Source organism: Ipomoea nil, unplaced genomic scaffold (genome assembly GCF_001879475.1).
Source record: "Ipomoea nil cultivar Tokyo-kokei standard unplaced genomic scaffold, Asagao_1.1 scaffold0865, whole genome shotgun sequence".
In the NCBI taxonomy this organism is placed as follows: domain Eukaryota; kingdom Viridiplantae; phylum Streptophyta; class Magnoliopsida; order Solanales; family Convolvulaceae; genus Ipomoea; species Ipomoea nil.
In genome coordinates this window covers 1,455,149-1,563,145 of record NW_017617293.1, presented here as the reverse complement: position 1 = coordinate 1,563,145, position 107,997 = coordinate 1,455,149, and the positions used below count along the sequence as shown (strand labels likewise).

Sequence of the window (107,997 nt, the reverse complement as noted above, 5' to 3'; positions counted from 1 at the left end):
GCCCATAGGACTCGATCAAGCTCGTCCGCCCAGTGTCTCGGATGTCTTCGAGTTTCTTCCGGATCCATCGACAAAGTTCGGTTCACATTCTCAACCTGCCCATTTGCTTGGGGTAGGCCACCGACACCTTGGTATGCTTAATGCCGTGTCGGCGGCAGAATTCGGCGAATGCTGGCAATCAAACTGTCGCCATTATCGCTGACGATGTGCTCGGGCAAACCGAAGCGACAAATCACCTTTTTCCACAGAAAACGTCGACACTGGTACTCGGTGATGGTAGCAAGGGTTCCGCCTCGACCCACTTGGTGAAGTAATCGATGGCCACGACGCAAAACTTCAATCCTCCCGGGGCGAGGTAATGGTCCTAACAGGTCTATTCCCCATTTGGCGAAGGGAATGGCGGTGGTGACCGGTGTATAGATGTGGCTGGCCGAGTGTCTTTTCCTAGCGAATGCCTGGACAAACGCCACATTTGGACATCCGTTCAACACAATCTCGCATCATGGTCGGCCAGTAATACCCTTGAACGACCAATTTTCGGGCGAGCGTGTGAGCACCCTGGTGCGCAGCGCAAATGCCTCTGTGAGCTTCGTCCATTACCTTCTCGGCCTCAGGCTTAAGTAGGCATTTCAACAGGGGTCCTCCGAACGACTGTTTATACAGGTCTCCGCCAACGATCCGGAAGGAGGGGGCTTTCCGCCGAATCCTCGCTGCGACTGCCGGGTCAGTTGGCAACTCGCCCGTTTCCTTGAATCGCCGGATGTCATCTATCCAGAACATCTCTGGATTTTCCTCTCGATCCCATCCTTCGGTGTTTACTTGCTGGACACCTAGCGGCGGCCTCTTCAACACTCGGCCGACTTAGCTCCTCCTTCTGGCAAATCTTTATTAAGCGGTCAGGCACCCCTTCCAGGGCGATTTTAGACAAGATGTCGGCCTCTACATTGTCCGCCCGGGATATGTATTCTATTTCATAAGCTTCGAACCCCTTCAACATCTTAATGGCACATTCTTTGTACAATGCCATCCTCGCGTTCTTAGCTTCGCACGTGCCGAGATCTGCCCGACTACTAGCCGAGAGTCGGTTTTGACTCGTAGCCGTTCGACTCCTAGATCCTTGGCGAGTCGGAAGCCGTTCAACACTGCTTCGTACTCGGCCTCGTTATTCGATGCAGAGAACAGGTACTTTAAGGCGTAATACAGCCGAAACCCCTCCGGAGTGATGAGCACAACACCACCTCCGCAGTGCTGTCGACTTGATGCTCCATCCGCATACATCTCCCACCATTCGCCCGGATGGCTCTCCGAGGCGTGTTCCTTCTCCTCCTCACTTGCGGTACACTCGACCAGAAAGTCGGCCAAAGCTTGGCCTTTGATGGAGGGCCTGGGTTGGTACTCGATCCCGTATTGAGTCAACTCGACGGCCCACTTTACCAGCCGGCCGGAGGACAAGGGGTTCCGTAGCACGCTCCCGAGTGGCTGATCCGTCAAGACCCGGACGGTATGGGCTTGGAAGTAAGGCGCCAGCTTGCGCACGGTGACCACCAAGGCATACACGATCTTTTCCAGGGCGGTGTACCGTGTCTCGGCAGCTTTCAGTGAGCGGCTTACATAGTAAACCGGGTGCTGGACTCGGTCCTCCTCTCGAACCAACACCGAACTTACCGCTTTGGCCGAGGCGGCGAGGTACAACAGTAAGGGCTCGCCCTCCTGGGGGGTAGACAGTACTGGGGGAGTCGACAGATATCGTTTTAATTCCTCGAACGACTGTTGGCATTCGACAGTCCAAGCGAATCCCTCTTTCTTCTTCATGGCTTCGAAGAAAGGCACAGTCTTATCCGCCGATTTGCTCAGAAAACGGCTGAGAGCAGCCAGTCGTCCGGTCAGGCGTTGTAGGTCCTTGATAGTAGTAGGAGGCTGCATGTCGAGGATGGCTTGTACTTTCTCTGGGTTAGGCTCAATGCCTCGCTTGGTGACCATGTAGCCCAAAGACTTACCGCCCTGGACGGCGAACGCACACTTTTTGGGGTTCAATCGGAGGTTGTGCTTTATCATTACGTTAAAGCAGTCGGCTAAATCTTCCGCGTGCTTGTCCTCTTCTCGACTCTTGACGAGCATGTCGTCGACGTATGCGGCCATCGATTTTCCTAGCAGGTGGTGGAACAACCGGGCGACCATTCGGGTGTATGTAGCCCCGGCATTTTTGAGTCCGAATGGCATGACTCGATAGCAATAAACTCCGTCCGGAGTTAGGAAGGCGGTCTTCTCCTCGTCCGCCGGGTGCATGAATATTTGATGGTACCCCCTGAAGGCGTCCATAAAACGGAGCAGCGCCGACCCGGCCGTCTCGTCGACTAACTGGTCGATTCGGGGTAGAGGAAACGGATCTTTTGGGCATGCTTTGTTGAGATCCGTGTAGTCTACACACATTCGCCACGTCGGGGGCTTGGGCACAAGGACCACGTTAGCCAACCATTCCGGGTACTTGACCTCACGGACGTGCCCGGCTGTTAACAGCGTGCTGACTTCTTTCTTCACAAACTCCCTCCGGTCGTTGGCCAAGTATCGTTTCTTTTGCACGACCGGCCGGTGCTCCGGGTCTACGGCGAGTCGATGCGATATGATCGATCGATCTACGCCGGGCATATCTTCTGGGCCCCAGGCGAAAACCAGCCGGTGCTCCTGGAGTACTCTCGTGATTTCCCCCTTTAACTTCTTCGAAAGGCCGACTCCGATTCTCACTCGCCTGCTCGGCTGTGTTGGGTCGATCTCAATTTCCTCTAGCTCGACGGCCGGCTCTGGGCGAGGTATCACTGTTTTCTTAGGGGGCCTCTCGGTGATCTCGTGGACCTGCATCCCACGCTTGCCCATTCCTCTACATGCTTGCAGATAGCAGTCGCGGGCGACCTTGCGGTCACAACGCACCGTTCCTATTCCGTTTGGCGTGCGAAACTTCAAGCATAAATGTTCAATTGAGATCAGGGCCCCGAGGTCTTCCAAACCCGGGCGGCCGAGTATGGCGTTGTGTGAGCAGGCTAGATCGACCACGATAAACTTCATGCTCAACCGTTGTACGTCCGGATAGCTGCCGATTTCCACAGGAAGAGTGATGGACCCTTCCGCCTCCACCGAGTCCCCGGTGAAACCGGCGAGAGGGGTGTTCACAGGCCTGAGCTGTTCTCGGGTCAGCCCCATCTTGGTAAAGGTCTCCAGGTACAGTACGTTGACGCTGCTCCCGGTGTCGACCAGGATTCGGCGAACAACCACACCGTTGATGTCCATGGCGATGACCAACGCGTCTCGATGCGGGGTTTCCCCGGCTGGCAGGTCCTTATCGGTGAACACGATGGGCTCCCGGCATATCTTTTTGGAGCTCTCTTCTCGACCATAGACTGTTCCGACATATAGCTGCCGAGCCCAGGCTTTTCGGGTGTTCGCGGAATCGCCGCCTTCTGGCCTGCCGACTATCATGTTAATGACCGGCTTCTGGCGCCATTGGGCTTCGTCCTCTTCGGAAGCCGGCTGCTTGCCTCGGCTGTTTTCTGAGTCGGCTGAGTCGGCGACGGGTCCCTCACCTCCTCGACTGGTCGACCTCCGCTTCCATTGGTTAGAGGGCGGTGTCCCTTGCTGGATGATCCCCTCCATAATCTTCTTTAGATAGTAGCATTCTTCCATGCTGTGAGTATAAGACTTGTGATAGCGACAATATTTAGAAGTCTTACCCGTATCCTCGTCCGCTGCACGGTCGTCCATCGGCGGAGGCAGAGGCGGGGCGACCGCCTGTACTTCGTGGACTGGTCGCTCTGGAACCGGTCGATAGGTGTGAACGACGGGTCGGTCATACGGTCGCCTGACCTCGGGCCGCCGGGCGGCATCCGAACGCCTTTCTCTCGTTTCCACCCGCGTCCTTTTTCTGCTGGCGGACCCACCGACCTCGCGCTGCCGTTTATGCTTCATGGCCTGCTCTGTGTTGGCCCTCTTGTTGGCCATCTGGACAGCCTCCGCGTATGTCGCCGGGCGGTTGTCCCTTAGGTCTCGATACAGCTGTCCGGATCGCAAAGATTCAATGAAGAAGGTGAGCGCTGTTTGGTCCTCCACCTCTTCTATTGACTGGATCTCCTTTTGCCAGCGAGCAAGATAGGCTTTCAAGGACTCGCCTTCATCCTGATGGATGTCGCCTAAGTGCGTCAGATCTTTCTGTGGCTTGATGTTAGCGGCATAGTGGCTCATGAAGCGGTCTGCCAGTTCCTCAAAGCTGTGAATCGACCCTGGGGGCTGACCTACAAGCCATCTTTGGGCGGGCCCCTTCAGCGTAGGTAAGAAGGCACGGCACATGACCGGATCCCGCACTCCTAGGACTTGCATCTTAGCTTGGTAACTCAATAGATGTTCTCGCGGGTCGCCTGATCCGTCGAATGTGGCTTGCTCCGGGAACTTAAAGTCGCTCGGTATCTTAAAGGCCATAACCTCGTCTGAGAAGGGTAAGGTGGTCAGCAACGTACGTCCTGGGGATTTGGTTTTTCCCTCCATCCGCTCTTTCAGACTTCGTACCTCCTGTACTAGGTTGGCCACTTCGATCCTCTCCCGAGTGCGATTTCCCGTGGATTCCGTGCTTTCGCCGACTTCAGATTCAGCCGGTTGGACGGGGTTGCGAGGAGGTTGCTCCACACGACGAGTCTCGGTCCTGGCTCTTTTGGTTCGGCTCTTCTCTCGTGCAGCTTGTCGGTCGCGGGTGACTAACGGGGCACGACTGGGCTCCCTCCGGCCTAATCGCTCTCTTGTCGACCGACGTCCGACGCTGGGACCTAGCCGGGAATGAACGGATTGCACCGGTTGGCTTTCAGCCCGTCGGCTCAATTGCCGATTGTCTGGCCTCTGAGGCGGTTGCAACTCGCGTTGCAGTTGGCGAGTGATGGACTGTTCTCTCACTCCTTGGCTCGCTTCCGCGCAGGCGCGTCCGATTGCACGCAACTGCTCCGGGGTGAGCAGCACTTGAGGTAATTGCGGGTTTCTCAGCGGCGTCGGCGGCGGTGTCGTCTCGTTTTCATGGCTTCGGGCATTTCTTCTATTCAGCCGGTTTCTCAAGTCGGCCTCTCGTCCGTTGTCTTGACGGCTCGACTGTTCCTCGCTTCCAGCCATGTCTGGAGTTGGCCTGATTCAACTATTGTTCCTCGGACTCGCCTTACCCAAGAGGACACGCGACTCTTCGTTTCAATCCCCACGGACGGCGCCAGTGATGGTTTTTGGGTTTTCGGGCCCAAGGAGGTCCAACACAACCTTAAGCTGGAGGATACACCTTTCACAAAAAGTCTAGATTTTAGTGAAGTATGATGCTCAATAGTGCTCTCTATTCCCTCTTCGGGTTTTCTCAATCTGCCTCATACAAGGGTGGAGGAGCCCTTTTTATAGTGGCTCCTCCTCTACTGACTTAAAGGCTCATGATGGCCGACTTAAAGATTACATTCAATGTGCCGAGCCGTTGGGCGACGTTACGGACTCTGCCAACGGCTCTCTTTGGCTAGTAACTGGCGGACCGAGTCCGGCCTTTAATGCCTCAACGGCTCCTTGTCTTAACTGCTTTGAAGGCTCCCTCATCGGCTTTCCGGACCGAGTCTTCCCCTGGGCCGGGCCTGGACCGACTCCTCGTCTCTGTTTGGCATTGGGCCGTCCTTCCGGGCTCTGAACTGGGCCTCCCTCTTTAGACCTGGGCCGAGTCCTGGACTCGGCCCATGCATTCTTTCTGGGCCTCTTTTCTTGGGCCGGGGTTCTCACCCCATCAGAACACTACATGTTATAGTAAATGTGAGTTGCACTAGAAAAGCAGGCTCGTTCCAATAAAAATGGAGGTCCTGTATGACATCGTAATTTGGACTCCTTTTCAAGTATTTCATATATATAAATAATAGTTGTTCAATTGTATAAATACGTTGCACTACTCTAAAAGAATCCCTTGTTTTGCCACAACTATTTGTAATATCATGCACACAAAGTCAAGTTAAGACTGTGACTACCACTACGAGTATAAAATGCTCCACAATTTACATCCAAGAGTCTTTTTTTGTACACCTTGAACCACTCCTCCAGACCCTGATTAAACTACCTAATGAAGAACTTCAGTCTTCAAAATTCAGAACTTGTATACAGTATACTACCGGCCGACGACCTCCACTCAGACCACTTCTAAAAAATTAAAAAATCTAAGCCCCCAGTCCCCCACCACCGGGGTTCAAACCTATGAACATCCATTTGGAATGGTAACCGGGTTGACAATCCTCATATAAATATGTATATATATATAATTTTTTTTTTTTTACAATTATGCCCCCAAATTTGGGGCCCAATTGTAAAAAAAATTATGATCCTATTTGATAAATAGATGTTAGCTGATAGCTGATTGAGTTAGAAGGTATGACTAATTGATAACATTAGTTGATTGTAGAAAAATATTTGGTAATTTAACTGAGCTGATATATGTTTGGTATAATTTATTTTCTCAAAAGCTAATTGAAAAAGTTGCTTTGAGCATCTTTTTGAATTTTAGCTTTTTGGAGTTACAAAAAAACTAATTAACCAAATACTTATATTAATTTTTTAACCATGTCAAATAGTTAAAAATAATCAAAAAAGTCAAAATTAATAAATAAGTTAACTATTTTACTAAACATGACCAGTATATATAACTCATATAATATATTATATATGTATATACATTTTTTTTTTAACAATTGGCCCCTAAATTTGGGGGCCAATTGTTAAAAATAAAATAAAATTATATATATACACATACGCACTGCCTGCTGTATAGTATATGTATATATATATGTTCTCTAATTGGGGCCCCCAAATTTTGGGGGCCTGTGCAAGTGTCCTGGGCAATCATGCCCAGGGACGGAAGAAAAGATTTAATCACCTTGTTTGGTTTACGAAAAATTTATTCAAAAGGAATTCAAATTTGTAAAAATTTGAAAAAATTAATTTCTTTACTCTTCTTTATATCTTTTTTTTTTACAACCTATAAAAAATTATTCAACTTGATTAGACAAAATTACTCTTATACATCAATTGATTATGTTAACTGCAAGTACATAATACATTAATTAATTATAATAAATATGATGAGGCAATGGGTCTGATGGATATATTAGGAACGGGCTCGGGCCAAACTGACCCGAGAAGGCATGGTGCAAGGGGCCATGGGCGACCCCGGCACGGGCCGACTAAGGCCTCGACTAGGGGACTCCCGCGGCCCGGCCAAGGTCAACCCGGGAAGGTGTGGTGCAAGGGGCCAAGGGCGGCCCCGGCACGGGCCGACTAAGGCCTCGGCTAGGGGATTCCCGCTGCCCGGCCAAGGTCGACCTCGGCAGGGGTTTACTTTGACCCGTCGGCCACGACTGGGGCCTACCTCCACCCAGGGGCAGAAGGCTGCCCCAGGTCCTCGCGTGGACTCGGTCAAACCGCGATCCAACTGCCCCACGAGAATAGGGTGGGCGGTTTGGAAGTTAGCTAATATAAAAAGGGGGATCATTGTCTTGTTGAGGGCATCTAGGTCTGGGTCTTATTATTACATTCACCTTGTAATTCTCCTACAAATCTTATCAATACAAAAGTTGTCCCCGCGACACACATTTATCGCCTTTATTACCGCATTATCTTAGTCCTATTATTATCGGGTTTAGTAATTCGGGCTATCCCGGGTTAATTAAATCCATCATTGGTGCTCTTGTTGAGAGTTGACGTACAAGCTCGAGCGTGCTCCATATTTCACTAGTTATGGCAAGGTCGAGGTCCAACTCTCGCGAGTCCCGTAACACCCGTGCCTCCCCTACCGGGGGTGGCCTCAACGGGACCACCAGTCAGCAACGAACGCTTTCTTTGAGGTCGGCGGGTAACCTCAGAGATCACCCCACCAACCACCGCAATGGTGCGTTGCCCCCCCCCCCCCCCCCCTTGTCCTCCTCCAAATATCGCTCGTTTTCAAGAGGGGGCGACCGCCCTTCAGCAAGCCTCAGTGACATTGGCCCGCCTCGCGGAGGGACTCCAAGGAGGTACGCAGGTCGGCCCGGAGGCCAGCCGAAGGGTGCCGACCCCGCCTCCGCCTTCCTCGAGAGGGCACAGTGACCTAAGCACACGACCACCTCACGCGTCCGGCACCCAAGTCGAGGGGGAGGTCAACTCGCCCCGACCCTCAGACAGGCGGGGTCGAGGTGACACTCGTCAAGACCAGCATTGAGAGGGCGATAGAGGGAGGTCAACCCAGGCCAGGCCCGCCTGGAGAGGTTGGCCCGAGACAGGTGGGAACCAGGCCCACATCGTCGACGCTATCAAGGCTTACAAGGAGGTGTTTGCATGGGGACGCGAGGACATGCCGGGCCTCAACAGGGACGTCATCACTCACAAGCTCGCCGTCGACCCCATAATCAAGCCGGTACAACAGCGCAATAGGTACCTCTCCGCGGAGAGGAGGGAGTTCGTGAAGGCGTAGGTCAACACCATCCTCGAAATAGAGCACATTGAGGAGGTCATATACCTCGAGTGGCCCGCCAACGTGGTCCTCGACCGCAATATCATTGTTCCATAAAAGAGGGCACCTGGCGACCCCACCCCTGAAGCCCAAAACTATTTTATTTTTTTCAAAGGTAAAGGGGGTGGGGGGCTTGACCCCGAACAACGGCATATGTTTTACCTAGTAGAATCGGCGAAGTCCAACCTCGCATAGCAGGAAGAGGAGTTATCAACCCATGGTCGCGGCCGTGCGCGCCGGCCCCGACCTTGGCTTTCCCTAAAGATAGTATAGGGGGGACGCCCCCGCTCACTACTATCTAGCGAGAGATCCTATTATGGGCTGCTTGCTCCTTAACAGGCCGAGGCCAAGCAGGTAAAGAGAACATACCCGCTCCCCTGTGATGCACTCTATAAGAGGTCCTACAGCGGCACCCTGCTACGCTACTTATACCACGACGAGGCAAAATCAGACATTGAGGAGGTCGATGCAAGGGGACCTACTCAGTCCAACCCCTCGACCTCAGCCCCAAGCACATCTCCAAGATAGCCTGGGTGAAGAACCCCAGGAAATCCAGTTCGGAGGCCTACCCGGTCCTCCCCTTGTAGGCTCAAGCTCCCTACTGGCTCGACCACCTTAAGGAGTACAAGAAGACAGTTGTCCTCTCTCTAGGCTAGGGGGACGCCAAGCTCGTGAAAAGGAGGGCCCCAACCTGCCTACTCCTCGAGGACACACTCTGCTACGCGACCTATACCCCGAGGAAGGCCACCAGGGAGAACCAATTCTCCTCGTCCTACGGCTTTGAGCCCGAACCTCCTCCGAGGTAGCCATACTTTCCCATCGGGCAAAAGAATACGACCACTGCCTCAACGAGGACAACCACCGGACCTCCGAGCCGAGAATTACCAATGCCAAGCTAAGGCCTACCACGACAAGCGTGTCTGACCTCGTTACTCCTAGGTCGGCAACCACGTCAAGACGCTAAAAGGAGAGATGATAAATAGAGTATGGAACTCCGAGCACTTGCTTAAGTACTTCCAATATTTACATCTTGTAAGGTGGTCCGCCCCCCTCAACTTCAATAAATGCAATAAAACTTTGCCATGGACTCATTTTCACTATTCCGGGTGGGGTGGAGGTGCCGATCCAGCCTCTTCGGCTACCCTAAGGGGGTGCGAGGCCCGACCTCATTGACTACCCGACGGAAGAGCCTAGCGGCCCAAGTCTGGCGACTTGGGGCCGACAGGCTACCCTAAGGGGGCACGAAACCCGACCTCGCTTACCAACCCCGATGGAAGAGCTTAACGGCCCAAGTCCGGTGACTTGGGGCCAACGGGCTTGCCCTAATAGGGCACGAGGCCCGACCTCGCATACCAACCCCGACGGAAGAGCTTAATGGCCCAAGTCCGGTGACTTGGGGCCGACGGGCTTACCCTTAGGGGGCATGAGGCCCAACCTCGCGTACCAACCCCGACGGAAGATCTTAACGGCGCAAGTCCGGTGACTTAGGGCCGACGGACTTACCCTAAGGGGGCACGAGGCCCGACCTCGTTCGCCACCCGACGGAAGAGTTCTTGGACCAAGGGGTACCCTTAACCAAGCAACTACACCTACCAAAAAAAAACAAAATTACTAAAGCTACTCCATGGCAAGAGGTCTAACCTCTAAGTAGAGCCCAAACTCCGGGGTTGGGTCAAGACAATGAGGATATCCATCAACTGAAGTCAAACACAGCCAAGGAGGGCGCAGGGGGACTCGAGCTTAGCCCTCCCAAGGCGACCTTAGCTAGGGTGGTCCCGGCTAGAGGTGACCTCGGCTGGGGTAGCCTCGGTTAAGGGTGGCCCAGAGCCCAACTCTCTCTAACAAGGAGGCTACCTCATGAGCTCGCCCAAGAGGAGGACGCATCAAGGAGGCTACCTCATGAGCTCGCCCAAGAGGAGGACGCATCAAGGGGGCTACCTCATGAGCTCGCCCAAGAGGAGGACGCATCAAGGGGGCCACCTCGTGAGCTCGCCCAAGAAGAGGATGGTTACCTCATGAACTCGCCCAAGAAGATGACGTATCAAGGGGGCCACCTCATGCGCTCGCCCGAGAGGAGGACAGCTACCTCATGAGCTCGCCCGAGAGGAGGACAACTACCTCATGAGCTCGCCCAAGAGGAGGACAGCTACCTCATGAGCTCGCCCAAGAGGAGGACAGCTACCTCATGAGCTCGCCCAAGAGGAGGACGCATCAAGGGGGCCACCTCATGAGCTCGCCCAAGAAGAGGACGACTACCTCATGAGCTCGCCCAAGAGGAGGACGGCTACCTCATGAGCTTGCCCAAGAGGAGGACGCATCAAGGGGGCTACCACATGAGCTCGCCCAAAAGTGAACTCAGAAATCAGAGTCTCATACATGATGCCAAGGATTCCAAGACTTGTTAGTGTTCTTGTGGAAGAGAAGAAGTCCCGATTGCGATGGAATCACACCAAAGTCGGCCAAAGAGGAATGAGGAAGAGAAGAAGTTCCGATCGCGATGGAATCACACCAAAGTCGACGACGACTCGCAACTCGGAGAGTGGGGGACTGATGATGGATATATTAGGAACTGGCTCGGGACAAACCAACCCGAGAAGGCGTGATGCAAGGGGCCAAGGGCGACCCCGGCACGGGCCGACTAAGGCCTCGGCTAGGGGACTCCCGCAGCCCGGCCAAGGTCGACCCGGGAAGGCGTGGTGCAAGGGGCCAAGGGTGGCCCCGGCACGGGCCGACTAAGGCCTCGGCTAGGGGACTCCCGCGGCCCGGCCAAGGTTGACCTCGGCAGGGGTTTACTTCGACCCGTCGACCACGGCTGGGGCCTACCTCGACCCAGGGGCAGAAGGCTGCCCCTGGTCCTCGCATGGACTCGGTCAAACCGCGATCCAACCGCCCCACTAGAATAGGGTGGGCGGTTAGGAGGTTAGCTAATATAAAAAGGGGGGATCATTGTCTTGTTGAGGGCATCTACATATGGGTCTTATTATTACATTCACCTTGTAATTCTCCTACAAACCTTATCAATACAAAAGTTGTCCCCGCAACACACATTTATCGCTTTTATTACCGCATTATTCTAGTCCTATTATTATCGGGTTTAGTAATTCGGGCTACCCCGGGTTAATTAAATCCATCAGGGTCATTCCTCGTGCTGAGGGGTTTGAACATGCAATTTATGGAATGACAACACAAGCACCAACCAACCAAACCTCTTCTCAAATTGTTTACATTGGGCATGAATGCATGATTGAAAAAATCGCTAGACACTCCTCGGGTGCTCAGGGGACACCTAGCGCCTAGGCGTCCGTGTATTTTTTATTCTATTTTTTATTTTTTAAAATTTTTTTAATTTTTTAAGACTTGATAATTTTAAACTATTTAATACTTTAATAGTTAATACTAAAATATTAAATATTAACCTAAAAACATCTAGAGTTTAAACAATTTAGGATTATTTTGCTCAAAACGATGTCATTTTGAGTTAAATAACCTTTTTAAAAAAGAAGTGAACAATAGCTAATTGGCGCATAGTCGGTGACTAAGCGGCCTAGGAGACCTAGTCGGCCGCCTAGACCACCGATTATGGCGATATGCTAGGCAGCCGGGCAGTGCCTAGGCGCCGATTAATCGGTGCCTAGGCAAAATTTTTGCAACACTAACATTTGCACAACTGGTCATACATATACTGTTCAAGAGCGCTAACAGAAAAATAATGAAGTAAAGATGAGGCACATGTATGACTAAGGTGAAAGTCAAATAAAGACCACACACTTGTCAAACTACTTCTCAAATTGTTCACATTGGCACAACTAGATATACATATACAGTTGAAGGATGCTGACAACAAAATAATAAAGTAAAGATGATGAGTTAATACCTCCAATGGTCCTCCGAGTATTAGCCACATACCAGTTGTGGTCATCTGAATTTTAAACGACTACACGTCCTCCAAGTTTTTAAAAATAAACACCCATAGTCTTCCTGTTATGTTTGCTATCAAATGGTCGTTAACTGTGAGGGCAAACTTGTCATTTATCCTATATTAACTCAAAAACCAATCAAAATTAGACCTATTGCTGATTTGTTATACTCGTCTTCTTCCAAAAAGTTTCCTTCTTCTGCCAAGATAATGGACGACAATGTTGAGCAGGAGATGGAACCTGCGCGGGCGGCGAGAGGTGTGGGTGCAGGAGTAGAGGCCTCCCACAGAGTGAATTTCCAGAAAACGCCTCCGCCGGTATTGTTTCGAGGCTCTTCGGCACCGTCCTATTTAAGCTGTTGAAGGAGACGTTAAACTGGTCGAGGTTTGGGAGCTGTAGCTCCGGAATGGACACGGACAAGCGATTGTTTTCGAGATAGAGCGTGCGCAAACGGGTCAAGTTGTTGAACCCGGACGGGATTTCGCCGGAGAAGTTATTGCTAGCAAGATTCAGCCGGACGAGAGAGTGAAGCTTGGAGAGGAAAGAGGGCACGGGCCCAAAGAAATGGTTCCCCTAGAGGTACAGGTTCCGAAGCTCCGTACATTTAGAGAAGACGAAAGGGAGAGACCCAGAGAGGCTGTTGAGGTGAAGGCTGAGTGTACGAAGGCGCATTAAGTTGGCAAGAGTGTTCGTCGGAATTTCCCCAGAGAGAGAAGAGCCCGGGAGCCAGAGAACATCAACCCTTTGGTTCTCGCATTTCACACTGGCCCTGTTGCAGGGGGTGGAGTCGGTGGTGTTCCAGAGAAAAGCGCAGCCACCCACGGTGGAGCGGAAGGCCAACAGCGCAACAAGGTCAGTGCTTAGATCTGAAGAAGCAGCGAGAGAGACGAATGGGTGAAGCAGAAGTAACAGCAGCTTTGGCAACTTCAAGTGCAGAAGCAGCGAGAGAGACCGTGAAGCTCCCATCAAGAATCTCATATGGTTTCCACGGCACATTCACCGGCCCAATTTGCTACCAGAAGCTTGATCAGAAGGGTTAAGGAAGAAATATAGGTGAAATGACATGTTTACTCTCATATTTAACGTCCATTTGATACCAAACTTAACGGAGGACCACGGGTGGTTATTTTTAAAAACTTAAAGAACGTCTCTTGATCGTTTAAAAGTCGAATGATCACAACTGGTATATGACTAATACTCAGAAGACCATTGGAGGACTAATACTCAGAAGACCATTGGAGGTATTAGCTCTAAAGATGAGGCACATGTATAACTAAGGTGAAAGTCCAATAAAGACCACACACTAGTCAAGCCATGGTCTTCAATACTAAAATGACACCCTTGTTGTACCCAATGTGAGCCATCCACCTAGCTTGGAGGTGTCTTGCCTGCACAACCCATTTACCTAAGTTTGATTCCTATCCAATTCATTATTATTTATAGTCCATCACTTCTTTGAACCGTTATCTCGGACATCCCATAGCTGATTTATAGTGGATTCGATCCCATAAAACCTTCAGGTACATAAATCTGGCCTAGTCCACAATATAACAATGCTGAAAGATGTTCTGCAGAAATTTTTGCAATTACTGTCACCAACAATATGTCCGACTCTTGTAGCTGTAGAGTTTCTAGAGCAGTATGGGATCCATCATCCATGAAAATGATATAGGCTAGACAACACATTACAATGTTCAATCTAAACTGACAATGGATGCTATATCAAGAATATATCATGGAATAGAAGCTGCACAACATCCTTCCACCTAAACATACAGGGTGTTGTTCAGCAAAGGTGTTCGGCGTTCTTCGACTGACCTTTTAATCTTCCTTCATACTACGAAAGCTCTACCCTTCGATGTACCAGTAAACTATAAGCCGGGAGGTTTAAACAGCGGAACCAGGCCAAAGATCCCTTCGATGTCAACTGGAGCGTTAAGCGCTTGCTTGAGAATCTCTGGTGCATTTGTTGTTCCTTTCCATGTGTTGAACCATGGTCCTCCTCCAACTTCTACACCTGCCATGTTACTCGTAACATCCAAGATCGCCTACAAAGTAGATACAGCTCAAATTTTGGGAGGAACTAAATCATATTCAAGGCATAAAATCTGAATCCTAAATGGAAAGATAATAACCTTTCCTTTACTGCCATCATAGCGGCGTTCCCACAGTTGCAGTCTTAGGTCAGCATAACAAGTATCTCGACATACAGGAGCAAGACCCATCTCTTGAGTAGGGGCACGCAATGTTGTGCCCGGGTCACTCGTTCTTGCTTCAAGTTCCACCTGCTCACATATTATTATCTCCGTTATACTTCCACTTGTGACTGTTACATTCAGAATTTCAGATTAACAATTGTGATCCAAACCCCGACACGTTTGAATAGACTGACCCAATTGCAACCTTGGCATCAAAATTTACCTTGTGTGTCGCATTCTCTGCAGTTATGTACCAGTGGCCCCACGGAGAAATTTCCCAAGTTACAGAACCATTCCATGGCACAAATTCGTAAAAGACACCTCCATAGTGAACTGCTATCTGCAATGTTTGATGGAACAATTTATAAAATAAAAAATAAATATGCCCAAATATACTTGGCATGATCATAGAACAAGTAGGGCAAGAATAAGAATAAAATATCGGAAAAAAATACCTTTGTTTGATGCATAATACTTTGCTTACTAAAATTCAGAGGTAATGGCAGTACAAGAGTTAAAAGAAAAATGGAACTTCATATATATAAATTTTAAGCTAGAAAATACCAGTGCAGCATTTTCAAAGTTGTCGCTTGTTCCAGGTCCAGGAATTTGCCTTAATCCACCGCCAGAAGTTAAAGAAACTTCTCCATCAGCACCTTCAAAGACATTGCATTGGACCTGCAAATTCAATATACGATACGTCCACATTAAAAAGATCCTAAAACTTGAAATATCAAATCTTATTTTTCACCTTTAGGATTTAGCAGCTTCTTTTTTATCCTATTTCTTTTCCACTTTTATACTTTGGTTACTATAGAAACAGGGTTCAAAGAAGCAAATGATTCATTTTCAATCACAAAAAAATTCCTCTCCGGTGTATCAATTTGCAAGGTTTGACCTTTACTTAAAAATAAAATAAAAACTATTTCTTCCTGTCATAGATTCATAGATTTTTCGGATTGCATATTATTTTAAATTATCAGCCTCCTCATCATAGAATCAGATAAGCATAAGAGTAACTAAGTAACATATCACTCTATTAAAAGAAAAGGAATAGCTGTGGGTAAATAGATGTAAAGAAGAAGGTACCCAGAACCACTTTCTAGGGAAGCCATCACCCCAGTTCTTCTCAGAATATGATGGGGCATTTTCGAACTCATACCTCTCACCATCCCACTCTATCCAACCTGGAATAGTAAATTCATGATTTAGTATTGCCTTAAGATACCTTCAAATACAATACGTGACGGTGCATAATTTTCTATTTTTCTTTGCAATTCGAAATGTGGCATAAACCTCCCAAAAGCCCGGCAAACTTCCCCCCAAATGAAAAAAATAACAGGATAAGGGTCAAATGGGCCCTCAAACTTGTTAATTAGAGAGGGAACATGCTAATACCTGTTGAAAGTCCAGCTGCCATGCAAACTTGCCAATGAGGTTCAAATACTGGGAATGCAGCAAGCCAACCAGCCGTGGACTTTTGCTTTGAGCCCACATTGCCCCATCCATAAATGGGGCGAGTGCTATACTCCCAGCGAGCAGTTTTCACGGTTTTTGCATAATCCGTCCTGTCAAGCTAAGTCATGTCAAACAATCAGAATATCATTTATCAAACAATTTCAATGAAACCCCAAAATAACCATCTTCTCCACATGCACACGAAGAGCAGTTTACATAACAGTGTAACACTGTTTACTGAAACAACTGTGGGGTTAGAAAGCAACTCTTTTATGAAAGAAAGCACCCAAAAAAAAAAAAAAAAAAAAAAAAAAAAAACAGTCTTTGTCTCTTTGATACCCATTAAAAGATTCAAGTATACAATAACATGTTCTTCACAAAAAATGATACTAAGAATAATAGTTGTTATCATTATTTTAAATATAAATAAAAGGCCCAAAGTAATAAATACATGGATGCATAGAAATGAAGACCCAAGTAGGGAAAGAAGGAAATATGAAACAAGATTCTCAACATCACTGGGATAATATGCAGTAGAGATGGGCTAGAACTCATTGGCAGATATATGCTTCAGGGTGGGGCCATTTGCCCGCACTTTAAACAGTATTATTGTGCAGTATAAGAAAATATAATCCTGTTCATACTCAATAAATAAATGGACCCCACTCATAAGATAAAATTACCTCCAAAATTCTAAAATTATAGAGAATTTATGATAGCCTGGAAAAGTAACATTGCTAATCCCTACATCTGTCACAATTTATGAGGAGAAACTATAAACTGTAACTTTGTAAAGCAAAAGGGGAATACCTTCCATCATCACGAATAAATCCTTGATGCCAAAGTGGTGTCACTTGAAAACCCTCCAAAACACGGCTATTGAACTCCTGTAGAAGTCCCTTATTTAAGATACACTCAAGGTATATGTTTTATTGTAACAAAAATATAACCACATATTTGTTAAACAAAGAAAATATCATTACTGAAACAACCAGTAGCTTCCATGATATGAAGTATGTATTCCTCTAACTATATGGTAATGCATCTTCAAGCTGACTACTCATAATAACACTAATAATATTAATAATCAACCATGTGGTTTGGATAAAATATTATCTTTTGCTTCTATTCTGTTTCTTAGAAAGAGATAATATGTAATGGAGGGACCAACAGCTTATTAATCACTTTCATAGTTTCACCATTTACCAAGGAGAGGAATTTGATGCTGGGTCATAAAAGATAGGCATGACCGCGGTTGGAACCGTTGGTTCTAACCGGATTTATTTAAAAAAAAAAAAAAAAATAATAATAATAATAATAATAATAAACTGTAATTTTTAATTTTTTCCAGTTTGGAACCGGAACCGCCGTGATACAAGTGTTGCTACACTTGTATCCATTTAATAGGCCAGAAGAAGCACTGCATAAAAACGCTTCATTTGGGGAGAAGAAGCACTCCAGAAAAGCTTCGTTTTTATTCCTAAGTTTATAAGCCTGTGACGCGATCCTAGATATCCTGGCCTATAACACGCCGGTTCCAGTTCCGGTTCCTTTTCATCTCGAACATTAACCGGAACCAACATGTTGGTTCTGGTTAGGAACCGGAACTAGAACCGTACGGACGGTTCGGATCCAGTTCCGGTTCAACAGTGCACGGTTCGGTTCGAACCGAACCGTGGTCATGCCTAATAAAAGAGCCAAATGGAGATAACGTTCTCTCATAACAAGCTAGAGCATGTTGCTTTGTTCAAACTCAACCATTTCATGGATACTAACTAAGTAACTATCAACCCACTTAATGTAGACATATCTGGCATGAATGCATTGTCATGTCGGACACTGTTTACACAATTGCAAAACATCAGACAAATACAATAATCTTCTTTTAGCTTTTGGAACCAGAAAATGTGTTAGAAATTGATGTTTCATAACAAAGTTAAGACTTCAGAGTTGATTGTTCTTTACAAATCCACATCAGGCTGATAATGTATGAACCAAGTAAAATGCAATCACCTGAGGAGGAACTTCCTTATTTGGAGGCCTGGCAGCTGTTTGGGCAATAAAAGTATTTCCAAGTGACAGTTCATGCCTTTCTGTTCACAAAGAAATTCATTCTAATCATTCAGTGGACAACCTTTAGCTCCTTAAGAAATGATAAAGATCCTTAATGGTCAGCAATATAAAATACAACAAATAAAAGAAACGTTCCAATCTATACTGCATGAGAAAAACTCGATTCCTTTTTAGAATAAAAAATGCAAGAGTCTAGACAGATCAAAATTCCAAACTACATTGGATTACAGAAACAGCAATTCCTTTTAATAAGACAAATTTTAGTGGATCAAAAAGTAGGATGCAAAATCTGCAGAAGAAGAGTGTGGAAGAACAGGAATCAGAAATAAAGAGCATAGAAAGCCAGCACGGCCATGTTTTGACAAGAATTCAAGAGGAAACTATGACATAGTGACATACAACAAGAAAGTTACTGATAAGACTTTTTCTAAAAAATGGACAGAACATATAAGGAAAGATGCCAGAGAATCTTACAAAACCTAAGAGATGTAAGGGAATCACATTCCCTTCAAAATCCAATGTGGAGGGAATGTTATATTCCCTTGGATAAACAAGATAACTTGAACCAAACATGGGAATGTGACATTCCAAATGTCACATTCCCTTGGTTATGTTATATAACTTGAACCAAACAACCCCTAAAGGGATGAAGGATATCATCAAAATTTTCAAATGACTACTTGACCACTAGCAGCATCACAGAGAACTAGTCTGTTAAAAAGTAAAAGAAGAACATACCACCCCAAAAGTTCTTAGACTCTGGAGTATATTGGCAAATATACTTGTCATCCGCACCAAGAATTTGAGCTCCAACTCCTGTAAAACGACGCCCGTACTGCACCTCCTCTATTCCACTCAATGGCTTAGTGAATGCAGGATTCTCAACAGAATACATATAACAGAAACTCTGTCTACATTCTGGAATTGAAACCTTAAAGAACCATCCCTCGAAAAACTGTCTACGAGTCCCATCAAAATGGTATCTGAATGAACCGACAAATAGCAAACATGAGAAAAAAGAAAATCCCAAAGGGGAAAATTACCACTATTCAATCAATTACGAAGCTATTTTGCACTCTACACAAAAGAGCTAAACATTGACACTATAAACTTCCAGTATAGAAAACTGCTCCAATGTATGCAGCTTACTCCCAATATCTTCCAACATCTTATCATTTTATCTAGTTCCAAAGTAGGAATTCACATATTTTTCTTGCCAACCAACATGGATGAGAACCAAAGACTACATTTCAGTTTGTTGATACACTATTAGAATTACAAGATATACTTTTTTAAAAATTTATCCGACAAAATTCACACTAAAACAAGCTACTTCCAATCCCACTACGAAAGACCTCAGCTTGTCTACTACTAATACCTAACTAAGTAATTATGGAGTAGTATAATATGAAAAATATTGAGTAACATAACAGGAGAAATGAATCATTTTTCTATAAAGATATTAATACGTGTCTACTAAAATCATTTGTCCAAAGTGAAAAATGAAGAATTGTTCTCTATTTTATTTTTTTCTATAAAATATTAATACGTCTCGAGTTTATTTGTGGAAATGAGCATAGATTGTATATAAATTACCCGCTGTGAGGAGTTCGAAGAGGGCGATTGGAAGGGGTGGGGGTATAAACGGGTTTAATAGCCTCTTTAATCTCCGGCGCGGGGTTTTCGACGGCGGAATCGGGCGCCGATACTGCTTTCACTCTGAACGCCGGCGACTTCTTTCCGACGCGCAGGTGCTTCCGCGGAGAGAATCTCGCAGTGTAAGATTGGGTTGGTGGAGAAACGGCAGAAGAACATGCAAGGAGGGTTTCCATGGATTCGCAACAGCAGCGTCTTCTGACGTCAGCAGAAACAGGTGGCGGAGAGACAGAACGCAGAGGGCGCGGTGGCGCTTTGACAGTGTATTTGGGCGTCCAAGTTTATTATATTTGGTAAATATGTCAATGATATTTCAGAGAAAAATATATTTGATTTAATAATTAGGTCAATTATTTTGATAAAGAATGTATTCAAGGTAAATATAATTAAGTAATTAATATTCAAGGTAAATACTTATCAGTGTAAACAACAATTTTATCTCCTCTTATAAGTTAGGGTCTGTTTGTAAAGTAGAAAAATGACTTTTGGAAAATGAGTCATTTTCTAAAAATTAGTGTTTGGTTGTTGTATTTGAAAAACTATTTTGGTGTATTTAGTTTATTTTCTGGAAAATAAGTAGAATTGTATAATTAAATTTTTTAATTATTTTATTTAGAATATAAAAATGTTTTTTATATGTTTTAAACCCAAAAAAAAAAAAAAAAAAAAAAAAAAAAAAAAAAACAGGCTGAATGTGGCGGAAAATGACTTTCGCTAAATTTTGGCGGAAGTCATTTTTTGCCAAAATGAGCACATTTTCTCCCGTCAACGAAAAATATTTTCTATTGACTGAATTTTTCAAGTGTAGCCAAACACTAAAAACCCAAAAAATGATTTTCAGATTTTCTGGGTTTCCAAACACAACCTTAATTAGATTAGATAACTCACATTATGTTGGGTTATAACATATATTGTTAGTAAATATTGATTATACCCAATAATTAACCAATAGTTATCTAGTACAAATGTACAATAAGACATTGATGTTATTCAATACTTTAGAAGTTTTATTATCTTATTACATGTTTTTTCCTGGATTGTGGTTGAGTGAGATTGACTCATCCATCTTTAACCAAATGTCAATGATTCGACCATAGACTTTGGGTAGCGAACAACCTTAGGCGTTTCTTTGGAAGGAATGAATTATGGGAAAAATGAATTGTAATTAGTGGTAAAATAGTGTGGAATAAAGTAAGAATTCAAATTAAATTGTTTGGTATGGATGAATATAATTATTGGGAATGATAAAGGAAGAAGTGGTATAAAGACTAAAATATCTATGTGTAATAATAATCAATGGTAAGAAGTCATTTTCATCCCTTTTCCATTTCCTTTCCCCATTGAATTGCAATTCATATAGGGAGGGTATGAATTGCAATTCAACAAAATGAGGAATTACAATTCGGTGGAATTACAATTCCCTCCAACCAAACACTGTAATTCGGGTGGTCAACGAATTAAGTTGTAATTGAATTGCAACTACATCCAACCAAACAATCCATAAATCTCCATGCCAACTGTGCCTATAATTCAGCGAGGTTGGAAACTTTGGGCTACATCCAAAAAAATCTTATTACGTGTTTATTGGAGCAAAAAAATGACCTAATCAATACATGTAATGTTTTAAAAAATTATACATTCATAATTTCAAAACTATTATAAATATGCTATTGTCCAATGGGAATTTTACAATTAAAAAGATTTATTAATAGAATTAAAAAGAATTATTAATATTTATATATTTTTAACAAATTGTACAAATACACACATTTTTATATTTATTTTTATTTCGCATCATGTGTTTTTGTTTTCTTGTTTGCTACCCATTTGTAGAATGTGACACTTCATAAATGTAATTGTCGTGTGATACAAGTTTGTCTATATACAACAAATAATTGCACATTACTTGTAAGGCTTTGTGTATGAAACTTGCATGCTTTTAGCAATTAAGAATGGGGTATTGGATGGTTGGAACTTACTTAGAATGAGGACTTCTTCAAGAATTGGGATACATATGATGATGACAAGATATCATTAACCATACAGATTAAAAATAAATAAATAAATAAAATAACAAGACATCAATACATCACTAATCAAACCGATAAAAAGAAAAAATAACAAGAAATCATTCACACTATTAGGATAATAATAGAGGAAAAGCATAAGTGGATAAGATAAAGGACAATAATGAATTACCAACTATAAAGATTTTTTAGTTTTAGAGACAAGTTTTTTTGTATTTTCTTTGAAATTTCCTTTTTAATAATTTTAATATTTCATTCTCCATTATGTGTGTGTATAATTTGGTTCAAGTGGGAACATCATACTATAAAGTGAAAAGTGATTACAAATTATGACAATCAATTTAGAAGATTTAATGGTTGAAAATAAAGAGAAACACTTATAAAAAGCTTACGAGTGTATCTATTAAAATTTTACTTAATTTGAGTGTATTAGTTGATGACAAATAGTACTCTCAAGGGCTTTATTGCAAATATTCATTGCTACTTATTATGGGCCGCATAACTGGAAGAGAAATTGCATTATAAGTGAAAATCGTCGACAGCAGGATTCGAACCTGCGCAGGCAAAGCCCAACAGATTTCGAGTCTGTCTCCTTAACCACTCGGACATATCGACCTATTTGGTAATTTAGGGAATCTTTAATATTTAAAGACCAATAGTATTATTCTAATTCTAGTCTCCAAAAACATAACTAATTCCTATGTCCATAATGTTGACAAACAAAGTTCATCTCGTGTGCATGTGTAGTTCACCGACTATACACATTTGATATCTTATACATGTTCTGTTGATTTTGTGTCCAACCGCACGTTCATGTTGATGTAAATTACACCCCATGTGCATAAGTTGGCCGGGCATGTTACATGCACTACTTACTAAAATTAATAAATTGTTTTAATGAGAACATGCTCAGTGAAGATGATACACCTTGTTGCGGTTATTGTTATTATTATTATTATTGCTATTATTATTATTATTATTATTATTATTGTTATTGGTATTGTTATTGTTATTGTTTTTCTATATATATATATATATATATATATATATATATATATATATATATATATATATATATATATCTCGATGTATTTGAAGGATGGATTGAAGAGCATATTATTGAATTGTCCGATGACAATCTTTTCTTTATTTCCTTTTTTCTGGAGTTAGACTATCACTCGAAATATAGTCATTTGGAGTTGTGTTGCCACTCGAAGCACACCATGTCTCTTCTTTCCCATTTTTTGGAGTTTTTCTCTTGACTTGAAGAAGAGCATTTCCATACAACCTCAGAAGATTATTGTTGAAAAATAAAGAGAAAATGGTGGGTTAGTTTTTAAAATTTTACAAACTTAAAAGTTTATAGTAATTATAAAATTGACCTTATATTTTGTTTACTAAAACATTCAAGCATTGACGAACCATGATGGACGGCTGTAAATCCTGTAATTCATCCTTACTTTTTACAATGATGAGAACCATATTCTAATTTGAACTCTTCTCTATATATGGAGTGCACTTTGCAACACTATATTATACATTTGACCCGTTTGAAAGTGCAAAGTTTTAAATATATTTATAAAGAACCTTGTATGACTTCACTTTTTAGAGGAGGGGAATGAATGAGAGAAGTCTTAAATGGACATCCTATTCGACTTATAAATGCATTTAGAATGGAGTCCACTTTGTTTAAGCAATTATGTCAAGACTTATATTCAAAATATGGATTACAATGTACTAGGAATATGTCAGTTGTGGAGAAATAGAGATGTTTTTTGGGTGCTATACTGCTATCTACAGTCTGCTATGGGTGCTTCAAATAGAGATGTTGGAGAGCAATTTCAACATTCCGGTGAAACAATACGTAGAGCATTTCATGAAGTTTTGGAAGCAATTAAGTCAGACCTCTATTGAGATGAAAGAGATCTACAACAATATTGCTACTTCATTATGGGATGCTAGATTATTATTATGCTAATAGTTTTATTTCAAAATGTTAAATTTTAATATGTAAACAAATCTATTTAAATTTTATGAATATATTCTTTTTTAGTTTTTTTTTTTTTTTTTTACATTTATTAGCTTATCAAAAAACTAATTTTACCAAACACTTTTAAGCATAATCAGCTAGCTTAACCGCTCTTCAGTTTTTAGCTTCTAACTTATAACTTTTCAATTAGGTTTGTCAAACATAGCCTTAAAGTTTATTTTTAGAGTTTATGATTTAGTTTTTAATTTGGTTTAGTGCTTTGCTTTTTAGTTTAGTTTACGAGTTCACTTTTTATTGCTTAAGGTTTATGGGTTCATTAAATCATTTTCTCATTTGAACCCTTCTTCATATATAGAATGCCGTTTTGCAACACTATATTGTGCACTTTATCAACCTAAAAAGTGCACTACACTTAAAGTTTATCTTTTAGATTTTAGAGTTTATAGTTTAGTTTTTTAATTTAGTTTGGTGCTTTGCTTCACTTAAGGTTTAATATTTTATTGTTTAAGTTTAGGACTTAGGTTTTTTTTTTTTCCCAGATTTTAAGGAATTTATCTAGAAATGTACTTTATACTATTAAAAATTACACTATAGTTTTAAAAATTATACTTTTAAAATTAGAGAAAATCACTAAAATATCACCGCATTTGCTTAAACATTAAAATAAATAGAAAAGATGCAGTTTTCATCGTCATCCAAAAAACAATAATAAATAAATAGGAAATATATTTGTATTATGTTGCACGATTATCTTTTAATAGAGTTTTTTTTTTTTTTTTTTTGGCTTTTCTTGTCCCAACAGATTGAACCCCCAAGCCTAAGGGCCCCACACTCCGACCTGACAGAGCATGTGGGAGGAGTAAATCACGGTGACTCAATGGTTTAGTGGACAGGATCAAATGCTGGTGCGCACAAAGAATCTGCCCACCTTACTAGTTTTCTAGTTTTTGGACTTTAAGTGTTTTTTTTTTTTTTTTTTTTTTTTTTTTTTTTTTTGGCTTTTCTAGTTTTCTTTACTCACTATAATTGATTATAATTAAAGAGGACATTTGAAAAAATTTCCCATCTAGATAAATGGATGAAATCATAGTCCAAGGCTTCATTAATGGAAAAATGATTCATCATAGGAACAAAAGATATCTACCAAACAACTGTACTTATACCCTTTGATTTACGGGAAGTCTGCAATTGCTACCCAAAATGTGAACTTTGGGTGAAACCCGCTTTGTGACAATAGTAATACCTAAATAGCTCAATCCATAACCATCTAACAAAAAAAATTTACAGATAGTACCATACTACCAGCAAGAATGCAAATGTGTAACAAATTGCAGTCCAAGAAAGTAGAATATATAATTCTTCAGTTCACCAAAAAAAAAAAAAAAAAAAAAAGGGAAGACTCGCGATAAAAGTTCAGCCGAAAGAAATTACTTGGTTGAATATTCGCAATTGTGTCTTGGACTTGGAGTTGATGAACCTCATCAGCAATCTGTTCTACGCCTCTATACGCCGTGTGGATACACCTTTGCTTCTTTGCAAGTTAGTAGCCCGGCAAAGTAGAATGGACAAGTACTCATCAATGGCTGCCCCGATGAGAGGGGAAGATGGAGGAGAATCGTATTGTGAGAATCTCTATGGCACTATGATGGGAAGCTAGTACACTACGCAAGAAAAACCCGAATAGGATATGCTTTCACCAGTTTACTACGCATCCCTGCAACTAAAAACCGAGTAGTCACATAGTATTGTGTTATTTACTTTACGTGAGATATGGAATGAGTATCGGTGTAGTTCCCTCACCTTCGCACTTTTGATAGTAGCAGCGTACAACAGACCGTCATACGAAGAGGGAAGTTATAATGCTGGAATGGTTCTTTATGAAAGTGTAGGGTTGCAAAAATTCCGTGTCGAATTGCCAAACCATGATCCTCGAACAATTCTTTGGAATGCCCTCCATTTGGCTTTCGTCTTCCACTATTTGTTCAATAAATGCGGTTGCCTGAAACAAAAATCATTATCGTTTGTTAAATAGCAAATAGAAGTTAAGCACACGCAACGACAAGGGTAATTGCGTAATTGGGAGATGCAGAGCATCTCAACTGGGCATGCCATGAAATACCAACGATAAACTTGAATGTTGTAAATTGGGAGGAATAGAGGATATGTTGTAAATCGTTTTCCTAGCCCTCTCCTCACGCGTCGTCCATCAGCGAATATATGAAGCTCAGAAAAGAAGAGATCCCGAAATCCAGTGAAATGAAGACTTGGAACAAATCTCCGAGAAACAACGAGTTTTGGCTGGGGAGAATCTCTGAATCGTCGTCTTAGAAGCTCCAGGAGATACGCAGGAGCTGTGGAGTCGTGGTGGAGAGCTCGTTCTGCTTGGTCAGTGTTTGGAAAGCACAAGTCTCAAATCAAATTCTTGGTGCTCATAATCCATCCAGATTCTCTCTTGTGAGGCGGATCTAGGCGCAGCCTTCTGATGAATTTGTTTATCATTTTCATTCCTTCTTCATTCTCACTAGCGCCTGGAGCACTTGAGAGGGCAGTTCATTCTCCCCTCTTCTCATTTTCCAAGGATGAGTTTAAATTTTAATTAAATAAAATAGTTTGCAGTGAGTTTAAAATTTAATTAAACAAAATAATTAAAATGTTTAATTATACAATTCAAAGTCATTTTCTAGAAAATGAACCAAACACACAAAGACAATTTTCTGTTGGGCAGCCAAACACCGGAAAGGAAAATGTTTTCTGGAAAATGACTCATTTTCCTGCTTTCCAAACGGACCCTTAGTTGCATGTGTTACTTTTTTTTTTTTTTGGTCAGACCACGAGGTGTCCTGAGAAAGCCCTAACTGTAGGAGGCACCTTTAAGCCGCAAATTATGTCGTGCAACCGTGTGCACCATGCATGGTGCAACCAGTTGCAAAACAATGTCGTTTTGATAAAAATGAAGCTGTCCGACTTTAAAAAAAAAACCATTGTCGATTGCCATTAACTATGCATAATTTGAACTATATATCCAGAATTAATGAACTATATATACAAAATTAATGAACTATATATACAAATTAATGAACTATATATCCAGAATTAGTGAACTATATATACACACCGGTTACTAGTACTATGTGTTGGCTTATGGCAGTTCGCTGCGTCTGTGTATTCAGAATGAATAAACTATATATTCAGAATTAATGAACTATAAATTCAGAATTAGTGAACTATATATCCATACTTAATGAACTATATATCCCGAATTAGTGAACTATATATCCAGAATTAGTGAACTATATATCCACATCTAGAATTAATGAACTACATATCCATAATTAATGAACTATATATCCAAAATTAGTGAACTATATATCCACACCGGTTACTAGTAGTGTGTATTCAGAATGAATGAACTATATATTCATATTGGTGGAGTTTAAAAAAAAAAAAAAAAAAAAAAAAAAACATGATTGGTGGAGTTAAACGGTGCCACTAACGGCACCATTACTCCACCAAAGTGAAACGGCGTCGTTCGCAACCATGTGCACCATGCATGATGGTGCACGGTTGCACAGCATAACGATTGCCTTTAAGCCCTACCATACCCGTTCACACCGGGCCAGCCCAATTAAAGAACAAAATGCTGGTCAAATTGGTTTTTCCATACAAGAAGGGATTCGAACCCCGACCTCTCTTAAGGGACGAGAGTACACAGCCACTCACGTCAACCAAGCTGGTTACTTAGTTGCATGTGTTGCTTAGTTCTATATCTAAACCTAGGTATTTCCAAACCGAGCTTTCAGGGCTTCAACAAGGTCAATGTTGGTATTTCAAAAACAATATTCTATATGAAAAACACTGCAGAAAATATTAGCTAACACGGCTAAATGTCATTCTTAACACTCTAGACATAACCACCATGAGGAAGTACGAGATAAAAGGGGGGGGGAAGAGAACTTACTTGGAAACCGTCTTTCACAGTATCAATCTGTCTAATAGGTTCGAGTGTAGGTCTATGCCACCGCTTAGGATCCCAAAGAATAGTACTATTAAAGGCAAATCCTGACATTTCTGCTTGGAATCTCCGTAATCGCTTCTTCCTATCATTTGTGTGCCACCCTAAGACCTGCGAACCTTTGCAGATAGGACCTTCCAAGATAACATGCCTGTTATTTTCCGCCATTCTTGGCATTGCCCATGTCCCAAATCGCCTGCAAACAAGAACTTTAATAAAAAAGTTTGCACATAGAATCAACACATTTTACCTTGTACCATTGTTTGTCAGAATCAGCAAATATCTAATCTAGAATGCAGAGCAATTGAAGAGCAAAATTTTCCCGGGCAGAAACAAATCCTTAATTTTAAAAATTATTTTGCAAAGACATGAGTTGTAGAAATGCTTTTTGCTATATGATTGATTTGGCATTTTGGCCTCTGTTTTCATAATTTGACCAAGGGTCCATTTGGAAGAGCAGGGGTGGTGGATTAGTCTTCTTAAGTTAGCCAAAAACTAGTAAAATTCTCCTGTTTTAAACTTTCATGTCAGAATTCGGTTAGGTGACCCAAATACCCACGACCTGGCATATAACAATCCTAGCTATCAGTCCTCACTACGGTTTCTTTAATTTGGTGGAGCTATAGTATTTATCGTAAGATGACCTATTACCCCAAGAAAGCCACTGGAGATTTAAGGTTGCTCCATACCCAAACCCAAACCCAAGGCCAAGGATCGATCCCTTGACGTTTGATTAAGGATGAATGAGTCCCTTCCACTCAATCACACCCCCTAGGCAATGTTGCAGAAGGTGCTAGACGCTAGTCAGGCACCCGGGGCCGCCTAGTCACCTCCTATGCGGTCGAGTAATTCAAGTATATCATCTCACTCAGGATTGTGAGTTGTTAAACTATTATAATCTCACAAACTAGTCAACTACATATGTTAGAAGGTTAGTTGAGTACATGGTTGGAGGAATATAAAAGAGGAGCAACCGAGCAAGCAAAAAATATCACTCGGCCGAGTTGGGCGCCGACTCAGCCTAGTTGGGTGCCAACTAGGCGGAGTTAGGTGCCTAACTCAACGCCTAGGGCGCCTAGTCGGCCAACCAACTAAAAGCCGCCTAGGGCTTAAATTGCCTCGGCCTAGTGGCGCCTAGGCTGATTTTTACAACACTGTCCCATGTTATATTTTTGTTTGTATTTATTCATTTCTTGAAGCAAAAAACAGCCACCATGTAAATAAATGCACAATTTTGTCAATTCAATTCCAGTCAAACTCTAGCAAGATAGAAGAAGATGAGCACTAAGACCAATATGTCCAAATAAGCAAGAACTGAACTAGTTCAGCAGTAAAAACAATCGTATGAGACAAACTCACATCACAGATAATTATTCCTTAAAATAGGGAAATGCGTACCTGATCTCTCTCATTTGCTCGAAGAGGTCAAGAGAATATGTCTTATCATCATCTGCAAAGTAAACAATCCCATCAAGATGGTGTGTCTCTATGTGGGAGAGTGCCACATTCCTCATGTGTACACTTCGGTCTTTTACTTCCGTTAAGTTCTTACTGCATACCAGATGCCTGTACATAACTCCAGTTCTCCTCAACGTATCAGCTGTTTCCGCAGATTGAGAGGTCATTTCCACAACTATCCACAACAAAGGAGGCGGGACCAATTTCAATGTATGTGCTAGACGATTCAGGTAATATGCTTGAAACGGACGAGGCTCTATTGGGGTCACAACGATTAAAAGTTTATGGAAGTCCATTGCCAGATCTTGGTCTATCGATTGGTTAAAATGGACATCACTGTCGATTCCACCTATCACCTTACTATTTTCTTCGTGTGATTCCACTGTAGAATTATCCACAGCCACTGGATTCTCGACTCTCGATGTCAAATTACTGATCCTGCCATCATCCATTTGGAGGTTTTCGAAAGAGAAAGCTTGATGCTTGGATACATGGTTCACGGACAAATTCAGAGAAAGAAACGGGGTAAAGCCAATAAAGACCCCAACAACGAAGCATAAGAAGTAATGCAGAAGAGATCTCCTCCAAATTTGTCCCCTTAACTTTGACCTTTCCAAGGGCCTCGAAGATCTATGCGAGAGAAGACCAAGCACGAAATTCTGGGCTTTGTACAATGCATAATCCAACGAACCAATCGAAGATGGCAACAGCGCACTAGGGGGTGCGTGATTTTGATTACTCAACGATGACTTGGACAACGGAGAAGAAGCAACCGTGCATGCTTCCCCGTTCATAGGACTTCCCGGCCTAGGCACAGGGGACAATGTTCTTCTAATTGAAGCCATCACAACAAATCACTTGGCAACGTAATTAACCAATAAACTTTCTTTCAATAAGTATCTAATAGCAGTTTTACCACCAAAATGGAGTTCAAAACGATCACTTCCACTCCCTTTCTACTAAATCCCCTTAAGCAAAACTCCTCAAAGCATACCAAAATCACATTAGGCAAGAGGAAAGGATATCCTCAACCAAAGGCAACTCAGCCTATGCTCAAATTGATGCAAATTATGCAGCCAATTCCAAGCAACACTATTTCTGTCTTCTACTCGAACTAGCAAACAAATGCTCTTTCAAGTACCCATCACACTTGAATAGACTCTCATGTAATTTACCAAGATCACTGGCTCCACCTCAATAGATATTCAAAAACACAAAAAAAAATTTCTAATAATTAAACTCTTACAGATACATCTCCAATCATAAGCACCCACAGACCCTGGCCAAGAAATATCTTTTTCTTCCAATCTCGTGTAACGATAACTAGGAATCAAGCACTTGATCTACACCCAAAAAGCTCAAAATATCTTGCAAAACAAACAAAAAAATCAAAACTTTTTCGGAAAGAACAGCTCACAGCAACTAAATAAATCTCAAGACCAAGAACCCATCAAAACCCAATAGCCTTGGAAGCGAATATGAAATACCCAAAGCTTTTGCCAGTTCAAATATCCAGATTTGAAGTTCAAAGACAGCAAAACTTGAGCTGGAATTACCTTATTTGGTGCAATGAGAAATGGGTCCTGGATCCTTTGCCCCAAATCCCTTTGAACGGCGAAGGGAATACCCAAAGCTCTGGCAATTATGCTCTTCTTCACGTGCCTCCCTTCAGCAATTATAGAAGTAAAATCAGTGCTGGGTTGACGGAAAAAGATCTGTAAGGCAGCTTTTAAGCCAAAAATGTTTCTTTTTTTTTATTTTTTACCTTTTTTTTCTTGGAGTTGAATCTGTAGAGAATACACTGAATGAGACTTATGAGAGTCAATAACGTGAGGAAGAATTTACTTTTTCTATAACTGTAGCTAAAGAGATTTCGAATTCGAGTTCTGAAAATATAACTGTGAAATTTGAAAAAATAAATAAATTAAATGAGGAAAGAGGGACAGAAAATAGTGTGATAAGGAATGGAAAAATTAAAAATATTTATGGGGCATAAACAAGATGAAATTCTATTGAGAGAAAGAAAAATTATTTGAAAAAGTTTTTAAGAAAATGATTTTTTTTTGGGCAAAACATAGTACTCCGTAGTAGGTATTTTATATAGAATGTCTGCATTGAATTAGGTGTTACGGATTATTATATTGAATTCAATTTTTACTAAATTAGTTACAATTAGATGGCATTTTTTTTTTTTTGAATGTCAATTAGATGGCATTTGGTATCATATTATTACGATAAAACTAATTCAGATTCAGTTCTAGTCGCGCCGATAAATTTGACTTTTATTCAAATGAAAGTTTATTTTATAAGTTTTTAACTTGACGCATTCGTATAATAGTCGATTTTTCTATTTGCAATTGCATTCTCAAATTGTTGAGTTAAATGTTTAAATATTTTTAAAATGTTACCACCCCATGTGAGATACCATACAACAAATCTACAATATTTTGATGTTTATATGTTAATTTTCGGAATGCGACATGTACACTGTGTTATTAAAATTGCCTTCTATAAAACGTTGTATATAATAGGACGTAATAAATACGGAGTAGATTGACTTCTGATTCGGTCCATCAAACATTGAGGCAATCCTATTTTTGCCCCAAATTTTATACGGAGTAATTAATTCTAATTTTAGTCATTTGAATACTTTTTTTTTTTTTTTTTGCATTAGGTTTTTATCATTCAAAAATTAGATTTAATATTTGTTTTGTTCTATATATTAGATTTCTAGCATACGTCAAACTAATCATAAGTTCTAAAACCATTACTCAAGAGTTGGTAATCAGCGGTTAGCGGTAGCGGATTGTATTAGCGATTAACAAATAGCGAATTGTGTTAGCGGGTTTAACCAGCGGTTTGTAAAAATATATTTGATAAAATTAACTGTTTAGATTAGCAGTTAACAGGTAAAATGACCAAAAGAGGTATAATAATAATAATAATAATAATAATAATAATAATAACAACAACAACAACAACAACAACAACAACAACAACAACAACAACGTAGTAGTAATAATAATAATAATAATAATAATAATAATAATAATAATAATAATAATAATAATAATAATAATAATAATAATAATAAATAAATAAATAAATAAATAAATAAATAAATTTTTTAAAAAAAACAAACAAAGAAACAAATTGATGTGAGATCAAATGATCCCACATCGAATTATTAACTAAAAGGAGCAATGTCCCCTTATTTAATCCAGCCCATCCGATTCCCACATCAGATGAACAGGAAAAAAACAAGCCTCAGGCTTCTTTATTTAGAAGCCTTGGCTTCTATAAATGAAACAAGATTAAAAAAAAAGAAAAAAAAAAGAATAAAGGGCGTTTTGGACAATGTCCAAAATGCCAATATGAAACGCTGCTAATAGCAGCATTTCAGATTTTGGCAGTTTGGAGCAAATTTGTTGCTCTAAACCGTCATTTATCAAACAAGGTTTTCAGCATTTTGACATGTTTAAAACGCTGAAAACGGCAGATCCGTCAAAATTTTGGCAGATCCGTCAATAACCAAACAAGGCCGAAGTAAATTGTGAGTCGTCTCGTTAATCCCTAGGTTTCCGCCCCTTGCATGTAGTCATGTACACTATGCGTACAAGGGGTCTTCATCATTTCTGATCGGTCAATGTCTCTTAATGACCCTTCATGTTCATAGTCGGATTTGAACCCCAAATTACCGCTGAAGTTACCACTATACCAAAAGTTATAGGTAATAGCGAATGCGAAACTTTATTTTCTTATATTAGTGTAGCAGTCAATACAACGTTCCAATGATTTTTGGTCCTTCTGATTATTTTTTTCTTGTGAAACCCTATTTTAGGTAATGGTATTTTCGCCTCTTCAAATTTTTATTTTTATTTTATTTTCTGGCTAGTTCTTTTCCTGATTTTCTTCTTTAGTTGTGGATTGCACCTCCTTCACTCGGCTCTTTTCTTCATCTCCTTCACACGCTGTAATCTCTGGCGTATTGAAATTATGGTCTGGAATCTTTTCAGGTTTTGACCAATGAGGATAGAGGTTGTGATCCTCGATCACCTGCTGGCTCTGTTGTATATGGAACGTCGGAGAAATGTCGGCCATGTTAGCAAACGCTAATAGGGATGGCTCATTGGAGGAAGTGACCATGTTCGTGAAGGTTGTAGTTATTGTAATTGCAAAATTCCGTGTTGAGCGAGTCACATCGAGAGCACTTCAATGCCGAGAAGTTGTGATGCTAGTTCGATTATAGCTAAAATATTTTAAGACAAAAAAAAAAAAAAAAAAAAAAAAAAAAAAAAAAAACAAACAAACAAACAAAGAAGGGATACGGAGCCATGTGAAGGAGATTACGACAAGAACCGGATGAAGGAGATGAAGGCAAGAGTCAAGTGAAGGAGGTGCAATCCATGACTAAAGACAAAAATTGGGAAAAACAAATCTCCCGAACAATTGGAAAATAAAAGAATTGAAGAGACGAAAATGTCATTGCCTAAAATAAAGTTCACTGAAAAAGTCATCAGAATGACCAAAAGTATCCAAAATATAATAGTCTGAGATGTTAAATGACAAAAATGATAATCTAAGACTAAATTTGGAATTGCCCACCTCTACTAGAATTAACTCTAATTGAGAATTTATATTAAAAAGAATAAAGAAAAAAAAAAAAGAAGAAAAAGGTCATTATTAAGGTCTCATTAGAATTTAGAAACCTCAAGTCACTAGAAATTAGACAAAATAAAAAATAAAAATTGCTACTAACAAAATAATTATCTTTATCCGAGACTTTGTGGTTTAATGGTACCCGAGTTGAACTTCCATTTGGAAGGTTGTGAGTTCGAGCCTCAGTGAAGGCGTTATTGGTTCTTTGTGTTTCAGTAGGTTGAGAAAGTATATGAACAGATACTACATTGTAATAGAGCCAGTAACATTCAAAAAAAATCTTTATCCAAATTTCAATAGTTTGGAGACTATTCTTGTAGTAGATTTAGTTTTAAACCCTTATCTTTGCTTTTATGCAAATTCAATCCATTACTTTTAATGGGTACACAATATTCTTTGGACTTAATTCCATTTTTATTACTTACATATAACAATTATTACTATGATTTTCACTATTTTAATGAAGATCCATATGATCCTTTACACAAAACTTCCTTGATTATATTCATTAAATATAACCATTTTAAAAATCATATTACTATATTATTCCCAAAATCATATTACTATATTATTCCCAAAATCATATTACTATAGTAAAATGATTGAAAAGTGACTGTTTCCATATTTTCGAGTTAAAGATTAAATATATCTAGCAAAAAAAATTGTAAACCTAATCCACAAATATATTATACTTGACCAACTAAAAGTGGAGTTAACTACATTCTTTCAAATTGCCTAACGAGACGTTTGATTGAAGGAAGGAAATTAGGATGGAAATAAAATGCAAGTTAATGGGAAAGAAATAGTGTAGGAATAAAGTGGAATTTGAATTCCAGTATTTGGTTTGCAGAAATAAAAATACTAGAAAATTCAATCCCATTATATTTTGTATAAATAAATGAGAATTGAAAGGAAAGTAGTATAAAATCCAAAATGCCATACTTATTATTATTATTATTATTATTATTATTATTATTATTATTATTATTATTATTATTATTATTATTATTATTATTATTATTATTATTATTATAAATGTTGTTATATTATAAACAAAACAATTAAAATTTAAAATGTTTAATTATACAATTCTGTTCATTTTCCAGAAATGAACCAAACACACCAAAATAATTTTCTATAATGCAATCAAATTGGAAATTGAAATGTTTTCTAAAAAATGACTCATTTTCTAGAAAAAAACATTAGTCATTTTCCTGATTTCCAAGCACACCATAACAGGGCGTTTGTTTGGTTGGAGTGAGGGAATTATGTGGGAAAGGAATTGTAATTTCATGGGAGATGAATTACTGGGAATAAAGTGGAAATTTAAATTCCAGTGTTTGGTTTACAGAAATAGAATTACTGGGAATTTCAATTCCAATATTTGGTATACATGGGAATTGAAAGGGAATAAGTAGTATAAAGTAAAAAATGTCCATTGTTGTTGCTAGACATTAATTCTAGGTTAAAAAAGGAAGGGGTAATTTTGACTCATCACTATCTTTTTTTCTTCTTAAAATCCCAGGAATTAAAATACCGGGGGGGGGGGGGGGAGGGGGGGGGGTGACATGGGATTTTAATTCCATGAAAATGAAGGAATTGCAATTCCTTCCAACCAAACTACGGAATTTAATGGTCTTTGGAATTAGGTGGGAATTATGTGGGAAGGGAATTTAAAATCCCTCCAACCAAACACCCTGTAAATTGTGCTAACCTAGTGTTAAATTTGAAAAAAAAAGTTCAGGATTTGTACTATGTATTCCAAATAATCAAAAATAATATTCTCATACTTTTGCAATTAATCATGTAAGCTAATAAATTGTATACAAGGCACAGAGTTTGCAATAAACTGCGAATCTCGCTTTAAATATGTCAACCATCTAAATGAGATTTGACAATAGGAGGTCACACGAGACTTAGCTTATTGATTCAGTAGATAATATATTTAAAAGAAAAGACGAAGATTCGAAACTCCGCAACATCAGTGCCCTTATGTGTACCAGCATTTAACCTTATCTGCTGAGCCACTAAGTTACCGTAATTTACATCCTCTCGCGTGCTTTGTCCGGCTAGGCTGTGGAAGGCCTTGGGGGTTGGGGATTTAACCTTTTGGGAAAAGAGATTTGGCAATAGCTCGACTTTGAACTAATAGGAATCAAGTGTGACTATTGCAAATTAGGGATTCATGGTACCTTAAAAAATGAAGCAACATGGTAAAAATAATGTTGATGTAGAGTTGATCTAAGGTTTCACCAGGCAGGATGCCCATATTTCATCTGCAGGAGGTGGTGGCTGGACCCAGTGCCCCGGGATCCGGCTTCCACCGGGCCTTATGTAAGAATCCCATGTTCGTCGAACCTCGATGAGTGTGCCCATATCGTGATTACTGCCATAATAGTAATGATAAAACTCCATTGGTAAATTCGACACAGAGTCATATGCACTGCTGCCTCCACCTCCATTGTTCCCATGTTCCTTCTCTGAGGAAGAGGTTGTTATTTTATCTTTGACATCATTGTTCCCATGTTCCTTCTCATCTTTAGCATCTTTAGAATCCGGCTTATAACTTTGAGTGGCTTTTCTCGACTCTTCAGCGTTTGCTATGGCGTCCTTTGCAGCACCTGTGCCGGCTGCAGCCATTGCTTGCCGTTCCTCTTCCTCAACTGCAGCTTTAACTCTTTCGAGGAACTTGTCATCCTCCTCTGGGAGAAACCGTCCTGGAATGGAAATGAAATAATAATTTAATATGCTCTCATCGGTGAAGACTGAAGTTAAAATGCCAAATACTAACTTTTAAGGGATCTCGTTCCATATGAACACCAAAGTTAAATTCCTTAGAGATGCCATAAAAGATGTTAAAACCTAGAGAGATAGTAACCCCTCCTTAACCCTAGATCACTAGAGCCCGTACCTTGTTTTTTTAACTTTTGAATCCTGATGGAGCGTAATTCCTGCAACTTCTCCACCATCAATGCCAGCTCAAGCTGAAAACGAAAATTCCCATGTCACTGACCAGATTTTTGAAGACAACAATTTGATGGTGTCATTGCCAACGACTTTATACTATCACAAAACGAGTTAGTTTATGGAAAAGGATATCTTCTGGATAACAGTCCTAAAGATATAATTGTTTCTGGCGAGTATTCCATTACCCCAAAAAAAAAAAACTCGTAAAAAGTTCACAAATTAGACACACTTTTTATATTAGGATTATGAAGAAAAGAACATATCTGCCAAACTCACCTCAGATTCTAATTTTCTTCTCTCCTCTTTTTCTTTTCGCTTTGCTATCTCCTTCATCTTTTCAACCTGCTCACAAGAAGGCCATATAGTAGAGCAACCACATCCAAATACTTGTAGGTAATAAAAACAAAACAAATGAAAGGTGTACATGCTAAAAGTTTAAGCCATAAAACCCATAACAATTACACATTTTATGTGATACTTATGTCACTCAAGAAATTTTCTGAGCTTTTTAATTTTTTTTTTTAAAAATTTTAATGGGTAGGAGAATCACCATACTAGTAATTCATAACACACATAGGGTAAAGAAAGTAAAAATATGCTTTAAAACAATGGCACAAGAAGAGAAAACAATGCAATTCTTGGATAAGAGGAATTCCCCTCTTGACTTTTAATCAATTTCTCCAATTCTGAAAACAAGATATTTTAGTTAAACAATGGAAGATATCCTAAGCAATGTTACTGAGAATTGTATTCTTCTAAGTGAAATATATCAAAAAGACTCCCTTATATAATCTCTTTTTGCTTGAAAAACACTATGGTATAGATGATTGGCTAGGTAACCATTGCGAAGAATAACAAAATAATACACTATCTGGAATTGATGCATTAATGAAGACATTATCATTCTATAGTTTTCTGCATTAACTAATCCATAAAAGTTAACTAGCCATGGCAATCAAGTTTGTCAAGGTATCATACCTTTCTGCAAAAACTTATACTTATTTTTACAGTCATTCTCACAAAATTACGCACAAATTTTGTATGCTCAGATGTCAACCAACTAACAATTCGAGTTTTCACAGGAAAATTCTTACCTTTTGATTAGCAACATCTTTTGCTATCTCTCTAGCCCTCCATTCATCAGCCTCTTTATCAGCTTGCTCGAATCGATCTCTCTCCTGGAAATCAACAGAGTTTTGAAAGTTCCAGTAAAAATGCAGTCACTTTGAAATGAACATAACTTGATTGAAACAAAACAAAAAGGTTTGTAGTGTTAGCACCATTGCCAGCTTCTCTGCAACACGTTTCCTCTTCCTTTTCCTCCAAAGTTTGTTCCTTTTGTACTTGTCCAGTTTATTAGATAATCTCTGAGCTGCGGATTTTTCTTCCCATGGACTCGACTCATCGGCAGCAATCCTAAACGGCTCAAGCTGAGCTCTCAACGTCGATATCAATGCATTCGCAGCTTCCAGAGAAAGCAATTCCTGGCATTTCAAATCAATATTATTAACGCATAGAAACCTGGAAAAGCTATCGCTCGTGGCCGAATTCTCCGAACCCTCAGAATTCCCCTTTACTACATTGTTCGCCCTAATTATCACCTCCAGCTCTGTTTTCCTGTTCAAAAATTAGGGAATAGAGAAATTTACTCATGAAAGAGTAGTTTCCTTTTTTTTATTTTTGAGAGAAATTTAAGATCCGAATTCTACTTACAAAGCTTCAGCGAGGTTGATAGTATCGCGTAACTCTTTGAGACGATCGTGCACATTTGCAGCGTTCCAGAAAGCGGCGGACGGTGGTGGGAACGGCGGCAAGGCGGGAGGTTGCGGTGGTGGCGCTGCGCCGGTATATGGAGATGGAGCTGCCGGATTCATCGACGTCGACCCTAGCCGCTCTCTTTCCGCCGGTAACCGATTCAGAATAATTTAAAACAGAGAGATAAATAATATAATAAAGTTTGAATATATTAGATATAATTGAAAGAAAAAATCAAAAGTCAGGATGGCCGAGTGGTCTAAGGCGCCAGACTCAAGTTCTGGTCTTCGTGAGAAGGCGTGGGTTCAAATCCCACTTCTGACATTCAGTGGTTTTCAACGCCTAACCCGCATCTTTATTTAAGAGTTTTGTTTGTATTTCTGTTTGTGGATCCAAAGGACCTTCTTTCATTTGCTTATTTTGAATTTAGAGCTTTTAAGCATATTGGAAATTTGGGGGAATTTAGTCTCCAAAATTATACATAATTTTCTTGTTCTCTAGATAAATTCGTAAAAAACAAAAAGAAAGACTTCATAATATAATTAATCATTAAGTGAAGATAAGGATAAATATACTCAAGTAGTATACATATAACAAATAGTAGACTTAATTAAGTCAATAGTAACATACGATCATCATATATATATATATATATATATATATATATATATATATATATATATATATATATATATATATATATATATATATATACAATTCTAATAAGAGCCAATAATGTTAGGCTCTTAACTGGAATAAAAAAAATGTCGGTACTACTTTGTTTCTTAAAATAATTGGTTCATAGTATTTTTTTTTTGAAAAGTGGTTCATAGTATTTTGAATTTAGTAGTTTTAATGATTTTTCTTATTTACCCTTTATTATATTATTTTCTTTCTTTAAATAATCTTAAATTCCGTTAGTATAAACTTTATTAACGGAATATTTCGTTAAATATTCCGTTAACTATTTATTACTCTTAACTTACTCATTAATTTCTATAAGAAAGGTCTTAGGTTCGAACCTCATTCCAATTAGAGTTAGCATAATTGTTAAGCATATACTACAAATATGTTAAAATGTATTAAAAATAAAATATAAAATTTAACCTAAACTTTGGTCAAATAATTAGCCCGACTAATTAAATACATAGCATTCAATGATTATAAATCATGAACTTTGATAATCATTTGATTTTCTTTCGTTAAAAAAATAATAAATTTAAGTTCAGTTTTCTTTTTTTCGTTTAATATAATTAATCTTCTTTTGATTATTGAGAACAAAACTTAATATTTCAATTATGCTTTTATCAATGCATGAAAACTTCTAAAGAAATTTAATTGTAAGGTAATTTTTACTATATTATTATAATAATATCTATTGTAACCTTATATTTTGAATTATTTATTATCATCATCTATTGACAGCAATTGTCATTGACAAACTCTCAAAACAATTTGTTTCAACAACGAATGGAAATTAAAAAAAAAAAAAAAAACAATGATTTCATTATTGTGGATGAAAAGTATGTACGCCACTTTATTCCATCGTTATGATGTGGAACTGTGTTCACCTTGTAATGTGGACACAGTTCTATGTTCATAATTATAAAGCAATATATTCATAATTTTTGAACTTCATATTCATAATTATTGAACTCTATATTCACAATTATGGAACTGTATGTTCATAATTACTGAAATATATGTTCATAATTATAAAGCTATATATTCATAATTTTTTAACTTCATATTCACAATTATTAAATCTCTATATTCATAATTACAGAACTATATGTTCATAATTATGTTCACAACTCTATGTTCATAATTATAGAACTATATATTCATAATTAAGAACAGTTTTGGAATCGTGTACACCTTTGTCCACCTTGCAAGGTGGACACGGTTTCACATCATAATTTTCCCACTTTATTGCTCTTATTACTTGAATTAAAAAATAAATTAGTACCTACAACAAAAAATAATACATCTGCATTTAATTAATTTCGAATTAGATGTCTCACAACACATGAAACATGTAGGGAAAAACTACCACTACCAAATATCAACATGTGTGACAGGATAATAGGGCTAGCACCCGACCCGGATCACAAATGGGCATTGACTCAGCATCACATGGGAACCCAACGGGCAGAACTCCAACGGTTAGGAGTTCTAACAGGTGTCACCTTTATTGTCTTTGAAGCCACCATTGATGCCACCTTTGATGAGAGAGAGTTAAAGCCTCAATGCCTCATTCATGACTCTTCATATTCTCTCCGTTAGCTCAGCTCCCTAATGATGACTCTTCATGTTGTTACCGTTAGGACCTAGCATAAATAGAACTTCCCTCAGCTGAGCAGAGGACACTGTATTTTCTATACTGAGACAAAAGCAATACAACTATCGTATTCTCTTATAGCATTATTATATTATTATTACCGGTAACGTTATTACCGTCATTGGTGCTTTCATTGAGAGCCTGAGTCCAATACTCAAGCAGGCTACAACACTACTCTTTTCCTCTTTCAACAGCAAGCCTGAAAGAATGGCGTCCCCTGCCCCGATCACGGTTTACCCCTCCCACGGTTCTCGCAACGTGAACAATGGCAATGCATCAGGTGACCTCCGGGACCAACTCACCAACAATCGCGGAGGGGACCTCCGAGAATAGCTCAACAACGGGAGGCCTGGGGACCTTCGAGACCAACTCAACAATGGAGGGGTAAACCAAGCCGTGAACGGGAGGCCCGGGGACCTTCGAGACCAACTCAACAATGGGGGGGGGGGGTGAACCAAGCCGTGAACCTCCAGGCGACCGCCGATATCATTCAGCAAGCAGTGACGGCGGCGCTAAATCAAGTGGCGGTGGGACTGCAAGGCCAAGTGCCCACGCCGCGGCCCCAGCAAATAGGGGTAGAGGCCCAAAGAAGTGGACCGGCCAGACGACAACTAGGCCCTTCCCAATCTGCGCCAGAACGATTGGGACAGAGGGCGCCCGTGCGGCAAAGATTAGGATCACGGGCCGAGGGGTCCTCTACCAGAGGCCCTCGCCAACACGAGAACAGACAAGCCAAGAGATCACCCACAAAGGAGGTGGGCGAGTCTCGGGAGCCGACCCCACGCCGACACGTTGATGAGTCGGTCCTACGTCGACACTTGGAGGAGCGACGCGTCGATGAGCCGGCTCTGCGTCGGCACTCGGCGGAGAAGCGACGCGCTGATGAGCGGGTCCCACACCGACACTTGGATGGACGGAACGTCGAGGAACCCGCTCCGCGTCGACACTCAGATAAACAGCACGTCGATGAACTAGCTCCACGCCGACACATGGAGGAGCGGCAGCCGGCCCCGCGTCGGCACCCTGACGAGTCGGCCCTGGTCGAGAGGCTGCAGAGAAGAATCGAGGAGTTAGCAAGAAGGGTGGAGGCACGGGAGCAGTCGCCGGAACCTGAGGTACGGATGGCAGCACCATTCTCCCCTAGCATCATGGACGTACCTTTGCCGAGGGACTTTAGGTTGCCCGCCATCAAGGAGTACACGGGGGCCACTGACCCACGTGTCCACATGACGAGGTACAAGACTGCTATGGTAATGATCGGGGCAGGGGACGCCATCATGTGCCGAGCGTTCTTGTCCACACTGGATGGAGCGGCCCAAGACTGGTTTAACACCATCCCAGATGGGTCGATCCAAAACTTTGGGGAGTGATCCAAGAGCTTCCTAACATACTTCTCCGGTAGCATACATCGCAAGAAACCCTTCTCTCACCTCTGTGTAGTGAAGCAAGATAGAGGCGAGAGCCTCAAAGACTTCCTGATCAAATGGAAAAAGGAAGTCAATAATGTCTACGACTTCGACTCCAAGGCGGCGATCCCGATATTTATCCATGCCTTAAGATCAGGGTATTTCCACAAGCAGCTGAACGCTCACCACCCCCGCTCTTACGAAGATCTGATGAGGACGGCTAGCCGCTATGCCGAAGCAGAGGACGTCGACAGGAAGAAGAAGGACGAAGAGGATGGTAGGAAAGATGGGAAGCCTGGGAAAGCTGGTCCGCCCAGCCAGGCACCACTCTCGAACCACCTGACCGCAGGGAAATGCCGAGACCACGAACGGCCTCGCCTGGTCCCCTTGCGTAATTTGACTCCTCTTACCCATCCCGTCAGTGTCATTCTGAAGCAAGCTGAGGAGATGAGAATGGTAGAATTCCCCGAGGAGTGCATGAAGGTCTCCCCAAAGGCAGACCAAACAAAGTACTGCAGGTTTCATAGGCATGCCGGACACGATACGGATGAGTGTCACGCTTTGAAGAGACAAATAGAAGACCTCACCCAGTAGGGCTACTTCCGACATTTCGTCAAGCGATCCAAGCAGCAGCAACAGCCGCAACACAATCCACCAAAATATGTCTGGAGGAATGAGGATGGCACCGAGCCGTCCACCTCAAACGCCAAAAAAAGAGACCACGACCAAATATCTGAGCAGAGTGATAGCGAGAAAGAAACCGAGGTGGCGCCCAGACGACAAAAGAAGCACACCATACACTTTATCTATGGTGGACCTGCAGGGGGCGACACGCCCGCGGAAAGAAAGAAGTGGAGCCGACGGCTATACGTGGGAGAAGTGGCGAGTCTTCCCAGAGAAAAGAAACAGAGACAGGAGGCCATCACCTTCTCTGAAGATGACCTCCCAGAGGGCCCGTTACCCCATCGTGACGCCCTGGTAATTGAGATGGACGTCAATGATGTCATTATCCGCCGCATCTTAGTCGACACGGGAAGCTCAGTCAATGTGATGTATTACGATGCCTTCACCAAGTTAGGGATACTTAGGAACCAGCTCAAAGAAGTACGTACCCCACTCTCTGGATTTACGGGTGATTCAGTGGAGACGGAGGTGTCAGTGGTCTTACCAGTGGAGATAGGCACGAGCCCTAACATTCGCAAACTTGACTTGGAATTCATCGTGGTAAGACTCACTTGCGCGCACAACACCATATTGGGGAGACCGGCATTAGAGAACCTCAAGGCCATAGTGTCGGTGGAACACTTGTGTATGAAGTTCCCCACTCCGAGCGAGATAGGGGTCGTCAGAGGAGACCAGCGAGCGGCCCGCAGTTGTTACGTTAAAGCATGCAAAAAGATTGGCAGAAATGATCTATAAGTCCACACCATCTGTAAGGATGATCGATCGGGTATGGAGCTAGGAACATTTGATTAAGTATTTTCCTTAATATTCTAGTAGTCGTTTGGAACTAGTGTTTGGAAATCACGGTCCGCCCGCTTTGCATTCTGAAATCTTTTGGAATAATATCTCGTGCTTGTGGTCCGCCCATGTTGTTTCAAAAAAAAAAAAAAAAAAAAAAAAAAAATGGCTGAGGGCGCGCCTGAGCCAAGGACGAGGCACACGCCTCGGCCTCCTGGTCGAGGCAGCGCCTCGGCCCAGTGGCCTCGGTCGCGCCTCGGCCACATGGCCTCGGTCGCCTCGGCCACATGGCCGAGGCGCACGCCTCGACCCCGAAAAAAAAAAAAAAAAAAAAAAAAAACGATCGGACGAGGCTACGCCTCGGCCGCGATCAGCCAAAGCGCACGCCTTGGCCACGATCGGTCGAGGCTATTCCTCGGCCACGATCGGTCGAGGCGACGCCTCGGCCACGATCGGTCGAGGCGACACCTCGGCCACGATTGGTCGAGGCGACGCCTCGGCCACGGTCGGTCGAGGTGACGCCTCGGCCACGATCGGTCGAGGCGACGCCTCGGCCACGATCGGTCGAGGCGACGCCTCGGCCATGGTCGGTCGAGGCGACGCCTCGGCCACGGTCGGTCGAGGCGACGCCTCGGCCACGGTCAGTCGAGGCGCATGCCTCGGTCACGATTGGTCGAGGCGACGCCTCGGCTACGATCAGTCGAGGGGTTGGCCGAGGCGCCCGCCTCGGCCAACGCCGAAGTCCGTCTTGGCAAAAAAAAAAAAAAAAAAAAAAAAACACGATCGCCTTGATCGGCCGAAGCGCACGCCTCGGCCACGATCGGTCGAGGCTACGCCTCGGCCACCTCAGCCGAGGCGCACGCCTCGGCCACGGTCGGTCGAGGCGACGCCTCGGCCACGGTCGGTCGAGACGACGCCTCGGCCACGGTCGGTCGAGGCGACGCCTCGGCCACGATCGGTCGAGGCGACGCCTCGGCCACGATCAGTCGAGGCGACGCCTCGGCCACGCTCGATTGAGGCGACGCCTCGGCCGGAGGCACGCACCTCAGCCTGCCTAAGCCGCAGCCCGTCTCGGCCACGATGCCTCGGCCGGAGGCACGCACCTCGGCCTGCCTAAGCCGCAACCCGTCTCGGCCAGCATAAAAAAAAATATTCATGTGTGATTTGGAAAATAAAATCACATACTCGGGATCAATCGGGATTCTGCACGATATCAAACAAATTCAGCTTTACTCCCAAGTCAACTCAAACACATCCGTTGCCTCTGGAGTAGGGGGGACTGGTGACAGGATAATAGGGCTGGCACCCGACCCGGATCACAAATGGGCATTGACTCAGCATCACATGGGAACCCAACGGGCAGAACTCCAACGGTTAGGAATTCCAACAGGTGTCACATTTATTGTCTTTGAAGCCACCATTGATACCACCTTTGATGAGAGAGAGTTAAAGCCTCAACGCCTCATTCATGACTCTTCATATTCTTGCCGTTAGCTCAGCTCCCTAATGATGACTCTTCATGTTGTTACCGTTAGGACCTAGCATAAATAGAACTTCCCTCAGCTGAGCAGAGGACACTGTATTTTCTATACTGAGACAAAAGCAATACAACTATCGTATTCTCTTATAGCATTATTATATTATTATTACCGGTAACGTTATTACCGTCAATGTGCTTGTAAGATAAAGAGTTCATAGCACAACTAAGATCTCAGTCATATACACAACAAGACAAATCAAAAACTTCATACACCATAATCTCATTGCATGATGAATCCTTCTATGATACTACCAATAATCCAATTGCACATGACACACTATCAATAACAAAAAAAAAAAAAAAAAAAAGACATGTACTGAAGATGAAAACAATAACAATGCTACCTAAAAGAGAAATAGAAAAATGTAAACCAAAAATAGTATTTATTTAGACTATCGCTTTTAGACTTAGTACTTAGATTACCGTTATTACAAAGTTGCAAATATTTAATTTTGTGACAGTTATATATAATCAATCTCTCATATATTATCTTGCATTTATATACTTTAAATTACCGATTTAAATAAACAAATTCAACATTTATTTACCTATGCATGGACATCTTCTATATAATAATGCATTGATATACTTTAAAATACTTATTTAAAAATAAGTATTGGGCATTATCTTATTCGCGCAAGGCGCGTAGAAAAACTAGTATATATATATATATATATATATATATATATATATATATATATATATATATATATATATATATGATGAAAAACACTGTCTTTCATAATATTTGGAAGTAAAAATTTAAAGAGAGAGAATTTGAGATTTTATCAGTAAAGGTTCCAAGTTTATGTTAATGAACATGAAATTAGTAGAGATAACTAAATGATAGAGAAGCAATGGAGTGACATGAGTTTCTATGCATGTGATAGACATAGGGCAATGATAGAAACAAAATTCGAAATAATATAATACACATATCATTTTATTATATATCTTTTTTTGTTTTCTTTTAATGAATTTTGTATATCAAAAAAAGTAGTTGAAGTAAACATACAATAGTCAAGATGGTTGAGTGGTCTAAAACATTAGACTCAAGTTATGATCCTCATAACAAAATACTTTTCCAAATTCAAAATTTTCCATTGAAAATAAAATTAACTAATTATTTCCCACCCCTCAAACTAGATGTAAAATTATATCTATAAATAGATAGTGCCCTGTTTGGTAAATAGTTAGCTTATCAGCCAGTTTTAGCTTATTTAATCACTATTAATTATTTGGTTAATTAGCTTTTTGTAGTTGCAAAATGCTAAAATTCAAAAAGCTGCTCAAAGCAACTTTTTCAATTAGCTTTTTGAGAAAAGAAATTATATCAAACAACTATCAGCTAACAGTTAATTTACCAAACATCTTTTTACAATCAGCTAATGTTATCAATTAGTTATACCCTCTAATTAACCCAATCGGCTAGCAGCTAACAGCCATTTACCAAGCATGACCAGTATCTTTATGAATTAATTTCACTTTTGGTTCTGCGATTTTTGAGGTCCTATCTTCTTTAATGCAAAACTTTACATTTTCTCAAATTTTGATGCCTAACTTTGTTTGTTTGTTTTTTTTTTTTTTTTTTTAATCAGTTTTGGTCCTTCTGCCAACTTGACAATAAAATGTTGCCAGGTTTTATATTTTTTGGGATAAAACCAAGTTCTGTTTCGAGATAGATTGGATATCCCTTGATGGGTTTGGATATCCATTCTCTTGGGTTGTCGGACTTCGGGTCTAGCGGGTTTTTCAGATTCTTCAGGTACTGCTCACCCATATATGCAAGCGTTAAACATAAAGCAACGATAGAGATATTGTGCAAAATGGACTTTTTTTTTTCTTTTAATGAATTTTATACATGAAAAATCAAAATAGTTAAAATAAATTATTAATTGTTAAGATGATTGAGTGGTCTAAGGCGCTAGATTCAAGTTTTGGTCTTCATGAGAAGGCGTGGGTTCAAACCCTACTTCTGACATTTATTCCTCTATCTATAAAAGCAAATAATTGAAATCAGTCTTTATTGCACATTGAATGAAAGCAAAATATTCTAAATTTGATTATATTGCTTTATTCATTGACTTTATTATTTTTATTTTTATCAAATTCAGTTTTAATCGGAAATTAAATTTAAAATAAATAAAAGGATCGGACTAAATATGTTAAAAAAAAAAAAAGAATTGTACGTGGAAGAATGTTGTGTTCATTATTGCAGCTAGGAAATTGTGGCAGAGGGTTGAATTTATTTTATTTGCAGCAAGAAATTGAATTGGGTTGCCAGTTGCCCATGATGATGGTGTTTATTTGCATGGTGAACTTACGTGGCGCGCACACACACACACATATATATATATATATATGCAAATGATGTTATTTACATGCATATATTGCATGTGCTCAGATCAAGTGAATATATTTTTTCCACTCCTTAATTAATTTTTGTTCAAATTCCTTTTAATTTGGTCGATCACTTCTGCTGTGCGACTATCTGTCACGTCTACCTTGTTTTGTACTGTCAACTCCACCGTCCTATTGTTTTAATGTAGATTCAAAACATGGTGTTAATTATGTATTATATAAGTATGAAAAGTATAATCATTTTGATTTATTTCTTTATGATCTTTACCAATTAGCATCACAACGAACGTGAAATTTATTGCACACATTCGAGTAGTAGTTGCAGCCTTGCGGGTTTCTTTCCCATCCACACCAAAAAAAAAAAAAAGGTAAAAAAAAGTAAAGTTATCTTTTTTTTTTTTTTTTTTTTTTTACTAATTATTAATTTAAAAAAAAATTATAAAGTTATCTTTTGATTCTACCATTTTTCCATGACGAAGTTTGTCTGATAGAGATGCTGATGTCTTTTGATCTTATTTTGAGTTGTTTATATATTTGTTTCAAATATTTTCTCAATCAATTATCACGACTATTTTATTTTTAAATAATTTTAATATTAAATTTAGATTAGCCAAAGGTTGTGTGATCGAACGGCATAGCTGTGGCCCTCAAATAAGAGGTTAATTTCACATTCGAACACCAGTGTGGGGGCATTGACTCTTTGTACTTCAGTAGGTTGATAAAGTATGTATGAACAGATATTACATTGTAATAGAGTCAATAACATTAAAAATTAGATTATTATAATCATGTTAATTAAAAAATGATGGTAATGCCAAAGACCTTGTGGTCAAACGGCATAACTACGACTCTCTCTAATGGGAGGTCACATAATTTTAGTGAGAGTATTGACTGATCTTTGTGATGTCACAGATTATATTCCTAGAGAACTCATTATTTGAGGGTGTATAATAGGTAATTAAGCCTCACTTTTTTTTTTTTTTTTTTTCAATAGTCCACAAATCACCAATAAAAAAAAAAAAGATATATTGGAGATTAGGGATAAAAGAAACCATGACAACTATGCAGAGAATTTAATTAATAAATCTTTATATTAAATCTGCATATAAAAGATGATGACAAAATATAATTGTGTATATTTTATATAAAATAAGATTTGCACGTAATTAAGATATCATGTCAAACAAGAAATTTATAGCCTAACAGCATAACTTGACCCTCTATCAATATATGACCAATAATATGGGATTATGAAATTCACAAGTAATTGAATTAAAAATAAAAAAGTCAAATATCTTATAGAGTTTAGTTTATCGGTGGCATTAAGTATGATGTTACATGTGTAATAAAAAGCATACCAACTGTCCAAATCCCATTTAATTTGTATACTAGTTCTTTTACGCGCTTTGCGCAAATAAAATAATGTTCAATGATTATTTTTAAATAAATATTTTAAAATATATCAATGCAATATTATATTAGAGATAACTAAATGATAGAGAAGCAATGGAGTGACATGAGTCTATGCAAGTGATAGACATTAGGCAATGATAGAAACAAAATTCGAAATAATCTAATACACATATCATTTTATTATATTTTTCTTTTGTTTTCTTTTAATGAATTTTGTATATCAAAAAAAGTAGTTGAAGTAAACATACAATAGTCAAGATGGTTGAGTGGTCTAAAGCGTTAGACTCAAGTTATGGTCCTCATAACAAAATACTTTTCCAAATTCAAATGTTTCCATTGAAAATGAAATTAACTAATTATTCCCCACCCCTCAAACTAGATGTAAAATTATTTCTATAAATAGATAGTGCCCTGTTTGGTAAATAGTTAGCCTATCAGTCATTTTTGACTTATTTGACCACTATTAATTGTTTGGTTAATTAGCTTTTTGTAGCTCCAAAATGTTAAAATTCAAAAAGCTGTTTAAAGCAACTTTTTCAATTAGCTTTTTGAGAAAAGAAATTATATCAAACAACTATCAGCTAGCAGCTAATTTACCAAACATCTTTCTACAATCAGCTAATGTTATCAATTAGTTATACCCTCTAATTAACCCAATCAGCTAGCAGCTAACAGCCATTTACCAAACATGACCAATATCTTTATGAATTAATTTCACTTTTGGTCTTGCGATTTTTGAGGTCTTATCTTTTTTAGTGCATAACTTTACATTTTTTCAATTTTGATGCCTAACTTTGTTTGTTTGTTTGTTTGTTTTAATCAGTTTTGGTCCTTCTGCCAACTTGACAATAAAATGTTGCCAAATGTTATATTTTTTGGGATAAAATCAAGTTCTGTTTCGAGATAGATCGGATATCCCTTGATGGGTTTGGATATCCATTCTCTTGGGTTGTTAGACTTCGGGTCGTCTAGCGGGTTTTTCATATTCTTCAGGTACTTCTCACACATATATGCAAGCGTTAAACATAAAGCAACGGTAGAGATATTGTGCAAAATAGACTTTTTTTATTAATGAATTTTGTACATGAAAAACCAAAATAGTTAAAATAAATTATTAATTGTCAAGATGGTCGAGTGATATCTAAGGCACCAGACTCAAGTTCTGGTTTTTGTGAGAAGGCATGTGTTCAAGTCTTACTTTTGACATTTATTCCTTTAAAAAACAAATAATTGAAATCAGTCCTCTTTATTGCACATTGAATGAAAGCAAAATATTCTAAATTTGATTATATTGCGTTATTCATTGACTTTATTATTTTTATTTTTATCAAATTCAGTTTTAATCCGAAATTAAATTTAAAATAAATAAAAGGATCGGACTAAATATGTTAAATAAATAAAAAAAAGAATTGTACGAGGAAGAATGTTGTGTTCATTATTGCAGCTAGGAAATTGTGGCAGAGGGTTGAATTTATTTTTGTTAGGAATATAGCGGAATAATGCGGAAGCGAAGAATCGAAAATTGAGAATTATAGAAGTTAATAATAGGGAAAATATAATAAATGACGAAATAATAAAATACTAAATTGGGAGAATATAGAAATATATATATTAATCTCAAAAGAGAGAATTGAAACAATAATATATATATTTGTCTACGTAAGGAAAGCTAAAGAATTAAGGATGGATGATGAATTGATAATTGATGTAAGAGGTGATTTACAAAGCAAAGAACTACTGCTATTTATACATTCACAAAAGAGAAACAAGCGCATGAAATAAAGGATGTACATGCGCATTAGTAGCTACGTGGGAAGACAATTGCGCATGCAAATGTTGAGTGGTCTTAATGGATTGATTTGAGCCACACAAAATTATTATCCTAACAATCTCCACCTTGGATCAAATTCACTATTGAATTAGTAATTGGAACAGTCGACTAAGCTCAAACACTATTTGAACTTAGCAACAGGAAGAACCTCAGAATAGCAGGATGGATCACCATCAGCTTCCTGTGTGACTGAAAGCGCATAAGCAACCATATTGGTTTCATCATCACTAGCATACCTAGCAGGTTTTTTAATTGTCCTCCTAGGACGATCCATAGCAATGGAATACTCTCGCTGTGGCTGGACGAGAGGTGCGATGCTAGTAGATGCATCATCTTTAGTAGTACCATCAGCAGTAGTAATACTATCAATAGGCCTGAATTCAAACTCCACCTTCTCACCAGTACTCTGCGTCTCACCTGTACTGGGAACTTTTCCAAAAGAAAGTAGTGCATTTTCGTCAAAAGTGATATCTCGACTCAGAATGATTTTCTGAGAATCAGGAGACCATAGACGATACCCTTTTGACTCAGAGGCATAACCAAGGAAAATGCATTTGACAGCTCTCGGGTTTAATTTACCCGTATTGGAATGAGCATAAGCAGGACATCCAAAAACTCTTAAGATAGAGTAATCAACAGGATTACCTGACCAAACTTCCTCTGGAATTTTGAAATCAAGGGATGAATGTGGAGATCTATTTACCAAATAGCAAGCAGTAGAAACGGCCTCGGCCCAAAAATCACGCCGTTTCCATAACCCAGCATTAGAGAGCATACAACGAGCTCTTTCCAATAGAGTCCTGTTCAAACGTTCGGCAACACCATTCTGCTGGGGTTTACCAGGCAAGGTCTTGTGCCTGGCAATTCCATTTTCCGCACAAAAGTCATTGAAATCTGACTCACAGAACTCCAAGCCATTGTCTGTCCTGAACTTCTTGACTTTTTTACCTGTCTGAGTCTCAACAAGTATTTTCCACGTCTTGAAAATAGAAAATGCTTGATTTTTATGTTTCAGGAAATAGACCCAGACTTTACGAGAAAAGTCATCAATAATAGACATAAAATATCTACAGCCTCCCATAGACTGGAATTTAGTCGGGCCCCATAAATCGGAATGTATATATTCCAATACATCTTTGGTACGGTGTGTAGCAGTAGAGAAACTAACCCTCTTTTGTTTCCCAAAAACACAATGCTCACAAAACTGTAATTTACCCGTACCTGAACCAACAAGGAAACCTTTCTTGCTCAGGAGATGCATGCCTTTCTCACTCATATGCCCCAGACGCATATGCCATAATTGAGTGAGATCCGCATCAGACATCGATGAGGATACCGCTACTGAACCTGTCACAGTACTGCCATGCAAGACATACAAGCTTCCAGAACGAGAAGCTTTCATGAGAATAAGAGAGCCTTTTATGACCTTCAAAACTCCACCTTCAGCTGTGTACTTGCACCCCAGAGATTCCAAGGTGCCCAATGATATCAGATTGCGTTTCAAATCAGGAATATACCGGACATTGGTAAGAGTCCTGACAACGTTATCATGAGTTTTAATCTGAACACTTCCAATTCCACTAACCTTGCATTGGGTATCATTACCCAGCAAGACAACACCACCATCAACCGGTTCCAGAGAAATGAACCAATCTTTGTGGGGACACATGTGGAATGTACAACCAGAGTCCAAAATCCACTCGGTTTCACTCCGTTTCTCACCGGAGCTAACAGATAACAACACATCACCATCTGAATCACTTTCAACAACACTAGCTTCAGCGGACTTCTTTTCTCTCTCTTGCTTGTTTTTCAGCTTAAAGCATTCAGTCACATCATGACCATGCTTCTTGCAGTACTTACAGGATTTGTTGGACTTATGTCCTTTGGACTTGGATCTAGAATTTTTATTGCTACTCCCTGATTCAAGTGAACGACCCCTTACAGTCAAGCCTTCACCTTTGTCCTCAGACTTAATTTCAAAGTCAAACTTTTCTTTGGACAATAGGTTTGACTTAACACTGTCGAAAGTAAGGGTATCACTACTATTACCATACAGCATAATTTCTTTGAAATGCGTGTATGATCTAGGGAGAGAGACAAGCAATAAAACAGCGCGATCCTCATCTTCAATTATAACATCAATATTTTCCAAGTCCAATAAAATAGAATTGAATTCATCCAAGTGAGATTTAATAGAAGTACCTTCCGTCATACGGATTGTGTACAGACGCTCCTTCAGGCGTAGCGTGTTTGCCAGAGTTTTGGCCATGTAAAGCGTATCCAACTTGGACCATAAATCTGACGCAGTCGTCTCACTTAACACCTCACGTAGAACCTCTTTAGACAGACACAAAAGAATGGTTGAACGTGCCTTGTCATCCAGATCTTCCCAATCTACATCTGTCATTGTAGCCGGTTTCTTCTTCTTCCCAGCTAGCGCTTTCTTCAAACCGTTCTGGGTTAGAACGGCTTCCATCTGAACCTTCCAGATAGAAAAGCTAATTTTCCCGTCGAACTTCTCGATATCGAACTTGGTAACAGTTGACATCTTTGAAAATAACTCTCAATTAAACTTGGCTCTGATACCACTTGTTAGGAATATAGCGGAATAATGCGGAAGCGAAGAATCGAAAATTGAGAATTATAGAAGTTAATAATAGGGAAAATATAATAAATGACGAAATAATAAAATACTAAATTGGGAGAATATAGAAATATATATATTAATCTCAAAAGAGAGAATTGAAACAATAATATATATATTTGTCTACGTAAGGAAAGCTAAAGAATTAAGGATGGATGATGAATTGATAATTGATGTAAGAGGTGATTTACAAAGCAAAGAACTACTGCTATTTATACATTCACAAAAGAGAAACAAGCGCATGAAATAAAGGATGTACATGCGCATTAGTAGCTACGTGGGAAGACAATTGCGCATGCAAATGTTGAGTGGTCTTAATGGATTGATTTGAGCCACACAAAATTATTATCCTAACAATTTTATTTGCAGCAAGAAATTGAATTGGGTTGCCAGTTGCACATGATGATGGTGTTTATTTGCATGGTGAACTAACGTGGCATATATATATATATATATATATATATATATATATATATATATATGGCCGGTTCTGAGTATGTCTAACATATGCAACCGCACAAGGACCCTAATATTTGGGGGGCCCGTATTTAATATATATATATATATATATATATATATATATATATATATATATATATATATATGTATGTATATATAGTATACAAGATTTCAGGTTGTGTAGGGAGATTGTGTCAATTTGTGATATATGTGTGTGTTCTAGGGAGATTGTGCAAATTTGTGATATGGTGAATTTGTGCCCAATTGACAGTTATTTTAAAAATCCCCTCCCAAAAAAGGTATGTGTGTGCGTGTGTTTTCTAATCTCTTGATTCCCTTTCCTACTTTTGGCGGTTCCCAATTCTTAAATCTCAATTGACAAGTACCATTGTTAATTAAGAATGACAATTCTCAATTTAAAATCTCAAATAACCGTTAGCATCTTCGACCCGGACCTTCTACTAATTAGCAATTACCATTATTTTTATTTTTTTATTCAATTTCCAAATCTCAATGAATAATGTGGTGATATTGATGGAAATGAATTGTATATTGAGTTAAAATTGTTTAGAGAGATTTTATCGAAAGAAAAGATATGGGCAGTGGGTATATTGAATTCATTGAGACAGATGAGTTGTTTTCCAAATGCTATTATTGCATATCGAATATTATTGACTATCTCAATTACTACAAGTATGTTGCAAGAGAGACTCCATGGAAGAGTTTGAATTTTCATTAAAAATGAGCTTTTGGAAGAAGTTGATATCGAAAGTTTGATAGATGATTTTGCGTCTAAATATGCACGACGCATGTCACTTTTTAAATAAAATTTTAGATGTATTTTTTATATAATATTTATACTTTGATACATCTTTTTGAACGATTATTGTTTATACATAAAAATTATTGGAAAAAAAAGAATCATAAATTAAGATATTGCACAGGACCTCAATTTTTATTGGAACGGCCCTATATATATATATATATATATATATATATATATATATATATATATATATATGTATGTATGTATGTATATGCAAATGTTGTTATTTACATGCATATATATTGCATGTGTTCAGATCAAGTGAATATATTTCCACTCCTTAATTAATTTTTGTTCAAATTCCTTTTAATTTGGTCGATCACTTCTGCTGTGCGACTATCTGTCACGTCTCGTTTTGTACTGTCTACTACACCGTCCTATTGTTTTAATGTAGATTTAAAACATTGTGTGAATTATGTACTCCGTATTATATAAGTATAAAGTATAATCATTCTGATTTATTTTTTTATGATCTTTACCAATTAGCATCACAACAAACGTGAGGTTTATTGTACACATTTGAATATAGTAGTTGCAGCCTTGCGAGTTCCTCCCACCATCCACACCAAAATAATAATAATAATAATAATAATAATAATAACTTTCCTCCTTTTTTTTTTTTTTTTTTTTTTTTTAAATTATTAATGTTTTTTAAAAATAAAATTAAAGTAAAGTTATCTTTTGATTCTACCATTTTTTCCATGACGAAGTTTGTCTGATAGAGATGATGCTGTCTTTTGATCTTATTTTGAGTTGTTTATATATTTGTTTCAAATATTTTCTCAATCAATTATCACGACTATTTTATTTTTAAATAATTTTAATATTAAATTTAGATTAGCCAAAGGTTGTGTGATCGAACGGCATAGCTGTGGCCCTCAAATAAGAGGTTAATTTCACATTCGAACACCAGTGTGGGGGTATTGACTCTTTGTACTTCAGTAGGTTGATAAAGTATGTATGAACAGATATTACATTGTAATAGAGTCAATAGCATAAAAAAATTAGATTATTATTATTATTATTATTATCATGTTAATTAAAGAATGATGGTAATGTCAAACACCTTATGGTCAAACGACATAACTATGACTCTCTCTAATGGAAGGTCACATGTTCGAATTTTAATGAGAATATTGACTCTTTGTGATGTCACAGGTTATATTCTAGAGAATTCATTATTTGAAGGTGTATTATTAAGCCTCATTTTTTTTTTAATAGTCCACAACTCACCAATAAATAAATAAAAAAATATATTGGAGATTAGCGATAAAAGAAACCATGACAACTATGCAGAGAATTTAATTAATAAATCTTTATATTAAATCTGCATATAAAAGATGATGACAAAATATAATTGTGTATATTTATATAAAATAAGATTTGCACGTAATTAAGATCTCATGTCAAACAAGAAATTCATAGCCTAACAGCATAACTTGACCAGCTATCGATATATGACCAATAATATGGGATTATGAAATTCACAAGTAATTGAATTAAAACTAAAAAGTCAAATATCTCAATAGTTTAGTTTATCGGTGGCATTAAGTATGATGTTACATGTGTGTTATAAAAAGCATACCAACTGTCCAAATCCCTTTTAATTTGTACTAATTACAACACACACATTGTGTGAATAGTCTGATGCCCAATGCGTATTTTAAATTAGTGTTTTAGAATTTATCAAAATATCATTCGGTATACTGACGTATATCAATCCAAAATTATCAAATTTTTCATAAAAGTAAATATTTCAAGAATGCACAACTATAACCTATGGCAGAAATGTTAGATTAACTGGTGCAATAACAATTTTAAAAGGAAACACCCTCATTGGATACTACCATAAGCATAGTTTTTGCAACACAAAACCACTACAAGAAAATTGTTGATTAGTGAGAGGTAAAACCGTCACTAAAAATTAAATAACCATCATAAAAGACTTTTAGTGACGGGAAATTTACCGTCACGACCCGTCGTTATTTCTTCTGAGGATAAAACCAAATAATGACGGGATATGATACCATCATTAATAAGCATATAGTGATAGTGTATTTACCGTCACTGATATGTTCTTTTTGTGATAGAAAATCCCGTCACTAATATAACTACTCACTAACATAATTTCCCCTCATTATATTCTTTTAATGATGGTGAATCCCGTCATTAATATTACTATTTGCTAACCAAATTTTTCCTCATTATATTAAATTTTACCGTCACTAAAACTAGGTTTTTTTTTTTTTTTTTTTTTTTTTTTTTTTCTAATTTGGTATATATATTGTTGCTTCTCGATCATTAAATATTAAATTTTGTAATACATTTTTATCGCTAATCTACATTATGTTCTAATTATAGATATTGTATCGGTAACATATATAATTTTTACCATAATGGAATCAAATTAAACTCGATTAATATGTTAAAAGATTTCATCATCACCGCTAAAATGAAATATTTCGCACAACTTTGTAAAAACTATAAACAAAGAAACTAATTATAATGAATAACCATAGTAATGTATCTGTTTGCTATTTTGAAAGGAGAGACGGTACAAATAGACATGATTAGTTTATACAAAAGCAACCCCCCAAAAAAAAGTCCAATCCGCTGTACTTCATACAAAAAAAGTTTACTTTCAATGTGGTGTTAGGTATGCTCTTTTTCATCAATAGCTTTGCCACCTGATAGATAAAAATAGCTGTATAATTGCATATATAATAATTGCAGTTAATAAATATCATGCATGCACTTTCACAATCAAATGTGTATAATGAAACATTTAACCCACAATTCAATCAACCCAACCACATAGATGAAGGGCCAAGAAAAATGTAGTGTGCAATTCAAGTTATATATTCTCATATAAAACTCACAACTCAAGCTAAATGACATTCATCAAACTTTAACTACAATCCTCATAGTAAAGGAAACATATATTTCATATCAATATAGAGTTAATGTATATACATACATATTTCATTTAAACAAATGAAGTGAACTTACATCATCCAAAGCCACACGGTTGCTATACATAATAACCAGTGTTAGAAGTAACCTGCATTGTAATGTAAAATATAAGAATATTAGTTCTTAAAAGTTGTCTGTACATAGTGCCCCAGAATTGCCCCTTTAGGCTACAAAATTCCTTAGCTAAATCAACAAAAGTGCCATCCTCTAAACCAAACATCAAGCACTCACACCTCAAGTTACTCTACCAAGAGCCGGCTGCCAAGCTGTTTAATCAAGCATACACAACATGCAACTCAATCATACTACAATCCTTACCCTACACAAGGTGTGAGACCGATGCTTAAGAGTCATGAATAGAAATCAATACAATCTTTACCCTCCACCTTCCACCCTCAGGAGCCAGACCAACCCCTCTCATGCAGAGCTCTACATTTTTACAAGAGGGGTTCCCAGAGCTTACAACCAGAGCAATGATCACCCTCAAGCCACCCACAAAGAGCACACAAGCCATAATAATAATAGTAATAATAGTAATAATAGTAATAATAATAATAATAATAATAATAATAATAATAATAATAATAATAATAATACACATCTAGATCCATCAAGTCATCTAACAATAATTTTTTCAAGAGCCACAACTTAGTTAAATTGATATACTGATAAAAGTGATAGAAATGTTTATTTTACCTTAATACTAAAGTCAAAAGAAACAATGTTCACATCTTGAGTTCTAAGCACCCTGCAATGATAAAATTGTAGTCATTTTGTATAAGGAACTCAAAAAATAATATAAGTTAGTTACGTTATATAGTAAGCAAAATTAAAGGTTTCTCTCCATTAACTTTATGTACCTGTTGAATATCATCACCGGTTGTAGTTATAACTGATGGTGAATCTCCATTCTCTATTCGGATCAACCTACTTTCAAATATATCTATGCGCCTCTTAAGGTCACGATTTTCTTCACCCTTTTCATAGAGTTTAGCCTCTAGCTCTTTGATATAAGTAGATTTACTGTCCTTAAAGTTTTTCCGCTTCACTCCACCCCCGTAACCATATACATGACCATAGCGTTGTTGTCCAAAATGTTTTTCAACAACTTCAAGGTTTGAAAGTGATGGATTGGACTTAATAGTCTTCACAATTTCATTCTATAAAAAGTTTACAAAAGTCAAAAGTATATCAAGATAAAAATGAACAAGATCAATGTAAAAGGGCTAAATAATGACACTTACATATTTTTCTTCTTTTTTTGTCCCATTTAATTTTTCATTTTTGCTTCTAGTCTTTAAGAAAATTACTCCCAATCAGGTGGTTGTGAATCTTTACCTCCCTATATAAGTTGAGGAAAAAAAAATGTCATTCTAAGTAAAAAACTTCATAGATAACTAGCAGATAAGTGTTTTTTTAGTACACTTTCATATATGATTTCTATATGTGGCTTACTCCCTGTGCGATGAGGCATTCCCATATATGATACATACATATTCTTAGTATTCTGCTGACTGATTTTCTGCATGACTTTCAAATGTAAGTGATTATTTAAATAGAAATATTTATTTATAATATGTAAAACCATCATTACCATATCAACATACCTTAAACTTTTCTGTCATAAATTTGTTAGTGATAAGCCACTTCCAATCTTCAATATTTACTCCTGGAACACTTTTTAAAGCTTCAATCTTACTTTTGCAAGGTCTCACAAATTTTACATTCAAATGTGACCTCCAATTTGTCCACAAAGTACACATATGCTCTAGGGTATCGTCACGATATGATTCAATATTGGGGTTATCAAAACATTCCTATAACAGTTTGAAGGAAAACATAAAACTATTAATTGGCATGATCCATGCTTCCTCTTGTTGCCACTTCCGCCAGATCGAAATGAATTCTTGATTTGATGTAGTCCCCCTAGTGGCCTAGTATGCTTCACTGCAATTTTAGTGCCTTGACGTAGTGCACCTTAAAAACAGAACCAAATCCTCCTTCTCCAAAAAGACAATGATAGTAAGCATAGTTTCTCATCAGTGTTGAATATATACTGTAAATTAGGTGTACCGTTTCATCAATGTCTAATGCGTGATTCTAATTAATTGATCAAAGTTCATGTTAAATTTTATAATTATTTTTTTAATACACTCTAAGATCATCTCCAACCAACACGGTAAAATAGCATATTGGCAAAAGAAATGGCGTAATTGGTCTCCAATCAACACACCAAAACGACAAAAGTTTTGCCGCGCCATATTTGGCGCAATACTGTTCATGTGCGACAAAACTTGTGAAATTTTTTTTCTCAGTTTTGTCATTGGTCTTTTCTAATAATTCCTTTTGTATCTTTTTTGGTTTTTTTTTTTTAAATATATTTACATATTTTGTTAAATATTTAAACATATATTGTATATTATTAAAAATAAACTATATCATTTGAAAGATCTCATCAAAACGATCAAAACAAGACTAATATTGAATATTTTTTTGAAAGCCAAAAGAATCAGATTGTATTCGCCAGCATGGGCTGAATAAAAGCAGGAGGTACATCCCTCCAGACAGAACGTTCCACTATAGAAGCTACATGTTTAGATAAGGAGTGTGCCACTTGATTGGCTTCCCTATTCACAAAGCATACTATAGTACCCGGCAAAGCATTAATTAAACGTTTACAAGACATAAGTGTGTTACCAAAATAATTGCGAAACGAATTAACATTCTTAAGACTTGAGACCAGTACCGAATAGTCCATGTAGATTAAGCCACCCGAGTATCTGTTATCCTTCAACCAAGAGAGAGCTTCACACATGGCCATAACTTCAGCCATAAGGGGTTCATAGAGGCACTCCATAGGTCTGTTTGCCGCTGCCACAAAAGAAAGATCACCCCCGAAAACCACAAACCCAAATGCGGGTGTTCGTTGCGGTCCATGGAATCCAGCATCAATAAAGCAAGAAAAGGAGGATGGCATGCTCGAGGGGGGCTGCATTGGTGATGTCTTGGCCAGCCTGCCGTTTGCCGCAATCTGTCTGCCTTCACACTCCACCCAAGCTGTCCAATGCGCCATGAACCACCTATGCATGATGCTTGGAGACGGCAGCGCCCAAGTCCCACACGACTGTATTCCTAGCGGACCAAATACCATGGAGCACACCACATATTTGGCCTCGTGTTTCGCTAGTGTACCCCGACGAATCACCGAGCCAATCTTCAGTCCACTGCACAAAATTCCTGTTGGCAATAGGGGGGATTTGCAATTGAGAAAGTTGCCACACATTTAAAGCATAAGTGCATGAACAAAACAAATGCATCACACATTCCTCATCTAGACCACAAGACGGGGAAGAATTAAAAGTGACAACCCTCTTAACTAACAGATTATCAAGTGTAGGCAAAATATTCAGGAGAGCTCTCCACAAGAAAACCTTCCACTTAGGGGGGACCTGCAACTTCCATACATTATTCCACACAGAAGATGGTTGCGTATTCAGAGTGCACAGGCGCTTATAACCATCCTTTACCGAATAACAACCCCTTATATCTCCTTCCCAAAACCACATGTCATCATGATCCGGACTCACAGGCAGCTGGAGGATTAAACCCGCATCACGAGCATTAAATGATTGATGCAAATATTCATGGTTCCAATTCCCGGTATTTGAGTCTATCAAATCCGAAACTAACACATCCAGGCCGTTAGCTCATTGGTCAGTCTCAACAAAGGGGCTGTGTGGATCCGGAACCCATGGAACCGACCACACCCGAGTAGCCCTGCCATTGCCAATTCTGCGCCTACATCCTGATTTCAATAAATTCTGACTGGCCATTATGCTCCTCCATACATAACTAGGATTGCCACCCACTACAGCCTCATAGAAAGAAGTAGTAGGGAAATACCTTGCTTTAAAAACACGAGCCATCAGTGAGTTATGATTTGTGAGCAGACGCCATCCTTGCTTTGCCAACAATGCGAGATTAAATTCATGCAGTCGTTTAAAACCCATACCCCCAAACTTCTTGGGTTTACACATCCTGTCCCAGGCTAACCAATGGATGCTACTATCACTGCCGTTCTGTCCCCACCAATACCTGTTCATCAATCTTTCCAAAGAGGCACATAAAGTCGTCGGGGGCAGATAAATACTCATAGTATATGTCGGCATAGCCTGCGCAACACTTTTCAAGAGAACCTCCTTGCCGGCTTTAGACATCAATCTCTTATTCCAAGAGCCAAACCTCTGTCTCAGCTTTTGCTCAATGTAAGCAAAAACCACCCTCCTGTTTCTGCCAACAACTGAAGGCAAACCCAGATACTTGCCAAAATCCTCAGCCTGTGCTACCAATAAGGTCCCCGAGACAAGATCACGCATCTCCCCATGGGTATTCCGACTGAAAGACACACTGGACTTGTGATAATTCACCGCTTGGCCAGAATAAGACTCATACACACTCAAACATCTCTTCACTTCCAGAGTTTCCTGCAGATTAGCTTTAAAGAAGAGTAAGCTGTCATCTGCAAAAAATAAATGTGAGATCGGTGGCGCCCCCCGGGCCACTCTACATCCATGAATAAGCCCCTTCGCCTGTGAGTCCTGCAATAGCAAAGATAGTCCTTCGGCACAAATGATAAACAAGTAAGGAGACAAGGGATCCCCTTGTCGGAGACCCCTAGTAGGCACGATTTCCTCAGAAGGCCTCCCATTTACCAGAACTCTATATCGCACTGTTTGAATACACATCATTAGCAACTGTATCCATTTAGCATCAAAACCCAGACACACCAACATATCATTCACAAACGACCACTCCATCCTATCATATGCCTTGGCCATATCAAGTTTAAGAGCAGACCACCCCACCTGGCCTAATTGCTTCCTTCTCAAGTAGTGACCCACCTCAGAAGCAATCAATATATTATCTGAGATCAACCTACCCGGGAGAAAGGCACTCTGTGATTCTGAAATAATATCTTCTAATAATGGTTTCATTCGATTGGCTAACATCTTAGCCATAACTTTATAAAGCACATTGCACAGAGCTATCGGGCGTAAATCAGACACAGACTCGGGGATACATTTTTTGGGGATCAACACAATATTCGCGTCATTCGAACAATCAGGAAAAGAAGACTGAGAAAGACAATTAAGCACAAAGGATGTGACATCCTTACCGATAACATCCCAGAAGGCTTGATAAAAGCCAGGATTCATGCCATCAGGACCCGGTGATTTATCCTTGCCCATAGAGAAAAGCGCCTCCCGGACCTCCTCCGGCTCAAACGGGCGCAGCAGGTGAGCATTCTGCGCTTCAGACACACGAGACCGCATAGAATCCACCCTGAAAGGCCCGGAGAACCTCCAGTCGTGAAAATCTGCCTGTAATAAGTAGTAACCAGCGTGTCTAGAGCCTGGCCCTCCTTCCATACCCCATCGTCACCCTTTAACTTCTCAATATAATTCTTCTTCTTCCGGTGAGATGCATACTTATGAAAGAATTTTGTATTACGGTCTGCCCCTTGTAACCAGTGCTGTTTAGCACGCTGCTTCCAAAAAACCTCCTCCTGAGATAAGGCCAGATTCAGACAACTATCAAGATGTCCAAAGCGTGCCAGCGCAGTAGGATCACGCCTACCTCGCAACACATCCAGCTCCTTCCTTAACTCATTAATCCGCCTCCCAAACTTGTGATGTCGGTCTCCACCCCATGCCTTCAAACCCTTACCACACATGGCAAGGCGGGACTGCAACTCCACCCCATGTGTACTGGCCCATTCCTGTTCCACCACACCCCTACACCCCTCATCCAACAACCACGCATTCTCAAATCGAAAACCACGTGGCCTGGTGACTTGTACTGACTCATATATATCAAGAAAAAGAGCCGAATGATCCGACGCGTCCGTACGAATATTATACAGACTAGCCTTATCATAATGCCCCAGCCACTCCACGCAAGCCACAACCCTATCAAGCCGCTCCTCCACCCAATCCACAGTGCCCTTACCCCTTTCCCATGTATACGGATAACCAATCATAGGAAGAGACAACAATCCACAATCCTCTAGGGCCTCACTGAATCCTTCAATCAAACCATTTGGATGCGGTAATCTTCCCCTCTTCTCAGACTGGGCCAATAAATCATTAAAATCACCCAACACCACCCAAGGAAGCTCAGCGGCCCCCCTTAACGATCTCAAGAAATCCCAAGAAGCCCTCCTCCTATTTCTCTGTGCATATCCATAATAACAAGTGAGATGCCAGTGTGGCTTTCTCGGTAGGGACACCACCAGATCAATATGATTAGAAGAATAAGTAATCAGACTAGCATAATTGTTCTTGCTCCATAAAAAACACAAACCCCCCTTCCTAGCAACACTATCCACCTTGAAACAACCCTCAAAACCCAGTTTAACACGTAACCTCTCCGTTTGGTCCCCATCCACCATCGTCTCCATCAGAAAAACAAAATCCGGCTTCCTTTTGGACACTAAGTCCTCGACTTCTCGAACTGTTCGTGGATTGCCCAAGCCACGGCAGTTCCAAAATAAGGTACTCATTGGGTAGGGCGGGCCTGGTCCCCAGGTCTCACCATATGAGAAGAAACAATATCCACTTGCATGCCCCTACCCGCAACCACCACACTTCCATCCGCCCCCCTCCGCTGCTTAGGATCTACCCGGACCCCCTCGTCCTCCCCACCTCCCACACCCGAAACCCCCAACACCACACTGCCCCCCACCACTGCCGCACTGCCAGCTCCCTCCCCGACACCACCCCGAGGCAGCCCACTGCCCCTCTGTCCGACACCACCTGCTGCCGAAACCCCTCCCACCGGCGCTCCACCGTAACCAATAACCCGTCGCCTCTCCTGCCCCAACTGAAACCATCTGTCCCCAACACCTTAGCCGGACCCATACCACCCGCCTTCAAAAACGGTCCATATAAATACTGCTCCGGTTTCATGTTTGAGCGCCTCGCCTCGAGGCAAAATTTATCGGTGTGGCCTAACTTGCCACAAAAATAACAAAACATATGTAGGCGTTCGTACTTAAAGTCGACCCATGCCCATGAACCATCGCGTAAAATCATCTTCATGCGACGCTTTAACGGCACAGCCACATCATGCCTGACCCTCACCCGGTAGAAAGTAGCCCATGGCCTTTCAAAATTACGGTCATCAACCCGTAAATAGACCCCCACAAAATCCCCTATCTTTTCCAACACCCTCTCCGTACGGTAGCCAATAGGAAAATCAAACACTTGGACCCAAAGATCAACTGTATTCAATGATACCTACGTAGGATGCTCGTCCGCACTCAAAGCCTGGCAGATGAGCGTTGCATTCTCAAACGCCCATGGCCCCTCCTCCAGTACACGCCTCCTATCCGCTTCATCAAAAAGGTTTGTATGAATGTTTCGGAATTGAATTAATTGGTCTCATTATCTTTATGTGTAGTAATTTAGCTATAGAAATTTTTGTAACGGAATATATACGTAATATGTGGATATGTAACAATTTTGTTATATTGGTGCAAGAAGAATACATAATATAACTGTTTTGAATTACACATTGTTGAAAACGTCTATGTAGACGACATTAATAGTTGTAACAGAAGTTTGTCCATCTTCGTCTAGATCTAAAACCTTAAGGCCATCAGGATGAGTGACTCGGGAAAAAGCCACATACATACAATTGATCATGATTAAAGACTGGTTTTTTTAACAATAAGCGAACGTGAGTTAGTGTTTGACCCTGCCTTTTGTTGATAGTCATTGCATATGCTAGCATAAACGGGAATTGTTTATGCTGTAACTTGAACGGCAATCTCGTATCAGAAGGGGTGAGAGACATTTGTGGTATAAAAACTTTGTTTCCTTGCTGCGTTCCATGAACTATTCTTGCTTCAACAATATGATATGCCAATCTTGTAACGATGAGACGCGTATCGTTACAAAGACCAAGAGAGTGGTCTATGTTCCGCAGTAACATAACATGTGCACCAACCTTTATTGTCAATGAAAGATTAGGAAGTCCAGACAATCTCAAGCTATTTAAAAATTCAGGAGTGTGTACTTGTGAGAGATTATCACCATCTGATTCTGCCTTACACAAAAGGTCATAGCTTAAATACATCCGACCTTCTGCAGTGTTCATGTCACACATATACTGATTAATTTGATCAACATCTAAAGTCAGTGAGAGGATCGGTAATCCTTCTAGGTGCGACTCTTCTAACATTCTATACTTCGCGGTTGAGAAGATGCTTTCAACTATAGTTGCAATTAGATCAGGTCCACACTTCAATATAAACCTTGGTGGAATATCGATCTCAAACAAACCATTGTTTACAAACCCTGTAATCCCATCTCCGATGTCTACAATCCATCTTGAAAACCAATCAACCATCTGTCTATCTTCGTTTGAAGCTAAGCTCTGTAGTCTCAGGTTCTTCGTGAGTCTCAATACCTTGCAATTTCTCTAGAGGTATGAAGAATTAATAGTGGCTCCCACAACCATTGGTCTCGTTGCTTTTGGAATAACTGGAAGAATCTGTCTAAAATCACCGCCCAATACTACTGCCTTTCCACAAAATGTTTTCTGATCACTACCAGGTATGGTGAATCTCAATATATCCCTCATGGTTTTGTCTAAAGCTTCAAAATAGTATTTGTGTATCATCTGTGCTTCATCCCATATAATCAATTTGCTCCTGATTATAAGTTCGCAAAGGTCACTACCTTGCGAGATATTGCAGGTAGAATCTTCATTCACTAAAAGTGGTATAGCAAATCGAGAATGCGCCGTCCTGCCATCCGGCAATAGCAGAGATGTTATTTCACTTGAAGCAACGTTTAAAACAATAAGGATCTTTTTTTTTTCTTTTTTTTTTTTTTAATTTCCTTTTCCATTTTTCGTGAATTAAGGATCTTTTTTTTTCTTCCTATTTTACTGCTAACTTTTTTATTGATTATTATTAATATTATTAATTAGAACGGAGTAACTTTTTTCCTTTTATATTCTTTGGGCGGGAATGCAAGGAAGAATCATTTTGTTTTTAATAAGAGTATATATAGTCTGTATAAATTTTATAAATATATATATCTTAATAATAAAACATCAATTACGTTATATGATTTTTACATAAAATAGAACAACATGTTACAGTATATAAACTTGTAAATAGTAAGATATGCTAAAATAAAGATTACCTAATTAAAAAAAATGATTTTCTTTCATGCCTCAACACAATCACATATTATTTCCATCTATAATCAAAACCATATTCACCTTTTTTTTTTTTTTTTTTTTTTTTTTTTTTTTTTTTTTTTTTTTTTTTTTTTTTAATACTATCACCTTCATTTTCCTAATCATCCATTTTAATTTGTAGGAAATTAGGATACTACTTCAAACTGGAAACTACATAGGAGGATTTTATTTTTATTAATAGTATACATTATTATTCTTCTTATTATTATTATTATTATTATTATTATTATTATTATTATTATTATTATTATTATTATTATTATTATTATTATTATTATTATTATTATTATTATTATTATTATTATTATTATTATTATTAAGTTAATTCGAGATCCTTATTATTATTAATTAGTAATTTTTGATAGAAGTTTTCTTGTTTACTTGTATTTTTATTATGGCCCCCCTTTTTTATTGGCATAATCTTGTCTTTCCTTTTCCATTTTCAATGAATTGAGGATCCTTTTTTATTTTCTTATTTTACTACTAACTTTTTTACTGATTATTATTGGTACTAATTTATCAGTTAATCCGTTTCCTTTTCTATTTTCAGTGAATTACATATTCTTTTTTATTTTCTTATTTTACTGCTAACTTTTTTACTGATTATTATTAGTATTAATTAATCAGTGAATTTTATTTCCTTTTCTATTTTTCGTGAATTAATGATCTTTTTTTTTTCCTACTTTACTGCCAACTTTTTTACTGATTATTATTAGTATTATTAATTAGTAATTTTTTTTCCTTTTCTATTCATTGGGTGGGAGTGCAAGGAAGGGTGGTTTTGTTTTTAATAAGAGTATAGATAGACTATAGAAATTTTATAAAAATATATCTTAATAATAAAAATCCAATTACAATATATAGTTTTTACATAAAATAGAAAAATATATTACAATATATAAACTTTATAGTAAATAGTAAGATATGCTAAAATAGTAATTACCTAATTAAAACAAAATAATTCTCTTTATGCCTCAACACAATCACATATTATTTCATCTATAATCAAATCCATATTCACCTTTTTTTTTAATACTATCATCTTCATTTTCCTAATCATTCATTTTAATTTTTAAAAAATCAGGATACCGCATCAAACTGGAAACTACATAGGAGGATTTTATTATTATTATTATTATTATTATTATTATTATTATTATTATTATTATTATTATTATTATTATTGTTTTTAATTTAATTCCATATCCTTATTATTATTATTAATTAGTCATTTTTTATATGATTTTTCTTATTTTCTAGTATCCTTATTATGATCCCTTTTTTTTTTTTTTGCACAATCTTGCCTTTCCTTTTTCATTTTCTATGAATTAAGTATCATTTTTTATTTTTCTATTTTACTGATTATTATTAGTATTAATTAATCAGTGAATTCCGTTTCCTTTTCTATTTTTCAGTGAATTACGGATTCTTTTTATTTATTTATTATTATTATTATTATTTTTTGAAGATGAAAAACTAATTCATTAAATCATGAGTAAGAGAGTCCACAAGAAAAGATGGAGGGGAATCAAACCATTCCCCGCAACCTGACACAGAAAAGGCCTCCCTAGCAACAACATGGGCGGCACAATTCGCAGATCGCTTTACACAGTAGAAATCTACATCTACAATCTCAAAAGCTAAACCTTTAATGTCCTCAATTAAAAAACCGTAACTAGAAATAAAAGGCTGGGAACGTAAAGCATTAAAAACTGTTTGACAGTCCGTTTCCACATCAACATCTCCCATTCCAGTAGTCTTTAACCAACTCAAAGCCTCTCGTATGCTAAAAGCCTCTGCCTCTTTAACCATAAAAACCCCCGGCACCCTCACATTCTTAGCAGCTAAAAAAGCTCCATTATCATCTCTTAGCACCCAACCTATCCCCATTTCATTACTTTCCTGCCTGAGTGTCACATCTGTATTCAACTTCAATCTCCCATGCGTAGGTCTTGTCCAGGTCACACAATCCGTTTGCTCCTGATTCGTTCGTGTTCCCTCATTCGCATTCCTCCAACTATCCAGGAACACCATAGTCCTATGCAGCATCACATTCATATAAAAAACCACACCCTTCCACACACTATCATTCCTGCTATTCCACACACCCCAACAAGCCATTAGAAACTTAGGCAGAGAATCAACATCCAACAGATTAATAGCCTAAAAAAACCAATCAGTTATACTATTACCAGCAAAACCATTGATTTGTGGCCATCCTAGCTTAACCCAAAGCCGGGCCGCTTCGGCACAGTAAACAAACAGATGAAGGGCTGATTCCTGCACACAACTGCACATATGACAAATTAAAGAGAATTCAACATTTCTTAATTGCAGAATATCACGCGTAGGGAGATAAGCAGAAGCCAACTGCCAACTAAAATTCTTCACCTTCGGGGGAATATGCAAGTTCCAGATTTTAGTCCATGGGCGATCATCCGCATCCACCAATGTGAGATGCTTGTAACAAGATTTAACCGTATACGCGCCCTTTTGATCCTATCGCCATATCCACTGATCTCGTGGCCTTCGAACACTAACAGGTATGTTTAAAATCAAATTAGCATCGCGAACATTAAAAACATCATAAACACAGTCAATATCCCACCCAGTACCATGCATATTCATAAGAGAGGACACCGGAGCCGAACGGACCGAGGGATACAAGTCTGTCACCACATACGGATTATCATCAACCGGGAGCCATGGATCCAAGCCTATAACAGTATCACACCCATCACCAATTGCCTTTCTACACCCCTCCTTCAAACAACTCTTGACCGCCAGCATGCCTCTCCATACAAAAGAAGGATTACTTCCCTCCCCAGCATCAAAGAAATCACAGCTAGGATAGTAACGTGCCTTAAACACGCGAGCCAACAGACTTGTGGGGTTTGTAAGCAACCTCCAAGCTTGCTTGCCAAGTAAGGCCAAATTCATCTCATGCATGCGCCGAAAACCCATACCACCATTCGCTTTGGGCCTAGACAACCCTTCCCAGGAACGCCACTTAATACCTCGCCCATCACCAACCCTTCCTGTCCACCAATACTGGTTCATTATGACCTCTATCTCCCGACACATACCAATGGGAAGCAAGAACACCGACATTGCATATGCCGGCATCGCCTGCAGCACATTTTTCAACAATACTTCTCTCCCTGCTCTAGACAGAAACTTTGCATTCCATGACCGTACCCTTGACAGTATCCGGTCCTTCAGAAAACCCAGGATGGCCTTTTTCCTCCTCCCCACCAGCAAGGGCAGTCCCAGATATTTGCCACTTGTCAACCCCTCCTCCACTCCCAGAATATCCACCACATCATTCCGAATATTCTGCGGCACATTAGCACTAAAACAAGCTGCAGATTTATCATAATTAATATACTGGCCAGATGCCTTAGCATAGGTATCCAGAACATACCTCATCTGCACACTTTCCTCTACAGTAGCTCGGTGGAACAAGAAGGAATCATCCGCAAAAAGAAGATAAGAAATGGAAGGCGCCCCTCTAGCCACAGTGACTCCATGCAACATTCTCGTGGCCATTCTTCTCTCTATCATTGCACTCAACCCTTCAGCCACAAACAGGAACAAGTAAGGTGATAATGGGTCTCCTTGCCTGAGACCCCTACCCGGAATAATAGGCCCCACTTTTCGCTGCTCATGCCATATATGGTAACGCACTGAGGTGACCGTTTCAAGTAAGATATTCACCCAGTGCTCTCCAAATCCCATTTTAATCATCACTGCCTGAAGGAATTGCCACTCTACCCGGTCATAAGCTTTTGACATGTCAAGCTTTAACGCCACAACCCCCTCCCGCCCCTGTGTCTTCCTTTTCAAGTGGTGGTGGACCTCATACGCCAACATAATGTTATCCGTAATTAAACGCCCTGGAATGAATGCACTCTGGGCACCTGAAATCAAACTCTGCAACAAAGGCTTCAAACGGTTAGCACATACTTTCGCTGCTATTTTATAGACTACGTTACACAACGCAATCGGGCGTAGATCTTTCATCGTCTCCGGGGCCGTCTTTTTCGGAATTAACACTATATAAGTGTCATTTGCCCTGTGGGGTAGCCTAGCTGTATCAAGGAACCTTCTACAAAACGCCGTAACCTCCCCTCCCACAATGTCCCAAAAAAACTGGAAAAACCCAAGGCCAAACCCATCTGGTCCTGGGGACTTATCCGGGTGCATTTGGAACACAGCGATACGCACCTCCTCCATACTAACAGGGCGGAGAAGCCTAGCATTATCAGCAGTCGTAACCTTTGTAGAGATTGTATCTATCACTTCTTGAATATCCCCATAATCCGGCGAGAACAAACCTTTAAAATAGTTCAACATGACATTATCCAGACCCGCCTCGTCCACCACCCAATTCCCATCCTCATCCTGGAGCCTCTTAAAGGTATTTTTCCGCCGTCTAGCTTTCACGGAGTTATGAAAAAATTTACTGTTCACATCCCCCCCCCCCCCCTTGTACCAAAACTCTTTTGCTCGTTGCTTCCAAAAGGAGTGTTGCTGCTCCAACAAGAAAATTAGTTTTTTCTCCACCACCTCATACTCACGCATCCCGGGTCCATCCCTGCGAGAACCGAGCAAATCCAAACGTCGTTTATTTTGCTCAATTCTCCGCTGAAAATCCTTATTATAATGTCGGCCCCATCGTGCAATGTCACGGGCGCAAGCCTCTACCCTGACTAAAGTGTCAAGCCCAACTGTCCGATCCTAGCTATGTGCCACAATCTCTCTACACGCCTCCTCCCGAAGCCACATATTATCAAAACAGAACCTCGCCCTTCTCCGTACTGTTGGCAAACTAACAGGTGTTAAAATTAGCGGTCGGTGATCACTATACGGGACTGTCAATGAGAGTGCCTGTATATCCCCAAACAAATTAAGCCAACTGTCGCTTGCTAGTATTCGGTCCAACTTCTCCTCAATCATTCTATCAGTACCCCTGGACTTTACCCAGGTATATTGGTGTCCACCAAAAGGGACATCCTGCAAACCACTATCTGCCACCGCCTCCCTGAACCCATTAATCAACCATTCCGGATGTGGAAACCGTCCACGCTTCTCAACTTGGTCCAGTAGATCATTATAGTCACCCATAACTACCCATGGTAACTGTGATTGTGCAGATAAAGAGCGCAACAAATTCCATGCCTCCCGCCTCCGTTGCCTCTATGATTATTACTAACTTTTTTACTGATTATTATTAGTATTAATTAATCATTGAATTTCATTTTATTTTCCATTTTCTGTGAATTAAGGATTTTTTTTATTTTCATATTTTACTGTTAACTCTTTTACTGATTACTATTAGTATTATTAATTAGTACATTTTTTTCCTTTTCTATTCTTTGGGCGGGAATGCAAGAAGGGGAGATTTTATTTTTAATAAGAGTATAGATAGACTATAGAAATTTTATAAATATATATCTTAATAATAAAAATTCAATTACATTATATGGTTTTTACATAAAATAGAAAAACATGTTAGAGCATCTACATCAGAGGTGAAATGGGGAGAATTCACTACTTTTGAGGCCAAAATGCCATGGTGGCAGAGAGAGAATCAAGAGAGAGAAGGGGTGGGGAGCATCTGCAAAGGTTGGGATATTACTCTACCCAAGAAAAAGAAACCAATAACACCTGGGCCAAAAATGCTCCGCAAACTCCGCTAATCTCAATCGTGCTTCCGATCATCGTTTCCGATCGTGGACAACTCCTTTGATCGTGATCTGGAGGAGTGCTCTCCCTAGTCTGTCTAGGGTTTTTTTTATTTTGTTTGTTCTGATGGTTAGAGTATTAGCAAATCTGTTTTACGTCCTTATTCTCTGGCATACATTGTGGATCCAAATGGATATTCACCAATTGGAGAAGCGTTGCGCCGATCTGGCCCTGGTGGAAGAGGACACTGGAGGACTCGAAGCACCCGAAGCACGGGCGATACCGGATCCGACGATCCCAAACAATCTGGTTGGGCGTCTGCTTACTGATCGATCAATCCGCTTTGAACATATGCAGCACGCCCCGGCATCGGTGTAGCGGCCGGTTATGGGTATGTACGCTATCTCCTTGGCGGACGATCTCTTTCTGTTCCAATTCCCCCATGCGAAGGATCTGCAGCGGGTGGTGGACGATGGGCCGTGGTCTTTCGAAAGCAATCCGCTCCTTTGCGAACAAGTTCCACCCGGAAGTCGGCCAGAGGATGTTGTGCTAGAATCCATCCCTTTCTGGGTGTAGGTTCACGGGTTGCCTGCCATGTATGCCTCACCGGAATTTATCATCAAAATCGGAGAATACATCGGCTCTTATGTTGCCTCCGACCCGTTCAATTTTGGTGGTGCATGGAAGAGCTTTTACAGGATCCGGGTGCAGCTATGTGTGTTAGATCCGATCAAACGACGCATGAAATTGACAAGGCGCGATGGCACAACGCAGTGGGTCACTTTCAAATATGAGAGACTCAGCACCTTCTGTTATTGTTGCGGACGGCTTGGACATTCTGACAAATTCTGCAGGATTGCGTATGAGAAAGGAATCCTGCCTGAGGACTACCCTTTCGGTGCCTGGCTGAGAGCTGGTCCTAAACGACAAGTGCGTCCAGTGGGGGTAAAGTGGTTACCGCAGCTTTCATCCTCTACGGCGTTGGCCTCCACCGCTTTAACAGGGCCGTCGCCGGCAACACTTGCGATGATGTCGGAAACAGTAGGGCTGCAAGGTGATCTGAAAAGACGCAGAGATGATCATGGTATTTTGGATGAGGAGGCTAGTGATGATGTTCTGATGGCTGAAAACAACAAAGGTAACGAGATGGCGGGTCTGGCAGACCAGGCTCGCCGAGCCAAATGAGTCTACTAAGCTGGAACTGCTGGGGGATGGGGGGCACCCGGTCAGTTAGGGAACTCTTGGACATAGTGTCCAAACAGAGACCCCAGTTTGTCTTCTTGATGGAGACAAAGATGACTGAAGAACGCATGGAACAGGTTCGTGTACAGCTAGGTTTCGATGGTAAACTCTGTGTGGATCGTGTAGGCCTCGGAGGAGGCATGGTTTTTTACTGGAGGGATATGCATGTGGCGTCCTTGATGAGCTACTCCATCAACCACATAGACATGGAGATTTCTCTTCTAGGACGGCCGAGATGGTGGCTTACGAGCTTCTATGGGGAAGCGGACAGAACGAGAAGACAGGTGACATGGGACCTCCTGCGACAGCTCAAGGATAACTCTCAACTTCCTTGGATTGTTGTGGGGGATTTCAACGACATTGCTTGTCTGTCGGAAAAGAGAGGGTCTCATTCGCATCCATCGTCACTCATTGAAGGCTTCAATGATGCGTTGGGAGATTGTGGGCTCATAGATTTGGGAATGGTTGGAGGCCGTTTCACCTGGGTGAAGGGGCGGGGTACGGATGCATGGGTGGAAGAGCGTTTGGATAGAGCCGTGGCTACGGTGGACTGGATGGATCTTCATGATGAGGCGGTGGTAAGAAATATTTATGCTTGTCATCAGACCATTGCGCCATTTTGGTGTATTTACATCCGGGTCCAGTGCGGGCAGCCCTGCGTACATTTCGTTTTGAATCTGCATGGTTGCTTGAGACGGGATGTGCAAAGGTAGTTGAGGACGCTTGGCGATTATCTGCTGGGCTAAGCTTTATAGACCGTCTCACGGACTGCGGCAACCGTCTAAGGCAGTGGGGCGGGGACTATCACAGGCAGTTTGGTGCTCGAAGCAAACTATTACGCCAAACACTTACGGACTTAAAGAGAATCGCGCGCCTCAGGTTGTGGCTACTTTTCTGGAGGCGGAGAAAGAGTTGGGGATCCTTATGCAAGCTGAAGAAATCTTCTGGAAACAGCGGTCCAAACAACTCTTGTTGAAACACGGAGATGCTAACACCAAGTATTTCCATAAAACGGCTACGACTCGGCGCAAACAAAATCTTCTGTCTCAGGTCAAGGATCATAATGGTGACTGGACCGAGGGGGAAGCAATGAAAGCAGCGATACTAAGGTACTATGAACATATTTTTTGCGCTGGCACTTGTGATGCAAATTTGTTTGGTCGGGTACGGGGGAGGGTGACAGCTGAGATGAAAGTCTCCATGTCACAACCCTTCACAATTGATGATGTTAAGACAGCCTTATTTGACATGAAGCCAGAAAAGGCACCGGGCCCGGACGGTATGTCCCCGGCCTTTTTTCAGCACTTCTGTCCTATTTTGGGTCATGATTTATCTGTTTTCATCATAACTTGTGTGGAGAGAAAAAATTTTCCTCCGGATTTAAATGCTTCAAACATTGTCTTAATTCCTAAGAAATCCGTACCGGAAAAGGTATCGGATCTTCGTCCGATTGCGCTTTGTAATGTGGTGTACAAAATTCTGGCCAAAATGCTTGCCAATCGATTGAAAGGTTGCCTGGATCAGGTGGTTTCTCAATTACAGAGTGCTTTTGTCCCTAACCGGTTACTCATTGATAACATTATAGTGGCCGGGGAGATATGGCATTATTTAAGAAGGAAAACTGGGGGAGTTCAGGGGTGGGCTGCTCTTAAGCTAGACATGGCCAAGGCATACGACAGAATGGAATGGCCTTTTTTGGAGGGAATGTTGAGGGCTTTGGGTTTTGAGAGGGATTGGGTGGATTTATTGATGTTGTGTGTCAATTCAGTGAGCTATTCAGTTTTGGTGAACGGGGAGGTAGCAGGGCAAGTTCGCCCTACCCGAGGCATTCGCTAAGGAGATCCGCTATCACCATACCTTTTCATCATATGTGCTGAGGGTTTTTCTACCCTCCTGCAACTGGCGGAGGCACGTGGGGATATTCATGGTGTGAGGGTGGCCCGGGGAGCACCGGCCATCACTCACTTGTTTTTTGTTGATGATAGCTTACTTTTTTTCAGGGACAATGAACGGGAAGCACTAAAAGTCAAAGAGTGCTTGGATAATTATAGTTTGGCCTCGGGCCAGCTCATAAATTTCGAAAAATCAAGTGCAGTTTACAGCGCCAATACTTCCCCACAACTACGGGCAGTGGTGTCTGAAATCATTGGGGTTCCTGAAGCAGCAGACTTGGGGCGGTACTTGGGTCTCCCGTCGATGTTGGGACGCAACAAAACCGCAGTATTTCGTTACATCGAAGGAAATGTCCGAGCAAGGTTGGGGCGTGGCAGAATAAGTTACTTTCCCGTGCCGGCAAGGAGGTCTTACTTAAGAGCATTGTGCAAGCTTTACCAATCTTCACCATGTCGGTTTTCTTGCTTCCTTTGCGAGTTTGTGATACTCTACAGAAATTATATAACCGCTTTTGGTGGGGTGGTGGCGGAACGTACAGAAGAGGGATACATTGGCTTAGTTGGAGTAGAATGTGTATTGCAAAGTCGAGGGGCGGCCTGTGCTTCAAAAAATTGCACGAGTTCAACATTGCTCTTCTGGCTAAGCAAGGATGGCGATTACTAATCCATCCCGAATCTTTAGTCAGTCGGCTGTTAAAGGCGCGTTATTTTCCCACGACGGATTTTATGGAGGCGCAATTAGGGGGAAATCTGAGTTTTATTTGGCGTAGCATCCATGCCGGTAAGAAGGTGTTTGATTTGGGTGTTGCCCGGCGTGTTGGGGACGGGTGTGATACAAAGATTTGGGGTCGGGACTGGTTGACGGGATCTTCGCAAGTTCGTTTACGCACCCCTTGTGTGGAGCAATTGCGAGAGACAAGGGTGCATGAGCTTTTAGATGGTCAGGGAAATTGGGATTTAGAAATTCTACGAGATATTTTTCAAGAGGAAGACGTGCCCAGAATTTTGGCGACCCCGATGAACAGCCAATTTCAGGATAGTTGGCGCTGGGTTGGCGATATTCGTGGTTGCTACTCGGTCAAAAACGGTTACTGACGACTTACGGAGGAGGAGAATCTACATGCTATTTCCGACGGCTTTCATGCATGGCTTTATGGGCGTTGCCAGTCCCCCCAAAGGTAAAGAACTTTCTTTGGCGCTATGCACGTAATATTTTACCGGTTCGTGATAACTTGCGGACTAAGAAGGTATGGATAGGCGGTGGATGCCCAATGTGTCATTACCCGATTGAAACGCAAGAACATCTATTGTGTCAATGTGTGTTTGCAAAACTTGTCTGGGGTGGCAGGGATGTTCTACAGGGTCGGGGCTTTCCCAAGTTTATCTCGCAGGCGCTAGGGAATGCGTCTGTGGACGTGGCGTGCATTCGACTGCTGTGCTCTGGGTTATATGGTCGACGCGTAACGAGGTGGTGTGGAACGATAAGCGCCCACCGGGAGTTGAAGTCCGGGAGCAGATTGCAAGGCTGTTGGCTAGCTGGAAGGAGTCTTACACTGGTACCATATCTGTCTCACCCGAAGCCATCATAAACAGCTGGAACCCGCCTCCAAGACACACCGTTAAATGCAATGTCGACGCAGCGATGACCGGGGCAGGCGCTAGTTATGGGCTTATGGCGTAGTCGTCCGTGGCCATGCGAGGCAGTTTATTGCGGCAAAGAGTGGACGGTTGGACAATGTGGACGATCCATATATGGCTGAAGCTATTGGAGTTAGAGAGGCTTTGACTTGGCTCAAAACTCACAATCACAATTCCATTATTCTTGAGTCTGATTGTTTAAATTTTTGTACTGCTTTTAATTCTGTTATTTCTGATTTTTCGTACGTTGGTTTAGTGGTGAAGCAATGCGTGTCGATTGCTAGAGACATGGGTAATGTGAGAGTCTCCCATGTAAAGAGATCAACCAACCGTGTGACTCATGAGTTAGCTCGGGCGACCGTTTCTTTGACTAACTCTGGGATGTTGTTTGAAGTCCCACCTGCTTGTATTGCGAATGTTTTAACTCAGTAATGAAAGTTTTTGACGTTTTCCTCAAAAAAAAAAAAAAAAAAAAAAAAAAAAAAAAAAAAAAAAAAACAATGATGGAGGAGAGAGAACCAATAGGAAAATGACATGCTTATTTTTTATATTTTTTTTTATAAAATCAGTTTTGATTTTTTTTCCCTCCCCTCCCACATTATTCTCTTTCCTACTCACTCTTACATTCTCCCCCTAATATCCCCAACTGATAAGGATGCTCTTACAGTATATAGACTTTATAGTAACTTGTAAGATATGCTAAAATAAAAATTACCAAATTTTAAAAAATGATTGTTTTCCATGCCTCAACACAATCACATATTATTTTCAACTATAATCAAATCCATATTCACCTTCATTTTTTTTTAATACTATCATCTTCATTTTCCTAATCATCCATTTTAATGAATTAAGGATCCTTTTTTATTTTCCTATTTTACTTATTATTATTAGTATTAATTGATTAATGAATTCTATTTCCTTTTTCCATTTTCAGTGAATTGCATATTCTTTTTTTTTTTACTGCTAACTTTTTTACTGATTATTATTAGTACTAATTAATCAGTCAATTTCATTTCATTTCATTTTCCATTTTTCATGAATTCAGGATTTTTTTTTATTTTTTTATTTTACTGCTAACTTTTTTACTGATTATTATTAGTACTATTATTTTTATCTATAATCAAAATCATATTCACCTTCATTTTTTTTTTTTGAATACTATCACCTTCATTTTCCTAATCGTCCATTTTTATTTGTAGGAAATCTGGATACTACTTCAAACTGGAGTATGTATTATGATATGATAGTACTATTATATTCGATATCATTTCTTATGCATTAATTACACATGAGATACTAAATAATATCTTTAATGTATGTTTGGACCTACATGTGCAATAGTGAACAAACCCAAGAGTTAGAGATAGATGAACACAAGTAAATTCAAACTCATCATCTGAAAAAAATCACTTTCCGATTCGGCAAAGTGCTTCGTTTCCTATGAGGAGAAGAAGAGTTTGATTTCTGATAAGGAAAACGTCGGCCCTTCCTTGTTGTCGGAAAATTAAGAAATCAGCTTTGTAGTCAATGTTACCAGGGTCTCCATCAACGCCAAATTCGTTGGATCCTTCGACACTAAAAACACTTCAAGCTACAATTGCAAAATAATAATAATAATAATAATAATAATAATAATAATAATAATAATAATAATAATAATCTTGAAAACTGTAAAATAAAATACTTACATTTTCATGAGTGCAACACCAACATATGATTCTACAGAGAGAACACGAAGAAGAGGAAAACAGTGCAAAAGAAAAATTTATGATTTCCAAATTCACCAATCCATTGTATTTATAGGTAGAAAATATGAGAATTATAAACTTGTATAATTCTTTAAAAAGGAAAGGTGTAATTATGTAATATTACCAATTAATAAATTTTAATTAATTTCCATTTTCCGTGAATTAAGGATTTTTTTTTATTTTTCTATTTTACTCCTAACTTTTTTACTGATTATTATTAGTATTATTATTTTTCATCTATAACCAAAACCATATTCACCTTCATTTTTTTTTCCGAATATTATCATGATCACCTTCATTTTTTTTTTGAATATTATCACCTTCATTTTCCTAATCGTCCATTTTTATTGGACCTACATGTGCAATAGTGAACAAACCCAAGAGTTAGAGATAGATGAACACAAGTAAATTCAAACTCATCATCTGAAAAAAATCACTTTCCGGTTCGACAAAACACTTCGTTTCCCGTGAGGAGAAGAAGAGTTTGATTTCTGATAAGGAAAACACTGACCCTTCCTTGCTGTCGGAAAATTAAGAAATCAGCTTTGTAGTCAATGTTACCAGGGTCTCCATCAACGCCCAATCCGTTGGATCCTTCGGCACTAAAAACACTTCAAGCTACAATTGCAAAATAATAATAATAATAATAATAATAATAATAATAATAATAATAATAATAATAATAATAATAATAATAATAATAATAATAATAATAATAATAATAATAATAATAATAATAATAATCTTGAAAACTGTAAAAAAAAAAATACTTACGTTTTCATGAGTGCAACACCAACATATGATTCCACAGAGAGAACACGAAGAAGAGGAAAACAGTGCAAAAGGAAAATTTATGATTTCCAAACTCACCAATCCATTGTATTTATAGGTAGAAAATATGAGAATTATAAACTTGTATAATTCTTCAAAAAGGAAAGGTGTAATTATGTAATATTACCAATTAATAAATTTTAATTAATTTCCATTTTCCGTGAATTAAGGATTTTTTTTTTATTTTTCTATTTTACTCCTAACTTTTTTACCGATTATTATTATTATTATTATTATTATTATTATTATTATTATTATTATTATTATTATTATTATTATTATTATTTTTCATCTATAATCAAAACCATATTCACCTTCATTTTTTTTTTGAATACTATCATGATCACCTTCATTTTTTTTTTTTTGAATACTATCACCTTCATTTTCCTAATCGTCCATTTTTATTGGACCTACATGTGCAATAGTGAACAAACCCAAGAGTTAGAGATAGATGAACACAAGTAAATTCAAACTCATCATCTGAAAAAAATCACTTTCTGGTTCGACAAAACACTTCGTTTCCCGTGAGGAGAAGAAGAGTTTGATTTCTGATAAGGAAAACGCTGGCCATTCCTTGCTATCGGAAAATTAAGAAATCAGCTTTGTAGTCAATGTTACCAGGGTCTCCATCAACGCCCAATCTGTTGGATCCTTCGGCACTAAAAATACTTCAAGCTACAATTGCAAAATAATAATAATAATAATAATAATAATAATAATAATAATAATAATAATAATAATAATTGATAGGAAAGCTAATACATGATGAGTTGCATCATTGAAAAGGGACATGAAAGCTTCATTGAAGAAGATGGATGGTGAACCAGTACAGAGAGAATGAGAGCTAAGATATGTTGAATTGAATGAATAATGATTCAAGCTACAGTAAATCCTCAAATAACTACCTTAACCGAAAATGAAAAGGGATGTGAAAAGACAACAAAGCCCCTGAGCCTAACTGCCAAGCTCCTGAGCCTAACTGCCAGGCTACTGTGCATCAAAACATCTTCTTTCACTTTTGATTTATTATTTTGTCATCCCCCTGTAAGCTGGAGCGTGAACATCTTGAAGGCCCAGCTTAGAATGAAAAACGGCAAACAATCCCTTTGGCAATCCCTTAGTAAAACCATCTGCAATTTGTTTCTTTGAAGATATAGGAAGCAACTTGATTACTCCTTCATTGACCTTCTGCTTGACAACATGACAATCAATTTCAATATGCTTAGTACGTTCATGGAAAACATGATTCTCTCCAATAGCTATGGCAGATTGATTATCACAAAACAAAGCACATGGACTGCTGTGATGAATTCTGAAATCTGCCAACAAATATAAAAGCCACTGTATTTCACAAACTGATGATGCTAAGGCTCTATATTCTGCCTCACTAGATGATCTAGAGACTGTAGGCTGCTTCTTTGTTTTCCAAGAAATTAGAGAGTCTCCCGTGTACACACAATAGCCAGTGATGGACTTTCTTGTTTCTGCACAAATAGCTCAATCTGAGTCAGCAAATCCTTGTAGCTTAATTTGAGACTTTGCAGAATAGAAAAGACCTTTTCCAGGGGATCCTTTAAGATATCTTAGCACCCTATGTGCTGCAACAAGGTGAATATCTTTAGGCTTGTCCACAAACTGGCTTAGCTGCTGTGTGGCAAAAGAGATATCAGGTCTTGTGCTTGTTAGATATAGAAGCTTCCCAACAAGCCTCCTGTATATCTCAGAATTTTCAAGTAGTTTTCCTTCCAAAGAGGTGAGTTTTTGTCCCACTGTGAAAGAAGTGTCTGTGGGCTTAGCATCCATAAAACCATTTTCCTTCAAGATCTCCAGTGTGTACTTTCTCTGGCAAAGATTCAAGCCACTGGAAGTTCTAAGAGCTTCTATTCCCAAAAAATAATTCAAGGAGCCAAGGTCCTTGATTTTAAAAGCTTTATCCAGAAAGAGTTTGACCTCATTTATCATGGTTGAATTTGTGCCTGCAACTAGGATATCATCAACATAGATGAGTATAGAAATATAGGATGTGTCTGAAGTCTTAGTGAACAGAGAAGGATCTGCCATGGACTGTTGGAACCCATTGTCTACCAAGGCTTTTGTCAATTTTGCATTCCACTGCCTACTGGCCTGCTTCAATCCATACAATGATCTAACCAATCTGCATACCTGCTTAGGATTGTCACTTTGGAAACCAGGGGGCAAAGTCATATACACTTCTTCTTCCAAATCTCCATGCAAGAAAGCATTGTTGATATCCAACTGCTGAATATCCCATCCTTTTGCCACAGCCACTGCCAAGAAAGTTCTAATTGTGGTCATCCTGGCCACAGGAGAGAAAGTTTCAACATAGTCCACCCCTAATTGTTGAGTATAACCTTTAGCAACCAACCTTGCCTTGTACCTTTCAATAGAGCCATCAGCTTTATGTTTGATTTTATACACCCACCTGCAACCAATTGGGGATTTTCCATGTGGCAAATCTGTCAAAAACCAGGTTTTATTTTCAACCAAAGCATCTATTTCTGACTTCATGGCTTGCCTCCATTCTTCATGCTGGACTACCTCATTGTAAGATTGTGGTTCAATTGCAGAAGAGATGGAGGATGCACAAAATTTATGATTTGTAGTCAAAGCTTCATAGGATATGAACTTGTCTATAGGATATGGAGAAGTTCTGCCACATGCCTTTTCCTTTTCCTGAGACATGGAATGAGTGAATGACAATAATAGTCATTCAACTTAGTGGGAGCAGTTCTCACCCTCATTGATCTTCTAGGTTCTAGTTGAATATTGTGTGTCTCAGACATGTCCTTCTCTATGGCCATACTATCACTGTGTCTCCTGATCTCTCTCCAGTCTCTGCACTATCAACATTGTAAGGTGCAATATTCTCAAAACTGGAATTGGGACTGCTTCCATCATTACTATGAGTTCCAGCAGGTATGCTCACTCTGTTAGTGAAAGGATGGACCATTGGTTCTAAGATTTCAGCTTCTTCAAATTCAGACTGATCTGAGATAGGCTCCTCCTCTTCTGGTTCTTGATTCTTCTGCTGCAAGGGATATGTTTGTTCATAAAACTGAACATCTCTAGAGACAAAAACATCCTGATTGTCAATGTCATACAGAACATATCCTTTTACATGTGCAGGAATTCCCAAAAACACACATTTTCTAGCTCTTGCTTGCATTTTGTTTCTCCCTTGAGGTGTGGTAGCAGCATAGCATAAGCAACCAAAAACTCTTAAGTGATCATAATTTGTAGCTTTGTTGAATAAAACTTCAAAGGGGGTTTGTCCATCAACTACAGGAGTGGGTAACCTGTTTATAAGATAACAAGCATGAAGAACACATTGTCCCCAAAACTTCATTGGTTGACCAGATTGGAACTGCAAGGCCCTAGCTACATTCAAAATATGTTGGTGCTTCCTTTCTGCCACCCCATTTTGCTGTGGAGTGTAAGCACATGACTTCTGCTGCATGATTCCTTTTTCAACACAGAATTTGTCCAAAAAGAACTCCTTGCCATTATATGTTCTTATGGCCTTTATTTTTGCAGAAAACTGAGTGTGAGCATATTGATAGAAGTTTTGTAATAGAATTTTAACCTCTGACTTATTACTCATTAAGTGTAGCCAAGTAAACCTGCTGTGGTCATCCACAATAGTTAAAAAATAATGTTCTTCTTTTAGGGAGGCAACAGAAAAGGGTCCCCAAACATCCACGTGGATTAGATCAAAACACTTTTCTGCCCTAGAATCACTGATGGGAAAGACTGATCTTTTGTGTTTAGCATAATGACAAGCATCACAAGCAAACTCATGCAATTTAGAACTTTGTCCATGTTTTATTCCATTCAAGAATTGTATCCTATTCATAGGATAATGGCCTAGTCTATTATGCCACAATTGTAAGGACAAAACATTACATTGAGCATCAACATCATTACCAGCACAATGCATATGTCTTCTAACTTGAGGCTCATTTATCAAATAAAGCCCATCCTTCTCTTTAGCAAAGCCAAGCACTGTCCCATGAGTATCCTGAATGTTACAGATATTAGCATCCAAGACAATTGTGCAACAAGACTGTTTAGCTAACTTACTAACAGAGCTAATATTGAATGTGAATGATGGAATGTGCAACACATCCCTCAATATTAACTGATGATGAAGCCTTACTTCTCCAATATGACTGACAGTGACTGTTTCTCCATTAGGCAGTCTCACAAAAATTCCATGAACCTTCTCATATTTATCAAGATACTCTAGGGAACAACTGATGTGATCTGTTGCCCCTGAGTCCAAAATCCAAGCATTTGAAGCTATAGTAGTATTAACAAGCATATTAGGGACAGGAATACCTTCATTAGAGCTTCTGAAAGCAGGCTTCATTCCTGAGGTGTTGAAAGCAGGCTTCATTCCTGAGGTGTTTACTGTCACAGCTGCATTAGTAGTAGATTGACTTCCTTTTCCTTGACTCTGTATAAAGGCCATCAACCTCTGGAGTTGATCAAATGATATCCCAATATCACTGACTTGAGATGAAGCTCCACCTTCACTAACTTGATTAATGGATGAGACTGATGACTGATGACCCTCCTGAATTTGTTTGTTCTTGGATTTGTACCCTGGGATCCATCCAGGGGGATATCCATGTTTCTTGTAGCACTTTTCAACAACATGACCAGTCATGCCACAATAAGTGCACTTAGGAACATTTTTCCCATTATTGTTAAATTTCTTCTTGAAGTTGGAGGGTGATACTGCCACAAAACTGTCGTCTTTTGGAAATTGGTTCTGAGTGTTATGAACAACATTAGCCTGACTTATTTCATTATTTCTCTGCACTATGGATCCATTGAACTTCCTTTCTACCTTTAAAGCCATATTGAGAACCTTTTCTATATCTGGAATAGGATCCATCACAAGCACACCTGACTTAATAGACTCAAATTCATCATTAAGACCATCAAGGAATCTAATAACTTGGTCATCTGCTCTTTCTTTTTGCATCTTACTCAGCAAATTGCAAGTACATCTAGAAGTACATTCACAAACTAACAAAGGCCTCATAGCATTCATTTTCTCCCATAAGGCACTGCATTTAGTAAAGTATTCATTCACAGTCAGATTACCTTGTGAATTCCTGTAGATCTGATTTTGTAACTCAGCAATTCTATGACGATCTGCTTGTGAATATCTCTTCTTAAGAGATTTCCAAATGTCAGCGGCTACTTCATAATACAACACTGTTTCCGCAATGCTTGAGTTGAGGGATTTTATAATCCATGAACAAACAATGTTGTTACACCTTCTCCAAACTGCATATCTAGGATCACCTTCCCCTGGATTTGGAATCGATCCAGTAGCAAAGCCGAATTTGTTCTTAACTTCCAAGGCTATTTTCATAGACCTGCTCCACGATGCATAATTGTGCTCAAACAAAGGGGGAGAAACGAGGACTAAGTTCGGATTCTCCGTAATGTGCAAATAGAACGGATCATCGAACTCATCATTCCGTTGAATCGGATTGAAATTAGCTGGATTCTAATTCGCAGGGGGGGGGAGGTTTGTGCGGCTGAGCTTCCTTCTCCTCCTGCGTTGTTCATAGTCACTACTGCTGCGTAGCTATGGCGTCGCTCTGATACCATGATAGGAAAGCTAATACATGATGAGTTGCATCATTGAAAAGGGACATGAAAGCTTCATTGAAGAAGATGGATGGTGAACCAGTACAGAGAGAATGAGAGCTCAGATATGTTGAATTGAATGAATAATGATTCAAGCTACAGTAAACCCTCAAATAACTACCTTAACCGAAAATGAAAAGGGATGTGAAAAGACAACAAAGCCCCTGAGCCTAACTGCCTAACTGCCAAGCTCCTGAGAGAACAGAAAGAAGAGGAAAACAGTGCAAAAGGAAAATTTATGATTTCCAAACTCACCAATCCATTGTATTTATAGGTAGAAAATACGAGAATTATAAATTAAACTTGTATAATTCTTCAAAAAGGAAAGGTGTAATTATGTAATATTACCAATTAATAAATTTTAATTAATTTCCATTTTACATTTACTTACCAAATAAGTTTTACTACAAAAGTTTAAGTGAGAAAATGAAATAGGAGGATTTTGTTTATATATATATATATATATATATATATATATATATATATATATATATATATATATATATATATATATATATATAGATTATATGCCGTAAGTTGTCATATATTAGACTTCCCTTTACAAGGCGTTTGGTTGGAGGGGAGGAATTATGTGGGAAAGGAATTGTAATTCCATGGGAGTTGAATTACTGGGAATAAAGTGGGAATTTAAATTCCAGTGTTTGGTTGACAGGAATAGAATTACTGGAAATTTCAATTCCAATGTTTGGTATACATGGGAATTGAAAGGGAATAAGTAGTATAAAGTCAAAAATGTCCATTATTGTTGTTAGACATTAATTTTAGGTTAAAAAAGGAAGGGGTAATTTTGACTCATCACTATCTTTTTTTCCTAGGAATTAAAATACCAGGGGGACATGGGATTTTAATTCCATAAAAACGGGGGAATTGCAATTCCAAGGAATTGCAATTCCCTCCAACCAAACTACGGAATTTAATGGCCTTTGGAATTAGGTGGGAATTAAGTGGGAAGGGAATTTAAAATCCCTCCAACCAAACGCCCTGTTAAATCTCACCCTAGGAAGCGACGATGGTTGATAGTTGCAGGCATGTTACAATATATTAGTGGGGTAAGATAGCATTGAGGATCATTTATCGATCACATGATTTTGCATCTATAGTCAATGGAGTGATCTGATTCATCATATGTACTGAATATAAGAATAACAATCAATTAAAACATTGAATATATCTGCAGCTAGCCAGCAAATTTAAATACATTGAAGTATATGCATGTGCCTGTAATTTCAAAGTCAATGGAGTAAATATATGTGCATTAATTTCGATACTACAAGTGCAGATTTTGTTTAGGAGGAAAGTTCTTTCACACAAGTAAGCGCATATGTCAAAAGTTATACATGTGCATTGTTCTTATATTAATTATCAAATTAAACGCTTATTACTATGTCAAAAATTATAATTAGTAGCGAAGAGACAACTCTATTTCCTTCTACTTACATAGTGGTCAATGTCATGTGCGTTTCGATGGTAAAATGGTAAATATATATATATATATATATATATATATATATATATATATATATATATATATATATATATATATATATTAGTTCAAATGAGGACAGGGCCTCCCGTCCGGTCGGTGCGAATTGCATAGTTAGGTATGCATAAAGACTCTATGCATAAATGTATCACACAGTGTTCGAAAATGCATCAGAATAATGCATCACACACCAAAAAAAAAAAGGCACCATATATAATGGTGTATTTTCAGACACTTTAAGGTGCATATATACCAACCTAATGGTGCATGATCGCACGTTCGCACGAAAAACACTGTTCGCACAGGAACCTCAATTAGTTACCATTATGTAAAAATTATAACTAGGTGAAACTTTATATATATATATATATATATATATATATATATATATATATATATATATATATATATATATACACACTTATGTAACAATTGACGTCATATCTTAATGGTGAAACGCTTGCAGCTGTTTATGAAGGGAAAATTAAAAAAAAAATAAAAAAATTGACAATTGGGAGCAATCCCTTAAAATAATGAGAGGGCTCCTTGTACGCAATAATCAAGGCCGATTTTTGGCTCGTGCATAATGGCCAACAGGGCCTCAATTTTAGAGGGCCCAATATCTATTTTGACTTGACTGCTTAAGAAATTTAAAAAAAAAAATGCAATTAAGCACACATTTCTTCACACATATTTTTATCTTGCCTAAAAATCATTAGTTTTTTTTCCAAATCGCACACCACTATTGAAGAGGGCAAGATTCGTCCTTCCTCCATTAATTTTACAACTTTCTCCCAAAATTTTTTGATTACTAATGTTGCAATTAAATTTCCACTTTTCTCTCCTAATTAATTGAGCATGATTATACTTCTAGTGGGGCTTCATTTATTTACAAGAATGAAACTACAAAAATTCAAAAAACAAACCCTAGCAGTGATTAAAAAATTAGCTTCTATTGATCAATTAAGTCACCATAACTTACTCATTTACAATCTTATAAGATGGGACGCTTTTATCTTTTCATCACAAGAAATAAAAAAATAAATAAAATTTATACATAATAATAATGTGGATGGATCGTTGCATGTCGTGGACTCCAATTCAAGTAATATAATAAATAAAAAGGTAAAATAAATAATATTGACTTCCTGGCCTTTCAAGCATTATTCTCTTTCCATAAATGCTGATAGTATTCCTTAATCTCATCAAACTTCCATAAAAGAAAAGACACACAATCCTAGAAAAGATTAAGGAAACCTTATAATCCTTATTCCATAATAGCATAAAAAAAACTTCCGTATGTCATCCATGATGGCGAACCACCTCCCCGGCGGCGGCGGCGGCCTGTCTCCGGCGATCATCCTCTGGTGTTGGGCCAATGTGGTGATCTCCATCGCGGTGGCGATGCCGCCTCAGAACCCTCTCCAGTGCAACGCAACGGGGTGCACGCTTTACAACTCTTACGGCGTGTGGGGCGACAGGAAGGAGTGCCGATCGCCGAGAGCCGTGTTCCCGACGACGGAGGAGGAGCTCCGGGCGGCGGTGGCGGATGCCCACCGGAGAAATGAGAAGATAAAGGTGGTGACGAGGTTTTCGCACAGTATTCCTAAGTTGGCTTGCCCCACCAATGGTGTCGATACGATCTTCATTAGCACTGAAAGGTAAGGAAACCCATTTTTTTTTATTTTTTTTTTTTGTTAGAGGACCCTTTATTATTCCAATTAAGGGGTAAAGTGCTGACCAAATTAAGAAGAGATTTGAACTCTGGACCTCTTTTAAGGGACGAGAGTGCATTTGCACTTGACTTATCCAATTAAAGGGTAAAGTGTTGACCAAATTAATTTTTTCATATGAGAAAGGGTTCGAACGCCGACCTTTTTAAGGGACGAGAGTGCATGACTAGTCAGCCAAACAAGCTAGTTGAAACTCATTTAATTTTCTTCTCTCTTTTTCTTTTTTAAATTATTATTTTTATTTTTAAAAACTTTCCTCTTTTTTTTTTTTTTTTTTTTTTTTTTTTTGGTTGAAAGTCAATTTTTTCCAATTCCAAGTTTTATTAATCTAAGTGAGAAAATTAAAATTAGTAACAAATATCCCCTACATTGATTTTTTTTTTTTAAATACAGAATTTTTATGTGAAATGTTGAGGAATTTTAAGCTATAAAATTCATAAATTAAAACATGGGTTTCATTCATGGTATAATATTCTTTAATTTTTTTTAAAAAGTAAATTGTTGTAATAAAACTCGTTATTTCTGGTCATGGTTTTTGACCGCCCTAAAAACTGGATGAAATTTATGAACTATTCCTATCTTTCTTACAGCCTCAAAAAAGTGGTTGTTATTTTCGATCATTATTATCTTGGAGTAGTTGGAAATCGACCAAGAATGATGGCTGAAAATTTTTATGTTTCTGTAAGTTAGGTAAAAAAAAAAAAAGTATATATTCTTTGACAGTACAATAAACATGTTACGTATTAATTGATTTATATTTAATAATAAAAACATGATACACCAACAAGAAATTGTAAATTAAAAAGTAGAAAATACGAGGCAAAATAAGTGAATACTTTACAATAATTTTTTTAAACAACGTGAAGGCTTTTAATTCTAGGGTAACATTTTTGTGACACTGTTTCAGAGGGTCTTAATCGGTGGACGAGTTGAATATTTTTTATTTTTTATTAATGAGTTGGATCTTTAAACTCATTAATTAAATATTCGATCTGTCTCACAGATGGAGACCGTGAGACAATCTCACACAAGTTTTTGACTTAATTCTGTACATTGTAACAATTTTTATCTATTGCGCCCAAAGAGTCAATATTTCAGCACCGAGCCGAAGTAACATTCTCTTAAGGAGAGGGACATTGATGTCATTTGAGGACAAGGTGTTTGGAAGTTGGTGGGCATACTTTAAACTTAGAAAATATAAAAAATTAATAACTAACGCTAACCAAATTGATCAGATAATTTATAAGTTGGTAACTATAATGCAAGAAAGCTGGGACGGAGCCAAAGGGGGACGGGGGGAGGCTGCCCCCCTCACCCCACCCCCACCCCCTATATAGTTTTTTTTTTTTTATGTATATATGTATATATAGTACAAGTTTTAGTATTAGTATAAAAAAACTATTAAATGTTAACAAGAATGAGTTAGATTAGTTGGTAGAGCACATGTTTGAGAATTATAAAGGTTAAAGATTTGAATCCTAGTATTAACATATTATTTTTACAGTGTTTTTCATAGCTTTTTAATATTTAATACACACACATATTATCATCACCAAAAAAAAAAATACACACACATATTATATATAATATTCTTTTATATTAATAACGCGATAATATGTAATTCATAATGTGTTTTCTATTCGAATTATTTTATCAAATTAATTAATTTATTTTTTTTTTTTAATTATCTCTTTTGTTTTAATGTTTTGCCAAAAAAATTTCTGACTCCATCTCTACTTCTTTGCCCCCCTCACCCGAATTTCTGGCCCCATCCCTGCAAGATATATAGTATGTGTTTTATATCTATCTAATCACTTATTTGGAACTATAGATAACAGTAAAGAGAACATGATAGTATTTAATTATGTTTGGTTGTACTGACGACAGGTACAACTCAAGTATCGATGTGGACGTGGCGAATCGGGCGGTGACGGCGGACGCGGGGGTGGGACTGAGGGCACTGATAGACAGGGTGGAAGGGGAGGGGCTGAGCTTGGTGGCGTCGCCGTATTGGGAGGGCGTGACGGTGGCCGGAGTTGTAAGCACGGGGGCGCACGGCAGCTCGTGGTGGGGCAAGGGCGGAGCGGTCCATGAACACGTGATTGGGATCAGCCTTGTCGTCCCGGCGACGGCGTCAGAAGGGTATGCAAAAGTGGTGAGGCTCACGGCGGAGGACCCTCTGTTCAACGCCGCAAAAGTTTCTTTGGGATTGCTCGGCGTTATTTCTAAGGTCAGTACACTTACTTCCTTAATAACACTCTAAATAAATTATTATGTATGTGTTTAGTGTACATTTAAAATATTCTTCTCCAAAATCTTGAATCCCCAATCTCAAGGTCCCCTATGCCTCAGCCTAGTAGAGAATATAAATCACGACAACTCATTAGTAGTTTAGCAGGCGGTATGATCAACTAATGTACGTCTGTGTACACAAGGGATCTGTGCACTTTGACATAATCCCTATTGAGTTTCCAACTTTAATTTTTTCTCCCAAATATTATTTATTGAACCAGTGAGCTAACCCTCGTGTGCCTAATTATACTTATGGGGCATAAATGAAATGACGCGAGTTTCTTTTATATCAATTAAGTAGGTTCAAACTATAGGAAAATAGTTATCAAATATGATTAGTCTTTGATGTGTGGAAAGAAATATTAACGAGCCAAATATAACAAGAGTGTGCTATATATATACACTTAGAATATTATTTTTATGTATTTGAGTCTCTGATATAATTTCTGTGTAAAGTTATTTAATTATTTATTTTATCACATCATATACCGACGATTTATATACGTAAAAAGAATGGATCTAAACTTGTATATTAAATATATCATATCAAATCTAAGCCACCAAACTATAGAGTTTTTAGGGTGTGTTTAGTTTAGGTTTATCCCATTTCTTAAAATTTTATATTATCCAAGAATTGAGAGAAATGTTATACGAAAGGATTAGGTGTGACTAAAAATAAACTATACAAGTATAAAAAGTTACTGGCTCTATTACATTGTAATATCAGTTCATATACTTTCTCAACCTACTGAAACACAAAGAACCGATAACGCCTCCACCAAGACTTGAACTTATAATCTTCCAAATAGAAGTCTAACACGGGTACCATTAGACCACATAGTCCTGGCCACATTTTTCAAACTAATTAAATAAAAGTATATAATATAACAATCGTGAAAAAATGGTCCTATTAAAAGTTATTATTAAGTTATCAATCTGTCATAATCACTTTGAAATATTTTTCATATAGACATATGTACACAATTTCATTCATTATAAACTGCCACCTACGTATACTTGTTTGGTTGACGTGACATGTTCTCTCGATTTGGTTGACATGACAGTTATCCTACTTTAAAAATTATTTTTCAAACTTAATTTTAAATTTTAAATAAAATAAAATAAATAATATTTTTTTAAAAAAGAAAAACCCAAGCCCTCCCCTCGTTTTGGCTAGAGATCGAAGAAGGCAGGGGAGGGGCAAAGGGGGGCTAGATTTTTATTTTGAACTTGTGATATTCTCTGATATGAATTGTCAGGTTTAAACACTTACTATTATATGACGACAACTATAGCTAGTAGAGAATGTACAATTTTATTCCTGTATGTATATTTGTGTAATAGTCAATAGCACGTTTCGAAGGCAAGATACTAGACTTGGCCTATTGTCCCTTCAAGTTGCCACCCAACATTCAACATAATTATAATTTTTTTCTGTATTTTAATAGCATATTTGACCTTTATTCCATAATTTGATTAATTTGTGATTTTTGGCGTTTTGCATATGAAATCTATATATTCTTTTTATTATGAGATTAATTCAGATTGTACCCAAAAAAATTTAATATTTACTCGAAAAAATTGTGACTTAGACTTAAAACACCTTTGATAGCTTTTAATTAAAAGCAAAAATACTTTTGCTGAAAGTACGTGAAAACAAAATAATCTTCTACCATTATTTATTAGTAGTATTGGTAGGTAATAAATATTGATCAGTTGCTCACCATATGTACGTATGTATATGGTTTCTAGTTTACTTGGATTTGTATAAAATATTTTGTACTAATTAAATATTTTATTATTTAATTTAGTTTTTTTTTTTTAAATGAGTAACTTGCAATTGCGTGAACTAATTTACATATATAACTAACAAATATGAATAGTTGTGACTTGTATTTTTAATATGTTATGAGTTATAATAATGTACCCGAATGGGCTTAACTCAATGGTTTAGTGGGCAGTATTTGGGAGAAGAGATCAAAGGTTCGAACCTCGGCGGTGATAATGTAAGAATTATGTCCATAGTGGTGTCTGTTGAACCATTGAGTCACCGTGATTTACAACTTCTCACAATGCTATGTCGGGTTGGGGACTTTAACCTTTTGGGAGAAGAAGTTATAATAATGTACTTGAGTATGGTTTTGGACCTTGGTCCATACAAATATATGGACCACGGTCCACGCAAATTGATATATGTTTGGCAGTACGTGTGAATTTAGTTGTGTATTAATTATTAAAAATTAAATTAAAATTTACAGGTGACATTATTATTGGAGCCAGCATTCAAACGAAGCATAACCTTCAATTTCACTAATGATAACGGTCTAGAAAATGAGTATATTGAGCATGCAAAGAAGCATGAATTTGGAGACCTTCAATGGTATCCTTCCAAAAACATTGCAGTCTACAGATACGATGATAGAGTTCCCTTAAACACACCCGGAGATGGCGTCAATGATTTCATAGGATTTCAACCCAACCTTGTTCTACTTACCAAGACCATCCGAGCCGCAGGTACTTTAATTTAATTTGTTGCTTTGCAGTTTTTTTTTTTAATTAAATGTTTCGGGTGTTACTGTTTAGTGCCTAGAGTGTTTAGGCGGTGTCTAGTAATCCGAGTATATCGTATCCACTTTCCCCACTCAGGACTAAGAATTGTTATACTGTTATATTCTCCAAACTAGTCAACTGCATAGTCTGCATTTGTTAAATGGTTAGTTGAGTACGTACATGGCTGGAGAAATATAGAAGGCAGTAGCCGAGTAGGCAAAAAAATCACTTGGCCGAGTTGAGCGCCAACTCGATCGAGTTAAACCCTCGACTCAGCTAAATTGGCGCTCAGCTCGATCGATTCAGGGTCTAAAGTGCCTAGTTAGCCGATTAATTGGTCAGCCAACTAAAAGACGCCTAAGTTGATTTTTACAATACTATTTATAATAAAAATATTACACTTTTAACCCTTCAATTATATTGTTGCCATTTTACAATTTAGCTAGTCAGCGTTATCAATTTGGTTCCTTAGTTACCTTATTGTTAAATTCCTGTTACGTTCGTTTTAGGGTTTTGTTTTGATTCTATTGAAATTTTATACTCAGCTCCTAATTTTTCTCGTAATTAACTCAATCCAAATAAGATGAAATTATCCCTTGCTAATTTCACTGGCGTTGGTACTAGCTAGGTGTGGTGAAAATAAGATGAAATTGGCAGGGGGATTGATACTAACATAGGTATACTCAATTGTTATATTATGGACCAGAGTTTATATTACATTGTGAACCTTGATTCAAAAATTGTGTCTTGCCGTTAATACATTCTATAGTTGCACATAACAATTAGTGTACCTGCGAACAAATTGAAGGCACATGACATGGTAATTACAAACACATAACATGATACACAAATAAATTGAAGTAAATTTCAATTTTGGTCTTATGACTATTGAGGTTTTGTTAATTGCAATCCACGACTTTAAAAAAATGTTAAATTAGTACCTTAAATATTCAATTTTTATCAATTTTGGTCATTCTGGCCAAATTGCCGCCCAAATCTCACCGAAAAATAGAACAAATTGCACTTTTGGTCCTGTGAGTATTAGGGTACTGACAATTTGAGTACGTGACTTTTAAAACTTCCAATTTAAACCTTTAACTATGCAACTTTTGACAGATTTGATCCTTCGGTCCAAATTGCCGGCCAATTTTGACCGGAAAAACATAAATTGTTTTTTGACGAGGGTAAAATTGTCATTTCACTCTCTTCTTCTTCATTCACCCCTTCTTCTTCGTTCTTCTTCTTCTTCATTCTTCTTCTTCTTCATCCTTGCACTGGGAGCACATCCACGCCAATGGATTACGCGGCAAATAAATCCTGCTGGGTCATGGATTACCTCCACGCCAATGGACACGCGCCGCATCTCGCCGCCGGAAATTCCCCGGATCCTGTCCGTGTCGCCAACGGTTGAGTCTTCTTCATCCTTGCACTAGATCCCATTTTCCATAAAAGGGAACCTTTTCAATCTGTACTCTGATATACCCCTCCATACTCATAAGCTCAGAGTTTCAAAAGAAGAATCTTCCCACCCCTCCTCAGATTAAGCCATAACTATCACAGATACAAAAATAATCATAATAATTAATTTAGGATAAATTAAAAAGACTGAAGGAGGATATTTGCATAATGGGAAAAAGAAAATCAAACTGGAAAATTCAACTGATAAAAGCAAAGAAAATTATAAATTATAATTCTTGTTAAAGCATAGATTCTTGAAACTGACAAAAAGAAGGGGGTAAAACTTTATACCTCAAATGAACCAAAATTGAGAAGCAGGAGAAGAATTATAGTACTGGAAAAAACACAACATACGAAGACTCAACAGGTAAAAGGAAATTTTGAAAGGTTAAAAAAATAAAGATTTTTTTTCTTTTTTAAAGTTTTCTGAGAGGTATAAATACAAACCCATTCCCAAAAAGAAAACCCAGAAATTATATACTTCGTGCAAGGATGAAGAAGAAGAAGAACGAAGAAGAAGAAGAACGAAGAAGAAGGGGTGAATGAAGAAGAAGAGAGTGAAATGACAATTTTACCCTCGTCAAAAAACAATTTATGTTTTTCCGGCCAAAATTGGCCAGCAATTTGGCCCGGAAGACCAAATCTGCTAAAAATTGCATAGTTAAAGGTTTAAATTGGGAGTTTTGAAAGTCACGTACTCAAATTGTCAGTACCCTAATACTCACAGGACCAAAAGTGCAATTTGTTCCCGAAAAATATTAATAGATAAAATAATGAGAGTATTTTAATCATTTTACTTCTCTTTTCTTTCTTTTCCGACAAGTCCATATCAGCTACCGTGTTTCAGATCCGGCGGCGACGACCTTTTTACTTTGTTTCTCAACTGCGTCTTCTTCAATGAGGGCCTTTGTTAAGCTAGTATTCGCTCTTTGAATCAATTTGTACAATAGTAAAGCAGTCATCTTTGCTCTGTCCCTCACAGAATCAATATCTTGGTTGTATGTAAACTTGCATCTTTCCACGAAACTTATGGATTTATCGGGGTTGTGTATGATATTAAGCAGTAAATTGGATCTTTTCAATTTCGATCTTGAATAGCCCCTCCTTAATCCCATTAATGCATAGTAGTCTACGTTTCCAGTTTCACGGGAAACAACCCTCTGCTTCAGTTCTTGAATGTTCGTGCGAAAGAACATATCAGAGTTTTTCAGGAATTTCTCTGTACTGCACATTCTGACGTTTCCACAGAGGTCTGTCGTAGAGCCCGGTACTGCACATTCTAACGTTTCCACATAGGTAAGTCGTGGAGGCTCTAAGCGTGTAGCACTAGGCCAAGAAGCCTTGAGGTGCTTCACAGTGGACATCTGTGGAAACGTCAGAATGTGCAGTACCGGAAAATTTTTGAAAAACTCTGTTCTTTCGCCATGAAAATTCAAGGATTGAAGCAGGGGCTGCTTCCGGAGAGACTGGAAACATAGACTACATACTATGAATTAATGCGATTAAGGAGGGGCTGTTTTAGATCGAAACTAGAAAGAGCCAATTTACTGCATAATATAAGATACAAGCCCGATAAATCCATGAGCTTCGTGAAAAGATGCGAGTTTGCAGAAGACCATGATGTTGATTTTTTGAGGGGTTAGAGCAAAAAAGATGCGAGTTTGCAGAAGACCATGATGTTGATTTTGTGAGGGGTTAGAGCAAAGATGATTACTTTGCAATTGTACAGATTGATTCAAAGAGCTTATACTAGTTTAACAAATGACCTCATTGAAAAAGATGCAGTTGAGAAACAAAGGAAAAAGTCAGCCGTCAGCGAAACATGGTAGCTGAGATGGACTCATCATAGAAGAAAGAAAACAGAAGTAAAATAACTAAAATACCCTCATTATTTTACCTATTAATATTTTTCGGTGAGATTCGACGAACAATTTGGCCGGAATAATAATCAAAATTGATATGATAAAAACTGAATAGTTAAGGTACTAAATTAATAGTTTTTAAAGTTCGTGAATTACAAGTAACAAGACCTCAATAGTCATAGGATCAAAATTGAAATTTACTCAATTAATTGTTAAGTGCAAGTACGAAATATGTTAATGGTAGACATATAAGATATTGGTTCTCAATCGTTATGCCATGGAACCGTGTTTACCATTCATGGTGAACACGGTTATCTTTTTTTTTTTTTTTCCTTAATTAATTGCGTGACTTTTCTTCTTCATTTTCACATTTCGCGATTTCACTTTAATTTGAGGTGAGCAATGATTTTGGACATTCATAAATTATGAATTCATGCTTGCACATTCACTTTGGAACCATGCCTACACCTTCCCGTCCGAAATCACGGACATTCATAAATTATGAATCCATGCCTGCACATTCACTTTGGAACCATGCCTACACATTCACTTTGAAACCATGAGATTATGAATTTTCTGTTATGAGATTATGAATTTACATTGCATTCATAATCTCATAACAGAAAATTCATAATTTGATTAAACGCACGCCGTTAACAGCACATTAGCTATTTTTTTTTTCGCCTAAAAACGACGTCGTTTGGACTTGTGTTCACCGTTCACGGTGAACAACGTTTCCACGGCATAATTTGCGTTAAAAGTTTATGTGTCAACGGCCTGTACAAATTTAGTTTTGGACCAGAGTCCATACCTAGTCCATGGTATAATTGGTTATGCTAGGGAGGAAAATTGAAATAGGAAAATGGTAATTTCCCTTCTTTTAATTACCAAAGAAGTATATAGTTGTGAGTGTATTATGGATGTTTAATTATGGTGCAGAAAAAGGGTTCGAAAAGAGGAGAGATGCGAACGGAAAATGCATGTCGGCGAGCACATTCATGGCGGCCAAGAAACTGATGGCAAACGGATTGAAGAACAACGGCGTCCTCTTCACCGGATATCCGGTGGTGGGCCGACAAGGCAAGATGCAAACCTCGGGTTCATGTCTCTACACGTCGCCGTCCGACAGCCTCACCTCCTGCGCCTGGGATCCGAGGATCAACGGCCTCTTCTTCTACGAAACCACCGCCATCATCCCCGCCGCCAACTTCGGGGACTTCATACGCGACGTCAAGAAGCTGCGCGACGCGGCGAAGCCGCAGAGCTTCTGCGGCGCGGACACGTACAACGGGTTCCTCATACGCTTCGTGAAGGCGTCGGCGGCGCACCTGGGCCCGCCGGAGGACTCGGTGGTGGTGGATATTAACTACTACCGCGCCGACGACGCCGTGACGCCGCGGCTGAGCCAGGATGTCTGGGAGGAGGTGGAGCAGCTGGCGTTCTTCAAGCACGGCGCCAGGCCGCATTGGGGGAAGAATCGGGACGTGGCGTTTGCCGGCGTGCGGGGGAAGTACCCAGGTTTCGACAAGTTTGTGGCGGCCAAGAAGGAACTGGATCCCGACAACGTGTTTTCCGGGGAGTGGTTGGACGAGGTAGTGTTTGGGAAGGGCCGCGGCGGCGTTAAAGGAGATGGTTGTGCCTTAGAGGGATTGTGTGTGTGTTCGGAAGACAGACATTGCAGCCCTTCTAACGGCTACTTTTGCCGGCCGGGAGTTGTGTACAAGGATGCTCGTGTCTGCACTTATTTGGGGAAAAACTCCGTTTCTTGATTATGTGACACTCATTTTCTAAATAACAACACTCCCCCCATCCAACTTTAAAGTTAATACACATTTGGAATGAGTATCTATATATCCGTCTATCTATTTGGAATGAATTTTATATAGAGTTAATACCATTTGAAGTCCTCTGAGTATAATGGTTTTGCCACGTTTAATTTTAAACTTTCAAATTGATCATTTGTGGTCCTTCGACTTTCAAATTTAACCATTCGTGATCCAAGTTAACCACTCATGGTCCTTCAAGTTTCGAAATTTAACCAATCGTGATCCTCTTGAAAGGACCATGGTTGGTTAAAAGTGAAACAGAAGAGATGATTTAGAAAGTGGAATCCAAGTGTGACAAATGGGAACCTTCAAGATATTGAAGATGACAATAGAGAGATATCTGATTCAAGGGATGGTATATATTAGAAACCTTCAAGATATTGCAGATGTCATGACGCTGCTGTCCCTCCACTTGATCAAATGCTTAGGAGGATCGTAACAGATCTCAGCTCGATCCTGAACTTCTTTCTCAAAACTTCCTGGAGACGTTAAAAAAAAAAAAAACTGCCAAAGCTCTCTTCTTCGGCAGCTTGGAGACGAAGAGGTCTCTTCATCTCTGAGCTACCGGAGACGAAGAGACCTTCATCTCTAGGCTGCCAGGAGATGAAGGGACTCTTTGTCTTCGTTTCAAGGCTGCCGGAGACGAAGAGATGATCTTTTCATCTTGGGCAGCCTGGGGTTGACTCCGTCAGTCCGGAAGTTTTTCTTTTAAAAATTTAAAAATTTAAAAAATTATTTTTTAATTCGATAACCGTCACCTTCTTCATTAATAAGTAAATAGTTCATTTTTAGTTCAATTACATAATTTTACATTGTTCAGAGACTCAATTTTAATTTTTTTTTTTAAGTTCAATGATCCAATTGTAATTCTGTCTATAGTTTAATGACCTATTTGACCCATATTCCTAATAATAATAATAATAATATAATAATTATAATAATAGAAGCAGCACAGCAACCCATGGTTGTATCAATCTATTTCACTTACCCAATTTTATTTTATTTTTGGTTATAAATAAATTAAAACCAACCCAATCGAGCAGAACCTGTCCAGTGGTCCAGTTTTACTCAGAAGAGAATAGCGATATTATTATTATTATTATTATTATTATTATTATTATTATTATTTGTACATGCATGCATGATCCATTATAAGATAAAAATATATATATATATATACAACCATGAACCACCGACACTCATCAACTACATCCAGCCAAGTATCCAATGGCAAATAACATCCACTGGTCCTCCTTGTTTCATACTCTATTATATTTTGATTTGCTAGTATAATGCGATAAGATTTATGAAAATTTTAAGATGTTAATTTATTCTTCCCAAAAGGTTGAATCTCCAACTACAAGGATCCCCACATTCTGATTCAGAGCATCTGAGAGAATGTAAATAATGCTAACTCAGAAAATCTTAATTTATTAGGCAGGGATTTGGAGGGTGGGTCGAGTCTTGCATTCTGCTATCGAAGCGTGAGCTGAGGTTGACTGCTACGCAAGTATAATGAAATAAAGTTACATCGTCTTGGCTGTAAGGCGTAGTGATCATCATATACAAAAAAAACGATTTAGACAAATCTTATACTAGAGTATATCTTAAACGAACTGACGGTAGCTTGTCTACGATTAACATAACTTATTCAATAAATGAGTAGCCATATTATGAAATGCAAACTTAGATTATTATTATTATTATTATTTTATTATTATTATTATTATTATTATTATTTTTGATTGACCAAGAAAATCTACATCACTATTCTAGAGTCTGTGCTGGAAATTCTAGGGATTATACAAGAGATGTAAACTACATTACAAAAACTTTAATTTGTTAGTAAAAAAAAAAAAAAGAAAAAAAAAACTTTAATATGTGCAATGAGTTTAATTAAAATTATATTGATAAAAAGTCAAACCGGTAGTTGTAAAGTATAAGAATTATATTGTATCCATTTTTTATTTTAAAAAAACCTTCAATAATATATTAAACCAAAACCAACAAGGATCTAAGTAATAAAGGCACAATTTTGTCAACATTTATGACAATCTAGGCTTGATGAAAACTAACCCTAGTTTAAACAAGAAAAGGGACCTTGCGAGTAACCAAGAATGCCCCAATTTTGCAAATGCAAGCAAGCTGCAAGTAGGCACACAAGCTGCAAGTAGGCACACAAGCCCGCAAACTGGAACTAAAGGAGTGGTGCACAAACCTAAAGTAGAAACAATGACGCACATGCCTAAAGTAAAAACAATGAGCACAGGCCTGAAGTAAATACAATGGCACACGAGCCTAAAGCAAATACAATGACACACAGACCAAAAGCAAATAGTGCACCAAGTAACCGTTGGCATGGGCGGGACGATCTATATATATTGCCATCACCACTTTGAGCAAGTGGCCAACAAGTACAAGAATTATAGACTTTTACCGGTCACCCACACAACTAGACTAGGCTATTGCAAACCGCTAATAGCTATAGCGTAGTCTAAACCACCATCACCACTTTTAGCAAATGACCATCAGCACACCAAATAATCACAAGAACTAGCTGGATAGTCTGAATCACCATCACCACTTGGAGCAAGTGACCAACAAGTTTAAAAAATTTATGATCTTTACCAGCTACCAGCTTCACCGGTCACTCTGTATATAGTATTGAAATAGAAAAAAATAATAATAAATAAAAAAGTAAAAATCGAGAGTGTATAATGTTAAGTAGTGGTATAATTTTTGTGCATGTCCCGCTCCAAAAGGGAGTAGAAAATAGTCATTACCACATAAAGTGGAGTTGGGTGCTGCACCAAAAGTTTGGCCAATAATGGCCCACTACAAAACGTACACACTTTTCCCTTAAGCTAAGCAACTTAGTGACATGTTTAGTAGAGAGAAATTGTAATATTTTTTTTCACTTAATTTTAAAAAGTGAAAAATTTTAAATTTTTTTTTTTTTTAGGGGAATTGTAAGTCCCACCTTCTTTAAAAATTGTAATTTTTATAATATATAAGAAGAACGTTTAGAGTGCAAAGATCAAATTATATATCATTTCTGTCAAATAATTTACAGCTCAATGACACTTTTGTAACTCTCTCAAATTTGAGATCACAGGTTCGAACAAAAAGATTTGGTTCCTTCTGCAAGACTAAGTTTTTGTGAGACCTACCGTCTCAAAAAAAAAAAAAAAAAAAAAAAAGCTTTCTTATTAGTTGCGCATTACTCACAACCAATAGGCGCGTTAGATCTATTCATATATTAATTTTGACTTTTTTCTTTCCTTTCTCTTCTCTTTCTCATATTCTCTCTCTTAATTACCTCTGCAACAATTAATTAGAGGGACCTCTGCAAAAATTAATTAGAAAGTTGATGTTCTAAGAATAATTATATTGTGTAGAAAAGTGTTGGATCTAGGCCTAGGAAAGCAATAACATAATAAGAAGGGATTTGCGTGCAATAATGTATTAAAGTGTGTGGGTCCCAATGCTAAAGCTGCAGTCACGTGTGGGGCAATGCCATTTCCTCAAAACAGGAATTCAGAGATAGATAAAGCTGCAACTCTGGAACTGGGAAACCTCCCCCTCACACGTCTGCCCTAAACTCCCAGTTTAACTTTTACCAATCATCTTCTCCACCTATTTTATATTTATTTTATTCTTTAATTATTTTCTTTTAGAGAAAAAAGGAGAAGAAGAAGAAGATGAAGAGATAGAGTTGAGGGTAAAAGGATACATTACTCATTTACTTGCTTCTTAAAATGGAATTCGGATGTGAGTGTGCCCTGCTTTTTTTCAATTTATGAAGGAAAACGTTAATTAATGTAGTTAGTTGGTCAATGGAGGTTGAAAGTATATGTTGTGTAGAGGCCTAAAGAGGCAAGTTTAGCATATGTATTGACATTGAAACGTGGTACTAATTCTTACGTAAGTATAAGAAATAAAGTTACGTCTTTATTAATAAGTATAACTTTTTGTGTAATAGTAAATGTTTGATCTTGACAACTATAAAGTTGTTGAGATGAAGCGTTGAGGTTGGCAGGTGATGGGGGGATTGTTAGGCGAAGGTTTGAAGTCGATCGAGTTAGCATAATGCCATTGAAACGTGACGCTGAACTGTTACGTAAATATAAAGAAAAAACTTTATGTCTTTGCTGCTAGTTATACCGATAAGTGTTTGATATGATAGTATATATTAAAATTTAAATGAAGTTTAAGTTCAATTAGGGGGTGTTCGGCAAATAGTTGTTAGCGGATTAGGTTAGTTAGTTTGACTAGATAATAGCATTACCTGGTAGAAAGATTTCTGTTAGTTGATAGCTGATTACATAAAAAACAATGATATGTCAAAGTGAATGGTGAGGGCAATTTATATCCTGCACCCGGGCGCGCACTGCATTGTGCGTCCTGATGCAAAATGATGTCGTTTCAGATTTTTTTTTTTTTTTTTTAAATCTCATGTTAAAAAATGTACATAATTTTATACTAAAATACACATAATTGGATACATGAATGTACATAATTGTATAACAAAATACACATACTTTAAAAAAAAAAAAGAAAAAAAAGATAATACATATAATCTAACATAATACATAATATACACAAACTTTTAACATAATAAACATCAACTCTTAACATAATACACATAATTTTCCTATTTCGGATTTACATAATTGTATAAAAAAGATGTACATGATTGTATAAAAAATGTACATAATTGTATAAATAAATACACATAATTATTGTATAAACAAATACACATAATTGTATAAAAAACACACATAATCATGTCAACTCCTTACATAACTTACCAAAACGACGTCATTTTGGAAGGCGCGGGGCGCACAATGCTACGCGCACCGTGGTGCAGGGTATAACGATTGAGAATGACAAATTACTGTGTGGACCATGGTCCACATATTTGTATAGACCATGTATATCAAGTACATTTTTAATTTACTAAAAATATATTATTTGGATCGTTAGGGCTCTGGCCTGGGGAAGGGCTTTCCCAGAGCTGAGCCCACACCCATCCATGAGGCAAATTATATCGTGCGCGTCGTTTTGGTCATGGTTTTTTTTTTTTTTTAATTCTGTTTTCCGTTTCTACCGTTAACTTCAAAAAAAAAAAATCATCTATTTCGAATGTACATAAACTCATAACAGATTAAATTTCCAACCCCAAAACTTCCAACACTCCAACCCAATAAAGTATTTGGGAAGATGCTAATTACGGTGACTTAATGACCCCACAATTAAGATTTTCTCTTTAATTTGAACTAGTGGGATAACTAGTTGGTTCTTGTGCGTGGATTGGTAGAGTGGGTGCATGTTTTAGGAAGAGTTTTGGGGTTTGATGTTAGGATCATATCGGAGATGGTTGCTGGATAGTTGGTCTGAGGTGGGCATGAAGGTACGGTGATCAATTAAGCTATTGATGGTTTCTGGGAAGAGAAACAACTAACACATGGCATGGAGGAATGGAAGGCATTTTGAGTTCAGAAATGGAATTGATGAGTGGGGTAAGCTGGAAAATTAACATACAATCATTTTTTTTTTCTCATCACATTTCTTTCTACTTTATCTCATTCTTCAAAGACACCTGCCATGAATTGATGAATGTAAACTTAATTACAAGAAATTAAAGTCTACCTCGTAGCAGTAGAACCGGAAGCAATGCTAGATGTCGAAATACATATATATACCTCTAGTTATAGTTGATGTCTTTTGTCTCTATTAACTAGACATTTTGTTCCATACTTCACCTATGATGGTGTATTGACATTATTCGATCTAAATAGTATGAATACCATCTATATATTGTATATCTTGTATCGCATCTTTATATAGACATAGTGATTGATGGCAAACACCTTCTAATCATTCCGTTCAACCAAATTGCTTAATAAGTCTAATCAATTTGCACCACATAATTAAGGTCTTAATATATACTATGTAACATATATTGGCCGTGCTTGGTAACATAGCTTATCAGCCAATTTTGACTTGGTCAAACAGCTGTTAGGAACAAGTGTAATTAGATTTTGATGATACCAAACTTGGTAGGATTGTAAACCCCTATTTTCATTTTGCTTTAGAACTTTCGTTGCAAAAGAAAGTCATTGTAACTCAACGAATGATTAGCACTATGTAGTACACGAATCTTGATTGAGGATAGTAGGATAGGTCTACTTGAAGACATGAAGACAAAGAGAAAGACGAGAGATCAATTCAGACCGAAAGATGGAAGGGTTTAACTCTCGGACAATCATCAAATAACAAGGAAGGTCATTCTTCTAAAGAAATTAAAGGTCGAAAGATAAAGTCAATCTTTCGAAGTAACCTTTCCGAGACAACAAGTCTAAGTCAGATTTGTAAAGACAAATTTTATTAAGTGAAGCAAGAAGAATGTTGTCTATGTCTCTCACCTGGGCAATCATCCTAGACAAAAGGTGTCCTAGGAATGATATTCACAAAAACCAATGAGCATTAAATGATTGGTACCATCTTGTCAGTGAAAAGGACAAAAAGCCATGGTGCTTTCTATCAACAATGGCTACATAGTACAACCAAATTAAATGTTCCATGCCCACTGGTCATTACCCGCTGGTTATAGGTTTGAACTTTCATCTCCCTCCAATGGATGAATTTCTCTCACCTATAAATACCTCTCTTCACCATTGAAGAAGGTGTTGGTTGTTCAACAGATTTTATCCTTAGAAAAGCTTTTAAACAAGCTCACTCATAAGCTTTTCATAATCAGAGTAGTACGTTTGTGAAGTTTTCAAAAGAAGCTCATCCTACATCTACACTTCACAAACTCGAAGAAGTCTTGCATCTTTTCTCACGTGAAGATCCATCCAGTCAACAAGACAAGATTTCAACCTGTTGGAGAAACACAACATTATCTTTACAACACTCAACTCTGAGGAAGAAGTTGATAGAGGCGGAGTAAACTCGAGGAGTTGAAAAACCTACCAAGTAGCTGTCCGACTTAGTGATCAAGGAAGCTAGCTTGAAGTAGTTTGTACTAGGAGTGATAGTGCAAACCCTTTCACAAGTTGTGAAAGAAGAGTGGAGTAGGCTTTGTTAACAGCCAAACCACTATAGAAATCTCTCTCTCTCTATCTCTCTTTATTTACTTTCGGTTGATTATCTTTCGTCCATTGCATTTCATACTGACCCAACGATAATTCTCCATAACGAAACTCTGCAAAGTTCAAATTAAAACAAACAAGTTATTCCGTTGTGCATCACTCCGAAAGGAGTTGTTTTGAAAAATCGAGTAGAGTCTATTCACCCCCCCCCCCCCTCTAGACTCTCCTTTCGACCCTACCGGGACCAACAACAGCCAATATGAGTATTTGGTTAATCAATTTTTTGTAGCAGCTTATTATTCCAAAACACTAAGGCCCTGTATGGTAAAATAGTTATCGTATTTGCCAGTTTTGGCTTATTTAACCTCTATTAATTGTTTGACTTGGTTAAAAAATAATATAAATGTTTGGTTAATTAGCTTTTGTAACTCTAAAATGCTAAAATTCCAAAAACTGCTCAAAACAACTTTTTCAATTAGTTTTTTTTTTTAGAAAAGAAATTATACCAAACTGCTATTAGCTGACAACTAATTTACCAAACATATTTATACAATCAGCTAATGTTATCAGCTAGTTATACCCTCTAATTAACCCAATCAGCTAACAACTAACAGTCATTTACGAAACAAGGCCTAAAATTCAAAAAGCTGCTCAAAGCAGTTTTTTCAATCAGCTTTTTGAAAAAATAAATTATTTTCTCCAAAACATCCTCCAATAATTTTTTTTTTTTAAATAAGCGAGATTGTACATACGGGTTTAGTAGTCTCGTCTGCCAGTCCCGTTACTCTCATTGTCTCTTCACGATAGTGGGCAACTGGGTGCTTGAATCCATCGACAAGGGTCATAAGCTTGTTGCCTAGTACCATGAAGGTAATTCGCAACGGGACATGTGATTACTGATTAATGTTCACGGGCTTTCTAAGCCCGCGCGTGAACATATGTTTATTTATTTTTATATAATAATAATAATAATAATAATAATAATAATAATATTATTATTATTATTATTATTATTATTATTATTATTATTATTATTATTATTAAAAGAGTAAAAGACATTTTTGGTCCTAGATTTATAGTGGCTTGGACAATTTTAGTCCTTTATAAAAAAATTTGCCATTTTTTGGACAGACTTATTGTGACGAGGACAATTTTAGTCCTCCTTCTATTATGTGGTTAGTTGACCGTTTAAATGAAGGGTATTTGTGTCCAAGCCACTAACATTTTATAAAAGACTAAAATTGTCCAAGCCACTAACATTATACACTATACTCTTAAAATCATTTTGTATGTAATCAACTATCACACTTAATAGCTAATTTACTAAAAATCTTTCTACAACTAGCTAATGTTATCAGCTTGGTAAACCCGCTAACTCAATCTACTAACAGTGATTAGCTAAGTCAATCCGCTATAAGCTAATAGCTATTTACTAAGCACTGCTAGCTAACGGCTATTTACCAAGCACCGCATTATATGATAAAATCTTACCATTATTGGCCCATACATGATTAGATTGGGTTTTTGAGATTGTTTTGGTCCCTTACCTGCAGAATACAACATTATCTTGGAAAAACATTTCACTCCAATTTTAAAAGGCTTCCACCTACTTAGCCTACTGAAAGTTCCAAATAGAAGGTAAATTACGAAATGTAATTCAACAATTTATAATTTTTTTTAACTGCTTGTGCTCTAACACCAGCAATAGTCCACTTTTGACTGT

General features: G+C 38.6%; 4 protein-coding genes, 1 long non-coding RNA gene and 2 other non-coding genes across 8 annotated transcripts; 3 read left to right on the top strand and 4 right to left on the bottom strand.

Moving 5' to 3' along the window:
* Positions 1-13,986: 13,986 nt before the first annotated feature.
* LOC109178717 (tocopherol cyclase, chloroplastic) lies at positions 13,987-20,103 on the bottom strand. Its single transcript, XM_019328256.1, has 10 exons — positions 19,764-20,103; positions 18,906-19,150; positions 18,108-18,187; positions 16,905-16,981; positions 16,035-16,204; positions 15,726-15,823; positions 15,201-15,314; positions 14,860-14,976; positions 14,574-14,723; positions 13,987-14,486 (listed from the first exon to the last, which is right to left on the bottom strand). Exons 1-10 carry the CDS (start codon positions 19,997-19,999, stop codon positions 14,310-14,312), a joined length of 1,464 nt encoding a protein of 487 aa, XP_019183801.1. The 5' UTR covers positions 20,000-20,103; the 3' UTR covers positions 13,987-14,309.
* A 2,280-nt stretch (positions 20,104-22,383) lies between these two features.
* Positions 22,384-22,465, bottom strand: TRNAS-CGA. Its single transcript has one exon. It is a non-coding gene; the product is annotated as a tRNA-Ser (tRNA).
* Positions 22,466-24,895: 2,430 nt separating this feature from the next.
* On the bottom strand, positions 24,896-31,099 carry LOC109178713 (probable beta-1,4-xylosyltransferase IRX9H). Of its 2 annotated transcripts, XM_019328250.1 has the most exons (5): positions 30,867-31,099; positions 29,251-30,677; positions 27,799-28,048; positions 25,641-25,839; positions 24,896-25,560 (listed from the first exon to the last, which is right to left on the bottom strand). In XM_019328250.1, exons 2-4 carry the CDS (start codon positions 30,153-30,155, stop codon positions 25,678-25,680), a joined length of 1,317 nt encoding a protein of 438 aa, XP_019183795.1. In that variant the 5' UTR covers positions 30,156-30,677; positions 30,867-31,099; the 3' UTR covers positions 24,896-25,560; positions 25,641-25,677. The 2 variants fall into 2 exon arrangements, with proteins under 2 accessions (XP_019183795.1, XP_019183794.1); XM_019328249.1 differs by having other exon boundaries at positions 29,251-31,099.
* Positions 25,846-27,790, top strand: LOC109178714. The gene is made up of 2 exons (XR_002053759.1): positions 25,846-26,007; positions 27,571-27,790. It is a non-coding gene; the product is annotated as an uncharacterized LOC109178714 (long non-coding RNA).
* A 4,636-nt stretch (positions 31,100-35,735) lies between the features above and the next one.
* LOC109178638 (U11/U12 small nuclear ribonucleoprotein 59 kDa protein) lies at positions 35,736-51,693 on the bottom strand. The gene is made up of 9 exons (XM_019328173.1): positions 51,682-51,693; positions 43,623-43,627; positions 43,470-43,475; positions 38,650-38,828; positions 38,217-38,553; positions 38,031-38,114; positions 37,213-37,278; positions 36,881-36,953; positions 35,736-36,686 (listed from the first exon to the last, which is right to left on the bottom strand). The coding sequence occupies exons 4-9, from the start codon at positions 38,808-38,810 to the stop codon at positions 36,211-36,213; spliced, it is 1,197 nt and encodes a 398-aa protein (XP_019183718.1). The 5' UTR covers positions 38,811-38,828; positions 43,470-43,475; positions 43,623-43,627; positions 51,682-51,693; the 3' UTR covers positions 35,736-36,210.
* Positions 38,932-39,015, top strand: TRNAL-CAA. The gene has a single exon. It is a non-coding gene; the product is annotated as a tRNA-Leu (tRNA).
* Positions 51,694-88,682: 36,989 nt separating the features above from the next.
* Positions 88,683-99,232, top strand: LOC109178643 (L-gulonolactone oxidase 3). The gene is made up of 4 exons (XM_019328179.1): positions 88,683-89,117; positions 91,077-91,419; positions 93,740-93,995; positions 98,291-99,232. Exons 1-4 carry the CDS (start codon positions 88,756-88,758, stop codon positions 99,118-99,120), a joined length of 1,791 nt encoding a protein of 596 aa, XP_019183724.1. The 5' UTR covers positions 88,683-88,755; the 3' UTR covers positions 99,121-99,232.
* Positions 99,233-107,997: the final 8,765 nt, after the last annotated feature.

Coding starts and splice junctions, on each gene's coding strand:
- LOC109178717 (XM_019328256.1), bottom strand. CDS start 19,999: ATGGAAACCCTCCTTGCATGTTCTTCTGCCGTTTCTCCACCAACCCAA. Junction 15,315..15,725: donor TCCCTAGAAAGTGGTTCTGG/GTACCTTCTTCT, acceptor TTGAATTTGCAG/GTCCAATGCAATGTCTTTGA. Junction 14,977..15,200: donor ACTTTGAAAATGCTGCACTG/GTATTTTCTAGC, acceptor CAAACATTGCAG/ATAGCAGTTCACTATGGAGG.
- LOC109178713 (XM_019328249.1), bottom strand. CDS start 30,155: ATGGCTTCAATTAGAAGAACATTGTCCCCTGTGCCTAGGCCGGGAAGT. Junction 28,049..29,250: donor GAGCAAATGAGAGAGATCAG/GTACGCATTTCC, acceptor TCTTGTTTGCAG/GCGATTTGGGACATGGGCAA. Junction 25,840..27,798: donor CTGTGAAAGACGGTTTCCAA/GTAAGTTCTCTT, acceptor TTTTTGTTTCAG/GCAACCGCATTTATTGAACA.
- LOC109178638 (XM_019328173.1), bottom strand. CDS start 38,810: ATGAATCCGGCAGCTCCATCTCCATATACCGGCGCAGCGCCACCACCG. Junction 38,554..38,649: donor ATCAACCTCGCTGAAGCTTT/GTAAGTAGAATT, acceptor ATTTTTGAACAG/GAAAACAGAGCTGGAGGTGA. Junction 36,954..37,212: donor GAAGAAAATTAGAATCTGAG/GTGAGTTTGGCA, acceptor TTTCGTTTTCAG/CTTGAGCTGGCATTGATGGT.
- LOC109178643 (XM_019328179.1), top strand. CDS start 88,756: ATGTCATCCATGATGGCGAACCACCTCCCCGGCGGCGGCGGCGGCCTG. Junction 91,420..93,739: donor TGCTCGGCGTTATTTCTAAG/GTCAGTACACTT, acceptor TAAAATTTACAG/GTGACATTATTATTGGAGCC. Junction 93,996..98,290: donor CAAGACCATCCGAGCCGCAG/GTACTTTAATTT, acceptor ATTATGGTGCAG/AAAAAGGGTTCGAAAAGAGG.